Source organism: Hevea brasiliensis, chromosome 5, assembly GCF_030052815.1.
Source record: "Hevea brasiliensis isolate MT/VB/25A 57/8 chromosome 5, ASM3005281v1, whole genome shotgun sequence".
Lineage (NCBI taxonomy): Eukaryota > Viridiplantae > Streptophyta > Magnoliopsida > Malpighiales > Euphorbiaceae > Hevea > Hevea brasiliensis.
The window spans coordinates 33,611,359-33,755,537 of NC_079497.1; positions in this window are offsets into that span (position 1 = coordinate 33,611,359).

Consider the following 144,179-nt stretch of genomic DNA (forward strand, 5'->3'; position numbering starts at 1 on the left):
GGTCTCAAAAATATTTCCTGGGATCCCCCGCGATCCAGCGCTAGTCAATGGTCCTCGCCGTAACTTTTCAGTGCGGTCACCCATCGCTGCGGGTTCAGCTCATTTAACCTAGTTTCATTTTCTCTCTTTTATTTTTCTTGTATTTTTTTATTTATTTCATCATTTTATGCATGTTTACTATCACCAAAGTGTAGTTCTAGGCATCCTAGTATGCAGACGGACATCGGTCATCAAAGCTTGATAGAACGCACTACCGAACATAGGGGTGTTACAATTCTCCCCCCCCCCCCCCCTTAAAATAAATTTCGTCTCAAAATTTTACCTGGCATCAGTCTCTGAACAGCTGTGGGTGCTGTCTCCTCATGTTCTCTTCACGTTCCCAAGTAGCTTCCTTGTTTGATTAATGGTCCATAACATCTTAACCAAATGTATATATTTATTTCTCAGCTACTTCACCTCATGTACTAAGATCTTTCTGAGCTTCCCCATCATACGTTGAATTTAAATTCATTTCACTTTTTCAAAGGTAAGCAATTTTGTTTACCAATAAATCCACTCCTTTTAGGATCTGGTGTGATCCTATAGAGTGAGAATTTAGTTTTTCTCCTTTCTATATGATCATATAATCTTCTTTCCTTTGAATTTGTGTAAGACTTTTAACAATCTAATATAACATTTACTTGTTTATATAGCACTAATCTTTTCTTACCATCGCTCTGTCTAATATTTCGATTCATGTTCCCTTCTTGAATGACCATTGAGGTCATGTTAAAATTATTTATCTAATTATTGGTCCTCTGACCATTGTAGTCAATAATCTTACTCACGTTCATAACATTTCTTTGTTATATCTGAACCAACTGTTCAAATTTTTACTTCCACAACTCTTCTTATCTATTAATATCCTATAACTTACTTCCTTTTGTTCTAAACTATAACCTTTCGATATTCTAACTTTTGAGTTTTAAATCTCTAAGTAGGATTTTTAAACTCATTTCCAACAATAAAATTTTGTCCTGGCATAACTATACCAAAACAGATGCCGTTGGCAACTATTCTCATCTTAGTGTACTATCGAGTAGTACGTAGCTCTACACAATAATCTCAAGTCAGTACTGTAATCTGCAGCTTACAGTACACACATCAAGAACATTGCATAGTTACTACAATACATTCTAAGAGATCAAACTTTCCTATATTTTATCCTTCTCGAATTCACTAATATCCGAAACTTATTCTGATTACAATATCCATTGATAATTATTAACTGTAACATCTTTGCCCTCATCTAGAGCAATTCCATTACTGTAACTTACTTTAGGTAATTGACATTTTTTTTTTAAATTAATGTCAATCATACTTATTATCGTAGTTTTGATCCTAAAGGACTAGTCACTAACATATCAAAATTTATTTATTTATTTATTTATACGAGGGACAACAGGAAGGCAAACAATGCTAACACTAACGTAAAAGTATGTAGCCCCCGGGTCAAACAATACATATATATATATATATATATATATATATATATATATATATATATATATATATATATATATATATCTTAGTTAAAAATTGAAAAAGTACCAGCAAAAATGTCAGAAGTTTCAGCCTCTTCCCTCTGCTGTATAGTGTATATTCTAGCTGAAGCATCACCCTGTTCTGGCTTATTCACAGTACTCTGACTTCTAGGTGTACTACCCCTACCTCTACCTCTGCTTTTACTAACTGATGGTGAACTCTTTGGGGTAGAAACTTGGGCTGATCCCTCTAGTGTAGTAAATGATCCAAGATGGCATGGATTTATACAATCCTTAGCAAAATGACCAATCTCTCCACAATTAAAACATGCTCCAATGGTTCTATAACATACCCCACTATGTGGTTTACCACAAGTTTCACAAAGTTGATCTGACAACGCATTTCTGGGTTTCTGCTAAGTTTGCTTATCCAATTGGGGTGGTTTTTGTCCATAAGATCTATCTCTACCCGATTCGCGTGAGCTAGATCCTCCAAAGTACTTTCTTTTTCCTAACCCACTATCAGGAACTTGATTAGTAGTCTTTCTAATTTTCTCTTTTCCTTCTGTACCCTTTTTAACTGTTTTTTCATTCTCAATTCTTTCCAGTTCCAGGGCTTGCGATATGAGCTCTGTGAAATTCTGGTGTTGGAACCCCACAACTTGCATTCTTAGACTAGGCCTTAACCCGACCTCAAAACATTTATATCTGTCTCTAGGAGTGGTAAGCAGGCTTCCTGCATAATGACTCAATCGAGAGAAGTTTCTCTCATATTCTGCTACTGTTCTATCCCCTTGCTTTAGACTTAAGAACTCCTGTAGCTTCTGGTCCACATAGGCATCTAGGACATATTTATGTCTGAATTCTCTGAGAAAGTCATCCCATGTCAGTACTGGAGGTTCCACCAAACTATGGGGAATGGTTTTCTACCAGTCGTATGCATCCCCCTGTAGAAGTGAGACTGAGTACTCAAACTTCAGCTCATCGGTGCAATGCAGCTTCCTAAAAACTCTTTCTATCCTTTCTAACCATTGTTCTGCCTCTAGTGGATCCACTGTCCCCTTGAACTCAGTAGCCCCATATTTAATCAACTTGTCGTACTGCCTAGCTGAAAGCTGTGGTTGTACTACTGGTGTCTGCAGTGGGGCTTGAATGGGCAAGTTACCAGCCATCGGTTGGAACATCGCACCCATCTGCTGAGCAAATTGAGCAGGGAACTGTGGTATTGAGGGGGCTAGTGCAACTGATCCACTCACATTGTGAAGGGCTAGGGCTTCCCCTTATACCTCAGCCTCTATTGATTGATCGACTGAACGGTCCCCTTCTTCCATAGTCAATTAGAGGATATTACACCTCCTGAACAAATAACACAAGGAGATTTCCTCCTGTTAGTGCATATTTATAATGTAATGTACTATATGTATCAAACAATGATATTGAGCAGTTGTACTATGAAGAAAGAATATTCAAATTACAGGTAAAAATAGAATTTAAAAACTAGCTCTGATACCACTAAAACATGTCACATCCTATGCCTCCGTAAGATGTAACATGATCCCATAGTAAACCTAATGAATTACCGTACTTCGCCTACTGATAACCCATTAAATACACTACAAGGGATTTTAAATAATTTCTTACTTCTTTAAAGTGGTGAGCACTTTTGACAGGTGTAAAAACTTTTTAATCGAAGTTAAATCACACATTAAGTCTGAAATAGCCACAACTTTTATAAAAATTTCGGTAGAGTACCGTCTATATTTTGAGCAAAATAGTTCTTCAAAAACCCGTAGAAAATACTTCCAATATATTTGTTTCAGTCCCAAACTCCAATATGGCTCAACACAAATCAATTTTCTTGAACATAAGTCAAACTCAATTCAACATCATTTTCAGTAGTTTCAAAAATAGATTGCAAAATGACTAAGTATTTCAAAGCTGAGATAAGAAAATTATAGTACAACATTTTTACAGGCCAAAATAATTTATAGCTTTAGTTTACAACTGCTCAAGACCAGTACCATATATACATACAGTGCACATACATTACAACAAAAATTACAAAAATATGGTATACTCAATATACCCGGTGAAATCTCAAAATGTAGCACAAGCAGCCTACTCTGCTGCTCTGTTTGTCTGTCTACCTGCGACAACAATGAAAAAGCTATCGCTGAGTAAAATTTACTCAGTGGTGCACAATAACAATTTAAAATGCAGTATATAAAACTTTTATTGACAATTTACAATTCAAATAATTCATAATTTTTCAAAGCTCACATAACACAAATTTGATCAAACAATTGAATAACACAGTGTTGCCAATCAATAACACAACTTAGGTCATGACACAAATTTTTCTGAACATGCTGTGTTGTACACTATGACAAGGCATACTCACCCCACTAATCGAAATCAATGAGGGAGGTGGCTAGCTAGCTAATGAGAACTCATCCATACTCACCTCAGACTGACAAGTCAAAGAGGGAGGAATATAGTCATACTCACCTCATAAATGGAGGAGGAACATAGTAATATTGTCATGCCAAGTGTGGATCAAAACAATTCCAAATCACAATATTTAATATTTCATACAAACCATAAATCACATTTTAACTCAAAATTTCCATTTGCAAAGTAGGCAACACAATAATTTCCAAATAAAATTTCCAAAGCCAAAACAATAAAAAATTATTCATAACTCATTTCTCCAAATAAATTTTCTGGTAAAAGCAGTGAATATAAAAAGTATTGTGCATAGACCTCGGATGAGTCACCTCTTGGCCTTGACTCAATGTTTCTTATGCTCTTCAATATCCTTTTCAACTGAAACACATAATTTAAAGTGTTTTAGTACTCAGTTAAATTGTTTCTAATCATAAGTTTCCATAATTAAATTTTTTTAATTATATTGTTTTCCTTAATCAACATATAATGTTGACCCTTGATGCACTCTAGGTGAATTAGGTTTAATGATACCAATATGTCACATTTTTTATTTCAATATGCTACCAATAGAGTGCAATTTACCATTTTTACATGTTGGCATTCATTACCAAATTATTTCAAGCATCATTGTATGTACATGTCAAGTTCTTAATTTTTGTATGCTAGATTGGTCTAGCTTAAAGTCCTATTTTTCTTAGTTTTTAGCTTCTGGTCAAAGAAGAAAAATTGTAGCTCTATATCTTATTGCACTCGGGGCAAAATTTCAGGTCATTCTGAGTTGTATAGACCAAGATATGATCAATTTACTAAAGCTGGACAGATTGCACCTTTAGTGCAAAATTTGGTCAATTTTAGGTCACATTTAGTTCTCGCAGTTTTGGTACCCGAATTTGTGGAAGCTATTTGACTTGGTTTTGGCCATTTCTGGGCTTCAATGTCTTCATAAGAATTTTAGCTCTATATCTAAGATATCCATGATAAAAAGTTCAGGTCAATTGGACCTGTTTTGAGTGAGTTATGGTCATCCTAATGATTACTTTTCATATGATAAAAAATCTTAGTTTGTAATGTTGCCATTACGGATTTGGTCATTTTTATGGTCAGTTTCTAGGCAGAATTTTGACAATATTTCTACATGAAAGTTAGCCTATTTGTTGTCTAGTTTCACGCCCCATTGGCCTCATACCAATTGGGTTCACATTTTTGCACTTATGACCTAATTTAGGTGCTGCCAACATACACAACCTGCATTTGAATATCACACTTTCAATTTTGACGATCCTCCTCCTCCCAATACTTTAATATTTAATCATGGCACTTTTATATATATTGTACACAATTCCAGCAAGTATTTTGGGTAGAACACTCAAGTACTCAATGCACACAATACACCATTAATGTTTAACATTTACTTCAACCCAAATTCAATGTACAACAACACATATATCACACATACACTTCCATGGCAATTACACAAACTGCCCACCATTCAACACCATCATATTTCATTGATAAATTTCATAAACCCACACACAAATTCATGACATTTAAGGCTGCCCAACATGGCAGTTTACTAAAGCATCAAAGCCCACTTTTAAACCCTTAATTCAAGCACTAACATACATATACTTGGATATTAACTTACTACAACTTCCATTTGAGTTAATCAACCTTAATTCCCATCAATTAAATATAAGAATAAGTCACTAACCATGCATTTTCATGGCTGCCAAAACTAATGTTCACCAATACTCAATCATTTCCTTAATTTTTCTTAGCAATTCAACTTACCCAAAGCTCAGCACAAGGATTAGTGAAGGAAAATGGAAAGATTAAGCACTAACCTTTATTTTGAGTTTGCTAAATCTCACCAAAACTTCTTCTTTTTGCTGCCTATGTTTTGCCCATGATGTGTAGACTAACTTTAATGAAGAACTCTTGAAGAAACTAGGGCTTGATCATGGAGGATTGGAGCTTCATGCATGAATGGCCATGGAGTTTTATGGGAGAGCATTTTCGGCCATGGATGAAGAATTGAAGGAAATGAAATGAGTTAGTAGAGAAATCTATCCACTTTAGCCCTTTTATACCCCATTATCTTTAGGTTGATTAATATATATTATGCTCTACTAACCTTAGGTTAATTAGTTTAATAATCCACTTTTAATTATTCCAAATTATACTACTTATTTTTTCTTAATTGCATTTCATGTATAATTTCATTTTTCATGAAATTTTCAAAATTTAATACTACATATTTTTAGTGGACATTTAGGTCAAGAGTCAACACGAGGTGTTAAATGACCAAAATGCCCCTCTTCATATTGTATTTCGAATTTTTTTGTACTACCGATTTACTCCTTGTACCAGCGATTTTCTTAAATTTTTGTTTTTCTTTATATTGACTTACTAAATTTTCTTTGAAATTTTCAATGTCAATTACACCTCTGTAGACCTTTAATTTGGTCCCGAAAATATTTCCCGGGGTCCCCCTCGGTCCAGGGCTAGTCAACGGTCCTTGCCGTAACTTCCCGGTGCGGTCGCCCATCGCTGCGGGTTCGGCTCGTTTAACCTATTTTCATTTTCTCTATTTTATTTTTCTTTAATTTTTCTTGTATTTTCTTTTTATTTAATTCATCATTTTATGCATGTTTACCATCACCGAAGTGTAGTTCTAGGCATCCTAGTTGTCCGGATAGATACTGGTTACTGAAACAGTAGAACGCACTACCGAACATAGGGGTGTTACAATTTTGGCAGAGTTCCGTCTGTATTTGGAGCAAAGCAGTTCTTCAAAAACCTGTAAAAAGTACTTTCAATATATTTGTTCAATCCCAAACTCCAATATGGCTAAACTCAAATCAGTATCATTTCCAGCATTTTCAAAGATAAAGTACAAAATAAATGAGTATTTCAAAAGTCGAAATAAGAGAATTATAATACAACATTTTGACAAGCCAAAATAATTTATAACTTAATTTTACAACTTTAGTTTACAACTGCTCAAGACCAAGTATAATATATACATACAGTGCAAATACATTACAACAAAAATTACAAAATGGTGGTATACTCAATATACCTGGCAAAATCCCAAAATGTAGCACAAGCAGCCTACTCTGCTGCTCTGTCCGTCTGTCTACCTACGACAGCAATGAAAAAGCTATCGCTGAGTAAAATTTACTAAGTGGTGCACAATAACAATTTAAAATGCAGTATATAAAACTTTTATTGACAATTTACAATCCAAACAATTCACAATTTTTCAAAGCTCACATAACACAAATTTGATCAAATAATTGAATAACACAGTGTTGCCAATCAATAACACAACTTAGATCATGACACAAACTTTTTCGAACATGCCATGTTGTTCACCACGACAAGGCATACTCACCCCATTAATCGAAATCAATGAGGGAGGTGGCTAGCTAAATAATGAAAACTCATCCATACTCACCTCAGACTGGCAAGTCAAAGAGGGAGGAATATAGTAATCTCACCCCATAAATGGAGGAGAAACATAGTAATCTTGTCATGCCAAGTGTGAATCAAAATAATTCCAAATCACCATATTTAAATATTTCATACAAGCCACAAATTATATTTTATCTCATAATTTCCATTTACAAAGTAGGCAACACAATAATTTCCAAATTCAAAACAATAAAAAATTATTCATAACTCAATTCTCCAAATAAATATTTTTAGTAAAAGCTGTGAATATAAAAAGTATTGTGCACAGACCTCGGATGAGTCGCCTCTTGGCCTTGACTCAATGTTCTTCATGCTCTTCAATATCCTTTTCAACTGAAATACATAATTTAAAGTGTTTCAGTACTCAGTTAAATTGTTTCTAATCATAAGGTTCCACAATTAAATTTTATTGATACTACTCCTTTCATTAGTCAACCTATAATGTTGACCTTTAATGCATACTAGGTGAATTAATTTTAATGTTATCAATATATCACATTTTATAGTCCTCAAGTGTTGGTATATGTTACCAATTTCATTTTAAAGTGTATTGCATTTTATTGCAAATTATCGGATTTTGGTATGCTGTTTTGACCTAGCCGGATGACCTAGTTACCTCAGTTTTCGGATTCTGATCTGAATTACAAACTTGTAGGTCTATGTCTTAGTGAACTTTTGCCACAAATTTTAGGTCATTTGGAGTTTAGTAGACGAAGTTATGGTCATTTTACCAATGCTGGACAGATTGCACTATATTGCAAAGTTTAGGTCATTTTTAGGTCAAAGTCAATTCGGCCAGTTTTTGTAACCCAACTTGTACAAGCATTTTGACTTGGTTTTGGTCATTTCTAGGCTTTGGTATCTTCATAAGAGTTATAGCTATATGTCTAAGCTTTCCATGGTATAAATTTCAGGTCATTTAGACCTGTTTTGAGTGAGTTATGGCCAAAATACTGACCGCTGTTCAAATGGTCAATTTTCAGGTTTCTAATGTTACCAATCCGGATTTGGTCATCCTTTTAGGTCACTTAGAGGCAGAATTTGGGCAACACTTCTACATGAAAGTTGGCCTATTTTATGTCTAGCTTCACCTCCAATTGGCTTCATACCAATTGGAGTCACAACGTTTCACTTATAACCTAATTTATACACTACCAACAATCACAACCTACATAAGAGAATTTACACTCCCAATTTGGCAATCCTCCTCCTCCCAATACTTCAATATTCATTCTTGGCATTTCTATATATATTGTCAACACAATTTCAACAAAGTAAATTGGGCAGAATACGCAAAAGTTCAAGGTACACAATACTCCATTAAAATTCTATATGTAAGTCAACCCAAATTCACTATACATACTCACTTAAATTTCACATACACTTCCATGGCAATTACACACATACTGCCCCCAATTCATCACCATCATAATTCATCAATAATTTTTATCAATTTACACATAAAATCATGAGTTTACAAGCTGCCAACCATGGCAGTTTACTAAGGTAATTAATTCCTCTTTTAAACCCCTAAATTCAACACTAACATTAATATATACATACAATTAACTTGTTAATCTTTCTAATCACTTCATTCAACATCAATTCCCACTAATTTAATGTGAGAATAAATCAAACCTCTTTCATTACCATGGCTGCCAGATTCATGGTGAACCAAAACTCAAGCATTTCCTCAAAATTTCTTAACCATTTGACTTGTTTCAACCTTAGCACAACTTTTACTTAAGAAAATTTAAGAAACTAACACTAACCTTTTATGGAGCTTGATCAAACCTCAACTATTCTTCTTCAAAATACCATCAATCTCTTCCTTGTAGTGTGGGGAGCAAAGTTAATGAAGGAATCAAGTGAAAAAAATGGCTTGAAGAGGGTTGCATGGAGTTGTTTTCACTTCGGCCATGGGAGCTTTCATGGGAGAGCTTCGGCTGGTGCAAATTCTGGAGGTTGAAGATGACTTATGCTATCCCATTTGTGATATTTTAATGTCCACTAACTTCACTTAGTGGAGCACTAAGTGTGGTTAAGATTAATTAATCCAAAGTTTCACAATTCCCACTTTTTACCTCATTTCTTTTACTATTTAAATTATGTACCACCATTTTAATTTTCATGATATTTTCAAAGTTTAATATCATTTATTTTTAATGGAAATTTAGGTCAAAAGGCAACTCGGGGTGTCAAATGACCACAATGCCCCTATTCGGATTGTATTCCTGATTTTTCGGTAACACCGATTTTTGTCAGTTTCTCGATTTCTCATTTTTCTTTATACTAATTACTTAATTTTTCTTTGACATTTCTAATATCATTTATACTTAAATACATGTTTATTTAAGTCTCAAAAATATTTTTCAGGGTTCCCCGCGGTCCAGGGCTAGTCAACGATCCACGCCGCAACTTCTCGGTGCGATCACCCATTGCTACGGTTTTTTGCTCATTTAACTTAGTTTCATTTTCTCTCTTTTATTTTTCCTTTGTTTTTCTTGTATTTTTCTCTAGTGTATTTCATTATTTCATGTCTCCTCACTAACATTTAAATGTAGTTCTAGGCATTCTATCTGTCCGGATAGATACTGGTCGTCGAAACATAAGAACGCACTACCGAATATAGGGGTGTTACAATTCCCCCCCCCCCCTTTAAAATAAATTTCTTCTCGAAATTTTACCTGGTTTTAGTCTTTGAACAGCTGTGGGTGCTATCTCCTCATATCTTCCTCTCGTTCCCAAGTAACTTCCTAGTCTGAATGATGGTCCATAACATCTTAACCAAATGTATAAATTTATTTCTCAGCTGCTTCAACTCATGTACTAAGATCTTTCTGAGTTTCCCCATCATACGTTGAATTTAAATTCATTTCACCTCTTTAGAGGTAAGCAATTTTGTGTGCTAGTGAATCCACTCTTTCTAGGACCTTGTGTGATCCTATAGAGTGAGAACTTAGTTTTCTCCTTTGTATAGAATCGTATAATCTTCTTTCCTTTAAGTTTGAATAAGACTTTTAACAATCTAATATAATATTTAATTTGTTTATATAACACCAATATTTTCTTACTATCATTCTGTCTAATATTTCGATTAATGTTTCCTTATTGAATGACCTTTGAGGTTATGTTAGAATTATTTATCTAATCATTAGTCCTCTGACCATTCTAGTCAACTATCTTACTTATATTCATAACATTTCTTTGTTACATCTAAACCAATTATTCAAATTTTTACTTCCATAACTCTTTTATCTATCGATTTTCAATAATTTATTGTATTCTAGGAAATGTCTTTCGCTAGCAACTCTTCCATAACTAATTCCAAAAAGACTAATCACTAACATATCAAAATTTATTTTTTTATACGAGGGACAGCAGGAAGGCAAACAATGCTAGCACTAACATAAAAGTATGTAGACCCCAGGTCAAACAATACATATATATATCTTAGTTAAAAATTGAGAAAGTACCAACAACAATATCAGAAGTCTCAGCCTCTTCCCTCTGCCGTATAGTGTATACTCTAGCTGAAGCATCACCTTGTTCTAGCTGATTCACAATACTCTGACTTCTAGGTGTATTACCCTTACCTCTACCTCTGCCTCTGCTAACTGATGGTGAACTCTTTGGGGTAAAAACTTGGGCTGATCCCTCTAGTGTAGTAAATGATCTAGAATGGCATGGATTTATACAATCCTTAGCAAAATGACCAATCTCTCCACAATTAAAACATGCTCCTATGGCTCTATAACATACCCCACTATGTAGTTTACCATAAGTTTCACAAAGTCGATCTGACAGCGCATTTCTAGGTTTCTGCTGAGTTTGCTGATCCAATCGGGGTGGTTTCTATCTAGAAAATCTATCTCTACCCGATTCACGTGAGCTAGATCCTCCAAAGTGCTTTCTTTTTCCTGGCCCACTATCAGGAACTTGATCAGTAGTCTTTCTAATTTTCTCTTTTTCTTCTATACCCTTTTTAACTGTTTCTTCATTCTCAATTCTTTCCAGTTCTAGGGCTTGTGATATTAGCTCTGAGAAATTTTGGTGTCAGGACCTCACAACTTGCATTCTTAGACTAGGCCTTAACCCGGCCTCAAAACATTTACATATGTCTTTAAGAGTGGTAAGCAGGCTTCCTGCATAATGACTCAATCGAGAAAAGTTTCTCTCATTTTCTGCCACTGTTCTGTTCCTTTGCTTCAGGCTTAAGAACTCATGTAGCTTCTAGTCCACATAGGCATCTGGGACATATTTTTATCTGAATTCTCTGAGAAAGTCGTCCCATGTCAGCACTAGAAGTTCCACCAAACTGTGGGGAATGGTTTTCCACCAGTCATATGCATCCCCCTGTAGAAGTGAGACTGAGTACTCAAACAACAGCTCATCAGTGCAGTGCAGCTTCCTAAAAACTCTTTCCATCCTTTCCAACCATTGTTCTACCTCTAGTAGATCCACTGTCCCCTTCAACTCAGTGGCCCCATATTTAATCAACTTGTCATACTGCCTAGCTGAAGGCTGTTGTCACACCTTACCCCTTTGTAAGGCATAACATGTTCTCGTAGAATACGTAATGAACTACCGAACTTTACCTACAGATAATTCATTAAGTACACTACAAGGGATTTTAAAATCATTTTCTTACATTTTGGAAGTGGTGAGCATTTTGGTAGGAATTAAAATCATTTATTCAAAACTTAAAAACTAGTAAAAATTTTTGTCCATTTTTATTTTTCCACAAATTTTATAAAAATTTCGGCAGAGTGCCATCTGTATTTTGAGAAAACAGTTCTTCAATTTCCTAAGAAAAACACTTCTAATAAATTTTTCCACAACTCCCAACCTTCAAAATAATCTCAATTCAACATAACCCCACTTCAAAATAATTCCACAATTTAATCCAAGTTTAACATCTCAAAATATTTCATCATTTCATTCAATAAAGCTAATTTACATTCACAAGTTTAATTTACAGATATAAAATACAATAAATAATACTATTACAATTTATTATACAACTGCTCAACTTTACATTGATACATAAAACATTACAATATTTATATCAATTAATTACAAGGGTATAAATAAATACCTGTAGAAAAAGGATCAGTGAAGTCCTCAATATCAGTAGCAGCTCACTCTGTTGCTTTCTCCTTGCTCTTATCTGCAACAGCAAAATAAGCTATCGTTGAGTATAAAATACTCAGTGGTGCACAATAAAAAAATTTGAAATACAATACATAAATCATTCATTGACAAAACATAATTTAAATGCTGCACAATTACATTTCACAAATTATCAAAGCTCATTATAGAAAAATTTTGGGTCAAATAATTTAATAAACACAGTGTTGCCAATTCATACACAACTTAAGCCATGACACAAAATTTCCGATCAATGCCGTGTTATACACCATGACAAAGCAATCTACAACCCCACTAATCGAAATCAATGAGGGAGGTGGCTAGCTAGCTAATGAGTACTCATCCGATCTACAACCTCAACTGGTAAACCAGAGAGGGAGGAAAATAATCGATCTCAACCCCATAACTGGAGGAGGAATAATAAGGCACTGTCATGCTAAGTGTGAATCAGAAATCCATTTCAAACATTTTATTTAATGATTACATAAAAAAATCAAATCAATTTCCAAAGTTACAATTTTATCACAAAGTGGCAACACAAAAGTTCTTAAATTCATAATGCGTACTAAATCAATTTTTCAAGGATAAAATGCTTAAATAGGGTTTATTGTGCACAAACCTGACGTGAGTCGCCTCTAGGCCTTGACTCAGTCTCTCTGACCTTCCAAGTCTTTTTTAGCTGAAACACAAACTTTATAGTGTCTCAGTATCTTTACTTCATAACAATTCCAATAATTAATTCCAATATGTTTAAACTTACATTCTTGTAAATTTCATGTTGAGGTTACTATTTAAGGTACTATTTAAGTCAATTTGTTGACTTTCTAAGGCTTAATAGGTATGGGAACTCCAACTTCACCCACATACCACATTTTGGTTACCAAACTTGTTGGTTTTGGTCATTTTCTCAAAACTTAGGTCTTTTAGGCAAAATTGTAAATTTTCAGTTTTGGTGTCTTAGGTTGCACTGTTCCATTGGTCATTTTGCTGTTAGAATTTGGCAAAATTTTCTTCATAGAAAATGTTCCCTATTGTCTTAAATTTATTCTCCTTTTCAAATCACTCCAATTGGAGTTTTGTAGCTCAAGTTATAGCCATTTGAATCATGGCTGCCGGATTGGACTTAACCCAGATTTCTAGGCAAATTTTGGTTCTGGTAGTTTTAAGTCACCAAATTTGGGTGGCTAAATGACTTGGTTAAGGGCATAATTTGGATTGGATTCTTCATGAAAGTTGTTGGTCTACATCTCAACTGTCTACTAGTAAAATTTCAGGTCATTTAGACCTGCCTAACCCAAGTTATGGCCAAATGAACAAACAATGTTCATTTGGTCATTTTTGTACAGGTTAGACTACAAAAATCCGGATTTGGTCAATTTGTTCACTAGGATTTGGTCACTTTTTGAGCATGATCCTAAATGAAAATTGTGTCATTTTGTGTCTATTTTCATTCCCAATTGGTCTCATACCAATTGGACTTGTAAATTTACAGTTTTAGTGTCACACCCTACCCCTCTAGAAGGCATAACATGATCCCGTAGTGTACCTAATGAATTACCAACTCCGTCTACTGATAACCCATTAAATACACTACAAGGGATTTAAAAACTTTTCTTACTTCTTTTACAGTGGTGAGCACTATTTACAGGTGTTAAAAACCTTTTTGAACTGAAGTGATAGAACTAACACATTTAAATTATTTGGAATTTCTATAAAAATTTTGGCAGAGTGCCATCTATATTTTGGATAAAACAGTTCTTCAGAAAAACCTGTAAAAAGCACTTCAATATATATTTCCAAATCTCAACTCCAACATATTTCTCAACACAACATATTTCTCAACTCAAATCCATAGTAATTTTTCAAAGACTGAGATACAAGAAATATAATACAATTTTTTTTACAAGTCAAAATAACTCATAATTTACTTTACAACTTTAATGTACAACTGCTCAAAACCAAGAACACTATATACATACAGTGAACATACATTACAATATAAAATGCAGAATATGGTATACTCAATATACCCGATGATCTCTCAATATAGTACTAGCAGCCTAGTCTGCACTGTCGATCTGTCTACTGCGATAAAGAATGAAAGCTATCGCTGAGTAAAATTTACTCAGTGGTGCACAATAACAATTTGAAATGCGATATATAAATCTTTTATTGGCAGTTCACAAATCAAATGATTCACAATTCCATTTCACATTTTACAAAATTCATCTAACACAAATTTGATCAAATAACTGAGTAACACAATGTTGTCAATCGATAACATAATTTAGGCCATGACATAATTTTTTCCACACATGCCGTGTTGTACACCACGACAAGACACACTCACCCCAATAATCGAAATCAATGAGGGAGGAAGCTAGCTGAATAATGAGTACTCATCCACACTCACCTCAGACTGGCAAGTCAAAGAGGGAGGACCATAATCACACTCACCGCAGACTAATAGGTCAAAGAGGGAGGAATATATCACACTCACCCCATAAATGGAGGAGGAACATAGTAACAGTGTCATGCCAAATGTGAATCAAAATAATTTCAAATCACAATATTTCATACAAACCATGAATCACATTTTATCTCAAAATTTCCATTTGCAAAGTTGGCAATACAATAAGTTCCAAATAATATTCCCAAAACCAAAGCAATCAAAACTTATTCATAACTCATTTCTCTACATAAATTTGCTAGTAAAAGCAGTGAATATAAAAGTATTGTGCACGGACACAATTTAAAACTATAATGTTGAATTAAATTTTTAAGTAGAAAATGAGAAGTCAAACTTATTGTGCACAAACACAATTTAAAATAATAACATAGAAATAATCATAATTTATTTCAATTGAAAAATTCAGAAGAAATACTTATTATGCACAAACCTCTGATAACTGTCTCTTGGCTCTGACTCAGTGTTTCCTTCCCCTCCCTGAGTCTTTGCTAACTGAGAAACACAATTTGAAGTGTTTCAGTACTCATTTAAACTGTCTCTAACGATAATGCTTAATAATTAATTCACTGAATTTATTTATTCACTTAGTCAACCTACTATGTCGACCCTTGGTATATTCTAGGTAATTTAGGTTTTAATGTCATTAATATGTCACATTTGATAGTCTTTTAGGGTTGGTACATGTTACCAAATTCATTTCCGTGTATACTGCTTTTTCTTGCGATTTGCTGGATTCTGGGATAGTAGTTTGACCTAGCCGGACCACCTAGTTCCCTCGGTTTTCGGGTTTTGGTCAAAACTAAAAACTTGTAGATCTATGTCTTATTGCACGCAGGGCAAAATTTCAGGTCATTCTGAGTTATGTAGACCAAGTTATGGTCATTTTACTATTGCTGGTCAAATTGCACCAAAATTGGTCACTTTAGGTCAGTTTAGGTTCGGCCAGTTTTTTGACCCGAACTTGTGCAAGCTGTTTGACTTACTTATGGTCATTTCTGGGCTTTGGTATCTTCATAAGACTTGTAGATATGGGTCTTAACTATTCATGGTTAAAATTTCAGGTCAATTGGACCTGTTTTGAGTGAGTTATGGCCTAAAAACTAACTGCTGCTCAAATGGTCAATTTTCAGGTCTCATTTGCACTTAATCCGGATTTGGTCATTTTTCAAGCTACCTTGCAAACAGAATTTTGGCAAGCTTCCTTCATGAAAGTTGGCACATTTTGTGCCTAGTTTCACCTCCAATTGGTCTCATACCAATTGGAGCCACACACTTAAAGTTATAGGCCTAAAACTCAAACTGCCTTATTGAAATTCTTGCATACACATCAAGCATCACTTTTAACACTCACCAAACTTAACATTCAAACCAATTCTGGTTGTACCACAACCTAAACATAATTCACAACACATTATAGGTCATTTTGGCAGCTTACAATTACATTCAACATACACCAACAAGTGCAGAATTTTTCAATCCAATTTACAACAATTCAATCACCTTTTTATGCTCATTTACATGTCCCACTTCACACCACCTTACACACACTCAAACTGCCATAACAACCAACACATTTTAACATCATTATTCCATAAACCAAGCATGAATTCCAGCATTCTTCAAGGGTTAGCAAACTGCCACAATGGTACAGTTACATTCCATTACTTTCCAAGCTTTAAATTTCATTTTACCTTTACATATACTAAGTATACATCACCTAAACAATTTCCTACACAATATACATTTAATCAATCATTTAATTCACCATTTACAAGCACAATTAAACTGCCTTCAAGGTGCTTCCATGGCTGCCAAAAGTGCACATTCCCATTCAACATCAAAACTCAAAAATTCCTCCATAAATCAAACACCCATAACATGCTTACAAACTTTAACAAAGCAATATTCAAAAACTCAAACTTACCTATGGATGAGACTTCTCAAATCTTCACTAAACTTCTTGATTTTGGTATCAAACTCTTCCTTGTGATGTGGGGATAAACTTTAATGAAGACAAGTGTGGGAAAAGATGGCTTGATCATAGAGTTGTAATGGTTTGAAGGTGGGTGGCCATGGGAGGGTTTGAAAGCTTTCATGCAGCAATGGAACTTTTAAATTGAAGAAGATGACTTGCAGATCGGTTAGTGGATTTACACCTGCCCATTGAGTATTTAATTTAATCCATAGTAGTCCACTCACCTTAATTAAACTATATTATATGTTTTAATTGATAATTACACCATTTACTCTCAATTTTTGCTATTTACATTAGGTACCCCTAAATTAATTTTTCATTATATTTTTCAACTGTAATATTATTTATTTTTAATGAAAATTTAGGTCAAAAGACAATTCGGGATGTCAAATGACCACAATGCCCCTGTTCGGGTTGCATTGCCGATTTTTCGGTAACACCGGGTTTTGTCCGTTTTTCGATTTCTCACTTTTCTTTGTACTAATTATTTAATTTTTCTTTGATATTTCTAATGATATTTATACTTCAATAAATATTTATTCGAGTCCTAAAAATATTTTCCAGGGTTCCCCGCGGTCCAGGGCTAGTCAACGGTCCACGCCGTGACTTCCCGGTGCGGTCACCCATCGCTAGGGTTCTCGGCTCTCTTAACTTAGTTACATTTCTTTACTATTATTTTTCCTTTATTTTTCTTGTATTTTCTTTTCTTGTATTTCATTATTTAATGTCTCCTCACTCATATCGAAGTGTAGTTCTAGGCATTTTAGCTGTCCGGATAACACTGGTCACCGGAACAGTAGAATGCACTACCGAACTTAGGGGTGTTACATTTAGTCCCTCAAAGGGACCTTGGTCCTACTGCCTGTAGCATGGCCATTTTCAATCCGAATTCACTCTCACTTCCAACACATCTCAATTGGTCACAAATGACCATTTCTCACCTCAAACAAGGTCAAACACACCATTTGACCATTTTTCCAATTTTTGGCTTCCAAAACCAAGGTCCAAACCCTAATTCACATTTTTGTTACATTTGCTTGATTCAAAGCATACCAACATCATTCATCAACTCAATTAAGCTTCCTAACATATTTAATTCAATCAAAACACATGCATTTCCATTACAAACCCTAGCTACCAGAATTTCATCTAGTCCTCCAAATATGTTTTCATTTCATTTTAAGCATATTTCTAGGTTCTTCATGCTATAAATACTTAAATTAAACTAAAAACTTAAAGTGAACTCACTAACCTTGAATTGTAGAATTTTTTTTCCTCTTCAACTCCTTCCTTTCTTCTTTCTTTCTTGCTCAAACTTCTTTTCAAGACTAAAAGACCAAGTTTAATTAAGGGGTTAGCAATTTTTATGGCTGAGGTTTGATTTCTTCAAGCTCAAAATGAGCTTTAATGGTGATTTGGTGAGGGAGAGTTGAGAGGGAGAGTGAGGCGGAAAGGTTTAGGGAAGAAGGCTTTTTTTTTTCTTTTTCTTTTTCTTTTTCTTTTTATTTTTAGTCTTATGGAAGACCATAATTATCCAAAATTTAATTTTTAATTATATTTGTGCTTATGACATCATGCATGATGTCACCCATTTCAACTTTTTCTTTTTTCTTCTTTTTTTTATTTATTTTTCCATTAGTTCTTTAATTTAATTTTCGATTCTGAAATTTTCTTTTCTCCGATTTTATTTGACAATTAGGTCAAGAGTCAGCTCTCGGGGTTAAATGACCAAATTGTCACTCGCCGGTTCAACTCGGTTTGTAAATAATTCAATATTTCTTCTGGCTCCTTGACCTAAATATTTGACTGACTTAACAATTCTTTTTCATAATTTTCTCTTTTCCACTGTGTTTGTAACGGTCCTAAGGACCGCAGCGTCGCATTTTATGGTTTGAAATTTGAGTTTAAATTGACTTTGCAGTCCTTCCCGAGAAGGTCACCCATCGCTGTGACTCTTGGCTCGTTTAACTTCTTATGTTCTGTTTTTCTTATTTATACTTTACTAATTGGAAATTACTAATTATTTGTGTTTATAGCTTATCTAGTTGTCTTAAGTGTGATTCTAATCCCCTTAATTATCCGGATCGACACCAGTCACCGGAATAGCGAAATATACCAGGCTATACAAATAGGGGTATTACAGCTGTGGTTGTACTACTGGTGTCTGCAGTGGGGCTTGAGTGGGCATGTTACCAGCCATCTGTTGGAACATTGCACTCATCTAATGAGCAAATTGAGTAGGGAACTGTGGTATTGAGGGGATTGGTGCGGCTGATGCACTCAAATTGTGTAGTGCTAGGCCTTCCCGTTGCACCTCAGCCTTTATTGATTGATCGACTGAACGGTCCCCTTCTTCCATAGTCAATTAGAGGATATTACACCTCCTGGACAAATAACACAAGGAGATTTCCTCTCGTTAGTGCATATTTATAATGTAATGTACTATATGTATCAAACAATGACATTGAGCAATTGCACTATGAAGAAAAAATATTCAAATTACAGGTCAAAAGAGAATTTAAAAACTAGCTCTGATATCACTAAAACATGTCACACCTTACCCTTCCGTAAGGTATAACATGATCCCGTAGTATACCTAATGAATTACCAAACTTTGTCTATTGATAATCCATTAAATACACTACAAGGGATTTTAAATATTTTCTTATTTCTTTTTACAGGGGTGAGCACTTTTGACAGGTGTTAAATTTTTTTTTTAAAAAACTAAAGTGAATCCAAATAACAAATCTGAAGTATTAATAATTTTTGTAAAAATTTCGACAGAGTGCCATCTGTATTTGGAGCAAAACAGTTCTTCGAAAACCTGTAAAAAGCACTTTCAATATATTTGTTCAATCCCAAACTCCAATATGGCTAAATTCAAATCAGTATAATTTTCAGCATTTCCAAAGATAAAGTGAAAAATAAATGAGTATTTCAAAAGCCGAAAAAAGAGAATTGTAATACAACATTTTGACAAGCCAAAATAATTTATAACTTTGTTTTACAACTTTAGTTTACAACTGCTCAAGACCAAGTACACTATATACATACAGTGCACATACATTACAACAAAAATTACAAAATGGTGGTATACTTAATATACCTGGCAAAATCCCAAAATGTAGCACAAGCAGCCTACTCTGCTGCTCTGTCCGTCTATCTACCTGCGACAGCAATGAAAAAGCTATCGCTGAGTAAAATTTACTCAGTGGTGCACAATAACAATTTAAAATGCGGTATATAAAACTTTTATTGACAATTTACAATCCAAACAATTCACAATTTTTCAAAGCTCACATAACACAAATTTGATCAAACAATTGAATAATATAGTGTTGCCAATCAATAACACAACTTAGGTCATGACACAACTTAGGTCATGACACAAACTTTTTCGAACATGCCGTGTTGTACACCATGATAAGGCATACTCATCCCACTAATCGAAATCAATGAAGGAGGTGGCTAGCTAAATAATGAGAACTCATCCATGCTCACCTCAGACTGGCAAGTTAAAGAGGGAGGAATATAGTCATACTCACCCCATAAATGGAGGAGGAACATAGTAATCTTGTCATGCTAAGTATGAATCAAAACAATTCCAAATCACCATATTTAAATATTTCATACAAGCCACAAATCATATTTTATTTCAAAATTTTCATTTACAAAGTAGGCAACACAATAATTTCTAAATTCAAAACAATAAAAAATTATTCATAACTCAATTCTCCAAATAAATTTTTTTAGTAAAAGCAGTGAATATAAAAAGTATTATGCACAGACATCGAATGAGTCGCCTCTTGGCCTTGACTCAATGTTCCTTATGCTCTTCAACATCCTTTTCAACTGAAACACACAATTTAAAGTGTTTAAGCACTCAGTTAAATTGTTTCTAATCATAAAGTTCCATAATTAAATTTTATTGTTACTACTCCTTTCATTAGTCAACCTATAATGTTGACCTTTAATGCATACTAGGTGAATTAATTTTAATATTACCAACATGTCACATTTTATAGTCCTCAAATGTTGGCATATGTTACCAATTTCATTTTAGAGCGTATTGCATTTTATTACAATTTATCGGATTTTGGTATGCTGTTTTGACCTAGCCGGTGACCTAGTTTCCTCAATTTTCGGGTTCTGGTCCGAATTACAAACTTGTAGTTCTATGTCTTAGTGAACTTTTGCCACAAATTTTAGGTCATTTGGAGTTTATTAGACCAAGTTATGGTCATTTTACCAATGCCGGACAGATTGCACTATATTGAAAAGTTTAGGTCATTTTTAGGTCAAAGTCAATTCGGCCAGTTTTTGTAACCCAAATTGTGCAAGCATTTTGACTTGGTTCTCGTCATTTCTGGGCTTTGGTGTCTTCATAAGAGTTGTAGCTCTATGTCTAAGCTTTCCATGGCATAAATTTCAGATCATTTGGACCTATTTGAGTGAGTTATGGCCAAAATACTAACTGCTGTTCAAATGGTCAATTTTTAGGTTTGCAATGTTACCAATCAGGATTTGGTCATCCTTTTAGGTCACTTCGAGGCAGAATTTGGGCAACACTTCTACATGAAAGTTGGCCTATTTTATGTCTAGTTTCACCTCCAATTGGCATCATACTAATTGGAGTCACAACTTTACACTTATAACCTAATTTATACACTACCAACAATCACAACCTGCATAAGAGAATTTACACTCCCAATTTGGCAATCCTCCTCCTCCCAATACTTCAATATTCATTCTTGGCATTTGTATATATTGTTAACACAATTTCAACAAAGTAAATTGGGCAGAATACTCAAAAGTTCAAGGTACACAATACTCCATTAAAATTCTATATGTAAGTCAACCCAAATTTACTATACATACTCACCTAAATTTCACATACACTTCCAAGGCAATTACACACATACTGCCCCCAATTCATCACCATCATAATTCATCAATAATTTTCATCAATTTACACATAAAATCATTAGTTTACAAGCTGCCAACCATGGCAGTTTACTAAGGTAATTAATTCCTCTTTTAAACCCCTAAATTCAACACTAACATTAATATACACATACAATTAACTTGCTAATCTTTCTAATCACTTCATTCAACATCAATTCCCACTAATTTAATGTGAGAATAAATCAAACCTCTTTCATTACCATGGCTGCCAAATTCATGGTGAACCAAAACTCAAGCATTTCCTCAAAATTTCTTAACCATTTGACTTGTTTCAACCTTAGCACAACTTTTACTTAAGAAAATTTAAGAAACTAACACTAACCTTTTATGGAGCTTGATCAAACCTCAACTATTCTTCTTCAAAATACCATCAATCTCCTCCTTGTAGTGTGGGGAGCAAAGTTAATGAAGGAATCAAGTGAAAAAAATGGCTTGAAGAGGGTTGCATGGAGGTGTTTTCACTTCGGCCATGGGAGCTTTCATGGGAGAGCTTCGGCTGGTGCAAATTCTGGAGGTTGAAGATGACTTATGCTATCCCATTTGTGATATTTTAATGTCCACTAACTTCACTTAGTGGAGCACTAAGTGTGGTTAAGATTAATTAATCCAAAGTTTCACAATTCCCACTTTTTACCTCATTTATTTTACTATTTAAATTATGTACCACCATTTTAATTTTCATGATATTTTCAAAGTTTAATATCATTTATTTTTAATGGAAATTTAGGTCAAAAGGCAAGTCGGGGTGTCAAATGACTACAATGCCCCTACTCGGGTTGTATTCCCGATTTTTCGGTGGCACCGATTTTTGTCAGTTTCTCGATCTCTCATTTTTCTTTGCACTAATTACTTAATTTTTCTTTGATATTTCTAATGTTATTTATACTTCAATAGATGTTTATTTAAGTCTTAAAAATATTTTTCAGGATTTCCCGCGGCCCAGGGCTAGTCAACAGTGAACGCCGCAACTTCCCGGTGCGGTCACCCATCGCCACGGTTTTTGGCTCGTTTAGCTTAGTTTCATTTTCTCTCTTTTATTTTTCCTTTATTTTTCTTGTATTTTTCTCTAGCGTATTTCATTATTTCATGTCTCCTCACTAACATTTAAATGCAGTTCTAGGCATTCTATCTGTCCGGACAGACATTGGTCATCGGAATAGTAGAATGCACTACCGAATAAAGGAGTGTTACATATTTATTCATATTTTAAATCATAATAATTATTTACTTAACTGAAGAAGTCGGTCAAAAATCATATCTAAAGACGAAATGACCGAAATACCCTCCGTTTGGCTTAACAGACTAAAATTGTCTGCACCGATCAAAAAAATTTTCTAAACCTTTTCTTGGCATTCTAATGCCATAGAAATCTCAATGACTCTTCTTTGGAGTCCCAAAAATTATTTCATGAATTTTTCCCTGGGTTTAAGGCTCTTAGCTACGAAGACCACAACTTCCTACTAGGTTACCCATCGCTAGGGTACTGGCTCATTTAACTTGGTTGTATTTTATTTCTAAAATTTTTCCTTAATTTTTCTTATTATTATTTGAGTTATTTATGACTCCTCACTCTAATCTAAATATTTTTCCAAACGTTCTAGCTGTCCGGACCAACACTGGTTACCAAAATAGTAGAATGTATGAAATTGCTACAGTGAGGGTGTTACAACAGTGCTGCTAACTGAACCCTATTGGCATGCCAACCTATCCTGTCACACCTTACCCCTCTGTAAGGCATAATATGATCCAGTAGAATACCTAATGAACTACCGAACTTCACCTACCGATAACTCATTAAGTACTCTATAAGGGATTTTAAACAATTTTCTTACTTTTGACAAGTGGTGAGCATTTTCTAATAGGTATTTAAAACATATGATTAAAAGTAAATCTAGTTAATATTTTTAGTCCATTTTATTTTTCCACAAATTTTATAAAAATTTTGACAGAGTTCTGTCTGTATTTTGAGAAACCAGTTCTTCAAATACCTGTAAAAAGCACTTCTAAAAATTTTTCTCAACAACTGCTTCAATTTCATACTCAATCTCAATCAATTTCTCAACACATTTATCAACTTTCAAATTTTAAATCCACTATCCAATGATCATCAAAATAATAGCAGTCCATTTCATTCAATTTAAATAAAATAGTTCCACTCATATTTCATTAGAAACAAAACAATTTAGATATATCATTACAAAATTTACATTAAGAGAATTTCAAACTACAATATATATTACAACTTTATACAAAATTTATATAAACTGCTCAAGACCCATTTACATGTCCATACTTTTATATGCAATATATACATCAAAAGAAATATTTACAATTAGGGTATAAATTATACCCGATGACTTTAAGCTAAATGATCCTCAATCTTTAGCAGCTCAGTCTGCTGCTCTTCTAGTCTCTGTATCTGTGACAGCAAAAGAAGCTATCGTTGATTACTAGGACTCAGTGGTGCACAACATACTAAAATAGTCTTTATGCAAAATATAAATCACATTTATACAAAAATTTGACTAAACATGAGCATTAAACACAAAACAGAAATTATGAGATTTTAATGCAAACCAAGTTCATTTCAAAGTATCAAAACACATTTCATAAAACTCACAGTTAGATCATGCCATTCGAAACAAATAGAATCTCAACAGCCAGAGCTTAAAGAGAAATCACATCACAAGGCTAGCTAGCTCAAATATATGGATATCAATTCACATCCTCTTCTACTGGCACACCTCAACACTTCTCCAGAGAAGGAATCAAAATTTGAAACTAATTACCCCCACTAGTCATGCTAGTGAGGTGTTCAAATATATGGTCATGACACTGTAGTTTCAAAACTTATCTTAACAATTTGCTAAACATTGTCATTTCAAATATACACAACTAACTTTCCACAATTTAAATCAAACATCATAAAAATTTTCATAATTCACTGATTCAAATTATTCCAAACAATATGCAGAAATAATTTACAAAGTTATATGTTGTGCACAAACCTCAAGCGAGTCTCCTCTTGGCCTCGATTTGGTTCCTCGGGTTCTTTCCCAGTATCCTTTCCAACTGAAACACACAATTTTACAATGTTTCAGCACTAGAACTTAACATAAACCCAAAATAAATTTAGCTTCACTTTTACCTAGCTCTAACGTGCTAAACTCGATGTTCTCAAAATTTTTGTGCTTCGGGTTACTATTCACTATACTATTCAAGTCAAATAGTTGACTTTCTGAGGCTTAATAGGTATGGGAACTCCAACTTCACCCACATACCACATTTTGGTCACTAAACTTGTTGGTTTTGGTCATTTTCTCAAAACTTAGGTCTTTTAGGCAAAATTGTAAATTTTTAATTTTGGTGTCCCTAATTGTACTGTTTCATTGGTTAATTTATTGTTGGAATTTGGTAAAACTTTCTTCATAGAAAATGTTTCCTATTGTTTTAAGTTTATTCTCCTTTTTTAATCACTCCAATTGGAGTTTTGTTGCACAAGTTATAAGCAAATTACGTTTACTATTCATGCTACAGAATTTTGGTTCTACAGATTTGTTAATCCAATTTCATTCAGCAATTTGATCAAGTTAAGTCCATAATTTGGTCTACTTTTCTTCATATGAAATGTTCTACTATGTCTTATGTTTCTATCGGTTCAAGAATCACCTAAATCGGAGTTTTCTAGAGAGAGTTATAGCCATTGAAACTTTACTGTTCAAATGGCAAATTTGCAGTCTGCAGATTCAGTGACCCAAATTGGCTTAGTAATTTGATTGGGTTAATGGCATAATTTTGGTTAGTGTTCTTCATGAAAGTTTTAGGTCTATATCTCATATAATCACTGGTAAAATTTCAGGTCATTTTGACCTGCTTAGCTCGAGTTATGACCAAATGAACAAATACTATTTATTTGGTCAGTTTGTGCAGGGCAGCCTGCGATTTCTCAACTTCGGTCGCTTTATTCACTAGGTTTTAGTCACTTTTTGGGCAGGCTTCCTAAATGAAAATTGTGTCATTTAGTTCCTATTTGTCCCATATCCATTGGACTTGTAAAATTTTATTTTTGGTCCCTCAAAGGAAATTTTGGTCATGCTGCCAGCACATGACCTTATCCAATCCGAATTGGCTTTTAATTCCAACACTTCTAACACACCTCTATTGGTCACAAATGACTATTTTTCACTTCAAATTAGGTCAAAGACACCATTTACAAGTTTTTCACATTTTTGGTCTCTAAACCTTAATGTCCAAACCCTAATTTACTAACCTCTTGCATTTACTTGATTCCATGCCTCTAACCATAGTCATTCAACTAACTAAGGTTTATATACCCAATTAAATCCATCAAACCATGCAAATATACTCCCATATACATGCTGGCTGAAAATCATTCATGGTCCCTCAACAAATTTTTATTTCATTTTAAGCATTTTTCTAAGTTATTCAAGCTCAAAACACAACAATTAATCTCAAACTTTCAATTTGATGTGCTTACCTCAACTTTGATATCCAATCTTCAATTTTTCCCCTCTTTTCTTCTTTCTTTCTTGTTAAATTTCTTTCTCAAGGGAAGGGAATAAGGTTTTATGGAGTGATTATGGAAGAAGTTGGGATTTGGTAAGGGTTTCAAAGCTTGAAGACAAGCTTTAATGGAGGTTTAACTATGGAGATATGAGGGAGAGGGAAAGTGACGTTTTGAAGAAAAAGACTTTGTGTTTTATTTTTTTCTTTCTTTTCTTTCTTTATGTCTTTTGTCTTATGGAAGACCCAAAAATCCATTTAATCAAATTATTAATTATGGGATTTATGGCATCATGCATGATGTCATTTCCCTACACCTTTTTCATTTTCCTTCTTTTTTTCTTTTTTTTTCTATTAGTTCTTTAATTTAATTTTCGATTCTGAAATTTTCTTTTCTCCAATTTTATTTGACAATTAGGTCAGGAGTCAGCTCTCGGGGTCAATTGACCAAATTGCCCCTCTCCGGTTCTTCCCGGTTTGCAATTAATTCAATATTTCTTCCGGCTCCCTGACCTAATTATTTGACTGGCTTAATAGTTCTTTTTCCTGATTTTCTCTTTTCCACTGTGTTCGTAATAGTCCTAAGGACTGCAGCGTCACATTTTATAGTTCGAAATTTGAGTTTAAAAGGACTTCGCAGTCGTTCCCGAGAAGGTCACCCATCGCTGTGACTCTCGGCTCGTTTAACTTCTTGTGTTCTATTTTTCTTGTTTATACTTAACTAATTGGACATTACTAATTATTTGTGTTTATGGCTTCTCTAGTTGTCTTAAGTGTGGTTCTAATCCCCTTAACTCTCCGGACCGACACCGGTCACCGGAACAATAAAATGTACCAAGCTATGCAAATAGGGGTGTTACAATTCTCCTCCCCTTAAAATAAATTTCATCTCGAAATTTTACCTGGTATCAATCTTTGAATAGTTGTGGGTGTTGTCTCCTCATGTCCTCCTCTCATTCCCAAGTAGCCTCCTAGCCCGAATGATGGTTCCACAGCACTTTTACCAACGGTATCTGCTTATTCCGTAGCTGCTTCACCTCATAAGCTAGAATCTCTACGAGTTCTTCTTCATATGTGAGGTCTGGATTCACTTCGATTTCCTCTACTGGTAGTACATGAGATGGGTCTGATCGATACCTCCTCAACATAGACACATGAAAAACATTATGTATCTTCTCTAACCCTGGAGGCAGTGCCAAACGATATGTTAAAGGACCCATTCTTTCCAGAACCTCATATGGCCCAATGAAGCGAGGACTCAATTTTCTCTTTCTGCCGAATCTCATAATTCTCTTCCAAGGAGAAACCTTGAGGGAAACTTTCTCACCCACTACATACTCAATATCCTTTCTTTTCAAATCAATGTAGGACTTCTGACGGTCTGATGCAGTCTTAAGTCTATCTCCGATCACCCTGATTTTCTCTTCAGTTTGCTGAATAATTTCAGGTCCAATCATCTTTCTTTCACCCACGTCATCCCAACACAACGGGGTTCTACATTTTCTGCCATACAAAGCTTCATATGGAGGCATCCCAATGCTTGATTAGTAGTTGTTGTTGTAAGCAAACTCAATCAAAGGCAAGTGTGTATCCCAACTGCCTTCAAATTCAATCACACAAGCCCGTAGCATGTCCTTCAAGATCTGAATTACCCTCTCAGACTGGCCATCTGTCTGTGGGTGGAATGCATTACTGAAGTTTAATCTAGTTCCTAGGGCTCTCTGAAGACTACCCCAGAATCTAGAAGTGAACTTAGGATCTCTGTCTGATACGATGGTTACTGGCACTCCATGCAGTCTCACTATCTCATCAATGTACAACTTGGCCAATCTTTCTAAACTGTAGTCCATCCGAACTGGCAGAAAATGAGCAGACTTGGTCAGTTTGTCAATAATGACCCATATTGCATCATGACTCTTCTGTGTCTTCGGACGTCCCATCACAAAATCCATCGTTATTCTCTCCCATTTCCATTCTGGTACTGGTAGTGGATGTAATAACCCAGCGGGTACTTGATGCTCTGCCTTTACTTGCTGACAAGTTAGGCATTTTGAAAGAAACTCTGCCACATCTCTTTTCATACCCATCCACTAGTAATGCTCCTTTAGCCCTCTATACATTTTTGTGCTACCAGGATGCATGGCAAAAGGAGACTCATGTGCTTCCTTCAAAATGATCTGCCTCAAATCAACATCATTAGGAACACACATTCTGCCCTGGTGTAGCAGTAGACCATCATCTCTGATTTAGAATTCTGGTTTCCTGCCCTGTCGGACTTCTTCCATCAGCTTTTGATACTTCTGATCATTCTGAGCAGCCATTCTAATCTGATCAATCAACACTGGCTGTATATGCCATGCAACTGCTGTCTGCCTATCATCATTAATCTCTAAGCTGGCATGCAATAATCTCAACTCATGTACCAAAGACAAAGGAGTAACCCTTAGACTTGCTATAGTATTGCGACTTAAGGCGTCAGCCACAACATTAGCTTTCCTAGGCTGATAGTCTGTCAGACAATCATAGTCTTTTATCAACTCTAACCATCTCCTCTGTCTCAAATTCAACTCTTTCTGGGCGCCCAAATACTTCAAACTCTTATGATCTGTGTAGATGTAGCACTTCTCTCCATACAAATAATGTATCCAGATCTTAAGAGCGAACACAATGGCTGCAAGCTCCAAGTCATGTGTTGGATAGTTCCTCTCATGCAGTTTTAGCTAGCGTGATGCATAGGCAATGACATTTCGATCTTGGATCAATACATAGCCTAACCCATTGTGAGAAGCATCACTGTAAATGGTGTATTCTTTACCCGGTGTAGGTAAAATCAGGACTAGAGCTTCAGTCAAATATCTTTTCAATTCATCAAAACTCTGTTGGCATTTATCCGTCCACTGAAATTTTACATCTTTTCGGAGTAGCTTAGTCAATGGAGATGCCAACATGGAGAATCCCTTCACAAATCAACGGTAGTATCCAGCTAAACCCAAAAAACTGCGAATCTCTGTGACATTTCTGGGTGGCCTCCAATTAAGGACAGCTTCTATCTTACTTAGATCTACCTTGATGCCCTCTTCTGATACTACATGCCCCAAGAAAGATATTTCCTTTAACCAAAATTCACACTTCGACAATTTGGCATATAATTGTTTTTCCCTCAAAGTCTGCAGTACAATCCGCAGATGTCTATCATGCTCTTCTGCATTCCTCGAATAGACCAATATATCATCTATGAATACCACAAAAAACTGGTCGAGATATGGTCTGAAGATAGTGTTCATCAGATCCATAAAAGCAGCTGGAGCATTAGTTAACCCGAATGGCATAACCAAAAACTCATAATGGCCATAGCGGGTTCTGAAGGCAGTTTTAGGAATACTCTGCTCTTGTACTTTAAGCTGATAATAACCTGATCTCAGGTCAATTTTGGAGAACATAGCTGCACCCCTCAACTGATTAAACAAGTCATCAATGCGGGACAATGGATATCTATTCTTTATTATCACCTTATTCAACTGTCGATAATCAATACACAAGTGGAGAGTGCCATCTTTCTTCTTAACAAACAACACTGGCGCTCCCCAAGGTGACACACTAGGGCAGATAAAGCCCTTGTCAAGCAATTCTTGCAATTGCACTTTCAACTCTTTTAGTTCTGCAGGTGCCATTCTATATGGCGTTATGGAGATTGGGTCCACACCAGGCATAACATCAATTTCAAACTGCACCTCTCTTTGTGGAGGTAATCCTGGCAATTCATCAGGAAATACATCCGGAAAATCACATACCGTAGGGATGTCCCTTAGCGCTGGACTCCCCACTTGGGTGTCTATCACATGTGCTAAGTATGCTTCACACCCCTTTCTGATCATTCTTCTAGCTAGTGCAGCCGAAATTATGTTTGATGGCAGTAAATGCCTCTCCCCGTGTATTACCACATCACCGTACAGAGGGAGACCAAAAGTGACTGTCTTCAGTCTACAGTCAATCATAGCGTGATGCCTGGCTAACCAATCCATGCCCAAGATGATATCATACTCTCTGAAGGGCATTTCAATCAAGTCTGACAGGAAAACATGTCCTTGGATCACCAAAGGATAGTCTCTATAAATTCTGTTGACCCGGACCTCTTGTCCTAACAGATTAGTTACTAGCACTTCAAAACCCATTTGCACACATGGAACAACAAGTGAACTGACTATGCTAGCACAAACATATAAATGGGTTGAACCCGGATCAAATAACACAAATACATCTTGCTCAGAGATAGAGAATGTACCGGCTACAACATTGGAAGTCTCAGCCTCTTCTCATTGTCTCATTGAATAAACCCTGACTGAAGCACTCCCTTGTGTCGACTGACCAACTGTGCCCTGACTGCTTGAAGCAGTGCCTCTACCTTTGCCTTTTCCTCTGCCAATAGGCTGTGAGCAGGACTCTGAATAGATCCCTCGGCAGTAGTAGGAGCTGGACAATATCTCGGAGACGGAGCACTAGTTCAGTCTCTTGCTAAATAACCCTTGCCTCCGTAGTTAAAGCAGGCTCCAGTGGCCTAATAACACTCCCCCCCATGAATCTTGCCACATGTCTCACAGGGGCGGGTAGAATGTGAACCCTTGCTTGACTGCTGACCAGACCTAGGGGGTCTCTGTCCAGAAAATCTACCCCTACCAAATCTTCCACCTCGACCCCTGCTGGGTCCACTAAATTTCTTCTTCTTCCCAGAAGTCCCACCAGAACTCTGCTCTACTAACTTTTCCCCCTTGTCTTTTTCTGATTTCTCAGTTTTCTTTGATTTTTCTTTCACTGAGGTTGCTTCTGATTCTATTCTTTCCAACTCAAGTGCTTGAGACATGAGCTCTGAGAAGTTGCTGTGTCGGAATCCCACAAGTTGCATCCTTATGCTGGGCTTCAAAACCCGTCTCAAATCTCTTACACCTTGCCTTGCTGGTAGTAAGGAGACTCCCTGCATAGTGACTTAAGCGGGAGAACTCCCTTTCATACTCTGCCACTGATCGGTTCCCTTGTTTCAAACTTAAAAATTCTTGCAGTTTCTGATCAACATATGCATCAAGGATGTATTTCTATCTGAACTCTCTAATGAAGTCATCCCAGGTCAGCACTGGTGGTTCAGCCAAGCTGTGGGGGATGGTCTTCCACCAATCATACGTATCCCCTTGCAGTAGCGACACAGAATACTCAAACTTCAGTTCATCTTGGCAGTGCAGCTTCTTAAATACTCTGTCCATTCTTTCAAGCCATTGCTCTGCCTCTAAAGGGTCCACTGTACTCTTAAATTCTGCAGCCCCATACTTCAATAACTTATCATACTGTCTGGTTGGAGGCAGTGGTTGTGCCACAGGTGGTTGGGGTGGAGCTTGAACAAGCATACTGTAACACCCCTAAGTTCGGTAGTGCGTTCTACTGCTCCGGTGACCAGTGTTGTCCGGACAGCTAAGATGCCTAGAACTACACTTCGATATGAGCGAGGAAACATAAAATAATGAAATACAAGAAAAGAAAATACAAGAAAAACAAAGGAAAAATAATAGCAAAGAAATGTAACCAAGTTAAGCGAGCCGAGAACCCTAGCAATGGGTGACCGCACCGGGAAGTCACGGCGTGGACCGTTGACTAGCCCTGGACTGTGGGGAACCCTGGAAAACATTTTTAGGACTTAAATAGACCCTTATTGAAGTATAAATATCATTAGAAATATCAAAGAAAAATTAAATAATTAGTACAAAGAAAAGTGAGAAATCGAAAAACAGATAAAAACCCGGTGTTACCGAAAAATCGGGAATGCAATCCGAATAGGGGCGTTATGGTCATTTGACATCCCGAATTATCTTTTGACCTAAATGTCCATTAAAAATAAATAATATTACACTTAGAAAATAAAATGAAGAATTAATTTGGTGGTACCTAATACAAATAGCTAAAAGTGGAGTGAAAAAGGTGTAAATAACACATTTAACTTATTATATGATTTAATAAGTGTGAGTGGGCCACTAATGAATAAACTAAAAGAAAAATGGGGCAGCTGTAATTCCATTACACCATCAGAAACTTCATCTTCTCCAAATCACCAAACCTTGCCAAAATGAAGAATTAAAAGACCTCCATTGCCGTTTTCTCTCAAGCTCACCTAACCTCCTCATTTCACTTCCAATCATTTAGGTTTCTTCATTAAAGATTGTCTACACATCATAAGGAAGAGCTTGATACCAAAATCAAGAAGTTTAGTCAAGGTTTAGCAAGTCCCAACCATAGGTAAGTTTACAATTTTGAATATTGCTTTGTTAAACTTTGTGTACATGTTATGGGTGTGTGCTTGGTGAAGAAAATTTTCAAGTTTGAAGAGTTCTTGATATATCCAGTTTGGACAGCCATGGAGTTGTGTATTTGATGATTTATTATTACATATATTTGATGTAAATTCATGTTGAGTAGAGGGATTTAATATCCTAGTAAGTTATTTCCATGAAAATGTGGTGATTGTGTACTTGACTTGGAGATTGACGAATTGTGGGACACTTTGGTATTGTAGAACATTTCGGCAGCCTTGGGACTCTTTGATAAATGTATGAGTTCATGAAGATATTGGCAAAATTATGACATTGAGGATTGATGGATATGTATATAAATTAGTTGTGTAAAGTGTATGTAGGAATTAGTAATGTTTATGTGTATATGTGATTGTACTTAGACTTTGTAAATTTGATTTTATTTGGTGTATTGAGGATGTGTGTAATCTGCCCAAAGTGATTTTAAAGTGAAGTGGTATATGGTTTTGGTAAAGTACCAAAACAGAATTGGTAAGGGAAGTGGACATATAGTAAGGTAAATGTATCATTGATGTATGTTTAAGCAAGGTAATTAAGGGCAGTATACATTTTAACCTATAACTTTAAATGTGTAACTCCAATTGGTATGAGACCAATTGGAGGTGAAACTAGGCACAAAATGTGCCAACTTTCATTGAGAAAGCATACCAAAATTCTGCTTGCAAGGTAGCATAAAAAATGACCAATTCGGATTAAGTGCAAGTGAAACCTGAAAACTGACCATTTGGGCAGCAGTTAGTATTTAGGCCATAACTCACTCAAAACAGGTCCAATTGACCTGAAATTTTAACCATGAATAGTTAAGATCCATACCTAAAAGTCTTATGAAGACACCAAAGCCCAGAAAGGACCATAAGCAAGTCAAACAGCTTGCACAAGTTCGAGTCCAAAAACTGGCCGAACCAGAGTTGACCAAATTGACCTAAAATTGACCTAATTTGATGCCATTTGACTAGCAATAGTATAATGACCATAACTTGGTCTACTTAACTCAGAATGACCTAAAATTTTACCCCGCGTTCCATAAGACATATATCTATAAGTTTGTAGTTTTGACCGAAACCCGAAAATCAAGGGAACTAGGTCGTCCGGCTAGGTCAAACTAGTATCCCGGAATCCAGCAAGTTGCATTAAAATGCACTAAACAAGGAAATGAGTTTGGCAAAATGTACCAACCCTAAAACCCTATCGAATGTGACATATTAATGACACTAAAACCTAATTTACCTAAAACGCATTGAGGGTTGGTATATTAGGTGATTGAGCAAATAATAGCCTTCAGTGAATTACTTATCGAACATTATCGTTAGAGACAGTTTAATTTAGTACTGAAACACTTCAAATTGTGTTTCTCAGTTACCAAAGACTCAGGAAAAGGGAAGGAAACACCGAGTCCGCATCGAGAGACGATTATCGAGGTTTGTGCACAACAGCTATTTCTTTTGAATTATTTTCAATTGAAATAAATTATGACTATTTGCATATTATTGTTTTAAGTTGTGAAATTGTGAAAAATGGTTTGAATGATATTTGATGGATACTTATTGATTGAAAAGCACTGTAATTGGTTTGAAACCACAGCTATCATGTACATTGATTGTATTCCTCGCTAGCTTGTCTAGTGGGATGAATTGAATTCCCTCTCTGGCTGAAGTGTTGAGGTGTGAGCCTGTTGAGGACGAATAGAATGAGTACTCATATTTGTGCTAGCTAGCTATGTTATTCCTCATTAGTCATTGACTTTTGGAATGAATTGAATACCTCATTAGCCATCGGCTTTTGGGATGAATTGAACTTGGGAACATGATTAAAGCTGTGTGTGATTTATTGATTTATATTGTAAGATTGTAAAATGAGTTTAAATTCTTATTGACATATACTGTCTTTTGAATTTATCCATAATCTGACTTATTAAAATTTATTGTGATATTGAGAAATGGAGTTCAAATTCTTGTTGACAATTACTGTCTTGAAATTAACTATGGTTTTAAGTATCCACTATTTACATGACTTATGAATTGTGATTTAAATTGTATTTGATTAATATTGTGCACCACTGAGACATTGTCTCAGCGATAGCTTTTTATTGCTGTCGCAGGTAGACAAATGCAGTGGCAAATGCACTAAGTCGCTAGTACCTCCAGCGAGAGACTATTGGGTATAACGAGTATACCACATTTTGTATTTTGTGCGGTAATGTATGACCACTGTATGTACATATTATTTTTGGTTTTGAGCAGTTGTAAATTAAAATTGTACATTGACATTGTGAAGTAAATTATGAGTTATTTTGGCTTGTAAAAATTGTATTATATTTCTTTTATCTCAGTCTTTGAAAAATTACTGTGGATTTGAGTTGAGAAATGTGTTGTGTTGAGAAAAATGTTGGAGTTGAGATTTGGAAATTTATTGAAGTGCTTTTTACAGGTTTTCTGAAGAACTGTTTTATCCAAAATACAGATGGCACTCTGCCAAAATTTTTACAAAAATTCCAAATAATTCAAATATGTTAGTTCTATCACTTCAGTTCAAAAAGGTTTTTAACACCTGTAAATAGTGCTCACCACTGTAAAAGAAGTAAGAAAAGTTTTTAAAATCCCTTGTAGTGTATTTAATGGATTATCAGTAGACGGAGTTGGTAATTCATTAGGTATACTACGGGATCATGTTATGCCTTACAGAGGGGTAGGGTGTGACACATACCCCCAGCCATTTGTTGAAACATCGCAGCCATCTGCAGTGCGAACTGTGTAGGGAACTGCGGCATTTGTGGGGCTAGTGCTGCTGACCCACTGACATTCGGTAAAGCTGGGGCTTCCCCTTGTGCCTCAGCTTTAACAGATTGCTCTACTGAGCGATCCCCTTCTTCCGTTTCAGTCTGAAGTAGGGTATTTCCTAAATAAGTAACATAAGGAGATTTCCCTCCGTTAGTTCATATTTATTATGTAATGCACTGTATGTAACAAATATGGACATTGAGCAGTTGTACAAAACAAGAAAGACACAAATTCTCAAGTTAAAATATACTTCAAAAATTTTGCTTTGATACCACTAAAACATGTCACACCTTACCCCTCTGTAAGGCATAACATGATCCCGTAGAATACCTAATGAACTACCGAACTTCACCTACCGATAACTCATTAAGTACTCTATAAGGGATTTTAAACAATTTTCTTACTTTTGACAAGTGGTGAGCATTTTCTAATAGGTATTTAAAACATATGATTAAAAGTAAATCTAGTTAATATTTTTGGTCCATTTTATTTTTTTGCAAATTTTATAAAAATTTTGACAGAGTTCTATCTATATTTTGAGAAACCAGTTCTTCAAATACCTGTAAAAAGCACTTCTAAAAATTTTTCTCAACAACTGCTTCAATTTCATACTCAATCTCAATCAATTTCTCAACACATTTATCAATTTTCAAATTTCAAATCCACTATCCAATGATCATCAAAATACTAGCAATCTATTTCATTCAATTTAAATAAAATAGTTTCACTCATATTTCATTAGAGACAAAATAATTTAGATACATCATTACAAAATTTACATTAAGAGAATTTCAAACTACAATATATATTACAACTTTATACAAATTTTATACAAACTGCTCAAGACCCATTTACATGTCTATACTTTTATATCCAATACATACATCAAAAGAAATATTTACAATTAGGGTATAAATTAAACCCAATGACTTTAAGCTGAATGATCCTCAATCTTTAGCAGCTCAGTCTGCTGCTCTTCTAGTTTCTGTATCTGCGACAGCAATAGAAGCTATCGCTGAGTACTAGGACTCAGTGGTGCATAACATACTAAAATAGTCTTTATGCAAAATATAAATCACATTTATACAAAAATTTGACTAAACATGAGCATTAAATACAAAACAGGAATTATGAGATTTTAATGCAAACCAAGTTCATTTCAAAGTATCAAAACACATTTCATAAAACCCACAGTTAGATCATGCCATTCAAAACAAATTGAATCTCAATAGCTAGAGGCTAAAGAGAAATCACATCACAAGGCTAGCTAGCTCAAATATATGGATATCCATTCATATCCTCTTCTACTGGCACACATCAACACTTCTCCAAAGAAGAAATCAAAATTCGAAACTAATTACCCCCACTAGTCATGCTAGTGAGGTGTTCAAATATATGGTCATGATACTGTGGTTTCAAAACTCATCTTAACAATTTGCTAAACATTATCATTTCAAATATATACAACTAACTTTCCACAATTTAAATCAAAACATCATAAAAATTGTCATAACTCACTAATTCAAATAATTCCAAACAATATGCAGAAATAATTTACAAAGTTATACGTTGTGCACAAACCTCAAGCGAGTCGCCTCTTGGCCTCGACTCGGTTCCTCGAGTTCTTTCCCGGTATCCTTTCCAACTGAAACACACAATTTTACAATGTTTCAACACTAGAACTTAACATAAACTCAAAATAAATTTAGCTTCACTTTTACTTAGCTCTAACGTGCTAAATTCAACGTTCTCAAAATTTTTGTGTTTCGGGTTACTATTCACTATAATATTCAAGTCAAATAGTTGACTTTCTAAGGCTTAATAGGTATGGGAACTCCAACTTCACCCACATACCACATTTTGATCACTAAACTTGTTGGTTTTGGTCATTTTCTCAAAACTTAGGCCTTTTAGGCAAAATTGTAAATTTTCAGTTTTGGTGTCCCTAATTGTATTGTTTCATTAGTCAGTTTACTGTTAGAATTTGGCAAAAATTTCTTCATAGAAAATGTTTCCTATTGTCTTAAGTTTATTCTCCTTTTTGAATCACTCCAATTGGAGTTTTGTAGCTCAAGTTATAAGCAAATTATGTTCACTGTTCATGCTGCAGAATTTTGGTTCTGCAGATTTATTGATCCAACTTCGTTCAGCAATTTGATCAAGTTAAGTCCATAATTTAATCTAATTTTCTTCATATGAAATGTCTTAGGTTTCCATCGGTTCAATAATCACCTAAATCGGAGTTTTCTAGAGAGAGTTATAGCCATGGAAACTTTACTGTTCAAATAGAAAATCTGCAATCTGCAGATTCAGTGACCCAAATTGGCTCAGTAATTTGATTGGGTTAATGGCAAAATTTGGGTTAGTATTCTTCATAAAGGTTTTAGGTCTATATCTCATCTAACCACTGGTAAACTTTCAGGTCATTTTGACGTGCCTAGCTCGAGTTATGACCAAATGAACAAATACTGTTCATTTGGTCAGTTTGTGCAGGGCAGCCTGCGATTTCTCAACTTCGGTCACTTTATTCACTAGGTTTTAGTCACTTTTTGGGCAGGCTTCCTAAATGAAAATTGTGTCATTTAGTACCTATTTTCATCTCCAATTGGTCCCATATCCATTGGACTTGTAAAATTTTATTTTTGGTCCCTCAAAAGAAATTTTGGTCATGCTGCCAGCACATGACCTTATCCAATCCAAATTGGCTTTTAATTCCAACACTTCTAACACGCCTCATTTGGTCACAAATGACCATTTTTCACTTCACATTAGGTCAAAGACACCATTTACAAGTTTTTCACATTTTTGGTCTCTAAACCCTAATGTCCAAACCCTAATTTACTAACCTCATGCATTTACTTGATTCCATGCCTCTAACCATAGTCATTCAACTAACTAAGGTTTATATACCCAATTAAATCCATCAAACCATGCAAATATACTCCCATATACATGCTAGCTGAAAATCATTCATGGTCCCTCAACAAATTTTTATTTCATTTTAAGCATTTTTCTAAGTTATTCAAGCTAAAAACATAACAATTAATCTCAAACTTTCAATTTGATGTGCTTACCTCAACTTTGATATCCAATCTTCAATTTTTCTCCTCTTTTCTTCTTTCTTTCTTATTAAATTTCTTTCTCAAGGGAAGGGAATAAGGTTTTATGGAGTGATTATGGAAGAAGTTGGGATTTGGTAAGGGTTTCAAAGCTTGAAGACAAGCTTTAATAGAGGTTTAACTATGGAGATATGAGGGAGAGGGAAAGTGACGTTTTGAAGAAGAAGACTTTGTGTTTTATTTTTTTTTTCTTTTCTTTCTTTATGTCTTTTGTCTTATGGAAGACCCAAAAATCCATTTAATTAAATTATTAATTATGGGATTTATGGCATCATGCATGATGTCATGCATGATGTCATTTCCCTACACCTTTTTCATTTTCCTTCTTTTTTTCTTTTTTTTTTCTATTAGTTCTTTAATTTAATTTTTGATTCCGAAATTTTCTTTTCTCCGATTTTATTTGACAATTAGGTCAGGAGTCAGCTCTCGGGGTCAATTGATCAAATTGCCCCTCGCCAGTTCTTCTCGATTTGCAATTAATTCAATATTTCTTCCGGCTTCCTGACCTAATTATTTGACTGGCTTAATAGTTCTTTTTCATGATTTCTCTTTTCCACTGTGTTCGTAATAGTCCTTAGGACTGCAGCGTCACATTTTACATTTCAAAATTTGAGTTTAAAATGACTTCGCAGTCGTTCCCGAGAAGGTCACCCATCGCTGTGACTCTCGGCTCGTTTAACTTCTTATGTTCTGTTTTTCTTGTTTATACTTAACTAATTGGACATTACTAATTATTTGTGTTTATGGCTTCTCTAGTTGTCTTAAGTGTGGTTCTAATCCCCTTAACTGTCCGGACCGACACCGGTCACCGGAACAGTAAAATATACCAGGCTATGCAAATAGGGGTGTTACATATCCAAACCAATCATTCTAGGCACACTAGGGCATTTTACATAGTTAATGATTCAATTATTTATTTTTATAATGTAGAGGTCACTATTCACTTGACTAATTTCACTCAAAGGTTGACTTTTTAATTTATAATGGATTTGTTGAACCTAAGTTCACCAAGATACCACATTTTGGTTTACAAAAGTGTTAGCATTAGTTGCCAAACAATACTTAAAACCAATGGAGAAGAATTCAGAAATTTCAGTTTTGAGTGTTAGAGTTCACTATTCTATTAGGCCATTCTACAGTGAGAATTTGGCCAAATGTTCTTCATCAAAATTGTTCCTTATTGTGTCTAGTTACATTTCTTTTTTTAAATCACTCCATTTGGAGTTTTGTAACTCAAGTTATAGCCTATACACCATAACTGGCCAGATTGCAATTTTTCTAGAATTTCTGGGCAGAATCAATTATGTTGTTTTTATACATTGATTGTAGGTCAGTTTTTGAATATGTTATGGTCAAAATTGGGGTTTGTTTTCTTCATAAAAGTTGTAGGGCTATGTCTTGGCTTTCTACTGGTAAAATTTCAGGTCAATTGAACTTTTCTACACTGAGTTATGACCATTTGAATAAATATTGTTCATTTGGTCATTTTCCAGGGACAGCATGTTGGTCACCCAAATTAGGGTAGTTTTTAGGTCAACTTAGTTTGGTTTTTTGGGCAGGGTTTCTTCACCGAAGTTGTGCCATTATGTGTCTAGTTTCATGTCCAATTGGTCTTGCACCAATTGAACCTACACAACTCTAGTTATAGCTGCCAAAACTTGCTAAACTCACACCCAACCCTACAGGTCACCAAGGGCAGCATGCCTAACCTCAATTCCATTGTCCTAAATCACTCCAATTCCTCCTCACACAAAGTCAAATGGTCACTATTTGACCATTAAAATGTTCATATATCATTACATAAGTAAACCCTAATTTTGTTCAAGTGTCCAAGTTTTCAAGTTCCATTCATGCATTACACTTGCACTTAAATGTTCAATCACTTATCTCATGTCAAGGGCAGCTCACATACCACTTTATTTCAAGGGAATTCATGAAACCCTAACCATCCCTAAGTTGCTGAAATTGTAGGGATGAATACACATAAATTATATTCTATTTTTCATACAATTTCCACTTATCTCATGGCCTTAAACATGAATTGTGTAAGAGAGGGAGGAGATTGGACACTATCCTTGAATGGAATCAATTCCAAGCTTGTAAAAGCTCTTCCTTTTTACTTCTTTTTTCTCCCAAAAGCTTCACTAAGATGAAAGATTAAGGTTTTGTGTTGGGAACTTAGGGTTTAGTTAAAGAAAAACCAAGGAAGGAAGCTTTGGAAACCATGGCAATGGAGGAGAGGGGTGAGGGACAAGTTTCGACCAAGAGATAAGGAAGAAGAAGGCAGCTGACTTTTTCTTTACTTAACCTCTTTTTATCTTTTAAGATGAAGCTTATCTCATTGTGATTGGTTGGAACCATTTTAATTGCATCACTTGATGTCATTATTGATTTTAATTTCCATTTAGTTTATTTTTCTTTCTTTTTTTTACTACTCATTTTTAATTCCATTTTTAGCAATGTTTATTTATATTTAATATCATATAATTTATATGCTTAATTGGACAAGTCGGTCAAAAATCATCTTTCAAGATGAAATGACCAAAATGCCCTCCGTTTGACTTAACGAGCTCAAATTGTGTGTACAGATTGATTAAGTTTTCCTTGTGTTTTCTTAGCATTTTATTGTCATTGAGACCCCCAATAATTCTTCCCTAAGGTCCCAAAAATTATTTCATGAAGTTTTTCCCGGGTCTAGGGTGGCTAACGGCCTTCACCGTCACTTTCCTTTAGGGTCACTCATCACTGGGGCTACAGCTCATTTAACCTTAGTGCATTTCATTTCATTAAATTTTCCTTAATTTTTCTTAGCATTATTTGGTTTATTTATAACTCCTCACTCTAGTTTAATTATGATTCCAAATGTAATACCCTGAACTTTTGAGTTATGAATAGTACCATTTTTGGTCCGTGACTAGTATTATTTAAAGACACCTTGAGGACCAAAAATAAATAGAAAATTAATTGAGATAGACACAATAAAAATTCAAGTGACCCAAAAATATAAGGATTCACCGAGTATATTGAAAAAGAGGGATTATGACAATATAAGGTCTAATGCCATAGGAACCTCAGTGACCCTTCTCTGGAGTCCCAAAAATTATTTTATAATTTTTCCCCCGGGTCTAGGGCTCCTAATTGCGAGAACCGCAACTTCTCACTAGGTTACCCATCGCTAGGGCACTGGCTCATTTAACTTAGTTGTATTTTATTTTTAAAATTTTTCCTAAATTTTTCTTATTAATATTTTTCCTAAATTTTTCTTATTAATATTTGAGTTAATTTTGGTTCCTCACTTTAGTTTAAATATTTTTTCGGACGTTCTAGCTGTCCGGACCGACACTGGTCACCGGAACAGTAGAATGTACGGAGTTGCTACAGGGAGGGTGTTACAACTCTTCCCCTCTAATTTAAATTTCGTCCTCAAAATTTACCTAATGCAAACAGTTGAGGAAACTGTTGCCTCATCGTCTCTTCACTTTCCCAAGTTGCCTCTTCAATGTTGTGGTGCCTCCAAAGCACTTTTACCAGTGGGATCTGTTTATTTCTCAACTCTTTCACTTCCCGAGCCAGGAACCGTATGGGTTCTTCTTCATATGTCAAATCCGGTTGTACTTCAATTTCTTCCATGGAGATGACATGTGAAGGGTCTGAGCGGTATCTTCTGAGCATGGACACATGGAGCACATTGTGGATCTTGTCCAGCTCTGGTGGTAAAGCTAGCCTGTAGGCTACTGGTCCCACACGTTCAATGACTTCATATGGGCCAATAAACCTAGGGCTCAACTTACCTTTTCTTCTGAACCTCAATATTTTCTTCCATGGTGAGACTTTGAGAAACACTTTATCATCAACTGCATACTCTATCTCTTTTCTCTTCAGGTCGGCATAAGACTTCTGTCTGTCGGAGGCAATCTTCAGGTTAGCTTTGATTATTTTCACTTTTTCCTCAGTCTGTTTCACCAGGTTTGGTCCTACCAGCTTATCTTCGCCCAATTCAGTCCAACACATTGGGGTTCTACATTTCCTCCCATACAGTGCTTCATACGGAGCCATTTGAATGCTAGCTTGGTAGCTATTGTTGTATGCGAATTTTGCCAGTGGGAGGTATCTATCCCAACTTCCCTCAAACTCAATGACACAACTCCTCAGCATATTCTCAAGGACCTGACATATATTTCATGTTATTATTATCATTTCAGTTCAATATTTGCATTAGTTCAATTGGTTTTGATTGTTTACAGGATTACTCTTTACGATTGCCCATCCGTCGAGGATGAAAAGTCATCTTTGAAGTGGAGTTGTGTACCCAAGGATTCATGCAACTTCTTCCAGAATCTTGATGTAAACCTTAGGTCTCGGTCAGATATGATAGAAAGTGGGATTCCATGCAGCCTAACTATCTCACTGATATATAATTCTGCTAGCTTCTCCAGTGAATAGTCAGTCCTAACTGGCAGAAAATGTGCTGACTATCTGTCCACTATCACCCATACTGCATCATGCTTCCTTTTGGTGAGAGGTAAACCACTAACAAAATCCATAGTGACCGGGTCCCATTTCCATTCAGGTATGTTTATAGGCTGTAACAAACCTGATGGAACTTGATGTTCTGCCTTAACTTGCTGACATGTTTAGCATTTAGTCACATAGTCAGCTATATCCCTCTTCATACCAGGCCACCAATAATGAGGCTTCAAATCATTATACATTTTTGTGCTTCCTGGGTGCATAGCATAAACACTCGTGTGTGCTTCTTTCAGAATACTAGTCTTCAGTTCCCCATCATCTGGTACACACACTCTTCCTCTGTAGTATAGACACCTATCTGTTTTCACCTCATATTTAGTTTCCTTCCCCTCAGGAATTTTAGCCATAATTGCCATTAGTTTTTCATCTTCCTTCTGCCCATCTTGTATTTGCTGTAGTAGGGTTGGCCTCACTTACAACTCAGCCAAAATAGCTCCATCTTGAGCTAAGGACAGACAGGCATTGAGTGATCTTAAAGCTGTGATGGACTTCCTGCTCAAAGTATCAGCAACTACATTTGCCTTCCCAGGATGATAATCTATCACACAATCATAGTCCTTTAGGAACTCAATCCATCGCCTCTGTCTAAGATTGAGCTCCTTCTGGGTTGGCAAATATTTTAAACTCTTATAGTCTGTATAGATGTAGCATTTTTCACCATATAAATAATGCCTCCATATCTTCAGTGCGAAGATAATCGCTGCTAACTCCAGGTCATGAATAGGGTAGTTCTGTTCATGTGGCCTTAACTGCCTGGAAGCATAGGCGACCACTTTCCCCTCTTGCATCAATACACACCCTAGCCCATTATGTGAGGCATCACTGTAGACCACAAAGTTCTTTCCAGACACTGGCTGTGTTAACACTGGTGCTTCTGTCAACATAGCCTTTAAACTCTCAAAACTAGCCTGACATTTGTCATTCCAGTTAAATCTGACATTCTTGTGTAACAACTTGGTCATTGGAGCAGCTATTAAGGAAAATCCCTTCACAAATCTTCTGTAATACCCAGCTAGCCCCAAGAAACTTCTGAACTCAGTTGTATTTCTGGGAGGCTTCCATTCCATCACTGCTTCTATCTTTTTGGGATCCACCTCTGCTGATACTATATGTCCAAGGAAAGAGATTTCACTCATCTAGAAGTCACACTTGGACAACTTAGCATACAGCTTCTTTTCTCGCAGGGTTTGCAGAACAATCCTCAAATGTTCATCATGTTCTTCCCTGGTCTTGGAATACACCAGAATATCATCAATAAATACCACTACGAACCGATCTAAGTATGGATGGAAGATACGATTCATAAGGTCCATAAATGCTGCTGGTGCATTTGTTAACCCAAACGGCATTACTAGAAATTCATAGTGCCCATACCGGGTTCTGAATGCAGTTTTTGACACATCTGCATCCTTTACCCTCAACTGATGATACCCTGATCTGAGGTCAATTTTTGAAAATACACCGGCTCCCTTCAACTGATCAAACAGATCGTCAATTCTGGGTAATGGATATTTATTCTTCACAGTTACTTTATTCAACTACTGGTAATCAATATACAATCTCAAAGTTCCATCCTTTTTCTTCACAAACAGCACCGGAGCTCCCCATGGTGACACACTGGGGCGTATGAACCCCTTATCAAGCAACTCTTGCAACTGAGTTTTCGACTCCCTCAATTCAGTGGGTGTCATCCTATAAGGAGCAATGGAAATGTGTGCTGTACCCGGCATTACCTCAATAGCAAACTCGACTTCCTTTTCTGGTGGTAAACCAGGCAACTCTTCAGGAAATACATCTGGAAAGTCTCTTATTGTAGGTATATCATTCAGGTTTGGCTTAGCTTGCCTAGTATCAACCACGTGTGCTAGGTAAGCTTCACAGCCTTTTCTCATCATTCTTCTTGCAACTGTAGCTGAGATAACATTGGACAGGAAATCTGTCCTTTCACCCACAACAGTGATCTCATTATCCTCAGAAGTTTTCAGAAAAATTCTCTTCAATTTACAATCAACTATTGCCTGATGACGTGAAAACCAGTCCATTCCCAAAATCACGTCAAACTCGTGGAAGGGCAATTCAATTAGGTCTGCCGAGAATTCATACCCTTGAATCCTCAACGGGCAACCTTTATACACCTTATTCACTATCACACTGTGGCCTAGTGTATTTGTGACCAGAATGTCTTGATCACTCTCCTCTACTGGAACTCCCCTCTCTATGGGTAGTTTGATGCAAATGTAGGAATGAGTGGATCCTAGATCAACCAATGCATGTACAGAAGTGTTGTAGAGGGAAAACGTACCCCTGATGACATCCGGGGCATCTTTCTCCTCTTGAGCTCTGATGGCATAAGCCCTGGCTGGTATTCTAGTGTCTAGCCTCTCAGTTGACTCGGATGTAGGCCTCAGTGATGGACCAGCTACCTCAGGTTTACCAGGCTTCCTACCTCTTTGTGGTGCAGGAGTAGGTCTGTCAGTTTGTGTTGGAGCAACAATAGTAGTCCTTTTCGGACAATTCTTGATCTGGTGTTCTGTCGATCCACACCGTAAGCATACACCGGTCACTCGCCAACACTCCCCTTTATGCCACTTCTGATAGTACTGACAGGCAGAAGATGCAGGGGCTGGTCCCCTAAACACCGTCCCTGGAGAGCTGCCCATTGATGGTGTGGGCTGGCCTCTCCTAGGTGTGAACTGCGGTCTGGGCCCCTGAGATTGACCCTGACCCTGTGGTGGCCCTGAACTCTGAGCAGGAGGACCCTTACTCTTCTTACTGGGAGCAGAAAATGCACTGGATTGACCCGGACCCCTCTTCTGCTGTCTTTCCCTTCTATTTTGTTCATTGATTCTGACCCTTTCCACTTTTGATGCTGCATCTACGAGTTTAGCAAAATCCGTAATCTCCAGTGCTGTGATCATGACTTTGATGTTGTCATTGAGCCCTTCCTCAAACCGTCTGCACCTCTCTGCCTCGGTAGGGACTATCTCCCTCCCATACCGGCTCAGTCTAACAAACTCACGCTCATACTCAGCCACTGACAACTGTCTCTGTCTCAAACTGATGAATTCCCTTCTTCGCTCTTCTAAATGCACTTTACTAATATATTTCTTCCTGAACTCTATGAGGATTAATTCCCAAGTGATCCGTTCAGGTTGTACCTCACTGGTTACTGTGTCCCACCACTGATATGCATCATCCTGAAGTAGGGACACAGCACCTACCAGGTTCTGCTCGGGGGTGCAGTTTAGCTGTTTTAGTACTCTGATGGTTCTGTCCAACCAATTTTTTACAGCCATGGGATCATCCTCCCTCTTCCCAAAGAAGTCTATAGCCCCATGTTTTCGCAATTTCTTCAAATGGGACTTCTGTGGTGCTGGTGGAGGTTGTGGTTGTGGTTGTGGTTGTGGAATTACCCCCATCATTTGCCTATAGAACTCGGTCATTTGCTGGAATAGAGCAAACTGAGGTTGAGCAGGTGCCTCAGCTGCTGGTGGAGTGGGTTCTCCCCTGCCCCCAAACTCAGCCCTTGGTGGAGCATGACTCTCCACCTCTTCATCAACTGCCCTTTGCGAAGCAGGATCCATAACCTATTCAAAATACAAAAAAAAACAAATCTGCATCAGTGTCACTTCAACACTTACAAATGCAATGCAATGGTATGTTCTCTATCTAGACCCAGAAACACCTAAACCGATGCTCTGATACCACTAAATGTGACAACCCTTACCCGTCTACAGTGTAGCCGAGCAAGTTATACCACTCAGTGTGTCGGAACACCAATTCATGTTTCAATTTCAATTAATCCTTTTTAATTTATTTATTTATAATTTTTGATAAATCTAAATTTTTTCACAAATTTTATAGAAAATCCGGCAGAGTGCCGGCTATAAATTAGAAAAACAGTTCTTCTGAACCTGTTAAAAACACTCCCAATTATATCATCACATTATTCTCAATCAACCTCCAATATATACTCAACAATTTCTCAATTCACTTCAGTATCTCAAAATTCAATTCAATTCAAAACACAGTCAACTCAATGAAAAATGCTCAATTTATTACTGAACATATTTCATATATACTTACATCAAAAGCTTGATTACATGAATTTATAATATACATTACAGAAGGTTACAAAATACAAAATATCATAATATCAAAATATCAAAGTGGCCTAATGTTCTACCAAATGCACTGCAATGTGAGGTGAATCTGAACTCTGAGTGCAGATATGAAGGCTCACCCTGTATGAGGCTTCTTTGGACTCCCGACTATGTCTCGATACTGCAGCGTGGCAAAAGCGACGCGCTAAGCAATTCTGCTTAGTGGTGACAATATAAAATAAAATAAAATAAAATAAAAACATGTGTACATAATGTATATTTACATTTTTGGGTGAACTAAGTCTCAAATGTTTATTGCAATATTATTCAATTGAAGTTTGGTAAGATTTATTAATACTGCCCGAGTAACCTATACTAGTTGACTAGACTGGATAAATGGGTAAACTGGTACTGGGTACTAAGTACCTCGGACCATCACACCATCGGTCACATTGTGTCTCGATTGTGCAATAGAGCGACTAATAAGCCGTGATAATTATCGAGATTAAACAGAGTATAACAACTCAATATCATAGCCAAAGGCTATTATGTCACAGAATGGCATGGGAAGCCATGAAATACAGAATGGCATAAAGCCATATGCAGTACTGCTAACAAAACCCTATTGGCATGCCAACCTATCCAAACCAATCACATTAGGCCTACTAGGGCATTTAACACTTTTTATTTATGTAATTCTTTGAAATTGAATTTTTATGATTACTATTCATTTTATTGGTCAACCAAAATGTTGAATTTTGCATTGGAAATAGGTAAATTAGTTTAAATATCATCAACATACCGCATTTTTCATTTTAAACTTGTTGGTATTGGTTGCCAATACCATCTCTAAGCTTAATGTGAATTGGACAAAATTTTCAGTTTTCAAGCTTTGGCTTTACTATTCCATTAGTTACTGTTGCAGTGGGAATTTGGAAAAATGATCAACATGAAAGTTGTTTCTTATTTTGTCTAGTTGAATTTAATTTTTTGAATCACTCTATTTTGAGTTTTGTAGCTCAAGTTATGGTCCAAAAACCACAACTGGCCGGATTGAAAATTTTCAGGGCTGACCATATCTATAGTGCAGTGAATAGTGACTGCAACTCAATTGTTGGATAGGTTTTGATCATAATTTGGGGTAGGTTTCTTCATAAAAGTTGTTGGTCTATATCTCAGCTTGTTGCTGGTAAAATTTCAGGTCAATTGGACCTTTCTACATTGAGTTATGGCCAAATGAACAATCACTGTTCATTTGGTCATTCTGCAGAAACAGCCTGCAGGTCACCCGGATTTGAGCAAGTTTTTGGTCCACTTGGTTTGGTTTTATGGGCATGATTTCTCCACCAAAGTTGTGCCATTTTGTGTCTAGTTTCATGTCCAATTGGCCAAACACCAATTAAACCCCTACAATTTAAGTTATGGCAGTCCAAACAGGCTGGACTCACATCCAAACCTGCAGGTCACATAAGGCAGCCACTCCAACCTCAAATCCCACAACCCAACTCACTTCATTTTTGATTCAAACCAAACCAAATGGTCACTAATTGACCATTAAAACATACTCCCATCATCAGAAGATCAAAGTCTCATTCTTCAACCCAAACCCTAACTCAACATTTCAAAACCATGCATTATCATTGCATTTATCAATTCACTTATAAGATACACATTAAGGGTAGCCATACTAGCATGTTAACTCCCCAAAAATCATCACCATATTACCCTAGCCATGGCTGCCAAAATTTAAGGTTAACATACCAATGGTGTTTCATCAAATTTCTTTGTCATTTACACATATTTATAGTTCTTAAACATGAAATTAAAGTGAAATTCAAGATTTAGGTCACTAACCTCTTTTAGCTCAAATCCAAGCCAACCAAAACTTTAATTTTTCTTCAAAATTTTGCTGCCCAAAGCTTCCTCAAGGTGTGGGGTGAATTTTTTGTGAAGACAACTAGGGCTTTTATGGTGTGGAAGCTAGGGAAAATCAAGCTTGAAAAAGCTTGTCCATGGAGGTTAGGGAAGAATGGTTTACGGCAAGGAAGAAGAAGAAATGGAAATCTGGTTTTTTTCTCTTATTTTTCAGCCCATTTGTCTCTTTTAAACACATTTATGCCATGTGTCAACACTTGAGTGGGTGAAGGCACACTAATGACATCATGTGATGTCATAAATTCCCATTTAATTCATTTTTTTTTCTTTTCTTTTCTACTCATTTTCAATTCAATTTTTAGTAATATTTATTCACATTTTATGTCATAATAATAATTTACTTAACTGGACAAGTCGGCCAAAAATCACCTCTGAAGGCGAAATGACCAAAATGCCCTCCGTTTGGCTTAACGGGCCAAAATTGTCTGTACCGATTGAAAATTTTTTCTAAATATTTCCTTGGCATTCTAATGCCATAGGAACCTCAGTGACCCTTCTCTGAAGTCCCAAAAATTATTTTTTCCCCCGGGTCTAAGGCTCCTAGTTGCGAGAACTGCAACTTCTTACTAGGTTACCCATCGCTAGGGCACCGACTCATTTAACTTGGTTGTATTTTATTTTTAAAATTTTTCCTAAATTTTTCTTATTAATATTTGAGTTAATTTTGGTTCCTCAATTTAGTTTAAATATTTTTCCGGACGTTCTAGCTGTCCGGACCGACACTGGTCACCGGAACAGTAGAATGTACGGAGTTGCTACAGGGGGGGTGTTACATCCTAAACCAATTCTGATTACAATATCCCTTAACAATTACTAACAGTAACATCTTTCCCCTCATTTAGAGCAATTCTATTACTGTAACTTACTTTTAGGTCCTCTTGCCTTACATTAAGTAGGCTTGCCGTTTAACTTTATAATTTATGGTGTGTTAGAAAATACCTTTCGCTAATAAACTCTTCCAAAATTAATTTCACTTATTATCATAATCCTCATCTTAAAGGACTAATCACTAATGCATCAAAATTTATTCCCCTGTAAAGGAATAACAACAGAACATAAAGTTCTAACACTAACATAAAACTAAGTAGTGCTGGGATCAAACAAAAATAATTAATTGTTTCTTTCAAAAATTAAGAACTTACCAGCAGCGACATCCAAAGTTTCTATCTTTCCCCTTGGTGCATAGTGGACGCTCTAACTGATGCGCTGCTATGTTCGAGTTGATTCACTGTGTTATGGTTATGAGGAGTACTAACTCTATTTCTATCTCGACCTCTATTGACTGTCTGTGAACTTTAGAGAGTAGATCAAGGTACTCTAGTACAATCTTTAACAAAGTATCCAAGTTTTCCACAATTGTAGCAGGCTGCAGAGGCTTTACGACAAATACCTCCATGTAGCTTACCACAAACATGGCAAAAACGGGCAGAATAGGAACTTCTAGTTGTTCGACGATTGGACCTTGGTATTCTCTGCCCTGATGAACCGCCTCTGTCATATCCCTGAGCTCGGGGTTCCTCAAATTCTTTTCTCTTCCCTAAATTACTATACGAGCTCTGACCCATAGGTTTCTCCCTCTTCTCTATTTCACACTGCCCTTGTGGGGGTTGGGTTTGTAACCCCCTCCCTGTAGCAACTCCGTACATTCTACTATTCCGATGACCAGTGTCGGTCCGGATAGCTAGAACGTCTGGAAAAATATTTAAACTAAAGTGAGGAACCATAATTAACTCAAATATTAATAAGTAAAATTTAGGAAAAATTTTAGAAATAAAATACAACCAAGTTAAATGAGCCGGTGCCTAAGCGATGGGTAACTTAGTAGGAAGTTGTGGTTCTCGCAACTAGGAGCCCTAAAACTGGGGGAGGGACTCCAGAGAAGGGTCATTGAGGTTCTTATGGCATTAGAATGCCAAGGAAATGCTTAGAAAAATTTTTCAATCGATACAGATAATTTTGGCCCGTTAAGCCAAACGGAGGGCATTTTGGTCATTTCATCTTCAAAGATGATTTTTGGCCGACTTCTCCAGTTAAGCAAATAATTATTATGATCTAAAATATGAATAAATATTGCTAAAAATTAAATTGGAAATGAGTAGAGAAGAGAAGAAAAGAAAATGAAAGAAAATGCTAATTATCACATCATATGATGTCATTTAAATTTCCTCCACTAATCACAATTTGTTAAACTCGTTAAAAGAGATAAAAGAGACCAAAAAATTGAAAAACCAATCTGCATCTTCAACCTTTGGGCAGCCAAAAACATTGAGAGAGAGAGAGAGAGAGAGAAGAGATTCCACCATTTTCAAGCTTAAAAGCTTGAATTTCCTCTCCATTTGTTCACCAAAATTGCCAAGTCCCTTTACAAAAATTTGATCTTTCACCTAGAAAAAGCTATTGGCAGCCAAAGAAGAAGAGATTAGGGAGGTTTAATCAAGGTTAAGTGAAGCTCAAAAAGGTTAGTGCACTAAACAATTTCTTTTCTTTCTTTAATCTTGTAAGCATGCTAAATCAAGTAGAAATTGTGTGAAATTAAAAGAAAAACTTGAGTAAATGAAATCTCTAAATTTTTTAGCCATGAGAAAGTTTAAGGATTGTTGGTTTTTGATGAAATTAAGTGGCTTAATTATGTTATTGATGAGTATAGATGATGGATAAAGTGATTTAGTATGAGTTTGGTGTGTGTATGCCATGAATTAGAAATTGGAGTTAGGGTTTGAGCATGAAATGGAGACTTTGATCATGTAATGATGAAAGTGAGTTTTAATGGTCAATTAGTGACCATTGGTTATGTGTAAACAAGAAATGAGGTGGTTTGATTAGTGAGAATTGCAGTTGGTGTGGCTGCCCATGGTGACCTGCAGAATTGGACATGAGTCCAGCAGGTTTGGGCAGCCATAACTTGAATTTTACGGGTTCAATTGGTGCAAGGCCAATTGAAAATGAAACTAGACACATAATGGCACAACTTTGGTGAAGAAACCATGCCCATAAAACCAAACCAAGTGGAGCAAAAGCTTGCCCTAATCCGGGTGATCTGCAGTCTATTTTTGTAGAATGACCAAATAAACAGTGTTTGGTCATTTGGCCATAACTCAGTGTAGAATGGTCCAATTGACCTGAAATTTTACCAGCAACAAGATGAGATATAGACCAACAACTTTCATAAAGAAACCTAACCCAAATTATGATCAAAACCTATCCAACAAGTGAGTTGCAATCACCGTTCACTGCACTATAGATATGGTCAGTCCAGAAAAATTTCAATCCGGCCAGTTGTGGTTTTTGGACCATAACTTGAGCTAAAAAACTCCAAATGGAGTGATTCAAGAAATGAAATGCAACTAGACAAAATAATGAACAACTTTCATGTTGATCAGTTTGCCAAATTCCCACTACAAAATGGACCAATGGAACAGTAAAAACAAGGCATAAAAAGTGAAAATTCTGCCCAACAAACATTAAGCTTAGAAATGGTATTAGCAACCAATACTAACAAATTTTGAATGCAAAATGTGGTATGTTGATGATATTAAAACCAATGTACCTATTGCCTATGTAAAATTCAACATTTTTGTTGACCAATGAATGGAATAGTAACACTAAAACTTAAATACCAAAAATTGTGAAACTTAAAAGTGTGAAATGCCCTAGTATACCTAACAAGATTGGTTTGGATAGCTTGGCATGCCAATAGGGTTCAGTTAGCAGTACTGCACATGGCATTATGTCATTCTGTGATTTCATGGCTTTTAGCCATTCTAACATTATGTTGATACTTGGCCTTGTGCCTAATGTTATTATAGCTTATTAGCTGTTCTGTTGCACACCGGGAGATACATATGTGACCGATGGTGTGACGGCCCGAGGTACTTGATACCCAGTGTCAGTTTACCCATTTATCTAGTCCAGTCATCCAGTATAGGTTACTTGGGCACCCAAAACTAAAAGTGAACAAATTTAATGAAATAATGAAAAGAACAAGTACTTAATAAATAAGATTACCAATAATGATAAAAAAAAAAATTGTCTGCATAAAACATCAAAACATACACTGCATATTTACTTCCTGTTATTTCTTTTTATTTTATTATTGGCACCACTAAGTATTATTGCTTAGCACATTGCTTTTGCTATGCGTAGGTTCTGGAGATACTGACCGAGAGCCCAGTAGACCACAGACTGGGTGAAACCTCCTGCAGCTCTGCATAGTGTCCGTGTCACCTCACCATCTTCAGTGCATTGGTAGGACACTAGGATTCATTTTTGTATTTTATAACTAACTTTTATTTTCTCATGTGTAATTGAGACTTATGTAATGTATTTTGATGTTAATGTAAATAGTGAAAATTGTGTTTATGAATGGAAAATTGAGTATTTATTTATTGCTTGTATATGAATACCATGAGAACTGAGTGATTGAGAAATGGAAATGTTGTTAAAAAATATTGAGATTTTGATGATGAAATGGAGTTTGGGATTGGTTGAAAATTTTGGAAGTGTTTTTTTCACAGGTTCTGAAGAACTATTTCGTCCATTTTTAGCCAATACTCTGCCGGATTTTCTATAAAATTTGCGGAACCTCAAATAAATTTATGATTTCAATAAATGACTGAAATGAATTATATTTCATAAATTTTACTTTATAACTATAAAATAATAATAATAATAATAATAAATTAGGAAAAAAAATGATTGAATTAAAATAAGGTGTTCCGATACACGGCGTGGCATATCTTGCTCGGTTACACTGTAGACGGGTAAGAGGTGTCACATTTAGTGGTATCAGAGCACGGTTTAGGCGTTTCTAGGCCTATATCGAGTCCATACCATGCATTGCATTTGTAAGAGTCGAGGTGACACTATGCAGATCTGTTTATCTTTGTTATTTTGAATAGGATATGGACCTTACATCACAGAGGGCAGTTGAGGAGGAAGTGGAGAGTCATGCTCCACTGCGATGGCGAGGCGGGGGTAGGGGAGAACACCTTCGCCCGGCTCAGTGAGCACCTTTCGGCCTCCACAAGCCATGTTTCAGTAAATGGCCGAATTCTTCAAACAAATGGTTAGGGTAATGCCACCACCACCATCACCTCCACAACAGAAATCACACCTAGAAAGACTGAGAAAATTTGGAGCAGTGGATTTCTTTGGCAAGAGAGAAGATGATTCTGTTGCAGCTGAAAATTGCTTGAACAGAACAGGAAGGGTTTTAAAACAACTCCACTACACTCCAGAGCAAAACCTAGAAGCTGCCATATCTCTGTTGCAAGATGATGCATATGAATGGTGGGATACAGTGTAATAACTTGGGACTTCTTCCTCTCAGAATTCAAGAAGAAATATGTGGGTAATGTATACCTAGAAGAGAGAAGAAGAGAGTTCATTAACCTGAGGCAGAGACAGCTGACAGTGGCCGAGTATGAAAAGGAATTTATCAGACTGAGCCACTACGGAAGGGAGATAGTCCCTAATGAAGCTAAAAGGTGTAAGAGATTTGAAGAGGGATTAAATAACAACATAAAGATCATGATCACTGCCTTGGGAATCATAGACTTCACCAAGTTAGTGGAAGCTGCTATAAAAGTTGAAAAGGTTAGAATAAGTGAGCAGACCAGAAGAGAGAGACAGCAGAAGAGGGGACCAGGTCAGTCTAGTTCATCTCCTGCACCTAGGAAGAAGTTCAAAGGTCCACCTGCACAGAGTTCAGGTCAACCATAAGGTCAGGGTCAGTCTTAGGGGCCCAGGCCACAGTTCACCCCTAGGAGAGGTCAGTCCACACCATCAGTGGGTAGCTCTCCAGGGACGGGGTTCAGGGGACCAGCCCCAGCATCTTCTGCATGTCCACATTGCCTGAAGTGGCATAAGGGTGAGTGTTGGAGAGTGACTGATGCCTACTTAAGGTGTGGGTCAACAGAGCATCAGTTGAGGAATTGTCCACACAGAACTGCTACAGCTGCTCCAACACAAGCAGATAGACTTGCTCCTACACCACAAAGGGGTAGGAAATCTAGAAAATCTGAGGCAGTGGGACCATCATGAGGCACATGCGAGCCAGCGAGAGGCACGAGGCGGACCACTGCGAGCCTATGCCATGAGAGCTCAGGAGGAGCAAGATGCCCCAGACATCATCAGGGGTACGTTCTCCCTCTACAATACATCTGTGCATGCATTGGTGGATCTAGGATCTACTCATTCATACATCTGCATCAACCTACCTGTAGAAAGGGGGATACTAGTAGGGGAGAGTGACCAAGACATTCTGGTCACTAATCCATTGGGCCATAGTGTAGTGGTGAACAAAGTGTACAAAGGTTGCCCGTTAAGGATTCAGGGGTATGAATTCTTGGCAGACTTGATTGAGTTGCCTTTCCATGAGTTTGACGTGATTTTGGGAATGGACTGGTTGTCACGTCATCAGGCAATGGTTGATTGTAAATTGAAGAGAATTTCTTTGAAAACTCCTGGGGGTAATGAGATCACAGTTGTGGGGGAAATGACAGATTTCTTGTCCAATGTCATCTCAGCGATAGTTGCAAGAAAACTGATGAGAAAAGGTTGTAAGCCTACCTAGCACATGTGGTGGATACTAGGCAGGCTAAGCCAGATCTATGTGACATACCCACAGTAAAAGACTTCCCAGATGTGTTCCCTGAAGAATTGCTTGGTTTGCCACCAGAAAGGGAAGTTGAATTTACTATTGAGACACTGCCGGGTACAGCACCAATCTCTATTGCTCCTTATAGGATGGCGCCCACAGAATTGAAGAAACTAAAAATACAGTTATAGGAGTTACTAGATAAGGGGTTCATATGCCCCAGTGTGTCACCATGGGGAGCTCCAGTGTTGTTTGTAAAGAAGAAAGATGGGACTTTGAGGTTATGCATTGATTACCGGCAGTTGAATAAAGTGACAGTGAAGAATAAGTATCTGTTGCCTAGAATTGATGATCTGTTTGATCAGTTGAAGGGAGCAGGAGTATTTTCTAAAATTGATCTCAGATCAGGGTATCATCAGTTGAGGGTGAAGGATGCAGATGTGCCAAAGACTGCATTCAGAACCCGATATGGGCATTATGAGTTCCTAGTGATGCCCTTTGGCCTAACAAATGCACCAGCACCATTCATGGACCTTATGAACCGTATCTTCCATCCATACCTAGATCAGTTCATAGTGGTCTTTATTGATGATATTTTGGTGTATTCCAAGACCAAGGAAGAACATGATGAGCATTTCAGAATTATTCGGCAAACCCTGAGAAAAAAAAAAGCTGTATGCTAAGTTGTCCAAGTGTGACTTCTGGTTGAATGAGATTGCATTCCTTGGACACATAGTGTCAGCTGATGGGATTAGAGTGGATCCTAAGAAAATAGAAGCAGTGATGGAATGGAAGCCTCCCAAGAATACAACTGAGGTCAGAAGTTTCTTGGGGCTAGCTGGTTATTACAGAAGATTTGTGAAGGGATTTTCCTTAATAGCTGCTCCAATGACCAAGTTGTTACACAAGAATGTCATATTTGACTGGAATGACAAGTGTCATACCAGTTTTGAGAAGTTGAAGGCTATGTTGACAGAGGCACCAGTATTAACATAGCCAGTGTCCGAAAAGGACTTTATAGTCTACAGTGATGCCTCTCATAATGGTTTAGGGTGTGTATTGATGCAAGAGGGGAAGGTGGTCGCTTATGCTTCCAGGCAGCTAAGGCCACATGAACAGAATTATCTTACCCATGATCTAGAGCTTGCAGCAATTATCTTTGCACTGAAAATAGAAAGGCACTACTTATATGGTGAAAAAGTGCTACATTTACACAGACCACAAAAGTCTAAAATATTTGTCAACTCAGAAGGAACTCAACCTTAGACAGAGGCAGTGGATTGAGTTCCTGAAGGACTATGATTGTGTAATTAACTACCATCCTGGGAAGGCAAATGTAGTTGCTGATGCTTTGAGTAGAAAATCCATCATAGCTTTGAGATCATTGAATGCCCGTCTATCCTTCACTCGAGATGGAGCTATTTCGGCTGAGTTGCAAGTGAGGCCAAACTTGCTACAGCAAATTTCAGATGGGCAGCAGGTAGATGAGAAGCTAAAGGCTAATATGAGCAAAATCCTAGAAGGGAAAGAAACTGACTATGTAGTGAAAACAAATGGGTGTCTATACTACAAAGGAAGATTATGTGTACCAGATGATGGGGAATTAGAAGCCAGTATTCTGAAAGAGGCACACACTAGTGTTTATGCTATGCACCCAGGAAGTACAAAAATGTATCATGATCTAAAGCTTCAGTATTGGTGGCCTGGTATGAAGAAGGACATAGCTGACTATGTGACTAAATGCTTGACATGTCAGCAAGTCAAGGCAGAACATCAAGTTCCATCGGGTTTGTTACAGCCTATACGCATACCTAAATGGAAATGGGATCGAGTCACCATGGATTTTGTAAGTGGTCTACCTCTCACCCAGAAGAAGCATGATGCAGTATGGGTAATAGTAGATAGATTGACGAAGTCAGCACACTTTCTGCCAGTTAGGACTGACTTCTCACTGGAGAAGTTAGCATAATTGTATATCAGTGAGATAGTTAGACTGCATGGAATTTCATTTTCCATCATATCTGATCGAGATGCAAGGTATACATCGAGATTTTGGAAGAAGTTGCATGAATCCTTGGGTACACAACTTCACTTCAGCACAGCTTTCCATTATCAGACGGATGGGCAATCAAAAAGAGTAATCCAGGTAAATAATTGAAACCAATTGAATTAATACAAATATTGAACTAAAATGATAATAATAACATGAAATATATGTCAGGTCCTTAAGGATATGCTGAGGAGTTGTGTCATTGAATTTGAGGGAAGTTGGGATAGATACCTCCCACTGGCAGAATTTGCATACAACAATAACTACCAAGCTAGCATCCAAATGGCCCCGTATGAAGCACTGTATGGGAGAAAATATAGAACTCCAGTGTGTTGGACTGAATTGGGCGAAGAAAAACTGGTAGGCCCAGACTTGGTGAAACAGACTGAAGAGAAGGTAAAACTAATCAAAGCCAATCTGAAGGTTGCCTCAGACAGACAGAAATCCTATGCCGACTTGAAGAGGAAAGAAACAGAATATGCAGTTGGCGATAAAGTGTTCTTCAAGGTGTCACCTTGGAAGAAGGTACTGAGGTTTGGAAGACAAGGTAAGTTAAGCCCTAGGTTCATTGGCCTATATGAAGTTATTGAACGTGTGGGTCCAGTGGCCTATAGGCTTGCTTTACCTCCAGAGCTGGACAAGATCCACAATGTGTTCCACGTATCTATGTTAAGAAGATACAGCTCAGATCCTTCACATGTCATCTCCATGGAAGAAATTGAAGCACAACCGAATTTGACATATGAAGAAGAACCTATACGGATCCTGGCTCGGGAAGTGAAAGAGTTGAGAAATAAGCAGATTCCACTGGTGAAAGTTCTTTGGAGGCACCACAATACCGAGGAGGCAACTTAGGAAAGTGAAGAGACAATAAGGCAACAATTCCCTCAATTATTTGCATCAGGTAAATTTTGAGGACGAAATTTAAATTAGAGGGGAAGAGTTGTAACACCCTCCCTATAGCAACTCCATACATTCTACTGTTCCGGTGACCAGTGTCGGTCCGGATAGCTAAAACATCCGAAAAAATATTTAAACTAAAGTGAGGAACCATAATTAACTCAAATATTAATAAGAAAAATTTAGGAAAAATTTTAGAAATAAAATACAACCAAGTTAAATGAGCCGGTGCCCAAGCGATGGGTAACCTAGTATGAAGTTGCGGTTCTCGCAACTAGGAGCCCTAGACCTGGGGAAAAATTCATAAAATAATTTTTGGGACTCCAGAGAAGGGTCATTGAGGTTCTTATAGCATTAGAATGCCAAGGAAATGCTTAGAAAAAATTTTCAATCGGTACAGACAATTTTGGCCCATTAAGCCAAACGGAGGGCATTTTGGTCATTTCGTCTTCAGAGATGATTTTTGGCCGACTTCTCCAGTTAAGCAAATAATTATTATGATCTAAAATATGAATAAATATTACTAAAAATTAAATTGGAAATGAGTAGAGAAGAGAAGAAAAGAAAATGAAAGAAAATGCTAATTATGACATCATATGATGTCATTTAAATTTCCTTCACCAATCACAATTTGTTAAACTCATTAAAAGAGATAAAAGAGACCAAAAAATTGAAAAACAAATCTGCATCTTCAACCTTTGGGCAGCAAAAACGTTGAGAGAGAGAGAGAGAGAGAAGAGATTCCACCATTTTCAAGCTTAAAAGCTTGAATTTCCTCTCCATTTGTTCACCAAAATTGCCAAGTCCCTTCGCAAAAATTTGATCTTTCACCTAGAAAAAGCTACTGGCAGCCAAAGAAGAAGAGATTAGGGAGGTTTAATCAAGGTTAAGTGAAGCTCAAAAAGGTTAGTGCACTAAACAATTTCTTTTCTTTCTTTAATCTTGTAAGCATACTAAATCAAGTAGAAATTGTGTGAAATTAAAAGAAAAACTTGAGTAAATGAAATCTCTAAATTTTTCAGCCATGAGAAAGTTTAATGATTGTTGGTTTTTGATGAAATTAAGTGGCTTAATTATGTTATTGATGAGTATAAATGATGGATAAAGTGATTTGGTATGAGTTTAGTGTGTGTATGCCATGAATTAGAAATTGGAGTTAGGGTTTGAGCATGAAATGGAGACTTTGATCATGTAATGATGAAAGTGAGTTTTAATGGTCAATTAGTGACCATTTGGTTATGTGTAAACAAGAAATGAGGTGGTTTGATTAGTGGGAATTGCAGTTGGTGTGACTGCCCATGGTGACCTGCAGAATCATACATGAGTTCAGTAGGTTTGGGCGGCCATAACTTGAATTTTACAGGTTCAATTGGTGCAAAGCCAATTGGATATGAAAACTGGACACATAATGGCACAACTTTGGTGAAGAAACCATGCCCATAAAACCAAATCAAGTGGACCAAAAGCTTGCCCTAATCCGGGTGATCTGCAATCTATTTCTGCAGAATGACCAAATAAATAGTGTTTGGTCATTTGGCCATAACTCAGTGTAGAATGGTCCAATTGACCTGAAATTTTACCAACAATAAGCTGAGATATATACCAACAACTTTCATGAAGAAACCTAACCCAAATTATGATCAGAACTTATCCAACAAGTGAGTTGTAATCACTGTTCACTGCACTATAGATATGGTCAGTCCAGAAAAATTTCAATCCGGCCAGTTGTGGTTTTTGGACCATAACTTGAGCTAAAAAATTCCAAATGGAGTGATTCAAAAAAGGAAATGCAACTAGACAAAATAAGGAACAACTTTCATGTTGATCAGTTTGCCAAATTCCCACTGCAAGATTGATCAATGGAATAGTAAATACAAGGCATAAAAAGTGAAAATTCTGCCCAACTAACATTAAGCTTAGAAATGGTATTGGCAACCAATACCAATAAATTTTGAATGCAAAATGTGGTATGTTGATGATATTAAAACCAATGTACCTATTACCTAAGCAAAAGTCAACATTTTTGTTGACTAATGAATGGAATTGTAACACTAAAACTTAAATTCCAAAAATTGTGAAACTTAAAAGTGTGAAATGCCCTAGTATACCTAACAAGATTGGTTTGGATAGCTTGGCATGCTAATAGGGTTCAGTTAGCAGTACTGCACATGGCATTATGTCATTCTGTGATTTCATGGCTTTTAGCCATTCTAACATTATGTTGATACTTGGCCTTGTGCCTAATGTTATTACAACTTATTAGCTGTTTTGTTGCACACCAGGCGATACATATGTGACTGATGGTGTGACGGCCTGAGGTACTTGATACCCAGTGTCAGTTTACCCGTTTATCTAGTCCAGTCATCCAGTATAGGTTACTTAGGCACCCAAAACTGAAAGTGAACAATTTTAATGAAATAATGAAAAGAACAAGTACATAATAAATAAGATCACCAATAATGATAAAAAAAAAAATTGGCTGCATAAAACATCAAAACATGCACTGCATATTTACTTCCTGTTATTTCTTTTTATTTTATTATTAGCACCACTAAGCATTATTACTTAGCGCATTGTTTTTGCCACGCGTAGGTTCTGGAGATACTGACCGAGAGCCCAGTAGACCACAGACTGGGTGAAACCTCCTGCAGCTCTGCATAGTGTTCGTGTCACCTCACCATCTTCAGTGCATTGGTAGGACACTAAGTTTCATTTTTGTATTTTGTAACTAACTTTTATTTTCTCATGTGTAATTGAGACTTATGTAATGTATTTTGATGTTAATGTAAATAGTGAAAATTGTGTTTATGAATGGAAAATTGAGTATTTATTTATTGCTTGTATATGAATACCATGAGAAATGAATGATTGAGAAATGGAAATGTTGTTGAAAAATATTGAGATTTTGATTATGAAATGGTGTTTGGGATTGGTTGAAAATTTTGGAAGTGTTTTTCTCACAGGTTCCGAAGAACTGTTTCCTCCATTTTTAGCCAGTACTCTGCCGGATTTTTTATAGAATTTGCGAAACCTCAAATAAATTTATGATTTTAATAAATGACTGAAATGAATTATATTTCATAGATTTTACTTTATAACTATGAAAAAAAATAATAATAAATTAGGAAAAAAATGATTGAATTAAAATAGGATGTTCCGATACACGGCGTGGCATATCTTGCTCGGATACACTGTAGATGGGTAAGGGGTGTCATAGGGTTTGTGCTTGAGCTTCAGCTGACAGAGTATCAGTTATTTGTTGAAGGTCATTTGCTAGGCCATTTGTGCAGTAATTTGTACCGGTAAAACTGGTACAGTCAGGCCTTTGACACTTTGGGGGGCTGGGGCCTTAACTTGTACTTCTGCCATCACAGACTGTTTTATTATCTCATTCTTCTCTTCCATATCTTTTCACAGGATTTTCTATTCCTGTACAACCAACACAAGGAGATTCCTCTCCATTAGTTCATATTTATGATGTAAATGTACTATATATATCAAACATTTGAGCAGTTATAATTACAGAAAAAAAGATTTCAAATTCACAGTTCGAAATTTACTTTAAAACCATTGCTCTGATACCACAAAACATATCACACCCTACCCCTCTGTAAGGCATAATATGATCCTGTAGTATACCTAATAAATTACCAACTTCGTCAGCTAATAACCCATTAAATACACTACAAGGGATTTTAAAACTTTTCTTACTTCTTTTTACAGTGGTGAGCACTATTTATAGGTGTTAAATTTTTTTTTTTTTAACTCCATTATCTTCTCAACAAATGAGAGAGACAGGTAATAACCTAGTCAAGTATCTATAGTGAGATATAAAATAATATCATAGTCCTTTCAGTGAGCATAAATCACAATACAATTCGATTGAAAGTCAATTCCAATATCCAATAATTTTTATGCTCATCACAATTCAAATCATAAATTTGAATTTTTCCATGCAAATTGCCCATCACAATTCAAAACATGTTCTATCACAATTTTCCAAAACATAATTTATTCAATCCACAACAATGCTTAATACTTGTGGAAATACCATTTTACAAAGCTAAATTCATACATACTATAACAATTTCAATAATCATTGAATTAAATCCAATGCTTGTTAAACATAATACGTAAGAAAAATATGTCATTTAATCATATGAAATATTCAGAACAAAATCAGTTAAAAACTAGTTGTGCACAAACCTCTGATAAATGCCTCTTGGCTCTAACTCAGTGTTCCTTATGCTTCCCAATATCCTTATCAACTAAAACACACAATTTAAAGTGTTTTAGTACTCAATGAATTTGTTTTCAACCATAAAATCCAATATCTAAATTTTCTTGGTACTATTCACTTCAATTCATTTTATTAGTCAACTTATAATGTTGACATGCACTCTAAGTGAGTCAATTCCAATGTCCCCAATATGTCACATTTTATAGCCCTTTAGTGTTGGTATATGGTACCAAATTCATTTTCAAGTGTGTTGCATTTTATTGCAATTTACCGAATTTTGGTGTACTATTTTGACCTAGCTGGACGACCTAGTTCCCTCGGTTTTTGAGTTTCGGTCCAAACTAAAAACTTGTAGGTCTATGTCTTATTGCACGTGGGGCAAAATTTCAGGTCATTCTGAGTTGTGTAGACCAAGTTATGGTCAATTTGCCAATGTTGGACAGAATGCACTAAAATAGTAGGCTTAGGTCATTTTTAGGTCACTTTTGGTTCGGCCAGTTTTGGTACCTGAACTTGTGCAAGTTATTTGTCTTGGTTCTGGCCATTTCTGGGCTTTGGTTTCTCCATAAGAATTTTAGATATATGTCTAAACTATTCATGGTAAAAATTTCAGGTCATTTGGACCTGTTTTGAGTGAGTTATGGCCAAAATACTAACTACTGCCCAAATGGTTAATTTTCAGGCTTTCAAGTCACTAATCCGGATTTGGTCATTTTTCAAGTCACCTTCTAGGCAGAATTTTGGTAAGCTTCCTTCATGAAAGTTGGCACATTTTGTGCCTAGTTTCACCTCCAATTGGTCTCATAACAATTGGAGTCACACACTTAAGGTTCTAAGCTAAAATGTACACTGCCCTATTACACATTGTTTATCCTTACCAATTAGACATCCAACACTTACAAAATTAATTCTTCCATGCCAATTCTGGTTTGTACCATAACATTAACACACTTTACTTCACATTTTTTGTCATTTTGGCGGCTTGTAACAACTCTCAACAAACACATTATAACTTAGAATTTTTTTAAGTCCAATTACAATAATTAACCACATGACATACCTCATTTACATGTCCAAATTCAACCCATTATACACATATCCATGCTGCCATAAATAACAACATCTTAGACAACCATAAACAAGTAAAAACAAGCTACATATACTGAATTTCCATGGCTGCCAAAATGTACATCTCCATTAAAACATCAAACTTCAAAAATTCTTCCATAAACCAACTACCCACAACCTTGGTTACACTTTTAATGAAACAAGAATTAAAAACACTCTCTTACCACTTTTGAAGTTCTTCAAAACCTCACCCAAACTTAACTTTCTTGCTCCCAATAATCTGCCCAAGAGGTATACACCACTTTTAATGAAGAAATTTGCAAGAAACCATGGCTTAATCATGGTAGATGGAACTTGTGGTATGGTGTGGCCATGGAAGAATTTTTGAGAGAATTTGGTTTGGCTTGGAGAAGAATGTAGAAGAAGAAGAAGATAGAGTTAGTGGAGTTGGCTGTCCACTTAAGTGATGTTAGTGGAGCACTAATTGATTAAAAATCTATTTTAATGTTAAACTTTCCAATTTTTGCAATTTGGCCACCACACTTTCACTATTTACATAATGTATCTTATTTTAATTTTTCATGGTATTTTCAAAGTTTAATATCATTTATTTTTAATGGACATTTAGGTCAAAAAGAAACTCGGGGTGTTAAATGACCACAATACCCCTATTCGGGTTGCATTCCCGATTTTTCGGTAACACCGAGTTTTGTCATTTTCTCGATTTCTCGTCTTTCTTTATATTAATTAATTAATTTTTCTTTGATATTTCTAATGATATTTATGCTTCAATAGATGTTTATTTAAGTCTTAAAAATATTTTCCAGGGTTTCCTGCGGTCCAGGGCTAGTCAACGGCTCACGCTGCAACTTTCCAGTGTGGTCACCCATCGCTATGGTTCTCAGCTCGTTTAACTTGGTTACATTTCATTACTATTATTTTTCCTTTGTTTTTCTTGTATTTTCTTTTCTTGTATTTCATTATTTTATGTCTCTTCACCCATATCTAAGTGTAGTTCTAGGCATCCTAGCTATCTGGACAACACTGGTCACTGGAACAGTAGAATGCACTACCGAACATAGGGGTGTTACAGTGGGCATTTACGTTTGGTATACCCTCGTGATTCCTTTGGATGTATTTTGTACTTATATGTATGGATGTACGGACATTTAGCAGTTTGTATTAAAAAGTACTGCATTACTAAAGTATTTTGAGTTTGTAACTATTTGTATTTTATTTTGAGACTTATGAAAATGTAACTTTTACAATATTTAGTCTATCATTATTTCCAATGAATGTTTACATGGAATTTTAACTATTCTCATGCAGTTTTCCGCAAAAGAATTGATAAGATAAAAAGCTATGATTTGTTTTAAAATCCTTTGTAACATAACTAATAGGTTATAAGTAGGTAGAGTTCGGTAATTCATTAGGTATGCTATGGGAACATGTCATGTCTTATCAGGGATAAGGTGTGACATGTTTTAGTGGTATCAGAGCTTTGGTTTTTATACAAGTTTTGAAATTGCATGTTTGAAAATTTTTGATAAGTACAACTGCTCAACTGTCATTAATTGTGTAACACCCCTATGTTCGGTAGTGTAGTCTACTGCTCCAGTGACCAGTGTTGTCCAGATAGCTAGAATGCCTAGAACTACACTTCGATATGAGTGAGGAGACATAAAATAATGAAACACAAGAAAAGAAAATACAAGAAAAATAAAAGAAAAATAATAGCAATGAAATGTAGTAAAGTTAAACGAGCCGAGAACCCTAGCGATGGGTGACCGCACCGGGAAGTCATGGCGTGGACCGATGACTAGCCCTGGACCGCGAGGAACCCTGGAAATTATTTTTAGGACTTAAATAGACACCTATTGAAATATAAATACCATTAGAAATATCAAAGAAAAATTAATTAATTAGTACAAAGAAAAGTGAGAAATTGAAAAAACGGACAAAACTCGGTGTTACCGAAAAATCGGGAATGCAACCTGAACAAGGGTATTATGGTCATTTGACACCCCGAGTTGTCTTTTGACCTAAATTTCCATTAAAAATACATGATATTACACTTGAAAAATGTCAGGAAAAATTAAATTGGTGGTACAAAGTTTAAATAGCAAAAATGGGAAGCTTAATGTGAGAATTTGGAAAATTAAGAATAAACAATCATTAATTCTCACTTAGTGCTCCACTCACCTCACCTAAGTGGACCATTACACATCTTTGGGCAGAAATAAATCACCTTCTTCCACCTCCCAAACCAGAACCAGCCAAATCCTTTTCTTCTCTCAAGTTCCTCCATGGCCATCCATGGCCAAGCTCCATGCAACCATGATTTAGCCATATTTTTCACTAGCTTCCTTCACAAAAACTGTTCTACACCACTTGGGCAGTAGATAGGGAGCAAGCAGATCAAGTTTAGTCAAGGTTTTGAAGAGTTTCCAAAGTTGTAAGTTTGTGTTTTTGGTTATTGCTTCATTAAAGTTTGTGAGGAGGTTATGGGTACTTGAATTGTGGAAAGAATTTTGGAGTTTGATGTTCTAAGGGAGATGTTTATTTTTGGCAGCCATGGAAACTCCTTGAGGATCGTTTATTCTTGCTTGTAAATGGTAGATTAAAGGGTTGATTAAGTGTTTATGTGTGTAGGAATTTATTTGGGTGATGTATATTAAGTATATGTAAATGTGTACTTGAATTTGGAAGCTTAGAAATTAATGGAGTGTGATGTATAAATCGGCAGCTTAATTTGGTGAACCATAAAAATATTATTTCATGTTTAGTTTATGGAATATTAATGTTGAATTGTGGTAGTTGTTATGGCAGCTTGGGTATATGTATGATGGTGTGAGGTTGGACATGTAAATGAGCTAGGTTAGGTGATTGAATTGTTGTAATTTGAGCTTGAAAAATTCTGTACTATATGGTGCATATTGAGCATGATTGTAAGCTGCAAAAATGAGGAACAATATGTTGTGAAATGTGTTTAGGTTATGGTACAAACCAGAATTGGCATGAATGTGTAGTTTGGTAAGTGTTAAAAGTTTCCTTGATGAGTAATGAATAAAATGCAATAGGGCAGTTTATGTTATGGGCCTAGAACCTTAAGTGTGTGGCTCCAATTGGTATGAAACCAATTGGAGGTGAAACTAGGCACAAAATGTGCCAACTTTCATGAAGGAAGCTTACCAAAATTCTTCTTGTAAGGTAACTTGAAAAATGACCAAATCCGGATTAGTGCAATTAAGGCCAGAAAATTTACCATTTGGGCAGCAGTTAGTGTTTTAGCCATAACTCACTCAAAACAGGTCCAATTGACCTGAAATTTTGACCATGAATAGTTAAGACCTATATCTACATGTCTTATGAAGACACCAAAGCCCAGAAATGACCATAAGCAAGTCAAACAGCTTGCAAAATTTCGGGTCCAAAAACTGGCCAAACCTAAAATGACCTAAAATGACCTAAAGTGACCAATTGTGATGCATTTTGACCAGCAATAGTAAAATGACCATAACTTGGTCTACATAACTCAGAATGACCTAAAATTTTGCCCTGTGAGCAATAAGACATAGATCTACAAGTTTGTAGTTTTGACTGAAATTCAAAAACCGAGGGAACTAGGTCGTCCGGCTAGGTCAAACTAGTATCCCGGAATCCAGCAAATTGCAAGAAAACGCAATATACATGGAAATGAATTGGGTAACATGTACCAACCCTAAAAGACTATTGAATGTGACATATTGGTAACATTAAAACCTAATTCACCTAGAATGCATCAAGGGTCGACATCTTAGATTGACCAAGGAAATAATAGAATTCAGTAAATTAATTATCAAGCATTATTGTTAGAGACAGTATAAATGAGTACTGAAACACTTCAAATTGTGTGTTTCAGTTAGCAAACACTCAGGGAAGGGGAAGGAAACACTGAGTCAAAGCCAAGAGACAGTTATCAGAGGTTTGTGCACAACTAGTTTTTAACTAATTTTGTTCTGAATATTTCATTTGATTAAATGACATATTTTTCTTATGTATTATGTTTAACAAGCATTGGATTTAATTCAATGATTATTGAAATTGTTATAGTATGTATGAATTTAGCATTGTGAAATGGTATTTCCACGGGTATTAAGCATTGTTATGGATTGAATAAGTTATATTTTGGAAAATTGTGATGGAACATGTTTTGAATTGTGATGATAATTTTCATGGAAAAATGCAAATTTATAATTTGAATTGTGATGAGCATAAAAATTATTGGATATTGGAATTGAATTTGAATCGAATTATATTGTGATTTATGCTCACTAAAAGGATTGTGATATTGTTTTATATCTCACTATAGATACTTGACAAGGTTTTTACCGGTCTCTCTCATTTGTTGAGAAGACAATGGAGTTAGTTGTGTTTTGATTACCATGGTATATGCATAGGCTTAGATTTTCCTCTGATTTGAGGTTAGATCTAAGTTTTTTATCGTTATAGCCCTTGCGGAAGATTCATTATTGTGGTGTGTACTGTGCACGATGATTCGATCTCCCCGACCATAGAGAGTTAGAATCTGATTCGACCTCCCTGACCATAGGGAGTTAGAATCACTTCGAATATGGCCCTTTCGGATTAGTCGTGTATAGTTAGTGAGATAAAGAATAATTTTTGAGATAAAGAATGATTTTTGAGATACAGTATGATTTTTGAGATACAACATGATTTTTGAGATACAACATGGTTTTTGAGATACAACATGATTTTTGAGATACAACATGGTTTTGGAGACACAGAATGTTTTTGAATAGTAAAGAATTGTGATTTCAGTTATGATTTATGTATAATTGATTTTGTTGGAACTACCTTAAATGGTTAGTCATGATTTGATAAATTGAATTTCGTGATCAAAGTCATTTCATACAAATGATTTACATTATTGGCAATGAATATTTTGAGTTTTGGAATTTGATGAGTATTCAGATTTCCAAATTATTTGCTGTTGTTATGGAAAGTCAATCATTATATTATTTCTGTGTATATTCTGTATTCTGTATTCCTATTTAGGATTTCTTATTTAGGATTTCTTCCTAATTAGTATAACACAATTATAGGAATCAATTGTATATAAATACCCATGTACAGATTAATTGAAATTAATGAGAATCATCTCTTTCTACATCTCTTTCTACATGGTATCAGAGTAGGCCATCTAGGGTGACTATTTGTTCTCACCACCCAGCTCAGGAGAGACCTTGGCGATTCCGATTAACATTGCCGTCGCCTCAATCCCCTCATTCCACCTGTTGCACGATCGATTACACCATTAAAGGACCGAGGTTTGGCTCTCGGATCCTATTTGGTATTTACTTGATTTGTGATTTTGGATTATTTTGTTACTTTGGATTAGCGTTTTGGTTAGTTTCTTTGTCTCAACAAATGGCGGACAATAAGAATGTTATTTACGATGTGATTCGATGATGACTAAGATCACGGAACACAAACTTAATGGTTCAAATTACAGGTGGAGTAATAGGGTCTATTTGCGTAGCATTGATAAGGATGATCACCTTACTAAAGATCCACCTCGATGATACACAACAAACTTGGCTAAGGGAGGGCTCGGTTGTTTTTCGGCTTGAACTCGATTCACGGTGAGGTAATTAGTTTAATTAATCCTTTGTGAATTTGTTAAAGAATTGATGGATTACTTAGATTTTCATTCTCGTATCGTAAGGGAATATCTCCGTATTTATGATGTTTGTAAGGCATTCTACGTCTTTGAGAAAGAGAATAAGTCTCTCACGGCTTATTTTATGGATTTTAAGCGGGTATATGAGGAACTTAATGTATTGTTGCCTTTTAGTTACGATGTGAAAGTGAGCCCAACGGGAGCAACGGCTGTTATGAGTTTTCTTGAGCCTTCCTTGAGTATGAGGCGCTAAATCTCCGATTCTTTCCGAGATTTCCTCTTTGCATGAAACATTCACACGGGTCCTTCGTGCAGTACCCAATCTTCGAGTGCTCTTATTAGCGTAATCCAAATGGACAACGGGGTAATAGAAGAGGAAGTAGAGGAGGAATTACAATGGAGAGGCTAGTTCTAATCAGGACTCAAGAGGAGTCATTTGTTATTATTGTCATGAGGCCATACAAAATATAATTGTCCAGCCTTCAGAGGAAAAATCGGCGATCACAGATGGCAAATATGGCGTGAGAGGATTCTACGGTATCTTCCTCCGAAAGGTATCTGCAGAAGATTTTGCACGATTTTCCCAAGATCGTGCATCTCTAAAGCCTACCGGTTCCCTATTACTGCGATCACGAGTCGGTAAATCCACTACATGCCTTGTGTCTTCCTCATCCAAATGGGTTATTGATTACGGTGCAACAGATCACATGACAGTAATTCTAGTCTTCTATCCGCTCTAATCCCACTTCCTCTGTTACTTTAGCCGATGGTTCTACTTCTTGTGTCATGGGTTCTGAATCCGACCGTCAATTTCTTTGTCATCTGTTTTGTGTCTACCAAATTTCTCTTTTAATCTACTTGTTAGTAAACTTACTCGTACCTTAAATTGTTCTATTTCCTTTTTCCGATCGGTGTTTGTTTGAGGATCTTACGGCGACCAGTTATTGGTAGAGGGCGTGAGTCGGTGGTCTCTACATTACGGAAAATCATGTACCGCTTGTTTGCTCAAGATCTGTAACACCTCTTGAAGCTCATTGTAGATTGGGTCATCCTTCTTTGTCTACCATGAAGAAGTTGTGTCCTCGATTTGATCTTTATCGATACTAGAATGTGAGTCGTGTCGGTTTGCAAAACATCATCGTTTGCCTTACGTGTCTAGAGTCAATAAGCGGGCCGTCCCCTTTTGAGTTAGTTCATTCGATGTTTGGGGTCCTTGTTCATTACTTCTAAAGCTGGATTTCGTTATTTTGTTACTTTTGTTGATGATTACTCTCGTGTTACTTGGTTATATTTAATGAAGAATCGTTACGAGTTGTTTTCTATCTTTTGTGCCTTTTGTAATGAAATCAAAACTCAATTTAATATTGCATATTAAGAAGTGACAATGCTAAAGAATATTTTACAATTTCAGTCTTACATGACACAAAATGGCATTCTTCATCAGTCTTCTGTGTGGATACCCCATCCCAAAATGGCGTGGCGAAAGAAAAAATCGGCATCTTCTTGAGGTAACTCGTGCTCTTCTTTTGGATGAAAGTTCCTAAACACTTTTGGGCGGATGGTTTCTCGGCATGTTTTTGATCAATCGTATGCCGTCTTACATCCTTAATGGGGATATTCCTTATACCGCTTTGTTCCCTACAAAATCTTTGTTTCTGTTGAACCCCGTATTTTTGGTTGTACTTGTTTTGTATGCGTGATGTTCGTCCACAGTTACTAAATTGGATCCAAAGTCTCTCAAATGTGTCTTCCTTGGGTACTCCGGATTCAAAAGGGTACATTGTTTCTCTCCTACTCTTAATCGTTATCTTGTTTCTCGCAGATGTCACATTTTTGAGTCCACTCCATTTTTTCTCAATCATCTGTATGAGAGTCGGGGAGGAGGATGATATCTTAATATATCTTGCCCAATCAATGTCTAGTCCTCTCTCACGGCTGTTTCTCGTCTCTAGACCTACTCGGCCTCCGTTGTTCATGTTTATTCCAGGAGATTGGAGATTGATCCTCCACTAGCTACTTCGTTGGGAGATCCTCATGCGATCATGATTCGATCTAGATTTACCCATTGCTCTTCGTAAAGGTAAACGTTCATGTACTTACCCTATCTCTTCTTTTGTTTCTTATAATCAATTGTCTTCTTGTTCTCGGTGTTTTGTTACTTCTTTAGACTCTGTTCCTATCCCTAACATTGGTGAGGCCTTTGTCTCATCTGGTGTCTTGCTATGAAAGAAGAAATGGAGGCTTTAGATGCTAATGGTACATGGGAGCTATTGCCTTTGCCACCGGTAAGAAAGCTATTGGTTGCAAATGGGTATTCTGATGAGTAAATCGATGGTTACGTGGCTAGGTTAAAAGCACGCCTTGTAGCAAAAGGATATGCTCGGACATATGGGGTTGATTACTCGACACTTTTTCTCCTGTAGCTAAACTTACTGCTCGCTTGTTTATCTCTTTAGCACTACATATGATTGGCCTGCACCAATTGGATATCAAGAATGCTTTCCTTCATGGTGATCTTCGGAGGAGGTGTATATGGAGCAACCACAGGTTTGTTGCTCGGGGAGTTGGGTAAAGTTTGTAGGCTTGAAGTCTCTTTATGGCTTGAAACAAAGTCCTAGGGCCTGGTTTGGGAGATTGACAGAATTTGGTATGCAAAAGAGTAAGTGTGATCACTCAAGATTTTATAAGCAAGGTCTAATTCTCTGGTAGTCTATGTGGATGACATTATCATCACCGGGAGTGACTCTGCAGTATTTCATCTCTTAAAACCTTCCTCCAAACCGTTTTGGACCAAAGACTTGGGATTATTAAAGTATTTTTGGGTATTGAAGTTATGAGAAGTAAGAAGGGTATTTTCTTGTCTCAAAGAAAATATGTCATCGATCTATTGAGACAGGAAAATTAGGTGCTAAGCCTTGTAGTGCACCAATGACTCCAAATTTACAGGATAGTGAGTTGTTTGAAGATCCGAGAGATACAGGAGATTGGTAGGAAAATTGAACTACCTTGACATTGCTTATGCCGTTAGTGTGGTAAGTCGGTTTATGTCTTCCCAACTGTTGCTCATTGGGAAGCCTTGGGACAAATCTTGTGCTATCTGAAGGAGCTCCAGGAAGAGGTTTGTTATATGGTAATCATGGGCATTTGAATGTTGAATGTTTTTCGGATGCCGGATCTAAGGTTGATAGGAGGTCAACCTTTGGATATTGCGTTTTTGTTGGAGGAAATTTGGTGTCTTGGAAAAGCAAGAAGCGAGTGTAGTTTCTCGATCTAGTCTTGAATCGAATCTGAGCCATGGCACAATCGGTATGTGAGGTAATGTGGATATTTCAATTATTAGATGAGACAGGTTTTAAGACCCCCAACTGCGAAATTGTGGTGTGATAATCAAGCTCTCCATATTGCTTCTAATCGGTATTTCATGAGCGGACCAAACATATTGAGATTGATTGTCACTTTGTTCGTGAAAAGATTCAACAAATGATCATCTCAACAGGACATATCAAACGGGGAAGCGGTTAGGAGATATTTTCACAAAAGCTCGAATGGAGCTAGGATTGACTACATTTGTAACAAGTTGGGCATGATTAACATCTATGCTCCAACTTGAGGGGAGTGTTATGGAAAGTCAATCATTATATTATTTCGTGTATATTTATTCCTATTTAGGATTTCTTATTTAGGATTTCTTCCTAATTAGTATAACACAATTATAGGAATCAATTGTATATAAATACCCATGTACAGATTAATTGAAATTAATGAGAATCATCTCTTTCTACATCTCTTTCTACAGCTGTAAATTTTATTAATGTGTATTGTACTATGTTTTAAATTATAGTTGTGCACCACTGAGTTCACCACTCAACGATAGCTTTTCATTGCTGTCGTAGGTAGACAGACGGACAAGCCAGCAGACTAGGCTGCTAGTACTACACTGAGAGATCATCGGGTATATTGAGTATACCATGTTTTGCATTTTATATTGTAATGCATGTTCACTGTATGTATATAATGTTCCTGGTTTTGAGCAGTTGTAAATTAAAATTGTACATTGAAATTGTAAAATAAATTATAAATTATTTTGGTTTATAATATTGTGATATATTTCTTTTATCTCAGCCTTTGAAAATACTGAAAAATTATTGTGGATTTTGAGTTGACTAAATGTTGAAGTTTGAGATTGAGAAATATATTTGAAGTGCTTTTTATAGGTTTTTGAAGAACTGCTTTATTCAAAATACAAATGGCACTCTGCCAAAATTTTTACTGAAATTATTATTTCTTCAAATGTGTTAGCTGTTTCACTTCAGTTCAAAAAAATTTTTAACACCTATAAATAGTGCTCACCACTGTAAAAAGAAGTAAGAAAAGTTTTAAAATCCCTTGTAGTGTATTTAATGGGTTATCAGTAGATGAAGTGGTAATTCATTAGGTATACTATGGGATCATGTTATGCCTTACAAAGGGGTAGGGTGTGACAAATTGATACATATAGTGCATTACATCATTAATATGGACTAATGGAGGGAAATATCCTTGTGCTGGTTGTCCAGGGAGTAGAATTCTTTGTGATTCAGTATGGAAGAGGGGGATCACACAGTAGAGCAATCGATGCTTGGTGAGTGCAGAAGCCCCAGCTCCTTAGAATGCCAGTGGATCAGCTGCACCCATCCCACCCATACAGTTTCCTGCTCAGTTCGGTCTGCAGATGGCTACACTATTTTAACAAATGGTTGGCAATATACCAATCCAAGCTCCTGTGTAAGCACCTCTAGTGCAACCACCATCCCCATCCAGACAATATGACAAGTTAATGAAGTATGGGGCAATAGAGTTCAAGGGTACAGTGGACCCATTGGAAGCTGAGCAATGGTTAGAGCGGATGGAGAGAGTATTCAAGAAACTGCACTGCATCGATGATTTGAAGTTTGAATACTCGATCTCTCTACTGCATGGAGATGCATATGAGTGGTGGAAAACCATTCCTCACAGTTTAGTTGAGCCCCCTGTGTTGACATGGGATGATTTTCTCAGAGAATTTAGACAGATGTATGTTCCCGAAACATATGTAGATATGAAGCTACAGGAGTTTCTCAGTTTGAAGCAAGGGAACAGGACTATAACCGAGTATGAGAGAGACTTTTCCCACCTCAACCACTATGCTGGAACCCTACTCACTACCAGTAGAGATAGATGCAAACGGTTTGAGGCTGGTTTGAGGCCTAGTTTGAGATTGTAAGTGGTTTGGTTTTGACATGACAACTTCTCTAGGTTGATATCACAGACCCTTGAATTGGAAAGGATAGAACTAGAAGGGGCATCTGAGAAGGTAACCACTAAAAAAGAGAAGAGCAGTAAGCCTACAGGTCAGAGTCTAAGTAACAATCCAGGTAAGAGGAAGAGTTTTGGAGGACCAAGTAATAGAGGATCTAGTAGGGGAAGATTTTTAGGGCAGAGGCCACCTAGATCTGAATAGCAGATATCTAAGGGTTCCTTTCCTGCTCGTACCTGTGAAACTTATGGTAGGAATCACGGAGGAGTGTGTTATAAGGCCATAGGAGCCTGTTACAACTGTGGTGGAAGTGGGCATTTTGCTAAAGATTGCACTAGTGCTCACAGGTCTGGGCCGCCTAGCACCACTGAGGGATCTGTTCAAGGTTCTGCTTCTAGAGAACAACAGATAGCTAGTAGAGGCTGAGGCAGGGGTAGAGGTAACACTTTTGGCAGCCAGGGCACAGCGAGCCAACCAGAACAGAGTGGTGCATCAGCCAGGGTGTACACCATGCGCCAGAGGGATGAAGCTAAGACATCAGATGTTGTGGCTAGTACTTTCTCCATCTTTGGTAGAGATGTATATGTGCTGTTTGACCCTGGTTCTACACATTCTTATGCTAGTGCCAGTATTGCATGTTCTGTTGCCATTCCTTGCTTGAAAATGGATTATGATGTGCTAGTGACTAGTCCTTTAAGGCAAGAGGTTAGGTTGAACAAATTGTATAAGGATTGTCCTTTGGTGATCCAAGGACATACATTCCTATCAGACTTAATTCACATGCCCTTCCGAGATTATGATGTCATCTTGGGCATGGATTGGTTAGCCAGGCATCACGCCATGATCGACTGTAAACTGAAGACAGTCACTTTTGGTCTTTCCAAGTATGCAGACGTAGTGATACACGGGGAGAGGCAGTTATTGTCATCTAACATCATTTTCAGCTGCACTTGCTAGAAAGATGATTAGAAAGGGATGTGAAGCCTATCTAGCTCATGTGATAGGCACCCAGGTGGGGAGTCCAGATCTTAAAGATATTACTACGGTATGGAGTTTTCCGGATGTCTTTCCAGAAGAATTACCGAGATTGCCTCCGGAAAGTGAGGTGCAGTTTGAAATTGAGACTATGCCTGGTGTGGAGCCAATCTCCATCACCCCTTATAGGATGGCACCTGCTGAGTTGAAAGAGTTGAAGGTGCAATTGCAGGAATTGTTAGATAAGAGTTTCATCTGCCCTAGCGTGTCACCTTAGGGAGCACCAGTATTATTTGTGAAGAAGAAGGATAATACTCTCTGCCTATGCATAGACTACAGACAGTTGAATAAGTTAACCATAAAGAATAGATATCCTCTGCCACAGATCGATGATTTGTCTGATCAGTTGAAGGATGCAACTGTATTCTCCAAAATTGACTTGAGATCGGGCTACTACCAATTGAGGGTGCAAGAGCAAAGCATTCCTAAAATTGCCTTTAGGACTCGGTATGGCCACTATGAGTTCTTGGTAATGCCATTCGGGTTGACTAATACTCCAGCTACTTTTATAGGCCTGATGAACACTATCTTCAGGCTATATTTGAACCAGTTTGTTGTAGTGTTCATTGATGATATTTTGGTGTACTCAAAGAATGCAGAGGAACACGATAAATACTTGAGGATAGTATTGGAGACTTTGAGGGAGAAGTAATTGTATGCCAAACTATCGAAATGTGAGTTTTAGCTAAAGGAGACTATATTTTTGTTAGTAGTATACCCTAGAGCATATCATTTAGTATGTATCTTGTACATGTTTTTATTAATAAAAGGCATTTCCACTTTTCTATTTACATAATATATTTATGCGTAATAGAAAAGGTCCATTGATATTTTATTACAAATTCTATTCTTAAGTTGTTAAGAATATGAGTGACAGTATTTCTAGTATAAAGTATCATAAATAGGTTCACAATCGAGGATACTTCATAATAAGGACATGACTTATCCAGAAAGATTGTATTCATGTTGTTCCCAAGTTATTTATATGAGATATAAATAAGATGGAATGGTGAGTCTCATGCCATATAACAAACATGATAGGCACTTATAAATGATAAGTAGGCCGAACCAGTGACACTTATGACAAGCACATGGAGTTTACTCTTGTCAATGCATTATCATAAATCATATCAGTGCATATAATCTTTAAACCTGAGATAGCATAGTTATCTTGTATATAGGTGGTTTGAGTTTGATACTACTTTCATACTTGTACTATGTATGGGTATATGGGCATGTGTTGGCTCCTACTAGTTATATATGGAGGTAGGTGTTGTTCAAGATGGAATCTGTTCCTCTAAGTAAATAGAGATAAAATCCTATGTTCATTTAATTATTCTTGATGTTTCAAGTTCCTGGCCAGGACAGATAAATTTATTCAGAAAGAGTTTCTGATGAGAAAAATCTTTTTAATCAAGAACTGGAATTAAAAGAGAACATAATATTCATAGCAAATGGAGTTTGACATAAACCATGACTCCAGCTTGAGTTGGGATTTTGTAACAGAGAGATTCTTGTGCATGGTAACATATGATTATAGGTTCATTTAAGGTAAACCTTATTACTGATTGGGTGGCCATGGCATGCTATGCTAGGTGTTAACCATAGTCTATGAGGTGCATAAAATGATTTAGAGAAATCATTTATGGTAAGAAAGAGTTCTGATGATATTAAGAGTTGATATCATGTCTCATTGCCAATTAGTGATAAGCCTAGTAAGTCACACACATACACAAGTAATCACCTAATTAAATATGATTTAATTAATTAAATAATTAAAGAGTTTAATTGATTAATTAAATAGGTTCGGTTTGCAATTAGATTGCAAAGTCCCTAACATGACTTGAAACCAAATCTAGATTATTAGATGCATATGGGTAAGTTAAATTTATATTTAAAGTGTTTAAATATGAATTTTATTAATAAGAAATTAATTAATAGAGATTAATTAATTTATTTATATTTGATATAAATTGATTAGAAGAAGAGAAATAATTATTTTGGGTTGAGAACTCAAAATTAAAACACAGGGGCATTTTGGTCATTTCACAGGGTGACATGTGGCACCATGAGATGGTGACATGTGGCATAAGCTTGCCAAATGTCTTTTAATCATGTAAGATGATTAAAATTAAGATTAAATATAGGTTTGACACTTAGCACAATGTGATTGGGTCAATCAAACCTAGAACCAATCAGAGGATGACATGTGGCAAGAGTTTAATGTGTTAACCTAGCTATATAAGTGTTGTTATAAAAAGAAAATAACACAACCAGCAGCCTCTTTTTTTGTGCCGCCACCCAAGAAGGTTTCTCTCTACTTCATCTTCTTCTCTCATCTTTCCAAGAGATTAACAAACAATCTCTTGAATTAAAAATACTAGAAATTGTTTCTAGTGTCTTGTTTACATCTTTAATCTCTTAAAAGGCAGAACTTGATTTTCTAAATAATAGAAAAAGCTTTAGAAGTTGTTCAAGGGCTGCTATAGGTGTTCTTGGTGTGGACAAGCTAGAGGGACAATATCTGGTGTCCTGAATACGCATCTCAAAGGTGCAAATGCACTGCAATGCATCAAGAGGTTAGTGTGTTTGTTCTTGATTTAATATAGGGTTTTAAAATTAATCTGATTAATTTTAAAATCTTAAATGACAAATACAGATCCAAAAACATATTAAAAGAGTTTTAATATGTTGTTTATCATTGAAATCAAATAGATAAAAATAAATCTTGCATGATGCATGTGACCCTTGGTGAAAATTTTTGAATTCAATGGTATAAACTTGTGTTTTTCACGCTTCCACTCCTTCAATTTTTGGGGTATATTGTATCTGCAGAGGGTATCCAGGTGGATCCTAGCAAAGTAGAAGCCATTCTTAATTGGAAGGCGCCTAGAAATGTCACGAAAATTCAGAGTTTCCTTAGTTTAGCTGGGTATTACCGAAGGTTTGTGAAGGGATTCTCCATGCTAGTGTCTCCACTGACCAAGCTGCTTAGGAAGGATGTAAAATTTCAATGGACTGATCGGTGCCAGGAAAGTTTTGATGAGTTAAAGAGTCGTTTAACTGAAGCTCCAATCTTAACCTTGCCCATTTTGGGTAAGGAGTATACCATATATAGTGATGCTTCTCATAACGGATTAGGTGTGTTGATGTAAGATAGAAACATCATTGCCTAAGCTTCACGCCAGCTTAAACCGCATGAGAGGAATTATCCCACGCATGACTTGGAGCTGGCAGCCATTGTCTTTGCCTTGAAGATTTGGAGACATTACTTGTATGGGGAGAGATATTATATATACATAGATCATAAAAGTTTGAAGTACTTGGGCACACAAAAGGAGTTAAATTTGAGGCAGAGGAGATGGTTAGAGCTGATAAAAGATTATGATTGTTTGATAGACTATTAGCCTGGAAAAGCTAATGTTGTAGCTAATGCTTTAAGTCGTAAGACTATGGCTGGTTTGAGGGTTTCTCCATTGTCCATGGTTCATGAGTTAAGGGCATTACATGCTAATTTAGAGATTAATGAAGATAGGCAGATGGTAGCTACTTGGCAAGTGAAGCCAATGCTGGCAGCACAAATTAAAGCAATTGCACAGAAGGATGATAAGCATGTCAAGTTAATGGAAGAGGCTCGGGATGGAAAGAAACCAGAATTATCAGTAAATGATGAGGGCTTGTTGTTATATAAGGGCAGAATGTGCATTCCTGAGAATGTTGAACTGAGGCAGACCATTTTAAAGGAAACACATGATTCACCTTTTGCAATGTACCCTGGTGGAACCAAAATGTACAAAAGTGTGAAAGAGCACTATTGGTGGAAAGGAATGAAGAAAGACATTGCAGAATATGTTGCCAAATGCCTAACTTGTTAGCAAGTAAAGGTAGAACACTAAGTGCTTGCAGGGTTGCTACAGCCATTGCCAATTCTCGAGTGGAAATGGGAAAGAATCACTATGGATTTCGTGACAGGACTTCCACATACACAAAAGAATCATGATGCAGTTTGGGTTATTATTGATAGATTGACCAAGTCTACACACTTTTTGCCAGTGAGGATGGATTACAGCCTGGAAAGATTGGTCAAACTATACATTGATGATGTGGTGAGGTTACATGGAGTGCTAGTGTCTATTGTGTCGGACAAAGACCCAAGGTTCACTTCTAGATTCTGGGGTAGTCTCTAAAAAGCCCTAGGAACTAGATTGAACTTCAGTATAGTATTCCATCCACAGACAGATGGCCAATCTGAAAGGATCATTCAGATTTTGGAGGATATACTTCGGGCTTGTGTAATTGAGTTTGAAGGGAGTTGGGAGACACACTTGTCTTTAATTGAATTTGCCTACAACAACAGTTATTAGTCAAGCATCGGGATGACTCCATACGAAGCACTTTATGGTAGAAAGTGTAGAACTCCCTTGTTTTGGGATGAAGTGGGCAAGAGGAAGTTGATTAGCCCAGAATTAGTGCAGCAGATGGAAGAGAAGGTTAAGCTCATTAGAGACAGACTCAAAGTTGTGTCCTACATTGACCTAAAGAGAAGAGATATTCGGTACAGTATGGGTGACAAGGTGTTCCTAAAAGTTTCCCTATGGAAGAGGATCATGAGGTTTGGTAGAAAGGGAAAACTAAGTCCTCGCTTCATTGGGCCGTATGAGGTTCTGGAAAGAGTGGGTCCATTGGCATATAGACTTGTATTGCCTCCAGAGTTGGAAAAGATTTACAATGTCTTCCATGTCTCCATGTTGAGGAGGTACAGATCAGACCCCTCTCACATTTTACCAGTAGAGGAGATCGAAGTGAATCCAGACCTGACATATGATGAAGAGCCCATAAAGATCTTGGCATATGAGGTAAAATAGCTGAGGAACAAGCAAATCCCTCTGGTGAAAGTGCTGTGGAACCATCATTCAGGCCAGGAGGCTACATGGGAGCGTGAGGAGGACATGAGAAGGCAGCACTCACAGCTATTCAGAGAACGAAACCAGGTAAATTTCGAGGACGAAATTTATTTTTAAGGAGGGGAGAATTGTAACACCCTGAACCTTCGAGTTATGAATAGTACCATTTTAGGTCTGTGACTAGTATTATTTAAAGACACCTTGAGGACCAAAAATAAATAGAAAATTAATTGAGATAGACACAACAAAAATTCAAGTGACCCAAAAATATAAGGATTCACTGGATATATTGAAAAAGAGGGATTATGACTCGACAAGGGGCATTTTGGTCAATTCACCTTAAGAGTTGACTTTTAACCAAAATATCAATTAAATTAAATGAAATTAATGAATTGAATTATGGGGTAAAAAATTGAAGAAAAATTCAAGTAAAAATATGTAAGGGAAAATTTAAGAAATGAAAACTTAAACTTTCATTTCTATTATGACAAAATTAAAATGAAGAACTTATGGGCTTTTGATAATTAAATTTAATTATTTAATTAAAAGGAAAAATTAAGTGTAAATATAAAAAAAAGGGGGGAATAAAAATTTAAGTTTAATTATCCTTATGACACAATTAAAATTTATAATTTTAATAAACTAGTTTTGGGGTTAAAATATATATATATATATATATATATATATATATATATATATAAGAAGACAAATTTCTTCTTCATTTTTATTTTTTCATAAGGTGCCACTACCCACTCCTCTCTCTCTCTTTTTCTCTTCTTCTTCCACTTCTTCCCCTCATTGATTTTCCCTCCCAAGTTTTAATTCCCTCAAATTCCCTTCATAAATCCCATAACCCACTAAAAGAAAAGATCAAAGAGAACTTTGATTAAGGCATTGGAGCAAGTAGAGCAAAAGAAATTGGAAGAAAAATTAAAGTTAGAAAGAAATCACTTGAGGTAAGTTTCTTTTCATGTTAGATTAGTTGTATAAGCCTTGAATGAAGTTAACTATAACACCCCTAAGTTCTGTAGTGCGTTCTACTGTTCCGGTGACCAGTGTTGTCCGGACAGCTAGAATGCCTAGAACTACACTTCGATATGAGTGAGAAGACATTAAATAATGAAATACAAGAAAATAAAATACAAGAAAAATGAAGGAAAAATAATAGTAAAGAAATGCAACTAAGTTAAGCGAGCCGAGAACCCTAGCGATGGGTGACCGCACCGGGAAGTCACGGCGTGGACCGTTGACTAGCCCTGGACCGCGGGAAACCCTGAAAAATATTTTTAGGAGTTAAAGAGACATCAATTGAAGTAGAAATATCATTAGAAAAATCAAAGAAAAATTAAATAATTAGTACAAAGAAAAATGAGAAATCGAAAAACGGACAAAACCCGGTGTTACCGAAAAATCGGGAATGCAACCCGAACAGGGGCATTGTGGTCATTTGACACCTCGAGTTGTCTTTTGACCTAAATGTCCATTAAAAATAAATAATATTACACTTGGAAAATATAATGAAAATTAATTTAGTTGTACCTAATGTAAATAACAAAAATGGAGTGTAAATGGAGTAATTATCACTTAAAACTTATTAAATGATTATCCTAGCATGACTGGAGCACTATGGGAATTAAAAATTCACTAAGTGGGCAGATTAGTCCACTAATGTCTTCTTCTTCCTCTCAAATCCTCACTTTGCTGAATTGAATTTTCTCTCCATTGTCCACTATGGCCACACCTTGCATGCAAGCTCCACTCCTAATGATCAAGCCACAATTTCTCCAATTGTTCTTCATTAAACTTATTCCACACATCATGGGCAGCATGTAGGAAGCAAGAAAAACAAGTTTTGGTGAAGATTTAAGAAGTCTCATCCATAGGTAAGTTTGAGTTTTTGAATATTGCTTTGTTAAAGTTTGTAAGCATATTATGGGTGTTTGAATTATGAAGAAATTTTTGAGGTTTGATGTTGAATAGGAATGTGTAATTTTGGCAGCCATGGAAATACCTTGAAGGCAGGTTATTTGTTCTTGTAAATGGTGAATTAAATGATTGATTAAATGTATATTGTGTATGAAATTGTTTAGGTGATGTATACTTAGTATATGTAAATGTAAAATGAAATTTAAAGCTTGGAAAGTAATGGAATGTAAGTGTACCATTGTGGCAGTTTGCTAACCCTTGAAGAATGCTGGAATTCATGCTTGGTTTATGGAATAATGATGTTAAAATGTGTTGGTTGTTATGGCAGTTTGAATGTATGTATAGTGGTGTGAAGGTTGGACATGTGAATGAGCTTGGTTATGGAGTTAAATTGTTGTAAATTGAGTTGGGCAAATTCTGCACTTGTTGGTGCACATTGAATGTAATTGTAAGCTGCCAAAATGACCTATAATTTGTTGTGAATTATGTTTAGGTCATGGTACAACCAGAATTAGTTTGAATGTTAAGTTTGGTGAGTGTTAAAAGTGATGTTTGATATGTATGCAAGAATTGCAATAAGGCAGTTTGTATTTTAGGCCTATAACTTTAAGTGTGTGGCTCCAATTGGTATGAGACCAATTGGAGGTGAAACTAGGCACAAAATGTGCCAACTTTCATGGAGGAAGCTTGCCAAAATTCTGCTTGCAAGGTAGCTTGAAAAATGACCAAATCCGGATTAAGTGCAAATGAGGCCTGAAAATTGACCATTTGGGCAGCAGTTAGTGTTTAGGCCATAACTCACTGAAAACAGGTCCAATTGATCTGAAATTTTAACCATGAATATTTAAGACCCATATCTACAAGTCTTATGAAGACACCAAAGCCCAGAAATGACCATAAGTAAGTCAAACAGCTTGCACAAGTTCGGGTCCAAAAACTGGCCGAACCTAAAATGACCTAAAGTGACCTAAAATGACCAATTTTGGTGAAATTTGACCAGTAATAGTAAAATGACCATAACTTGGCCTACACAACTCAGAATGACCTGAAATTTTGCCCCGCGTTCCATAAGACATAGATCTACAAGTTTGTAGTTTTGACCAAAACTCGAAAACCGAGGGAACTAGGTCGTCCGGCTAGGTCAAACTAGTATCCCGGAATCCAGCAAATCGCAAGAAAATGCAGTATACACGGAAATGAATTTGGTAACATGTACCAACCCTAAAAGACTATCGAATGTGACATGTTAGTAACATTAAAACATAATTTACCTAGAATGCATCGAGGGTCGACATATTAGGTTGATTAAGTAAATAATAGCATTCAGTGAATTATTTATCAAACATTATCGTTAGAGACAGTTTAATTAAGTACTAAAACACTTCAAATTGTGTTTCTCAGTTAGCAAAGACTCAGGGAAGGGGAAGGAAACACTGAGTCAGAGCCAAGAGACATTTATCAGAGGTTTGTGCATAATAAGTAATTCTTTTGAATTTTTCAATTGAAATAAATTATGATTATTTCTATGTTATTATTTTAAATTGTGTTTGTGCACAATAAGTATTTCTTTTTGAATTTTTCAATTGAAATAAATTACGATTATTTATATGTTATTATTTTAAATTGTGTTTGTGCACAACGGCTATTTCTTTTGAATTTTTCAATTGAAATGAATTATGACTATTGTACATTATTGTTTTAAATTGTGTTTGTGCACGATAGTTATTTCTTTTGAATTTTTCAATTAAAATAAATTATGATTATTTGTATGTCATTGTTTTAAATTATGTTTGTGCACAATAATTTTGACTTCTCATTTTCTACTTAAAAATTTAATTGAACATTATAGTTTTAAATTGTGTCCGTGCACAATACTTTTATATTCACTACTTTTACTAGCAAATTTATTTGGAGAAATGAGTTATGAATAATTTTTTATTGCTTTGGTTTTGGGAATACTATTTGGAAATTATTGTGTTGCCAACCTTGCAAATGGAAATTTTGAGATAAAATGTGATTTATGGTTTGTATGAAATATTATGATTTGAAATTGTTTTGATTCACACTTGGCATGACACTGTTACTATGTTCCTCCTCCATTTATGGGGTGAGTGTGATATATTCCTCCCTCTTTGACTTATCAGTTTGGGGTGAGTGTGATTATGTTCCTCCCTCATTGACTTCCCAGTCTGAGGTGAGTGTGGATGAGTACTCATTATTCAGCTAGCTTCCTCCCTCATTGATTTCGATTATTGGGGTGAGTGTGTCTTGTCGCGGTGCACAACACGGCATGTGTGGAAAAATTGTGTCATGGCCTAAATTATGTTATCGATTGGCAACATTGTATTATTCAGTTATTTGATCGAATTGTGTTATTGATTTGCAAAACGGTATTAGTCAATTACTTGATCAAATTTGTGTTAGGTGAATTTTGTAAATTGTGAAATGGAATTGTGAATTATTTGATTTGTGAACTGTCAATAAAAGATTTATATATCGCATTTCAAATTGTTATTGTGCACCACTGAGTAAATTTTACTCAGCGATAGCTTTTCATTGCTGTCATAGGTAGACAGAGTGAGCAGTGAGACTAGGCTGCTAGTACATTCAGCGAGAAATCATCGGGTATATTGAGTATACCATATTCTGCATTTTATATTGTAATGTATGTTCACTGTATGTATATAGTGTTCTTGGTTTTGAGCAGTTGTAAATTAAAATTATAAATTAAAGTTGTAAAATAAATTATGAGTTATTTGGACTTGTAAAAATTATATTATATTTCTTGTATCGCAATCTTTGAAAAATTATTGTGGATTTGTGTTGAATTATGCTAGAGTTTGAGATTGAGAAAAATATTGAAGTGCTTTTTACAGGTTTTTGAAGAACTGTTTTATCCAAATTACGGAGGGCACTCTGCCAAAATTTTTTTTACAGAAATTACTAATAGTCTAAATGTGTTAGTTAATTCACCTCAGTTCAAAAAGGTTTTTAACACCTGTAAATAGTGCTCACCACTATAAAAGAAGTAAGAAAAGTTTTTGAAAATCCCTTGTAGTGTATTTAATGGGTTATCAGTTGGCAAAGTTGGTAATTCATTAGGTATACTACGGGATCATGTTATGCCTTACAGAGGGGTAGGGTGTGACATTAACTTACGATGAAATTTCATGATAAATTGAAAGAAAACATGCATGAAACCTAAACTCAGGCTTTGGCCAAATTAGGGAAAATTAGGGTTTTGATATTTTAGTTTGATGATAAATCTAAGTTAAATTGAGGTAGTATGCATGATTGGGAGTAGTGAGATTTCATGGAATTGCATAAATTGAATTATGGAAGATTAGGGTTCATGGGAAAATTGGGTTTTGGTGCTAGAGAGTGAAATTGGTGTGTTTAGTGTTAAATTATGATCATTTGAAGTTTATTTAATTTGAATTGACATTGGGTTGATGAATGGAAGTAACGAAATGGTAGGATTAGGAAAAATTACAAACTTTGGTGTTTGAAAATTGTGGGTTTTGTGTTAGGAAGTGCCATTAATGTGTCAATGATAAATTATAGTTATTTTGGGTGAATTAAATGTGAATTGAGGTTGGTTAGAGGGAACAATTGAAGAAATGAAAAATTGAACTTAGGGTAGAATTTTACACACTGAATTCAGTGTGTTTGGAAGCCCATAACTTGAGCTACACAACTCCAATTGGTGTGAAACTAATTGGAAACAAAACTTAAGACATAGGGCTAGAATTTTCGTAAAGATACCATGCCCCCGAAAATGACCTTAAGCTATCCGAAATGAGCCTTGAACTTAGAGACAAAATTCTGGAACCTGCAGAATTTGACCATATGAACTGTAAATTTTGCATGGCCATATCTCTCTCTAGAAAACTCCGATTTAGGCGATTCTTGAACTGATAGAAACCTAAGACATAGTAGAACATTTCATATGAAGAACTTGAGGCCAAATTATAGACTTAACCCAATCAAACTGCTAAGTAAATTTGAATCACCGAATCTGTAGAAATTTAGAAATCTGCAGATTTACTATGTGAACAGTAAACTTTGCATGGCCATAACTCTCTCTAGAAAACTCCAATTTAGGCGATTCTTGAACCGATGGAAACCTAAGACATAGTAGAACATTTTGTGTGAAGAACATTAGACCAAATTATGGACATAACTTGATCAAATTGCTGACCGAATTTGGATCGATAAATCTGCTAGAACTGAATCTGCAAGATGAATAGTGACATAAACAGTAACAGTGTTTTGGTCATAACTTGAGGTACACAACTCCAAATTAGGCGATTTAAAAAAGAAAATAAATTTAAGACCTAGATGAACAATTTTCATGAAGAACACCTCACCAAATTATGATCGAAACTAAATAAAGATTGGGTTCAAAGATTGGGGCACCAAGTCATCCAAAACCAAAACTCTCTAAAATTTGCAAAGCTAATTTGGGATGCCTTAGATATTCATGTAATGATTCTTAGTAGCAATTGAGATGAGTATTGAGACATTCTATTTGTGTATTTTCAGTAGAAAAAGAGGTTGGGAAAGACAAGGAATAGTGAGTAAAGAGAAAGGAGAGCATTGAAGGTTTGTGCACAACTAACCTTTTCTTCTTTTTTAAACTTGTAAATTGCTTGGAATGTGTTAAATTGAATGTGTTTGCTTTGAACAAGTTTACTTTGATTGAAATATGGTTTTTCTCTTGCATTTAAGAAATTTGGGTGTTGCCACCTTTATATGGATATTATGATGAATTTAAATGTGTTTATTGGTTTATAAATGTGATTGTTGAGTGGGAAATTTTCAGAAACTGTTTTGAAGCCATAGTTAGCATGACAGTCCCTTTCAGAACTCCACAGTAGTAACTGCTACTTGGGGTTGATAATTGATATTGATTATGTCTCCCATTAATAACGGTTAGTGGGGTAAGACTACATGAGTACTCATTAGCTAGCCCTCCCTTCCCTCATTAATAATGGTTAGTGAGGTTGAGATTGCTTTATCGTGGTGTACAACACGACACTGATTGTAAAATTTTTTGTCATGGCCTAAACTGTGTGTTGATGTTGGCAACACTAATGCTTTGTGAATTGTGATTTATGAAGTGTGATTTCTCTTTTGAAATGTTGTTCCAATAAATGGCTCTTATGGACTTAGAACTATTGTAAAGTTTTCATTCTTAAAAAAAATGTGATTTATTATGCTTTGACAAATTGTATTTTACCTTAAGTTTTAAAGTTATTAGTTGTGCACCACTGAGTGATATACTCAGTGATGGCTTCTTTATGCTGTCGCAGGTAAGGGAAAGGAGAAGGCTGCCGAGTGAGATATTTGGAAGCAAGGTTTTGGTATTGATTGTGGGTATTTACGTTAGATATACCCTTGTGATTCCTTTGGATGTATTTTGTACTTATATGTATGGATGTACGGACATTTAGCAGTTTGTATTAAAAAGTACTGCATTACTAAAGTATTTTGAGTTTATAACTATTTGTATTTTATTTTGAGACTTATGAAAATGTAACTTTTGCAATATTTAGTCTATCATTATTTCCAATGAATGTTTACATGGAATTTTAACTATTCTCATGCAGTTTTCCGCAAAAGAATTGATAAGATAAAAAGCTATGATTTGTTTTAAAATCCTTTGTAACATAACTAATGGGTTATCGGTAGGTGGAGTTCGGTAATTCATTAGGTATGCTACGGGAACATGTCATGCCTTACCAGGGATGAAGTGTGACACCAAATATTCTAATTGCCTAGACTGACTTTAGTCACCAGAATAGTAGAACGTACGGATTAGCTAAAGTGAGGATGTTACACTCCCCTACCCCCAGTTTCAACTGCTGCAGGTGGAGCATGACTCTCCACTTCCTCCTCAACTGCTCTCTAAGATGTGGGGTCTATATCCTAATCAAAAATTTTATAGAAAATCCGACAGAGTGCTAGCTAAAAATGGAAAAAACAGTTCTTCAGAATCTGTGAAAAACACTCCCAAATATTCATCCATATTCTCAAACTCCAATAACCATCAATATGGTCTCAACAATTTTCAACATTCACAACCATCTCAAGTTTTCAATATGAATCCACAATTTCATTTAGATCAAAATCAAATTTAATTTCATAAAGATATTCTCAAATTATATTAATTAACGAAATTTTACAAAATATGTACATCAACATATGATTACATAAATTTACTATTTACATGAGTTCATAATTTACAAATCACAAACTACTACCTATTACAAAATGCAAAAACCAAATTTCAAAAGGAACCTAAAGGTCCTACCACTGATGCACTGCAGATGAGAGGTGACTCTGACTCTATGCAGATCTCTGACCTCACCCAGTCGGTGGTCTGCTGGGCTTTCTATCAGTCTCTCCAAAACCTATGCGTGGCAAAAAGTGACGCGTTAAGCAATAATGCTTAGTGGTGCCAATAATAAAATAAAAAGAGCTAAAAGAAAATAAATATACAGTGTATATATTGATGTCTCATGCAGATAAAATTTTGGTAATTATTTGTAGTCTTATTTATTTGGTACTTGTTATATCCATTATTTCATTAAATTTATCAACTTCCATTTTTTGTTGCCCAAGTAACCTATACTGGATGACTGGAGTGGATAAATGGGTAAACTAGCACTGGGTACCAAGTACCTCGGGCCGTCACACCATCGGTCACATATGTATCTCCCCGTGTGCAACAGAACAGCTAATAAGCTGTAATAATTATTAGGCACAAGGCCAAGTATCACCATAATATCAGAATGGCTAAAAGCCATAAAATCACAAAATGGCATAATGCCATGTGTAGTACTGCTAACTGAACCCTATTAGCATGCCAACCTATCCAAACCAATCTTACTAGGTGTACTAGGGCACATTACCAAGTTATTGATTGAATTTTCATGCTTTACATGTAAGGTTACTATTCATTTTACTATTTAGGTCAAATTATTGACTTTCCAATGCATAATAGCTACATAAGTCCTAATCACATAAATTTACCACATTTTGGTTCCCAAAAGTGTTGGCATTAGTTGCCAATCCATACTTTTAACCAATGGAGAATAAATCAGAAATTTCAGTTTTTGGTGCTAGAGTTCACTATTCCATTAGGCCATTCTACAGTGAGAATTTGGCCAAATGTTCTTCATCAAAGTTGTTCCTTATTGTGTCTAGTTACATTTTACTTTTTGAATCACTCCACTTGGAGTTTTGTATCTCAAGTTATGGCCTAAACACCATAACTGGCTGGATTGCAATTTTTTCAGAATTTCTGGGCAGAATCAGTTCTGCAGTTTTTGTACACTGACTGCAGGTGGGTTTTTAAACATGTTATGGTCAAAATTTGGTTTATTTTCTTCATGAAAGTTGTAGAGCTATGTCTCAGATTTCTATCGGTATAAAATTCAGGTCAATTGGACTTTTCTACACTGAGTTATGACCAAATAAATGAACACTGTTCATTTGGTCATTTTACCTAGGCAGAATATAAGTCACCCGGATTTGATCAATTTTTAGGGCATCCTATGTTTAGTTTCTGGACAGAGTTCCTTCACCAAAATTGTGCCATTATGTGTCTAATTTTATGTCCAATTGGCCTTACACCAATTGAACCTACACAACCTAAGTTATAGCTGTCCAAACATGCTGTACTCACAACTTAAAATCTCAATCTACCATTCACTTCAATTCCTCATTATACTCAGCCAAATGGTCACTAATTGACCATTAGAACTTCTATTTACCAACACATAAGTACAATCCCAAGTTTTCTCCCAAACCCTAACTCCAATAACTTCAATACTTCATATGCATGCAATCAATGAGTTAAGGCATCAAGTTCATATTCAAGGGCAGCCATGTACAACTATAGTTCATTCAAATTAAAAGAAACCTAATGTACCCTAAGGCTGCCAAAATTTGGTGAAATTTAGCCATACAAAATTTATTTAAATTAGCTTAGTTTCATACTCAATTCATGTTCTCCATGATGTATACACAAGGTAATTAAGACTAATTGGCACTAACCTTGATTTAGCTAATTCCTAAAGCTAGAGAACTCCTCTTTTTCTCTTTCTTTTTGCTATCCAAGACTTGCTCTAGGTGCAAGGATAAATATTTGTGAAGGGAAGCTAGAGTTTTGGGATGATGTGGATGGTGAACTCAAGCTTGATCAAAGCTTCCATAGAGGTTTTCTTTCCTCTCTCTCTCTCTCTCTCTCTCTCTCTCTCTCTCTCTCTCTCTCTCTCTATGGTGCAGCTGTTTGAGAAGAAATGAGGTTGTTGACTTTTTTTTTTTGTTTTTATCTCATTTTTTTGTTTCACTTTTATCCCTTTAGTTAATTTATTAAATGGTGATTAGGTGGAGATTTTAGTTACATCATGCTTATGTCATAAATATGACTTTTATTTCATTTTTCTTTTCTTTTTTTTCTACTCATTTTTAATTAAATTTTTAGTAATATTTATTTATATTTTATGTCATAATAATTATTTATTTAACTGGATAAGTCAGCCAAAAATTATCTCTGAAGACGAAATGACCAAAATGCCCTCCGTTTAGCTTAATGAGCTAAAATTGTCTGTAATAATTGAAAAACTTTTTTAAGCCTTTTCTTGGCATTCTAATACCATATAAACCTCAATGACTCTTCTCTGGAGTCTCAAAAATTATTTTATGAATTTTCTCTCAGGTTTAGGGCTTCTAGCTGCGAAGACCGCAACTTCCCACTGGGTTGCCCATCGCTAGGGCACCGGCTCATTTAATTTGGCTGTATTTTACGTCAAAAATTTTCCTAAATTTTTCTTATTAATATTTGAGTTAATTATGGCTCCTCACTTTAGTTTAAATATTTTTCTAGATGTTCTAGCTGTCCAGACAGACACCAGTTACCGAAACAGTAGAATGTACGAAATTGCTACAGTGAGGGTGTTACACAAACTTCTGAAATCTTATCACAAAAAGAACTAAGCTATCTGGAACTTCAATTCTAATAACCAACTTCAAACATTCTGTAGAAAATCAAGTCTAAAGTATTGTTCACATCAAGAAAATATGCATAAAAACTGACTTTCATTTTAAACAGACTCAAATTACAAGAATTAATCCTCAAGCATACTAAATTAAAACTCAATCAAGCCTCCATCCAACCATTGATCTATACTAACCAAAAACAAATTAAATTATTAGTAAAATAGCAAAAATTTGCTTTCACCTCAAAAAGATTCAACTAAATTAGTAGAATAGAACTCAACCAAATATGTCATTCCAAAACACTTATATTTGCAGCAAAATGCTTTCAAGTTATTCAAGAAAGTAGAAGGAATTATTGTTCACAGTAGATATTTCAACAATTCACTCTTTTAACACACAAAGGACAATCAAAATAACCATAATCAAATTCCAAGTATTACAAATTAAAGCACAATTATTTTTCTACCTCCCAAGACACAAAAATTAAGCTTAATTCAACTCTATCACCATGCAAATTTAACCATTTTCTGAATAACAGAAAATGTATCAGCAAATTAGTAAAATATTCAAAATTTTTTACTCACAACAAACATTAAGTTTAGAATACTCCCTTTCAAATCTTTAAAGAAAAAGTGGAGTTCTCTTTTCCTTTCAAATTTATCATTGTGATGCCCCTTACCCATCTACAGTGCAGCCGAGCAAAGTGTAATACCCCTATATTCGGTAGTGTGTTCTACTGTTCCGGTAATCAGTGTCTGTCCGGACAGCTAGAATTCCTGGAACTACACTTAAATGTTAGTGAGGAGACATAAAATAATGAAACACAATAAAAGAAAATACAAGAAAAATTAAGAAAAAAATAAAAGAGAGGAAATATAACAAAGTTAAATGAGCTAAAAACTGTAGCGATGGGTGACCGCACCGGGAAGTTGCCGCGTAGACCGTTGACTAGCCTTGGACTATGGAGAACCCTGGAAAATATTTTTAAGACTTAAATAAACATCTATTGAAGTATAAATGACATTGGAAATCTCAAAGAAAAATTAATTAATTAGTATAAAGAAAAATGAGAAATCAAGAAACAGACAAAAATCAGTGTTACTAAAAAATTGGGAATACAACCCGAATAGGGGCATTTTGGTCAATTGAGACCCCGATTTTCCTTTTGACCTAAATGTCCACTAAAAATAAATGATAATAAACTTTGAAAATGTCATAAAAAAATTAAATTGTGGTACATAATATAAATGATGAAAGTTTTGTGCATAAAAATGTAAATTATGAAACTTGGATTAATTTAATACTTTAACCAAACTTAGTGCTCCACTAAGTGAAGTTAATGGACATATAATATAGCATATTGGGATAGAAAATCTGTCATCTTCAACCTCACAAACAAACTAGCCGAAAACCTCCCAAGCTCTCATCAATGGCCGCCCACTTTTCAAGCTTGAATCACCATGATCAAGTCATCTTTTGCCACACTTGTCTTCATTAAAGTTTATCCCCACCTTGCAAGGAAGAAATTGATAGCAATTTTAAGAGGTTTTAGTGAAGTTTTGGTCAAGCTTCAAAAGAGGTAAGTGTTTGTTTTCATTACTTGTTTCATTAAAATTGTAACTAAGGTTATGGTGAGTTAGATTATGGAAGAAGTTGAGGAATTTGATGAGTATGGACAAGGTACTATTTTTGGCAGCCCTCATGTCCATGGAAGTTGATTTGTTTCTTCATGTATTTGGTGATTTGGGGTATTGATTTAAGTGCTTAAATGTATAGGAGTTAATTTCCATGTATATAGTTTGAATTGTAAGTTATAAATTGAAAATGGAAGTTTGATGTGTATGTGTTACTTGGGCAGCCTCATGATGAAGATTGAAAGTGTTTAAATTCATGAAAAGGTTGTTGAATTATGGTACTAAAAGTGCAGCATATGTGTATGATTTAGTAGAGAATAAATATGTAATTTGATGATGGAAGTTATGTGCAATAATTAGGAGTGTTTATGTGTATATATTGTTGGGTTTGGACTTTGTGAATTATGATTGCATTTGGTGTATTGTGAAGTTGTTATATTCTGACCAAGTTGACCTAAATGTGATGTGTTGAGTGATTATGATTAGTACCAATTCAGAATTTGGTAGAGAAGTGAACTTATAAAAAGGTTAATGTGTATTTGGATTGGTGTTTGAGAGACATGTAAAGGGCAATATGCAAATGAGCCTATAACCCTAAGTGTGTGACTCCAATTGGTATGAGGCCAATTGGAGGTGAAACTAGGCACAAAATGTGCCAACTTTCATGAAGAAAGCCTACCTAAATTCTGTCCCAAAAGTGACATAAGAATTGACCAAATCCGGATTAGTGACATTGCAAACTTGAAAACTGACCATTTGAACAGCAGTTAGTATTTTGGCCATAACTCACTCAAAACAGGTCCAAATGACCTGAAATTTATACCATTGAAAGCTTAGACATAGAGCTACAACTCTTATGAAAACACCAAAACCCATAAATGACCATAAGCAAGTCAAAATGCTTCCACAAATTCGGGTATAAAAACTGCCAGAACCGGAAATGACCTAAGTTTGCCATTTTAGTGCAATCTGTCCAGCAATAGTAAAATGACCATAACTTGGTCTAGTAAACTCCAAATGACCTAAAATTTGTGGTAAAAGTTCACTAAGACATAGACCTACAAATTTGTAATTCAGACCAGAACTTGAAAACTGAGGGAACTAGGTCATCCAGTTAGGTCAAAATAGCATACTGAAATCCGATAAATTGCAATAAAATGCAATACACTTGAAATGAAATTGGTAACATATACCAACACTAAAGGACTATAAAATGTGACATTGGTAGCATTAAAATTAATACCCCTAGAGTGCATCAAAGTTCAACATTATAGGTTGACTAAGGAAAGCAATAGTATTAAATAAATTTAATTATTGAACTTTATTATTAGAAACAATTTAAAAGAGTTCTGAAACACTTCAAATTGTATGTTTTAGTTAGCAAAGACTCAGAGAAGGAGAAGGAACCACTAAGTCAAGGCCAAGAGGCTTTTATCAGAGGTTTGTGCACAACAGTTATTTCTTTTGAATTTTTAATTGAAACAAATTATGACAATTTATATGTTATTGCTTAAATTGCGGAAAAAATTGTTTGAATAGAATTTGATGGATACTTATTGCTTGAAAAATATTGTAAATGATTTGAAACCACAGCTATCATATGTATTTGATTGAATTCCTCGATAGCTTGTCCAGTGGGACGAATTGTCTTTGAATTCCCTCTCTGGCTAAAGTGTTGAGGTGTATGCTAGTTGAGGACTAATAAAATAAGTACTCATATAATTGCTAGCTAGCTATGTTATTCCTCATTAGCTATTGGCTTTTGGGACGAATTGGACTTTGGATTCAAGATTAAGTTGTGTGTGTGATTTATTGATATTCATTGATACATTATGAAATGGAGTTTAAATTCTTTATGACATTCTCTGTCTTTTGGAATTTAACTATGATTTTAAGTATCCATAGTTTATATAATTTATGATTTATGGTTTTAAATTGCATTTTCTTAATGTTGTGTACCACTGAGACATTGGCTCAGCGATAGCTTTTTCATTGTTGTCGCAGGTAGACAGATAGACAGAGCAGCAGAGTAGGCTGCTTGTGCTATATTTTGGGATTCTGCCAGGTATATTGAGTATACCATATTTTTGTAATTTTGGTTGTAATGTATGTGCACTGTATGTATATATATTGTACTTGGTCTTGAGCAGTTATAAACTAAAGTTGTAATATATTTCTCTTATATCAACTTTTGAACTACTCAGTCATTTTATAGTCTATTTTTGGAACTACTGGAAATTTATGTTGAATTGAGTTTGACAAATGTTGAGAAATTGATTTGTGTTTAGCCATATTGGAGTTTGGAATTGAACAAATATATTGGAAGTGCTTTTTGCAGGTTTTCAAAGAACTGTTTTATTCAAAATACAGATGGCACTCTGCCAAAATTTTTACAGAAATTATTGATACTTCAGATGTGTTATTTGGTTTTACTTCAGTTAAAAAAAATTTAACACCTGCCAAAAGTGCTTTCCACTATAAAAACAAATAAGAAAAAGTTTAAAATCCCTTGTAGTGTATTTAATTGGTTATCAGTAGACGTGTCACACCTTACCCCTCTGCAAGGTATAACATGATCCCGTAGAATACTTAATGAACTACCGAACTTCACCTACCGATAAATTATTAAGTACCCTACAAGGGATTATAAAACAATTTTTTTACATTTTGGAAGTGGTGAGCATTTTGGTAGGAATTAAAAACTATTTACTCAAAGTTTAAATACTAGTAAAATTTTTTGTCCATTTTAATTTTGCCGCAAATTTTATAAAAATTTTAACAGAGTTCCGTTTGTAATTAGAGAAAACAGTTCTTCAAATACCTGAGAAAAACACTTCCAAAAATTTTTCACAACTCCCATCCTCCAATAAATCTCAAATCAACTCAATTTAAATCACTTCAAAGTAATTACACAATCCAAATCAAAATTTATCATCTCAAAATATTTAATACTTCATTCACAATGCATAAGATATGAAATTCACATGTACAATTATTAAATTTACAAAAGGAGATCCAAAAATAATATTATTACAAATTATTTTTAACTGCTCAACTTACATTGATACATACAACATTTCTATATTTACATCAAAATTATCTACAAGGGTATAAAATAATACCCGTACAAAATGATTGATGTGATCCACAATTCGATAGCATCTCACTCTGCTGCTTTCTCCTTACTCTTATTTGTGACAGCAAAATAAGCTATCGCTGAGTATAAAAATACTCAGTGGTGTACAATAAAAATTTAAAATGCAATACATAAATCATTCATTGGTGAAATACAATTTAGTCAAACAATTTCATAAACACAGTGTTGCCAAAGTCATACACAACTTAAGCCATGACACAAAATTTCCGATCAATGCCGTGTTGTACACCACGACAAAGCAATCTACAACCCCATTAATCGAAATCAATGAGGGAGGTGGCTAGCTAGCTAATGAGTACTCATCCGATCTCGACCTCAACTGGTAAGCTAGAGAGGGAGGAAAATAAACGATCTCAACCCCATAAATGGAGGAGGAATAATGTGATACTGTCATGCTAAGTGTGAACATAAAATCAATTCAAAACAATTTATTCAAATAATTTACTGGAAATCTAGTAAATTTTCAAAGTCATATTCACAATCATAAGTGGCAACACAATTCATAATTAACTCAAAGAAAATCAAATTTTCAAGAATCATATATTTAAACAACAATTACTGTGCACAGACCTAACGTGAGTCACCTCTAGGCCTTGACTCAGTCTCTCAGAGCTTCCAAGTCTTGTTCAGCTGAAACACACAATTTCACAGTGTTTCAGTACCATAACTTAGCATAAATCTAAAAATAAATTTCACTTTATTTTTACCTAGCTTTAATGTGCTAATTTCGACGTTCTTGAAGTTTTTGTGTTTCGGGTTACTATTTACTACACTATTCAAGTCAAATTATTGACTTTTTAAGGCTTAATAGGTATGGGAACTCCAACTTCACCCACATACCACATTTTGGTCATTAAATTTGTTGGTTTTGGTCATTTTCTCAAAGCTTAAGTCCTTTTGGCCAAATTGTCAAATTTTCAGTTTTGGTGCTCCAAGTTGCACTGTTCCATTGGTCAATCTACTGTTGGAATTTGGCAAACCATTCTTCATAGAAAATGTTCCTTATTGTCTTAAGTTTATTCTCATTTTTGGATCACCCCAATTGGAGTTTTGTAGCTTAAGTTATGGCCATTTGAACTAGGGCTGCCGGATTGGACACAACCCAGATTTTCTGGGCAAATTTTGGTGCTGGCAGATTTGAGTCACCAACTTGGGATGGCCAAATGACTTAGTTACTGGCAGAATTTGGACTTGTGTTCTTCATGAAAGTTTTAGGTCTATATACCATATAACCACTGGTAAAATTTCAGGTCAATTTGACCTTCCTAGCTCTAGTTATGACCAAATGAACAAACACTATTTATTTGGTCAGTTTGTACAGTGGCAGACTGCTCTTATTCAACTTTGGTCAATTTGTTCACTAAGTTTTGGTCACTTTTTGGGCATGGTTCCTCAATGAAAATTTTGTCATTTTATGTCTATTTTCATCCCCAATTGGTACCATATCAATTGGACTTGTAAAATTTCAGTTTTGGTCCTTCAAAGTTGACCTGGCAGCATGACCATACAACCTCCGAATTTAATTTGATTTCCAACCATTCCCACACATCTCATTTGGTCATAATTGACCATTTTTTCACTTCAAAATAGGTCAAAGATATCATTTACTCATTTCTCACATTTTTGGTTCACAAACCCTAATATTCAAAACCCTAACTCATCCATCTCATGCATTTAATCACAATTAGTGTTCTTAATCCTAACCATTCAACTAAATAAGGTTTTTAAACTCATTCAAATCCATCAAACCATACAAAATCATACTCCCCTTCAACAGGTCAAAATTTCAGTTTGGTCCTCCCCCCCATATTTATTTCATTTAATTAATTTCTAAGCTCATTTTAACAACTAATTATGCATTTAAAGAAATAAATTGTAAGTTAGCACACTAACCTTTCTTAAATCTTCAAAATCCTATCTTTTGCTCTTCTTTCTTCTTGTAATCTTCTTCTTAAGTTGAGATTACAAGCTCTAGTAAGGTTTTTAGGGGAGTTATTAAGATTAAGTGGAGAAATTAAAGCTTGAGTGCAAGCTTTAATGGAGAAATTTTCATGGAGATTTATGGAGAAAGTGGGGCGGCAAGAATGGGAAGAAGAGAGCTTTCTAAATTTTTTTTTTCTTTTATTTTCTTTAATAAATTTGGCTTATGGAAGACCACAAAATCTAATTTAATAAATAAATAAATTAATTTTTTTATGGCATCATGCATGAGGTCATGCATGATGTCATCACCCTTACTTTTTCATTTTCCCTTTTTTTTTTCTTTTTTTTTTCTATTAGTTCTTTAATTTAACTCTCGATTCCGAAATTTTCTTTTCTCTGATTTTATTTGATGGTTAGGTCAGGAGTCAGCTCTCGGGGTCAATTGACCAAATTGCCCCTCGCCGGTTCATCCCGATTTGCAAATAATTCCATATTTCTTCCGGCTTCCTGACCTAATTATTTGACTGGCTTAACAGTTCTTTTTCGTGATTTTCTCTTTTCCACTGTGTTCATAAGAGTCCTAAGGACCGCAGCGTCACATTTTACGGTTCGAAATTTGAGTTTAAAATGACTTCGTAGTCGTTCCCGAGGAGGTCACCCTTCGCTGTGACTCTCGGCTCGTTTAACTTCTTATGTTCTGTTTTTCTTATTTATACTTAACTAATTGAACATTACTAATTATTTGTTTTTATGGTTTCTCTAGTTGTCTTAAATATGGTTCTATTCTCCTTAATTGTCCGGACCGACACCAATCACCGGAACAGTGAAATATAACAGGCTATACAAATAGGGGTGTTACAATTCTCCCCCCCTTTAAATAAATTTCGTCTCGAAATTTTACCTGGTATCAATCTCTGAACAGCTGTGGGTGTTGTCTCCTCATGTCCTCCTCTCGTTCCCAAGTAGCCTCCTGGCCCGAATGATGGTTCCACAGCACTTTTACCAATGGTATCTACTTGTTCCATAGCTGCTTCACCTAATAAGCCAGAATCTTTATGGGTTCTTATTCATATGTGAGGTTTGGATTCATTTCAATTTCTTCTACTGGTAGTATATGAGATGGGTCTGATCGATACCTCCTCAACATAGACACATGGAAGACATTATGTATCTTCTCCAACTATGGAGGTAGTGTCAAACGATAAGCCAAAGGACCTACTCTTTCCAGAACCTCATATGGCCCGATAAAACGAGGACTTAGTTTCCCCTTCCTACCGAATCTCATAATCCTCTTCCAAGGAGAAACCTTGAGGAAAACTTTCTCACCCACTGCATACTCAATATCCCTTCTTTTCAAATCAATATAGGACTTCTGACGGTCTGATGCAGCTTTAAATCGATCTTTGATCACCCTAATTTTCTCTTCAGTCTGTTGAACAATGTCGGGTTCAATCATTTTTCTTTCACCAACGTCATCCCAACACAACGGGGTTCTACATTTTCTGCCATACAAAGCTTCATATGGAGGCATCCCAATGCTTGATTGGTAGCTGTTGTGGTAAGCAAACTCATTCAAAGGCAAGTGTGTATCCCAACTACCCTCAAACTCAATCACATAAGCCCGTAGCATGTCTTCCAAAATCTGAATTACCCTCTCAGAATGGCCATCTGTCTGTGAGTGGAATGCAGTACTGAAGTTCAATCTAGTTCCTAGGGCTCTCTGAAGACTACCCCAGAATCTAGAAGTGAACCTAGGATCTATGTCTGATACGATGGATACTGGCACTCCATGCAGTCTCACAATCTCATCAATGTACAACCTGGCCAATCTATCTGTAGTCCATTCGGACTGGCAGAAAATGAGCAGACTTAGTTAGTCTGTCGACAATGACCCATACTGCATCATGACTCTTCTGTGTCCTCGGAAGTCCCATCACAAAATCCATTGTTATTCTCTCCCATTTCCATTCTGGCACTGACAGTGGATGTAACAACCCAGTTGGTACTTGATGCTCTGCCTTTACTTGCTGACAAGTCAGGCATTTGGATACAAACTCTGCCACATCTCTTTTTAAACCCATCCACCAGTAATGCTCCTTTAACCCTCTATACATTTTTGTACCACTAGGGTGCATAGCAAAAGAAGACTCATGTGCTTCCTTCAAAATAATCTGCCTCAAATTAACATCATTAGGAACACATATTACGCTCGGTGTAGCAAAGAAACCATCATCTCTGATTGAGAACTCTGGTTTCTTTCCCTGCCGGACTTCTTCCAATAGCTTCTGATACCTTTCATCATTCTGAGCAGCCATTCTGATCTGATAAATCAACACTGGCTATACATGCCATGAAACTGCTGTCTGCCCTTCATCATTAATCTCTAAACTGGCACGTAATAATCTCAATTCATGTACCAAAGACAAAGGAGTAACCTGTAGACTTGCCATAGTCTTGCGACTTAGGGCATCAGCTACAACATTAGCTTTCCCTAGCTGATAGTCTATTAGGCAATCATAGTCTTTTATCAACTCTAACCATCTCCTCTGTCTTAAATTCAACTCTTTCTAGGTGCCCAAATACTTCAAATTCTTATGATCTGTGTAAATGTAACATTTCTCCCCATACAAATAGTGCCTTCAAATCTTAAGAGCAAACACAACAGCTGCAAGCTCCAAGTCATGTGTCGGATAATTCCTCTCATGCGGTTTTAGCTGGCGTGATGCATAGGTAATGACATTTCGATCTTGCATCAACACACAACCTAACCCATTGTGAGAAGCATCGCTATAAACTGTATAGTCTTTACCCAGTGTAGGTAAAGTCAGGACTGGAGCCTCAGTCAAACATCTCTTCAATTCATCAAAACTTTGTTGGCATTTGTCTGTCCACTGAAATTTCACATCCTTTCTAAGTAGCTTGGTCAATGGAGATACCAACATGGAGAATCCCTTCACAAATCGATGGTAGTATCCAGCTAACCCCAGAAAACTGCGAATCTCTGTGACATTACTGAATGGCTTCCAATTAAGGACGGCTTCAATCTTGCTAGGATCTACCTTACCTTCTACTGATACTATGTGCCCCAAAAAGGATATCTCCTTCAGCCAAAATTCACATTTCGATAATTTGGCGTATAGCTGTTTCGCCTCAAAGTCTGCAGTACAATCCGCAGAAGTTTATGATGCTCTTTTGCATCCCTCGAATATACCAATATATCATCGATGAATACCACAACAAACTGGTCGAGGTATGGTCTGAAGATAGTGTTCATCAGATCCATAAAAGCAGCCAGAGCATTAGTTAACCCGAATCGCATGACCAAGAACTCATAATGGCCATAGCGGGTTCTGAAGGCAGTTTTAGGAATACTCTACTCTTGTACTTTCAGCTGATAATAACTTGATCTTAGGTCAATTTTGGAGAACACAGTTGCACCCCTCAACTGATCAAACAAGTCATCAATACGGGGCAATGGGTATCGGTTCTTTATTGTCACCTTATTCAACTGCCGATAGTCAATGCATAACCGGAGAGTGCCATCCTTCTTCTTAACAAACAATACTGGCGCTCCCCAAGGTGACACACTAGGGCGGATAAAGCCCTTATCAAGCAGCTCTTGCAACTGCACTTTCAATTCTTTTAGTTCTGCAGGTGCCATTCTGTATGGTGTTATGGAGATTGGGTCCACACCAGGCATAACATCAATTTCAAACTGCACTTCTCTTTCTAGAGGTAATCCTAGCAATTCATCAGGAAACACATCCGGAAAGTCACATACAGTAGGAATGTCCCTCAATGCTGGATTCCCCACTTGGGTGTCTATCAAATGTGCCAAGTACGCCTCGCACCCTTTCTTAATCATTTTCTTGGCCAGTGCAGCTGAAATGATGTTTGAAGGTAATAACTGTCTCTCCCCATGTATTACTACATCACCATACTGAGGAAGACCAAAAGTGACTGTCTTCAGTCTACAGTCAATCATCGCATGATGCCTGGCTAACCAATCCATGCCCAAGATAATATCATAATCTCTGAAGGGCATTTCAATTAAGTCTGACAGGAAAATATGTCCTTGGATCACCAAAGGACAATCTCTATATAACCTATTTACCCTGACCTCCTGGCCTAATGGACTAGTTACTAGCACATCATAGTCCATTGGTACACACTGAATAGCAGTAGAACACATCACACTAGCACTAACATATGAATGTGTGGAGCCAGGATCAAATAACACATACACATCTTGGTCAAGGATGGAGAAATTACCAGCTACAATGTCTGATGTTTCAGCTTCTTCCCTTTGACGCATGGTATACACTCTGACTGGTGCACCACTGGGTGCTGGCTGGTTAACAGTGCTTTGACTTCCAGGAGTGTTACCAGGACCCCTACCTCTGAAGGAACGGAAGCGTGAAAAACACAAGATTATACCATTGAATTCAAAAATTTTCACCTAGGGTCACAAGCACCATGCAAGATTTATTTTTATCTATTTGATTTCAATGATAAACAACATATTAAAACTCTTTTAATATGTTTTTGGATCTGTATTTGCCATTTAAGATTTTAAAATTAATCAGATTAATTTTAGAACCCTAGATTAAATCAAGAACAATTACACTAACCTCTTGATGTGCCGCAGTGTTCGCGCTTTGAGATTCGTCTTGAGGACACGGATGTTGTCCCTCTAGCTTGTCCACACCAAGAACACCTATGGCAGCCCTTGAACAGCTTCTAAAGCCTTTTCTATTAATTAGAAATTCAAGTTCTGCCTTTTAAGAGATTAGAGATGCAAACAGGACACTAGAAACAATTTCTAGTGTTCTTAATTCAAGAGATTGATGGCTAATCTCTTTGAATTGATGAGAGATGAAGAGAAATAGCTGGAGAGGCTCAAAGTGGCGTGACATATGAGAGGAGAGGCTGCTGGTTGTGTTTTCTTTTCATAACCCCACTTAAATAGCTAGGTTAACACATTAAACCCTAGCCACATGTCACCTTTTGATTAGCTCTAGGTTTAAGTGACCCAATCACATTGTGCCAAGTGTCAAACCTATATTTAATCTTGATTTTAATCATCTTACATGATTAAAAACATTTGGCAAGTTTATGTGTTATGCCATGTGTCACCATCTCATGGTGCCACGTGTCACACCGCAAAATGACCAAAATGCCCGTGTCTTAATTTTGAGTTCTTAACCCAAAATAATTATTTTCTTCTTCTAATTAATTTATATCAAATATAAATTAATTAATTAATCTCTATTAATTAATTTCTCATCAATTAAATTCATATTTAAACACTTTAAATATAAATTTAATTTATACTACACATCCAATAATCTAGATTTGGTTTCAAGTCATGCTAGGGACTTTGCAATTTAATTGCAAACCAAATCTATTTAATTAATCAATTAAACTCTTTAATTAATTAATTAAATCATATTTAAATAGGTGATAACTTGTGTATGTGTGTGACTTACTAGGCTCATCACTAATTGGCAATGAGACATGATATCAACTCTTAATATCATCGAACTCTTTCTTACCATAAATGATTTCTCTAAATCATTTTATGAACCTCATAGACCATGGTTAACACCTAGCATAGCATGCCATGGCCACCCAATTAGTAATAAGATTTACCTTAAATGAACCTATAATCATATGTTACCATGCACTAGAATCTCTCTGTTACAAAATCCCAACTCAAGCTGGAGTCATGGTTTATGTCAACCTCCATTTGCTATGAATATTATGTTCTCTTTTAATTCCAGTTCTTGATTAAAAGATTTTTCTCATCAGAAACTCTTTTACGAATAAATCTATCTGTCTGCCAGAACTTGAAACATCAAGAACAATTAAATGAACATAGGATTTTAACTCTATTTACTTAGAGGAACAGATTCCATCTTGATCAACACCTACCTCCATATATAACTAGCGTGAGCCAACACATGCCCATATACCCATACATAGTACAAGTATGAAAGCGATCAAACTCAAACTACCTATATACAAGATAACTGTGCTATCTCAGGTCTAAAGATTATATGCACTGATATGATTTATGACAAAACATTGACAAGAGTAAACTCCATGTGCTTGTCATAAGTGTCACTGGTTCGGCCTACTTATCATTTATAAGTGCCTATCATGTTTGTTATATGGCATGAGACTCACCATTCCATCTTATTTATATCTCATATAAATAACTTGGGAACAAACATGAATACAATCTTTCTGGATAAGTCATGTCCTTATTATGAAGTATCCTCGATTGTGAACCTATTTATGATACTTTGTGCTAGAAATATTGTCACTCATATTCTTAACAACTTAAGAATAATATTTCTAACAAAATATCAATGGACCTTTTCTATTACACATAAATATATTATGTAAACGGAAAAGTGGAAATGCCTTTTATTATTAAAAATATGTACAAGATACATACTAAATGATATGCTCTAGGGCATACTACTAACAATCTCCCACTAGCACTAGAGCCATTCATTACAATACCTTAGACCCATCTTCTCAAGATGTCAGTCTAACTGAGCTTATGACAAAGGCTTAGTGAATGAATCACCGATTTTCACCGATGCTATTTTACGCATGGCTATATTGCCTTGCCCAACTATATCTCCGATAATGTGGTAGTGCCTTTCTATGTGTTTGGATTTTGGGTGAGACCTTAGTTCCTTAGCCTATATGATCGCTCCATTGTTGTCACAAAGGTAATGGAACTGGCGACTCAATGGAAGGAACTACTGTAAGTTCTCATCACGAACTTCTTTATCTAAACATCTTCCTTTGCAAGATCCGATGCAAAGAATATACTCGACCTCTGTAGTGGAATCTGCAATCGTGCTCGCTTGGAACTCTTCCAACCGATCGCACCTCCATTACAAATGAACACATATCCAGAGGTAGACTTTCTATCATCAATATCCGATTGGAAATCGAATCGGTATAACCATCCAATTGCAAGTCTCCACCTCCATAAATCAAGAATAAATCCTTAGTTCTTCTTAAGTACTTAAGAATATTCTTGTGACTATCCAAAGGTTCCAAACACGATTGGATTGATACCGCTAGTCAAACTAACAAAGATATGCGATATCCGCCTAGTACACAACATTGCATACATTAAACTTCCAATAGCCAAGCATATGGAATCTGGCCATCTTATCTCTTTCTTGGTGTCTTTGGAGACATCTCTTTAGAAAGGTGGATACCATGTCTCACTGGTAACAATCCTCTCTTGGAATCAAGCATGTTAAACCTCTTTAACACCTTTTCCAAGTATAGACTTTGGGATAATCCAATTATTCTTTTCGCTCTATCTCTATAGATGCGAATCCCAAGAATATAGGTTGCCTCCCTAAGTCTTTCATGGAGAATGTATTTGACAACCATATCTTTATAGTCGTCAACATACCGTATCATTACCCATCAACAAGATGTCATCCACATATAAGACAAGGAAAGTGATAGCACTTGTCACTAACCTTCTTATATACACATGGCTCATCCTCATTTTTATAAAACCAAAAGATTTAATGGCTTCATCAAAGCGGATGTTCCAACTCCTCAAGCTTGTTTCAACCCATAAATGGATCGCTTTAGCTTGCATACCTTGGAACCATCTTGGGATTCAAATCCCTTAGGTTGTTCCATGAAAATGTTTTCTTCAATGTATCCATTGAGAAAAGCTGTTTTGACATCCATCTGCCAAATCTCATAATCATAGTATGCAGCTATTGCTAATAAAATCCTAATTGATTTAAGCATGGCAATAGGCGAGAAAGTCTCCTCATAGTCTATTCCTTGCCTTTGGCGAAACCCTTTCGCTACTAGCCTTGCCTTATAGGTCTCTACCTTTCCATCAGAACCAATTTTCTTCTTGAAAACCCATTTGTTCCCTATAGGTACAATACCTTCAGGTGGGTCAACAAGATCCCAAACTTGATTCTTATACATGGAATCAATCTCGGATTTCATAGCATCAATCCATTTTGAAGAGTCTATATCTGATATAGCTTCTTCATAGGTAAGTGGATCATCTCCATGATCTACTTCTTCATGAGTTGACAACTCTTGTTCTTCTTCATGAAGAAAACCATATCTCACTGGTGGGTGAGATACCCTGGTTGTTCGACGAGGAACAGCTGTAGATGTTTCATCAACGGGTATAGGTTGACTAGATGGATCTATATCCATATGATCTGTTGGTTGGTCAGAATTCTCCAATTCTAACTCTATTTGCCTTCCTTTGCCTCCTTCTTGAACAAACTGTTGTTCAAGAAATGTGGCATCTCTACTTATCACAACCTTTTGTGAAGTAGGCAAATAAAAATAATATCCAAAACTATCTTTTGGATATCCAACAAATCGACCTTTTTCTGATCTGGTCTCCAATTTATCAGTGTTCAGCTTTTTGATATAAGCTGGACAACCCCAAATCTTAACATGCTTAAGACTTGGTTTTCTTCCATGCCATATCTCATAAGGTGTGGAAGAAACTGATTTTGATGGAATCCTATTCAGAATATATAAAGTTGATTCTAATGCAAATCCCCAAAAGGAGATTGGCATATCAAGATAGCTCATCATACTACGTACCATATCCAATAGGGTACGATTTCTCCTTCGATACACCATTCATTGTGGCGTTCTGGAGGAGTCACCGAGAAACAATGCCATGCTCTCTCAAGTATTCATCAAATTCAAGACTCAAATATTCACCTCCACGATCCGATCGAAGAGCTTTAATATTTTTTCTGTTTGATTTTCTACTTGATTTAAATTCTTTGAACTTTTCAAAGGATTCATGTTTGTATTTCATCAAATACAAATACCTAAACCTTGATTTATCATCAGTAAAGGTAATAAAATACTGAACGCCCCCTCTAGCCATGTCTGTAAACGGACCACATACATCACTATGTATTAGTTCCAAAATATTTTCAGCTCTTAGCCCTTGTCCAACAAAGGGTGATCTAGTCATTTTGCCTTGAAGGCAAGATTCACAAGTTGGAGTAGGCTCAGAGCCCAATGAGGATAGAATCCCCATTTTCTCCAATTTTGCAATCCTATCTTCTGCAACATGACATAACCTTAAGTGCAAAATATATTTTGAACTTGAGTTGGTTTTCACCATGGCATTGTATTCTTTTAGATCACTTGCATTCATTTTGTGTTTGTCATTATTATCCAAATAATAAAGACCATCATTCATATAACCCGAACCAACATATTTATTTCCAAAATAAATATTGCAAACTTCATCTGTGAATTGAAATTCATAGCCATTTCTAGTCAAACTAGATATAGAAATGATGTTCTTAAAAGCATCAGGTACATATAAAATATTATCCAAACACAAAACATGTCCAAACATGTAAAAAGATTTAGATCCTATGGCTAAAGCTTCAACAGTTGAGCCATTGCCAATCCGGACTCTAATATCTTGAGAATGCAAGTCGCCATCGCTTGCTAGTTCCTGCATATCATTAGAAATGTGAGAACGGCACGATATCTAAAACCCAAGCGTAGATGAACTATAAGTATCATCAGAATCTAAATAACAAGATATGGACATACCTTCCGAAGGTGTATCCTTCTTGTCCTTCAGAGAAGCAAGATACTCTGGGCAGTTCCTTTTCCAGTGCCCATCCTTTTAGCAGTGGAAACACATTCCTTTGCCTTCATCAGCTTTAGTCTTCCTTTTCTGTTTAGCTATTTTCTTGGAAGGACCAGGAATCTGAGGTTTCTTTTTCTTATTGCCTTTCTTCTTGTTGGACTTTCCAGCAGAAGAAGATGCAACCAAAGCTACCTCTTTTCCTTTATTGCCCGGCATATTCTTTTGGGCAATAACCAGCATGTTGAGTAATTCACTAAGGTGCATTCTGTTTAGTCATATGGAAATTTGTCACAAAATTCCCAAAAGACTCGTGAAGGGATGAAGGATCAAATCCGTTTGTAGTTGGAAATCCATGTTGAAGTCAAGATGTTCCAACCGCTCAATCACCGAATCATCTTGTGGACATGATCCCCAACATTCTGTCCCTCGGACATCCTCATACGGAATAAGCGCTTTAGATATCTCATACCTAGCATTCTGCTGTGCTCACCATACAACTCTTGTAGGTGAAGGAGGATCTCACTAGCACTCTGCATGTTCTCATGTTGCTTCAGAACTCATTACTCATGGAAGCAAGCATGTAACACTTAGCTCTCATATCATGCTCCTTCCACTTGTCCAAAGTATCATGTTCCTCTTGTGTGGCCTCCGGAGGTAAGGGACCAGAACATTTGAATATAGAACATATCCTATATGTTCAAGGTTCAGACAAGTTTCAAATTTCTTAGCCAATCGCATGATTAGGTCCTCACAACTGTTGTGATCAAGTATGCTTGCAAGGATATTGGATGGTGGTGGTTGTTTTGTGCTCATTTTTATCGTAAAATTAATCGCAGAAAATAACCAGATTAATTAGTAAATGTATCATGTAATTAACCAAAATGATTATGGTCTTTTAATCAAATTGGTCCTCCCACTAACTTAGCGAATCCTACACTTCCAAAGTAGAAAACGGAAATCCTAGTTGGATGGATTTCTAGTGGGTGATTGAATTCTTATAATTCTATTGATCATCCTCGTACATCCATTATTGGAATTACAATAAACTATAAGTGAGCAACTCCTTACCCATCACATCTCATGTGAGGTTCAACTTTACTAGCCCCTAATGCTCAAAATCTCGTACATCCAATATTGACTTATCTTGCATTAGTTAAGTTGATCCCATTGAGCAAGAATTATGCAAATAATTTTAATGTCCTCAGGTACATCCAATATTGGCCACCAAACCATTTACATATTTACAACATCTCATGCTTAACAATTATTCTTAAGAAGATCTCTTAAATTAATTGCATCTGATGCAACTATTTAAAATTTCTTAAAATAATTGCCCCAATGGAGGGCTTATGTTATAATTACTTTAATTATAGCATTTCCAACTTAATCATTTGTTTGGAAGATTTTATAGCCATCCTAATTACTATTAAGGTCTCACTTTGCACATTATCCATTTAGCATGCATATATCATATAATTGCATACATTCCCATACATCTCATGCATTCATGGATAAGCAGTAAATATGGTATGATCATGGACTTTCTAAGGGATTCAATTCTAAGCCACCAAGAATTGAATCTGGGCATTCCTAGGTGCATTTCATTCATTCATTTTACAAGAGTTGCTGAAGGAGTACATAATCAACACTTGATATTGAATTCCTCCCACTGGTCCCACCAATGCTCTTGACCTCCTTGAACTTCTTGCAATCCAATATTACATAGTAATCCTTGGCATACCAAGGCGAATTTACAAGAACTTAAATAAATGAAATTACAACCCAAAAATATTACAAACTTAATAATACATGCCCAAAATAAATTAAAATAAATTAATTAATTTACAATCCCAAAGAAACATAAAAGAAATAAATCCAATCACATTGGTCTTTTATAGTCCATGATCATCCATCATGCATATCACTATTTAACAATTAAATAAAACATACATACTTATATTAAATTGAATATCTCATATTCAACTTAAAAATCCAGATTTGAATATGATTCAAATAAATTTAAAAATTCAGATTTGAATCTCATTCAAACAACTTCAAAAATTCAGATTTGAATCACATTCAAATATTTTTTAAAAAATCAGATTTGAATCACATTCAAATATTTTTTAAAAAATCAGATATGAATTTTATTGAATCAATTTTAAAAAATCAGATTTAAATATGATTCAAACAACTTTAAAAATTCAGATTTGAATCACATTCAAACAACTTTTAAAATTCAGATTTGAATCACATTCAAACAATTTTTAAAATTCTGATTTGAATCATAATTTAATTGTGTGATTAAAACAACTAATTAAACTCTTTAATTAGTCAAAGAATAGGCCTTAGATCATACAACAATTGCAGAATTAAAAGCCAAACCTTGAACCACCCATGGAACCATTGTTGCCGCCACCAATGGTGGCTTCACCATGTGTGCCGCCACACCTCATGATCCAACCAGCAATGAATTTCTTGATCTCATGATCAAACACACAATTAAATTATATAATCAACAATCTAAATGGCAAATATAGTGGCTCTGATACCAATTGAAGGAACGGAAGCGTGAAAAACACAAGATTATACCATTGAATTCAAAAATTTTCACCTAGGGTCACAAGCACCATGCAAGATTTATTTTTATCTATTTGATTTCAATGATAAACAACATATTAAAACTCTTTTAATATGTTTTTGGATCTGTATTTGCCATTTAAGATTTTAAAATTAATCAGATTAATTTTAGAACCCTAGATTAAATCAAGAACGATTACACTAACCTCTTGATGTGCCGCGTGTTCGCGCTTTGAGATTCGTCTTCAGGACACCAGATGTTGTCCCTCTAGCTTGTCCACACCAAGAACACCTATGGCAGCCCTTGAACAGCTTCTAAAGCCTTTTCTATTAATTAGAAATTCAAGTTCTGCCTTTTAAGAGATTAGAGATGCAAACAGGACACTAGAAACAATTTCTAGTGTTCTTAATTCAAGAGATTGATGGCTAATCTCTTTGAATTGATGAGAGATGAAGAGAAATAGCTGGAGAGGCTCAAAGTGGCGTGACATATGAGAGGAGAGGCTGCTGGTTGTGTTTTCTTTTCATAACCCCACTTAAATAGCTAGGTTAACACATTAAACCCTAGCCACATGTCACCTTTTGATTAGCTCTAGGTTTAAGTGACCCAATCACATTGTGCCAAGTGTCAAACCTATATTTAATCTTGATTTTAATCATCTTACATGATTAAAAAACATTTGGCAAGTTTATGTGTTATGCCATGTGTCACCATCTCATGGTGCCACGTGTCACACTGCAAAATGACCAAAATGCCCCTGTGTCTTAATTTTGAGTTCTTAACCCAAAATAATTATTTTCTTCTTCTAATTAATTTATATCAAATATAAATTAATTAATTAATCTCTATTAATTAATTTCTCATCAATTAAATTCATATTTAAACACTTTAAATATAAATTTAATTTATACTACACATCCAATAATCTAGATTTGGTTTCAAGTCATGCTAGGGACTTTGCAATTTAATTGCAAACCAAATCTATTTAATTAATCAATTAAACTCTTTAATTAATTAATTAAATCATATTTAAATAGGTGATAACTTGTGTATGTGTGTGACTTACTAGGCTCATCACTAATTGGCAATGAGACATGATATCAACTCTTAATATCATCAGAACTCTTTCTTACCATAAATGATTTCTCTAAATCATTTTATGAACCTCATAGACCATGGTTAACACCTAGCATAGCATGCCATGGCCACCCAATTAGTAATAAGATTTACCTTAAATGAACCTATAATCATATGTTACCATGCACTAGAATCTCTCTCATACAAAATCCCAACTCAAGCCGAGTCATGGTTTATGTCAAACTCCATTTGCTATGAATATTATGTTCTCTTTTAATTCCAGTTCTTGATTAAAAGATTTTTCTCATCGAAACTCTTTCTGAATAAATCTATCTGTCTGCCAGAACTTGAAACATCAAGAACAATTAAATGAACATAGGATTTTAACTCTATTTACTTAGAGGAACAGATTCCATCTTGATCAACACCTACCTCCATATATAACTAGCAGGAGCCAACACATGCCCATAAACCCATACCTAGTACAAGTATGAAAGCAGATCAAACTCAAACTACCTATATACAAGATAATCTGTGCTATCTCGTGTCTAAAGATTATATGCATCGATATGATTTATGACAAAACATTGACAAGAGTAAACTCCATGTGCTTGTCATAAGTGTCACCGTCTGCCTACTTATCATTTATAAGTGCCTATCATGTTTGTTATATGGCATGAGACTCACCATTCCATCTTATTTATATCTCATATAAATAACTTGGGAACAAACATGAATACAATCTTTCTGGATAAGTCATGTCCTTATTATGAAGTATCCTCGATTGTGAACCTATTTATGATACTTTGTGCTAGAAATATTGTCACTCATATTCTTAACAACTTAAGAATAATATTTCTAACAAAATATCAATGGACCTTTTCTATTACACATAAATATATTATGTAAACGGAAAAGTGGAAATACCTTTTATTATTAAAAATATGTACAAGATACATACTAAATGATATGCTCTAGGGCATACTACTAACAACCTCTGCCTCTACCTCTAGCAGCTGACTGTGACCCTCTAGGTGCAGAGACTTGGGCTGATCCTTCAGATGTAGAAAAAGATCCAGACCGGCGCAGACTAGTGCAATCTTTAAGGAAATGTCCACTCCCTCCATAGTTAAAACATGCACCGGTGGCCTTGAAACAAACCCCACCATGAGTTCTCCCACAAGTGTCACACTGTTGTACTGATAGAGATCCTCGAGAAGCTTGTTGGGTCGGCTGACCAGACCGGGATGGTCTTTGGCCAGAAAATCAGTCTCTGCCAGATCTACGAGAGCTGGATCCCCCAAACTATTTCCTCTTTCCAGAACCACTCTCAGATGCTTGTCCCATAATCTTTTCAGTCTTCTCTTTTTCTTGTGTACCCTTCTTCACTGCCCCTTCTGATTCTATCCTTTCCAGTTCCAGGGCCTGTGAGATCAATTCAGCGAAATTCTGATGTCGAAAACCCACGACTTGCATTCTCAAATTCGGCCTTAATCCGGACTCAAACCTCTTACATCTGTCTCTGGGGGTGGAGACTAAGCTTCCAGCATAGTGGCTTAGCCTTGAGAAGTCTCTTTCATATTCTGCTATGGTTCGGTCCCCTTATTTCAAACTCAGGAATTCTTGCAACTTCATATCCACATATGCATCGGGAACCCATTTCTGTCGAAACTCCCTCAAAAAGTCTGACCAAGTAAGGACTGGAGGTTCTACTAGGCTGTGGGGGATGGTTTTCCACCATTCATACGCATCCCCTTGCAACAAGGAAACAGAATACTCAAACTTCATCTCTTCCGTACACTGTAATTTTCTGAAAACTCGTTCCATTCTTTCCAACCACTGTTCTGCCTCCAGTGGATCCACATTGCCTTTAAACTCGGTGGCCCCAAATTTTATCAACTTTTCATATTACCGAGCTGAGGGCTGTGGTTGTGCTACAGGTACTGGCATTTGAGCTTGGGGTGGCACATTATCCACCATTTGCTGGAAAAACGCAGCCATCTGCTGTACAAATTGAGCAAGGAACTGCGGTGCTGGAGCAGGAGCTGGAGTGGCTGACCCACTCACGTTCTGGAGTGCTGGGGCTTCCCCTTGAACCTCAGCCTCAACAGATTGCTCTTCAGAATGATCTCCTCCTTCCATTCCGTTTTCCAAAATTTTCTACTTCCTGAGATCAAACACAAGGAGGTTGACCTCCGTTAGTGCATATTCATGATGTAAATACGTCATATGTATCAATTAAAGACACTTGAGTAGCTGTACTTATCAATAAAATGTTCATACACATAGTCAAAATTTATTGAAAAACCATGCTCTGATACCACTAAAACATGTCACACCTTACCCCTCTGTAAGGCATAACATGATCCCGTAGAATACTTAATGAATTACCGAACTTCACCTACCGATAACTCATTAAGTGCCCTACAAGGTATTTTAAAACAATTTTCTTACATTTTGGAAGTGGTGAGCATTTTGGTAGGAATTAAAAACTATTTATTCAAAGTTTAAATACTAGTAAAATTTTTTGTCCATTTTAATTTTGCCGTAAATTTTATAAAAATTTTGACAGAGTTCCGTTTGTAATTAGAGAAAACAGTTCTTCAAATACCTAAGAAAAACACTTCCAAAAATTTTTCACAAATCCCATCCTCCAATAAATCTTAAATCAACTCAATTCAAATCACTTCAAAGTAATTCCACAATCCAAATCAAAATTTATCATCTCAAAATATTTAATACTTCATTCACAATGCATAAGATATGAAATTCACATGTACAATTATTAAATTTACAGAAGGAGATCTAAAAATAATATTATTACAAACTATTTTTAACTGCTCAACTTACATTGATACATACAACATTTCTATATTTACATCAAAATTATCTACAAGGGTATAAAATAATACCCGTACAAAATGATTGATGTGATCCACAATTCGATAGCTGCTCACTCTACTGCTTTCTCCTTGCTCTTATCTGCGATAGCAAAATAAGCCATCGCTGAGTATAAAAATACTCAGTGGTGCACAATAAAAATTTAAAATGCAATACATAAATCATTCATTGGTGAAACACAATTTAGTCAAACAATTTCATAAACACAGTGTTGCCAAAGTCATACACAACTTAAGCCATGACACTAAATTTTCGATCAATGCCGTGTTGTACACCACGACAAAGCAATCTACAACCCCATTAATCGAAATCAATGAGGGAGGTGGCTAGCGAGCTAATGAGTACTCATCCAATCTCGACCTCAACTGGTAAGCCAGAGAGGGAGGAAAATAAACGATCTCAATCCTATAAATGGAGGAGGAATAATGTGATACTGTCATGCTAAGTGCGAACATAAAATCAATTCAAAACAATTTATTCAAATAATTTACTGGAAATCTGGTAAATTTTCAAAGTCATATTCGCAATCATAAGTGGCAACACAATTCATAATTAACTCAAAGAAAATCAAATTTTCAAGAATCATATATTTAAACAATAATTACTGTGCACAGACCTGACGTGAGTCGCCTCTAAACCTTGACTCAGTCTCTCAGAGCTTCCAAGTCTTGCTCAGCTGAAACACACAATTTCACAGTGTTTTAGTACCATAACTTAGCATAAATCCAAAAATAAATTTCACTTTATTTTTACCTAGCTTTAATGTGCTAATTTCGACGTTCTCAAAATTTTTGTGTTTTGAGTTACTATTCACTATACTATTCAAGTCAAATTGTTGACTTTTTAAGGCTTAATAGGTATGGGAACTCCAACTTCATCCACATACCACATTTTGGTCATTAAATTTGTTGGTTTTGGTCATTTTCTCAAAGCTTAAGTCCTTTTGGCCAAATTGTCAAATTTTCAGTTTTGGTGCTCCAAGTTGCACTGTTCCATTGGTCAATCTACTGTTGGAATTTGGCAAACCTTTCTTCATAGAAAATGTTCCTTATTGTCTTAAGTTTATTCTAATTTTTGGGTCACCCCAATTGGAGTTTTGTAGCTCAAGTTATGGCCATTTGAACTAGGGTTGCCGGATTGGACACAACCAAGATTTTCTGGGTAAATTTTGGTGCTGGCAGATTTGAGTCACCAACTTGGGGTGGCCAAATGACTTAGTTGCTGGCAGAATTTGGACTTGTGTTCTTCATGAAAGTTTTAGTTCTATATCCCATCTAACCACTGGTACAATTTCAGATCAATTTGACCTGCCTAGCTCTAGTTATGACCAAACGAACAAATACTGTTCATTTGGTCAGTTTGTACAGTGGCAGACTGCTCCTATTCAACTTTGGTCAATTTGTTTACTAAGTTTTGGTCACTTTTTGGGCATGGTTTCTAAATGAAAATTGTGTCATTTTATGTCTATTTTCATCCCCAATTGGTACCATATCAATTGGACTTGTAAAATTTCAGTTTTGGTCCTTCAAAGTTGACTTGGTCATGCTGCATACAACCTCCAAATTTAATTTGATTTCCAACCATTCCCACACATCTCATTTGGTTATAATTGACCATTTTTCACTTCAAAATAGGTCAAAGATATCATTTACTCATTTCTCACATTTTTGGTTCACAAACCCTAACTCATCCATCTCATGCATTTAATCACAATTAGTGTTCTTAATCCTAACCATTCAACTAAATAAGGTTTTTAAACTCATTCAAATCCATCAAACCATACAAAATCATACTCCCCTTCAACAGGCCAAAATTTCAGTTTGGTCCTCCCCCCCATATTTATTTCATTTAATTAATTTCTAAGCTCATTTCAACAACTAATTATGCATTTAAAGAAATAAATTGTAAGTTAGCACACTAACCTTTCTTAAATCTTCAAAACCCTATCTTTTGCTCTTCTTTCTTCTTGTAATCTTCTTCTTAAGTTGAGATTACAAGCTCTAGTAAGGTTTTTAGGGGAGTTATTAAGATTAAGTGGAGAAATTAAAGCTTGAGTGCAAGCTTTAATGGAGAAATTTACCTGGAGATTTATGGAGAAAGTGGGGCGGCAAGAATGGGAAGAAGAGAGCTTTCTAAATTTTTTTTTTCTTTTCTTTTCTTTAATAAATTTGGCTTATGGAAGACCACAAAATCTAATTTAATAAATAAATAAATTAATTTTTTTATGGCATCATGCATGTGGTCATGCATGATGTCATCACCCTTACTTTTTTATTTTCCCTTTTTTTTTTCTTTTATTTTTCTATTAGTTCTTTAATTTAATTCTCGATTCCGAAATTTTCTTTTCTCCGATTTTATTTGACAGTTAGGTCAGGAGTCAGCTCTCGGGGTTAATTGACCAAATTGCCCCTCGCCGGTTCATCCCGGTTTGCAAATAATTTCATATTTCTTCCAGCTCTCTGACCTAATTATTTGACTGGCTTAACAGTTCTTTTTCGTGATTTTCTCTTTTCCACTATGTTCATAAGAGTCCTAAGGACCGCAGCGTCACATTTTACGTTTCGAAATTTGAGTTTAAAATGACTTTGTAGTCGTTCCCGAGGAGGTCACCCATCACTGTGACTCTCGGCTCGTTTAACTTCTTATGTTCTGTTTTTCTTATTTATACTTAACTAATTGAACATTACTAATTATTTGTTTTTATAGTTTCTTTAGTTGTCTTAAATATGGTTCTAATCTCCTTAATTGTCTAGACCAACACTGTAACATCCTCCCGGTAGCAATTCCGCACAGTCTACTGTTCCGGTGACCGGTGTCGGTCCGGACAGTTAGAACTTCTGGAAAAAAAAATATTTAAACTAAAGTGAAGAACCATAATTAACTCAAATATTAATAAGAAAAATTTAGTAAAAATTTTAGAAATAAAATACAACCAAGTCAAATGAGCCGTTGCCCAAGCGATGGGTAACCAGAGGTAAGTTGCGGTTCTCGCAACGAGGAGCCCTAGACCCAGGGAAAAATTCATAAAATAATTTTTGGGACTCCAGAGAAGGGTTATTGAGGTTCCTATGGCATTAGAATGCCAAGAAAATAATTAGAAAAATTTTTCAATTGGTACAGACAATTTTGACCCGTTAAGCCAAACGGAGGGCATTTTGGTCATTTCGCCTTCAGAGACGATTTTTGGCCGACTTGTCTAGTCGAGTAAATAATTAATATGACATAAAATATGAAGAAACATCACTAAAAATTAAATTGAAATTGAGTAGTGATAAAAAGAAAAGAAAAATCAAAATAAAGCAATTTGTGACATCACATGATGTCACTCACTTACTCCCAACCAATCACAAGTTAACAAGCTTTCTTAAATCACTTAAAAGAGACAAATGGACCTAAAAATTATGCTCTTCTTCTTCTTCTTCTTCCTCCAATACGTGACCTCTTCCATAGCTAAGCATATTCAAGCTTTTCAAAGCTTGATTCACCCATTTCTACCCAACAAAATCATAACCTAGCTTCAAAAAAAATTAACCTAGCAACTTGAGCAACCTCTAGGCAGCCAAAAGAGGAAGAAAGAAAGGAGTTTGGGTGGCTGGAAATTCTGCCCCATTCAAGGTTAGTGCACATATACACCTAAAGCTCTTTATTTCTATGTTAAAGACTTGAAATAAGTAAGGATTTGTAATTAAAATGAATAAAAACTATGTGTATGTATGCCATCAATTTCGGCTGCCCCTAAGTAAGGAACAAGATTGAGTGTTTTGGTGGGCTTGGAGTGTACTAGGGATTATGTTTAAAGTAAGTAAATATGAGTATAATGGATTAGTTAGTTAATTAAAGCATGTTGTGAAAATTCATATGGGAATTAGGGTTTTGAGAAGTGAAAATTTGACTTGGCTTAGGAAATTGTTAGAGAACATTTTAATGGTCAATTAGTGACCATTTTAGGTAAGTTGACCACAATTTGGACTGAAAAATAGCATGGCCAAGTGAATGTGTAGGCTGCCTAAGGACAGCAGCAGAGTGACTGAAATTTCAGTCCACTTGGACTGCCATATCTTGGGCTGTGTTGGTCCAATTGGTGTTTGGCCAATTGGACATGAAACTAGGCTTGTAATGAAACATTTTTTTTGAAGAAACCATGCCCAAAAGACCAAAGCAAGAGGACCAAAAGTTGGCCACCCTGCAACCAGCACCTGCAGAAATGACCAAATGAACAGTAACTGTTCATTTGGCCATAACTCACTGTAGAATGGTCAAATTGACCTGAAATTTTTACAGCAACAAGATATGATATAGACAAACAACTTTCATGAAGAACATCACCCCAAATTATGCCATTAACCCATTCAAATTATTGGCCAAAGTTAAGTTATCAAACCTGCAACTCTGCAGATTTTCACTTGAGCAGTAATGTTTGGATGTCTATAAATCTCTCTAGAAAACTCGGATTTAGGCGATTCTTGAACCAATGGAAACCTAAGGTATGGTAGAACATTTTATAAGAAGAAAGTTAGACCAAATTATGAACTTAACTTGATCAAATTACTGACCAAAGTTGGACCAAAAATCTGCCAGACCCAAAATCTCAGCATGAACAGTGCACGTAAACAGTAAACTTATTTTGGCCATAACTTGAGCTAAAAAACTCCAAATGGAGTGATTCAAAAAAGGAAATTCAACTAGACAAAATAAGGAACAACTTTCATGTTTACCATTTCCTCAAATTCTTACTGCAACAGTGCCCAATGGAATAGTAAAGTTGAGTTACAAAAATTGAAAATTTTGCTTCTCTTGGTTTAAGCTTAGAAATGGTATTAATGCTTAATGCCAACAAGTTTTAAATGCAAAATGTGGTACATTGAAAGTGTTAAAACCAATACACCTATTTTCTATCCAAAAGTCAACATTTTTGTTGACCAATGAGGTGAATAGTGACACCAAAACCAAAAATTGGCAATTTCGCCAAAATGACCTAAGCTTTGAGAAAGTGACCAAAACCAACAAGTTTTGAATACAAAATGTGGTATGTTGGGAGTACTAAAACCAATGTACCTATTGTTTATGCAAAAGTCAACATTTTAGTTGACTAATGAAATGAATAGTGACATGAAAACTTGAAATTCAAAAATTGTGAACTTAAAAGTGCAAAATGCCCTAGTAGGCCTAATGTGATTGGTTTGGATAGGTTGGCATGCCAATAGGGTATTGTTTTAGCAGTACTGCGAAAGGCTTTATGCCTGTATTCATGGCTTTATGCCCGTATTCATGGCTTTTATGCCCGTATTCATGGCTTTTATGCCGATTATGTGATATCATGGCTTTTTAACCATACTGACTGCATACGTGGTTGACGTTCTGCGTCCCATGGTATGACGGCCCGAGGCACCGCGGTGTCCAGTGCCAACGACCCGTTATCTAGTCCAGTCGTCCAGTATAGGTTACTTGGGCATGGAAAAGTATAACTATGATTGAACTGATTATTAAAGAAAATACGAAAATTAAGAATCAGGAATGATTACAAAAATACAAAGAAGCTCAAGATCATGAAGAAAATAATTAACGAAATGCATGAAGAAGTTAATATCATAAAACATGAATAGCCCTCGACTAAACAATAAGTTAGTAATTATTCATTTATTATGAACACAATAGCAAGGAAATTATTATCTTTATTTGCATATTATATTTTCTTATATTATTAGCACCACTAAGCTTTATGCTTAGCGCATCGCTTTTGCAACGCGTAGGTACTGAAGATTTGGATAGAGGGCCCAGTAGACCACAGATTCGGTAAGGCAGTTCACAGTTCTGCATAGTGTCCGTGTCACCTCAACTTCTGCAGTGCATTGGTAGGTCACTAGGTGTCATTTTGGCATTCTGTAATAAATTTTGATTTTCTCATATGTAATGAAACTTATGTAATGTATTTTGATTTTCATGTAAATAATGCAAAATTGTATTTGTAAATGGAAAAGTGAATATTGATCTGTGATTGTTACATGACTATTAAATGAGATGAATGATTGAGAATTGAAATTGAGAAATGAATGGTTGACAGATGTTGAGATGATGATTATTGGAGTTTGAGAGTAATTGAATACGAATATATGAATATTGGAATTGTTTTTCACAGGTTCCGAAGAACTGTTTTCTCCATTTTTAGCCGGTACTCCGCCGGATTTTCTTTAAAATTTTTGGAACCTTAAATAAATTATATTTCACAAGTTATATTCAAAAAGGAAGAATAAAAATGAATTAAGATAAAATAGAGTGCTCGGCACACTGAGTGGCATAACTTGCTCGGCTACACTGTAGTCGGGTAAGGGGTGTCACAGACACCGATCACCGAAACAGTGAAATATACCAGGCTATACAAATAGGGGTGTTACAAGACGAAGTTTGGCAATTCGTTAGGTATACTATGGAATCATGTTATACCTTACAGAGGGGTAAGGTGTGACACAAAGTGTGCCACATTCAATGCCAGAGTACCTTATCTTGTCTTGTCTTATACCGTATTAATTTATATTTCATGTATTTGTATTATCCTACATGTTGAAAAAAAAAAATTTTATCACATCTTATGTTCATGGGGACCCAGACAGAGTCTCCTCTATTATATTAGCATATGGCGGGTTCCAATATTTACCTGTTAAAAATGTCATATCATATATCATATTATCCATCTTATTCTTTTCCATATCATATCTTATCATCATGGCTCATATAAATTTCAAGTACATATTCTTCATTCCATTCATATAAAATCCATATACAATAATAAAATTCATATATAACAATTTACAATTTATTTACAATCCCAAAATGAATTACATCCCATTTATATACAATGATCAAAATGCAAAAATCTAAATATACATGGGCCCTACCAAAAATAAAATGTTGAGGTGACACCCACACAATGGCAGATCTGATCCAAAATCTTATGTAGGCACTACTGCTGAGGCTGGTGGTCTCTTATACCTGCGCGTAGTAAAACCAACGCGCTAAGCGAATTTCTTAGTGGTGCATAATTTAAAATAAAAATAACTAAATAATTAAAGATAATGATTCTATGTATGATTTCATAAATTTTGAGTCATTTACATATTTAATGAACTTTGGGAGCAATTATAATTATCAGGATCTTTTCTACTCATTTATCTCATATTCAGTCTTATTAATTTCATATTAGTAATCTCTTTATGTAATTATTTAATTTTTAAAAATTATTTCTCATATCTATGCCCAAGTAACCTAGAACAAACTATAAAGACTGGATTCATGGGAGTATACTAGTTAGACATCCATATGTCTATCATGTATACATCAGTTATGTCAGGCACAAGGCCAGCGAGCAGGCATGAAGCTAGAAATCAAATCAGGCACAATGGCCAACAGGCAGCCATAAAGCCTAAAGAACAATCATATCAGACATATGTTATCTGTCAATGATCATTTCTGTGGGCAGTACTGCAATCTGTAGTTCCTAATTGGTATACCAATTGATCCAAGTTATATATATAAGTCTAGGTATACTATGAGCAAATTAGTATTATTAAATACTTATAGTTTCATTATTTCATGCTATGTACTATTAAGGGTTCATAACATGTCATTATTTCACTTCATGCACTATCTATGCTTTATACCATTTTCATGTCATTATAATGGGAACATAGGTCCCAAGTGTATTTTCATATGACTTATGTGTTTAGCAAACCATTTAGGTAATTTACATTTTATCTATCAAATGATTTCATGAACCTTTCTTTAGGTTCAGAACTGGTGCCTTAATTTTACCTATCAAATTGGCCAAGATGTAGGCACTTTTTGGCCACACTTCCATCATGGAAGTTGTTCTTCTATGTTTTATCTTTATTTTCCTTTTTGAATCATGTCATTTGCATTTTTAGAACTCAAGTTATGGTGAATTTTCCAAGTTTGGTCCATTGACTTTTTACTATTCCAAAACCAGGCAGATTCTGGAATCACAATTTATCTAGTAATTTGGGCATGCTACAGTCATTTTTAGGCCTAATGTCCTTCATATGAGTTGTTACCCTATGTCTTAGTGTCACTCAGTTTCAAGAATTACAATTGTTCAGGTTATGTAGGGTGAGTTATGGCTAGTTAACTGACCTGGACTCATGAACTATGTACCTTTAGGATCTTAGGTTCAGGTCAGTGTCTTTAATTCCCATTTTAGGGTCTTTACACTCAAAATTTGAGGAAAGTTTCAAAATCAAGGTTGGAGTTTTATTTCTTAGGTTTCTAGAACATTTTGGCTCATCCCAATTGGACTTTCCTAGTGGGAGATATGATATAAAGACTATTCTGGGGTCAAGTGGATATTTAGTTCAATTTCAGAATTTGGGTGGCTAACTTGTTCTAACAATTTGGCCAAGTTTCATTTGGTTCTGGGTTTTGGTCAAAACACTAAAATTGTAGTTTTAAGTCTTGTAGAGATTTTGGCTTTGGTTTCACTGTATTTTCAGCTTTGTGGACCAAGTTATGGCATTTTTTCCAAAACTGGTCGGGTAGATACAAGTCTAGAATTTCAGGTCACTTTTGGTTCTGGTCAGAATTGTTGACCTAATTTTTTCTAGCAAATTGGTTAGGTTAGAGGCTGAATTTAGCTCTATGTTCTTCATGAAAAATGTGCCCTATGTCTAACCTTTCCAATGGTTTAAAAATCAGGTCATTTTGACCTTCCTAGAGTGAGTTATGGCCACTTGAACATTTACTGTTCATATAGTTATTTTTCTAGGTCGAGCATATGGTTACCCAAATTCATGCCAACTTTAGGCCAAGTTAGGTTCAGTTTCTGGGCACGGTCTCTGCATGAAAAATGTGTCAAATTATCCTAGGTTTCATCTCCAATTGGCCTCACACCAATTGGAGTAACATAATTCTACTTATGGCCATGAAAGTACACTAGACTCAAGGTTCAGAATTCCTGAATGAAAACAACACTCCCAATTTCTCAATTCCACCCAACTCCCATACTTCAATTACATTCATGGCACTTCAAATAATCAATAATCAACCTCAACAACATCAATTTCAAGCCACAATTCAAAATTCCAAAATTGAGGTCTAAACTCTAACTTCCATATTCATTTTTCATGCAAACTCATACCAAACTCATACCAAATTAACATATCTATCATATATGGTTATCAACAACACCCATAGACAAATTAATTCAATCAAAATTCATCAAACCCTAAACACCCTCATGGCTTCCGAAATTAGGGTTTCCAATTCCTTATTATTTTCTTTCAATTTCTTGTCATAGCAACTCTTTTCAACATGCTTACAACAAGTAAAAAAGAGAGGTAGGATGATTCTTGCACTAACCTTAATGACTCATTTCTTGAACTTGTTAAAACTTCAATTTCTTCTATTTTCTTAGCTGCCACTAGGTTTCCTAAGGTGTAGAATTAATTTTTAGTGAAGGGACTTAGGGTTTTTATGGTAAGATGCAAGGGGAAATTAAAGCTTAAAAGCTTGAAAAATTTTAGAAGGACACTCCCATGGAGTTCGGCCAAGAGAAGACCAAGGGAAGAAGATGATGCTCATTAATACCATTTTGTCTCTTATGTAGTCATATTTATCCAAAATAAAATTTATTTATTAATTATAATAATTATAATTTTTAACATTTCTAATAATTCCCTCCATGTCCTCTTATTTAATTCCATAAATACTTCATATTTTCAATAGATTTTTAAAATTTTATTATCACTCATTTTAATAGACATTTAGGTCAAAAGTCAACTTTGGGTCTTAAATGACTAAAATGCCCCTCATTGGGTTATAATCACGCTTATCGATTGGCTTTATTTCCTTGCATTCCTTTGACATTTTTATTGTCATTTAAACCTCCTAAATCCTTCAATTTCATCCCAAATAATTATTTTATAGGGTTCCCCACGAGTCTAGGGTTGGCAACTATTTTCACAGTCGCTTCCCATTAGGGTTACCCATCGCCGTGACTTTCGGCTCCTTTAACTTATCTGCACTTCATTTCTTTTATTTTTTCTTAATTTTTCTTGGTCTTTATTTAACCATCTTATGACTCTCCACTCTAGTTTAAGTGTAGTTTCAGCCATTCTGGCTGTTTGAACAGACGTTAGTCATCGAAATAGTAGAATGTACGGACTACCTAAAGTGAGGGCGTTACAAGCATGCCTCAAGCACCACATAGATCCATTTATCCTTCAAGAATAATATCCTAAATATAAAGTTCATTGAACAAAATTAGCACAAAAAGAAAGCTAAAACACTGAAATGAGCTAAATTTTTAACTTTAGCATGCCAAATTTCATTTCTCATTCTAATAACATAATTTAATCCTCATCAATCTCTTTAAATTAAATTTCTCTCATTTCATCAACAGTCAACCAAGCAACACATCAAGAAGACATAAATTTACTATTCAACAACAAATTAAAAGAAATACAGAAAACTTCCCAAAATTAGCAACATGGCTCTCTTTGCAATAATTTCCAAAACACCCAATATTTGCATTTTACCTACACACAAAAAATGGACAATTATCAAAATTAAGTTATAAGGGATGAAATAAGAAAAAGAAAATTAGCAAACTACTAAAAATAAACTTGGGTTGCCTCCTAAGAAGCTTAATTTTAGGTCATTAGCTTGACCTTTTTTCATGGCTCATGGTGGTCCGAACAAGAAGAAGTTGTCTCCATACTTGACAGGTGCTTTAACATATTTATATTTCACCTTCCTCCCATTGACTATGAAAGCACCTGTTGCTTTGTTTAAAAGCCCAAACACACCTTGAAGATTATTTTTACAAGCTTGAAATGAACCTTCTACTTTTGAGTTATTTAAATGGAGACTTGAGTTTTACTCTTGGAGCTATGTTCTTATCAAAACGAGATGGCAAAGGAGACTTTTTCTTTTGCACTTTATGCTGATTACATGAGAATGAAGAGTAACTTGACTTCCCTCTAACTTAATAGCTTCCAATTTCAGCATCATTTTCTACACTATCCACCTTATAACAAGAATTCAACACAGCTAGTTCCTTAGAATCTTAGAATAAATTGAATTCTACTTCATCTTCTCCCACCTTTAATTTCAATTTCCCATTTTTCACATCTATGTTAACTCCTACAATAGCTAAGAATGGTCTTCCAAGTGTGATAGGTGTTCTTGCATCCTCCTCCATCTTGAGAACCACAAAATCCACAGGAATGATAAATTTCCCAACTTTTAGAGGCACATTCTCTAAAATTCCCACTGGATATTTGATGGATCAAAAACACCATTTATCTTCATCATGTCACTAATTTCCAGAAAATGTGCTTGGTGCACATGCAGACTTTTAGTAGGAATAGTGTAGGCTTCAACTTTAAATTGTTTGCTTCCACTCTCGGCCTTGTAATGCTTGGCCTAAAACAACCAATGTTGGGATAGGTATGATCCTTGACTTATCTATTAGCATTATTGTTGTTGTTGTTAGCCATCTCTTCTTGTTCTTGCTCTTGTTGTTTTTGAGCTCTACTTTCATCTTTTCTTCTTTTAGCCTCTGCTCTTAAAGCCTTGGTTGTCTTCTCTATCTCAGGATCAAAATTTAAATCAGTCTCTTCACTTCTAGCTCTTCTCATATAAGATAAAGGTACTTGAAAAATAAAAATTATAAAAACTCAAAATAATTGTAAAGGAATATTCAAAATCAAAAAAAAATCCCCAAATTAACCAAACAATCAATCGTCTAATATCAAACAATTCAAATCCCAAGAAACGATGCCAAAAACTTGATGTCGTAAAATCCGCAAGTATACGGTAGTATCAAGTGGTAAAGAAAAGCTATTATTTCACAGGATTTGAGTTTGAGTGCCAAATTATAATTGTAATGAGGACTAATAATAATATATATGAAAATTAAATAAGTAAATGTGACAACTATACAAAAATTTAAAAGAAACAAGCAATGAGAAAAGTAAATAAATCTTTAAACTAAATGAAAATTTACTAAATTAATAATGGGTATGCAAAAACTAGAATTAATTGATGATAAAAATGATTCTAGAGTTGGAGTTCATGAAGTAAATTTACTGGGATTTGGTTAGGTAAATCCAAATTTAAGGGAAAATACAAGATTTATAGGTAGTTGATTCTAAAATCCTTTAATATCTTTTCAAGCAAATTAAAGAGTGTTTTAAGACAAAACAAACCCCACTCTCGTACAATGTTTGACTTACTCGAAACCCATTAGGAACTTTAATCAGCTAATAACCCTATTAAGCCCTAGTTTATCTTTAACACTAGGTAATTAAGTTTAATATTTTGATTATCTATCAATAATTTTCACCTCTGGATTCTTTAATCAAAGATTAAGGCAATATCCGTCGGGTACCAACGAAGGGTAAGACAAGAAAATGCACAAGATATGAACTAGAACTCATATAAATTAAAATTTGAATAAACCCAATTCAAATCTACAAATAAAATTTAAATCATCATACCAACTCTGAAATCTCAAGTATCTATTCACTCATGATTGTTTTTACAAGCAAGAAATATGAAATAAAGGAAATAAATATGAAATAAAGGAAATAAACATGAAAATAGGACTAACAATGAAGAAACCCAGAGGGAGAGAATCCAAATCTCTGAAAATAGAGTTGAAAATGACACTTTATAGAGTTAGTCCTGCTCCCAAATATGGCATCTCCTTCTTCTCTTTCTTAAAGTTGGTTTTCTTTTTCTTCTTCTTATTATAGAAAGGAAGAGAATAAGATGGTATTTATAAGACAAAAAGTACAATAAATGATGAGGTGTAAAAGTGGTCATAGTCAGTATTAAAATTCTACCAGGCAATATGACTTAGTGTTGTATTTCAATGTGTGTCGTATTAGTGCAGATAGGAATTAGGTTGAAGTAATGCAACAATCAACACAAGGCACGTGAATTCGTCTGAAAATCATTGCCTCCCTTAAATTTTCTCTTTGCTATGCAAGACAAAATAACATGTTTCATGTTACTTTGTCTGAAAATTATTGTTTCTCTTAAATTTTTGGCCTGTTGAACTTTATGAGTAACACTGCTAAGTATAGGACCTTAGGAAAATTTCTATCTTTCTTCAAGCAGAATTTCTTTAATTTATTCACTACTTTAAGCTTTCAAATAGCAACAAATCATTTCCATTTACATTTTTTTACCTTCAAATCATATCAAAACCTAACCAAAAATAAAAATTCCAAAAATCAAATATAAAAACACTAAAAATCAACAAGTTAATTATATTAACAACTAAATTACTATAAACTCTAAAAGAAAAGGACAAAATGAATGTAAAATAATCCTAAAATGCTTCTAGAAAATATTTGTATCAAATACCACTAGTTAGAGAGAAATTCTTTTGTGTTATACGGTAGTAGGTCATATGAAGGAGAGAGAAGGAATTTAATCCACATGGCTTTAAATTTTTTTATTATTTTTTTAGTGCCACGTGGACATTTCGCCAGAAGAATGGCCAAATTCTAGCTACAAGGATTTTTTGTGAATTAAATTTAAAGCTGGGGAATTTTTTGAAAAAAAAAATTAAGTTGGGCCCCAAAGTTGAGGGATAGATGATTTATTTTACCAAGTTACGCTGGTATTGAACCCATGACTGGTGAAGGGAAAAATGGAACTTTCTATATTTTACTAACTTGTAATTTGAGTTAAATTTGGTGCTAATAATCTATTTTATTAATGTTAATTTAAGTTATTGTAATAATACATTTTTCATGAAATTAGTAATTTTTAATTATAATTAATATTTTTTTAATAGTATGTCGATTAAACTCTAATTAAATCCTGATCAAATTTAAATTTATAATTATTTTTCACCTATTTAATAATTAAGTCAAATTTAATATATATATATATATATATATATATATATATTCGCAATCATGTTCACTAAAAGGTATGATAATCTACAATAATGCCGATACCTTTTATTATTAGCATTATGTTTTCACTTCTTATCATCTATAAATTGAAACTGCAAAAGTTGCCAATCGCAAAATTATAATGAACATTTAGAATTATTTTAAAAATTATACTAGTCATTCAAAATTATAATCATAATATTAAAAAAACTTGAAATGTTTAATTACTAATTTTTTAATTTTTAATTATTAATTACCAACTACTAATTACCTACAACTCTGCATAATCTCTCAATGCTTTGAAAGAGGGATTTTGAAATTCTTTTTTTAATACAATTGATTCAACTTGAATTTAACTTCTCACATTTCACAGTTTTGAAAACGATTTTTAATATGGAGGTAAAGGGGGAGAGGAATAGAGTATTGAGGCACAAATGGCGCATTAATTTTTCTCATAGGTGGTCCTACTTTTTCTCTTCCAATCTTGAAGAAGAAGAAAAAGCTGCAATCATTTTTCTTCAAGTTGGTATGTTACGACAAAGTTGTCACCAAAATTTCCACGTAAAACATAAACTCTTATCAACTTAATCAGTATCACACACCCCAATGTCGGCCACAATTATAGGATTCAAAACTAATTACTTTCATTCCCCCAAATGCTTTTGTGCAATGGAACCTTTTCTTTCTTTTTGTTATATATCAAGTTGTGGTGAAGTACAAAAGGGTTTTTTTTTTTTTCAAGGTGGAAATTAGATCTCATATATTGTCCAAAGTCATAATCACATATCCAGCTGTACTCTACTTGTGTTGTCCCAATAATGTGTAAGGCTTAGATTTCCAATTGAAAAAAAAAATTGCAATTCGGTGGCTATAGATAATTTTAGATGAAAGTCGTATATGAATATTTAAATATTTTCTTGAAGATAAAAAAATTTATGAAAAATTATGTGTATATGCTGATTGTTTTTGAAGTATCTCAGAGTACCTAAGGGTCTATGTGATTCATTGGGTGATTATAATATATTTTTAAAATAGTATTACAATTTTATTTTGTAGTGTAAATTAGAAAATAATTATGATTGATAATGATTTGTTATATAGAGAGAGAATGAAGGAATGAGCTTGTGAGCAGACAAAAATACTCCTCATTATTTATATTACTTATAAAAATATTAAAAAATAATATATTTAGTGATAGATGTATAAATTTATCGCTAATAATATAGATAATGACAAACATATTTCTCACTAATAAGTCAATTCGTTGCTAACAATTTTTTGCAATGGCTAATATTATTAACAACTAGAGTTTATGAGACAAATTAAATTTATAAATAAATTCAATTTCTAATATTATTATAATTTATATAAATTAAAATTTGAATATTATTTTAATAGTAATTCTATTTATATCAAAAATTTTATTATAATTCCTAATTTAGAAATTTGACAATTTTATAATCTTAATCATATAAGTATTATTAATTGATTAAAAATTATTTATTCTATTACAATAAAATCAATAAAAAAATCTTAAACGTTGATTCTCACTTTCATTAATTTATTTTTTTAATTATTTTAATTATTTACAAACTTACAATATTGAATTTTTTTAATAAAAAGCAATTTTATGTACTTCAAATTTAATAAATTAAAATTACTTTATTAACGGTTTATGAATCTCAATATTACCTTTTTTTTTTATTAACAACATAGTGTACAGGTGAAACTAATCCATGCTTGGGTGGAGAATGATATTAAGGTAAAATGCTCTCAACAATGATAACTTTAGAATTTTAAGTTTATCTGGTAAGTAGTTGCACATCATTGATCCAATCATTTATTAATATTTTTACTTTAACTTTAATTATATGTTAAGAGTCCTAAATCCTCCCAATTACATAAAAAAATTTATTTTAAGAAAAAGAAAAAGGTTATTACATTTGTGAGTGTAAAACAAGCTTTATGGATAAATTATTTTTATATAAAGGTATCTTAATTATGTTTATTAATTAACTTTTATATTTTTTTTTCTTTCCTTAATTTTATGCATTGAGTTTATTATACATTTTTATATTGATTTTGATGCAATATTCAAATAACTTATATGACTAAAATGTGATTAAAAAGGCTATAACCTATATTAAATCATAGTTTTATATAAAAATATAAATTAATTTTGCTAGAAATATGTAAAACTATATATATATTAAAAATAATCATGTTATAAAATCTATTATAAGTAAATATATCTGTTTAAAAAAAATTATTAGTTATAATTAAACATTAAAAAAAATAAGTCACACTAAAGAATTTTCTATAAAATATTAATACTAATACTTTCAATTATAATAACAAATAAAGGAAAATAAGTTTTATTTTATTATATTAAAAAAATAATTTTTATCTATTGAAAAGCTTCATGAAAGCATGATTGTTCAATTTCAAGTCCAAGTCTACAAAACATTTAAAGGAGATGAGAAATTGAATTACTCTATTTTATTTTCACTTTCGTTTGTTTTGGTATTTCAATAATGAATTGTTGCACATTTTGGTACCTATTTTAACACTAAGAGTTTTATTTCCATTTTCTTTAAACTTTATTAAGCAATTAAAGTATCATTAACAAACTTGTCCTAACGCTTTTTTTTTTTTTGGTCACCATTTTACACTACCAACGTATTTATTGCGTTGTCAAAACCTACTGATGCATTTATTGTGACGTCGAAGGTTAATTACTGACGCAGTTATTACGTCGCCAAATATTAGCCACCAATACTTTTATGCATCGCTTAATAGTAATTACCGGTGTAATTTTTGCGTGTCAATTTTTTTACCAACGCAAGGATTTGTGCTGTCATTTTGCTCTATAAAGATGATTTTATGACACTTTTATTTATGTCGGTAACACATTTATCGTTATCTTGTCGTCGCTAAATATACATTTTTTTTTTATTTGTTATAGGTCAAAAGTGTTCAATAATATTCTTCACTGATATGCATGTATTTTAAATTTTATCAATTTTTTATTTTATTTCCACTAAATGGTATTAGGAGAGATTTAAAAAAAAAAAGTTTACATATGTTTGGTTTTTATTATATTTAAATATTTTATACTATTCGAAATTAAACCTAAATTTTGAATAAAAAATAAATTACTAATAAAAAAAATACTATAGAAGTAATATTACTAATTTTTTTATTCTTTAGTGTATACGTATGGTTTTAAATTTTATTAATATTTTGTTTTATTACTGCTAAATGATAATAGAAGAGATTTTTTTTAATATTTATAAAAAAAAAGGTTTACATATATTTGGTTTGATATTATAGGCGTCACAACTAATTTATTATATATAAATATTTTATATTATTCTAAAATCAAAAAATTTTGAATAAAATAATAAATTAAAATAAAAAATAAATTACTATTAAACAATACTATAGAAATATTGTTACTAATATTATTAAAGAAGTAAACATAGAAATATTAAAAATATTAAAAAAATACAATTAAAAAGTTATCATCAGTATATCATAATAATAAAATACTAAAAAATCAATAAATTACTAATAAAATAATTCATTACCAAAAAATAATATAAAAATATTATTAAAAATATATTAGTAATAAAAAAATTAATAAAAAATTATTATAATAAAAATTACTGAAAATAAAAGTTAAAAAAAAGATAAGAAAAAAAGAAATTATCATAAAAGGAAGAAAATTGAAGAATTAGTAAAATGAGAGAAAAATAAAATAAAAGAATAAGTAAAATGAGGATGGAAATTTTTTTTTATATACACGATTTAGAAGTAGAATGCGAAATTCGAAACCTCCACAAAATAGAAACAAGTTTCTCAAAATGTTTCTAAATTTGAAACAAGATATAAATGGATTTTCATGTCCATTTCTGAATTAAAAAGAAAGACATGATATTTTTCTACATAATTTTTATGATCCATAATTTAGAAACAAATTTCAAAATTTGTTAAAATTTAGAAACAAGTTATGGAGTCCATTTCTACATTAAAGAAAAAAAAGGGCAAGCTTTTTTCTCCATATTTTTCAAGCTTTACAATTTAAAAACAAATTCCAAGTCCATATTTTGGAGTTTATGTATTTCTAAATTATGGAGCTCATTTTTCAAGTTGCAAAATTCAAAAATGAAATCCAAATCTGTTTCTAATTTAGAAGTGGATTTTGGATTTCATTTCTAAATTTAAGAATTTCTTTTTTTTCAAGCTCTATAATATAAAAATGAATTATAAATAGACATTGGAGTTCATTTCTAAATTTTGGATTTCTAAATTTTGGGGCTTTTTTTTAAGCTTCACAGTTTAAAAATGGACTTCAAATTCATTTTAAATTTAGAAACAAATTTCGGTGTTTATTTCTAAATTTTATAGCTTCTTTTTCAAGCTCCATAGTTTAAAAACATATTCCAAAATCTATTTCTAAATTTTAAAACTTTTTTCAAGCTTCACAATTTAGAAACATACTCCAAATTCGTTCACGTTGCTATTTCAACAATTTCTTGCAGTGTTCCATATCCAAGTAGGAAAGCGCAATGTCCCTTCCTTATTAAAGAGCACTGTATCCCTTAATGTCTTCCTACTTTCTTTTCTTTTCTCATTCGTTTATTTTTCCTCTCATTCCTAATCCTTTATTGCATTAAAATAATAACAGGCATTTAATCTATTAAACACTGATAGAATTATAGCTAAATAATGCCAAATAAATATACATGATTATTTCAATTTTACTCTTATAACATACTTTTAACTCAAATAATATATATATATATATATATATATATATATATAGCCTATTATTGATGTTATGATGAATTATTCAATTTACACCGACAATGTTTGTCGGCTATTGGCTTTCTCCTATAGTCAAAAGGTGCATGGAATATTTAGGTTGTCTTATCGATTAAGATAGAGGTACAGGTAGATTACTCTTCTTTCTTCTTACTCTTCTTTATTTTAAGACTAAAAGACTATTTTTAAAAGAGAGCCTAGCTTAAGGAAGGGATTATGGAATTCTAATATGTTTCTTACAAATAAGACCTAATTCCTTTAAATAGCCATCCTCCCTTCCACCTACCTTGATCCAAGGGCTCATATTTTTCACATGATTCAACTTTCTTAACCTAAAGACTCACACTAACCACATTTCTCACTTACCTTGATTCATATGACTCATATTAAATCACGCGTTTCTCCTATCACATTCACACTTCCAACAATGAAAATGACTACATGTTATCCTCCTAGCTTGATAGGTATAAAAATACAATATTAGTAACAACAGTATGCATGAGTAGAATAGTACATATTAATAGTACTTGTATAGTACTCATACCATATCATATGTTATATTCCTCAAATATTCCAAACATTACATTTTTCTCTTTCTTAAAAGAATTTGCCGTCGAATTCTCAAAACTTATTAACTGTAAAATTTTATACTTTATAATTGTAGACCCTTATTTTGTGATGAGTATGTGCATGAGGCCATGGGAAACCCGATGATGAAAAATTGTATAACTATAAGATATAATTGAAAGCATGGAACTGAATTATTAATTCCGTGGCATGATCTAAAAAAAAATAATAATAATATGCTTTTAGGAAATTAATTTAATTTAAATAAAATTTTACTTTATTTAAATTTAATACGGGTAATTCTTAAATGACCTAATTGAGTTTAATTGGGCGCCACGGGCCTAAGAAAATCTAGTTAGAAATTTTAAATAAGACATATTTAATTTATTTTTTGAAAATTAAAATAAGAAAATATCTTTTTCTCTATCCCTCTCTTTCTATTAGTTGGAGCACCTCACCCATATCCTAGTCTCACTCAAATTCCTCGATCCCAGTTGTTTAAGTTATCTGAACCTTATCACACTAGGACTTCAAACCCTACCACACCTCTTCCTCACTCCCTATTGGTGCCTTCCCCTTTCCTTCTCTTTCCAATGGTTGAAACACCCCATCCATATCTCAGTCTCACCCAAATTCTGCAATCCTAGTTATTTAAGTTATCTGAACTTTATCACTCTAGGACTCCAAACCCTATCACACCTCTCTCCCAAAATCCTATAAATACCCCACTGATAAAAAATAAGAAGGGGAGGAGGGAAAAAGAGGAAAAAAAAAAAAAAGGAAGGAAGTGGAGGAGAAGACAAAAAAAAAATTAAACAGAGGAATAGCCAAAATTCTTTTAGTTCTACTTTCTTCCTAGCGATATTTCTTAAAGGTTAGTTTTTTTATTTTCTTTTCAAGATCTATGCCATGTAATGTTTAATTCTATGTTCTTTATTTTTAATTTATTTTATAGATTCATATAAATCATGTAATCATGTTTAATTTGAGGGGATACACAACTCTGCACATGTTTAGTTTTCTGTCTCTCATATTTTTATTATTTTTTATTATTTTCTGAATCTGCAAAAAATTTGTAAAATTATATTCATATTTTACACAAAATTCTATTAATTTTAGGCTCAAGAATCATAAAAAAAGCTGTAATATTTTGTACGTTATGGCTATTTGAAGTTAGGGTTCTTGTAAAATCTGATTTGCAGGATACCCGACTTATGGAGCCCATATCTTCTTTGTTTTTTAATATTTTTGTGTAAATCTAGTTTCTAAAATTAATTTCAGAATCTTATGAATCTTTTCTAATTGGTTTTGCATTCATATCTGTTGTGGTTAATGAGTTATGAATTTTACAAAAAAGTAGTACGATTTTGTCACTTAGAAAAGTTACGATTTATGTAAACCATTCGGCTAGGGTTTTTGTCATACCTTACCCCTCTATAAGGTATAACATGATCCCGTAGAATACCTAATGAACTACTGAACTTCACTTACTGATAATTCATTAAGTACACTACAAGGGATTGTGACACCCCTTACCCGTCTACAGTGTAGCCGAGCAAGTTATGCCACTCAGTGTGTCGGAACATCAATTCATGTTTTAATTTCAATTTATCCCTTTTTATTTATTTATTTACAATTTTTGAAAAAAATCTATATTTACCGCAAATTTTATAGAAAATTCGGCAGAGTGCTGGCTATATTTTGGAAAACAGTTCTTCTGCACCTGGTTAAAAACACTCCCAATATAATTACAATCTCAATCTCAATCATTTCTCAAATCAATTCAGTATTCCAAAATTTACATTCAACTCATATTCACCAAGTTCAATGAGAAATACTCATATTTAATTCTGAACACAGTTCATAGATAATTACAGCAAAAATATAAGTACATGACTTTATAATGTACATAACAAAAGTTTACAAAATACAAAATAACAAAATATCAAAATATCCCAGATGGCCTAATGTCCTACCAAATGCACTGCAATGTGAGGTGACTCTGAACTCTGAGTGCAGATATGATGGCTCACCCAGTATGCGGTCTGCTGGACTCCCCAGCTAAATCTCCAGTACCTGCGCATGGCAAAAGCGACGCGCTAAGCAATTCTGCTTAGTGGTGACAATATAAAATAGAATAAATAAAATATAATAAAATATGCAGAATGTAGGTTTATATTTTTGGGTGGACTAAATTTCAAATATTTATTGCAATATTATTTGATTAAAGTTGAGTAAGATTTATTAACACTGGCCGAGTAACCTATACTAGTTGACTGGACTGGATAAACGGCTAAACTGGCACAGGGTACTAAGTACCTCGGACAATCACACCATCGGTCACATTGTGTCTCCTGGTGTGCAACAGAACAGCTAATAAGCTGTAATAATTATCGGGGGTTAAACCCAAGTATAACAACTCACTATCATAGCCAAAGGCTATTATGTTACAGAATGGCATGGGATGCCATGAAATACAGAATGGCATGAAGCCATATGCAGTACTGCTAACAGAACCCTATTGGCATGCCAACCTATCCAAACCAATCACATTAGGATTACTAGGGCATTTAACACTTTTAATTTGTGTAATTCTTTGAAATTGAAATTTTAATGATTACTATTCATTTCATTAGTCAACCAAAATGTTGACTTTTGCATTGACAATAGGTAAATTAGGTTAAATATCATCAACATACCACATTTTACATTTTAAACTTGTTGGTATTGGTTGCCAACACCATCTCTAAGCTTAATGATAATTAGACAAAATTTTCAGTTTTCATGCTTTAACTTTACTGTTCCATTAGTCACCTTTGCAGTGGTATTTTGGAAAAGTGATCAACATGAAAGTTGTTCCTTATTTTATCTAGATGAATTTATTTTTTTTAATCACTCCATTTGGAGTTTTGTAGCTCATGTTATGGCCTAAACACCATAACTGGCCGGATTGGGCAGATTCCAAAATTCTGGGCAAAACTGTTTTTGCCAGATTTGGTGTCTCAAGTTTGGTTGGCAATTTGACTAGGTTATGATCATAATTTGGGTCAGGTTTCTTCATGAAAGTTGTTGGTCTATATGTCACCTTGTTGCTGGTAAAATTTCAGGTCAATTAGACCTTTCTACATTGAGTTATGGCCAAATGACCAAACACTATTCATTTGGTCATTTTGCCCAGGCAGAGTGCAGGTCACCCGAATTAGGGCAAGCTTTTGGTCAAGTTGGTTTGGTTTTCTGGGCATGGTTTATTCATCAAAGTTGTGCCATTATGTGTCTAGTTTTATGTCCAATTGGCCAAACACCAGTTGAACCTCTACAATTCAAGTTATGGCTGTCCAAACAGGCTGGACTCACAGCCACACCTGCAGGTCACCCAAGGCAGCCACTCCAACCTCAAATCCCACAACCCAATTCACTTCATTTCTGGTTCAAACCAAACCAAATGGTCACTAATTGACCATTAAAACCTACTTCTATCATCACAAGATCAAAGTCTCATTTTCCCCCCTCCAAACCCTAACTTAACATTATCAAACTTGCATTTTCACTTTATTTCTTCAATCTACTTAGCAAATACACATTGTGGGCAGCCCCAATACCCTTTTAACTTCATTAAACTCAACACCATCAAACCCTAACCATGGCTGCCAAAAATAAGGGATGGCATACCAATGTCTTTCATCAAGTTTCTTTGTCATTTAATCACCAATATAATGCTTAAACATGGAATTGAATTTAAATTTAAGGTTTTGGTCACTAACCTCTTTTAGCTCAAATCCAAGCCAACCAAAACTTTAATTTTTCTTCAAGATTTTTCTGCCCAAAGCTTCCTCAAGGTGTGGGGTGAATTTTTTGTGAAGACAACTAGGGCTTTTATGGTGTGGAAGCTAGGGAAAATCAAGCTTGAAAAAGCTTGTCCATGGAGGTTAGGGAAAATTGGTTTACGGCAAGGAAGAAGAGGAAATGGAAATCTGATTTCTTTCTCTCATTTTTCAGCCCATTTTGTCTTTTTAAACATATTTATGCCATGTGTCAACACTTGAGTGGGTGAAGACACACTAATGACATCATGTGATGTCATAAATTCCCATTTAATTCATTTTTTTTTCTTTTCTTTTCTACTCATTTTCAATTCAAATTTTAGTAATATTTATTCACATTTTATGTCATAATAATTATTTACTTAACTGGACAAGTTGGCCAAAAATAACCTCTGAAGGCGAAATGACCAAAATGCCCTCCGTTTGGCTTAACGGGCCAAAATTGTCTGTACCGATTGAAAAATTTTTCTAAGTATTTTCTTGGCATTCTAATGCCATAAGAACCTCAATAACCCTTCTCTGGAGTCCCAAAAATTATTTTATAAATTTTCCCCCAGGTCTAGGGCTCCTAGTTGCGAGAGCCGCAACTTCTCACTAGGTTACCCATCGCTAGGGCACCGGCTCATTTAACTTGGTTGTAGTTTATTTCTAAAATTTTTGCTAAATTTTTCTTATTAATATTTGAGTTAATTATAGTCCCTCACTTTAGTTTAAATATTTTTCCATACATTCTAGCTGTCTGGACTGACACCGATCACCGGAATAGTAGACTGTACAGACTAGCTAAAGTGAGGATGTTACAACTCTTCCCCTCTAATAAAAATTTCGTCCTCGAAATTTACCTGATGCAAACAGTTGAGGGAACTGTTGCCTCATCATCTCTTCACTTTCCCAAGTTGCCTCCTCGGTGTTGTGGTGCTTCCAAAGCACTTTCACCAGTGGAATCTGCTTATGCCTCAACTCTTTTACTTCCCGAGCCAGGATTCGTATGGGTTCCTCTTCATATGTCAAATCCGGTTTTACTTCAATTTCTTCCATGGAGATGACATGTGAAGGATCTGAGCGGTATCGTCTTAGCATAGACACGTGGAACACATTGTGGATCTTATCCAGCTCTGGTGGTAAAGCTAGCCTGTAGGCTACTGGTCCCACACGTTCAATGACTTCATATGGGCCAATAAACCTAGGGCTCAACTTACCTTTTCTTCCGAACCTCAATATTTTCTTCCATGGTGAGACTTTGAGAAACACTTTATCACCAACGGTATACTCTATCTCTTTTCTCTTCAGATCGGCATAAGACTTCTCTCTATCGGAGGCAATCTTCAGGTTAGCTTTGATTATTTTCACTTTTTCCTCAGTCTGTTTCACCAGGTCTGGCCCTACCAGCTTATCTTCGCCCAATTCAGTCCGGCCTGCTGAGTTCTACATTTCCTCCCATACAGTGCTTTCATACGGGGCCATTTGGATGCTAGCTTGATAGCTATTGTTGTATGCAAATTCTGCCAGTGGAAGATATCTATCCCAACTTCTCTCAAACTCAATGACACAACTCCTCAGCATATCCTCAAGGACCTGACATATATTTCATGTTATTATTATCATTTCAGTTCAATATTTGCATTAGTTCAATTGGTTTCAGGTGTTTACAGGATTACTCTTTACGATTGCCCATCCGTGCGAGGATGGAAAGTCATCTTTGAAATGGAGTTGTGTACCCAAGGATTGATGCAACTTGTTCCAGAATCTTGTTGTTATCCTTGGGTCTCGATCATATATGATAGTAAGTGGGATTCCATGCGACTAACTATCTCAGCGATATACAATCGCTAGCTTCTCTAGTGAGTAGTCGGTCCTAATCGGCAGAAAATGTCTTGACCGTCAATCATCACTATCACCCACCGCATCATGCTTCCTTTGGGTGAGAGGTAGACCACTAACAAAATCCATAGTGACTCGGTCCCATTTCCATTCAGGTATGTTTATAGGCCGTAACAAACCCGATGGAACTTGATGTTCTGCCTTAACTTGCTGACATGTCAAGCATTTAGTCACATAGTCAGCTCTATCCCTCTTCATACCAGGCCACCAATAATGAGGCTTCAAATAATTATACATTTTTGTGCTCCCCGGGTGCATAGCATAAACACTAGTGTGTGCTTCATTCAGAATCTTAGTCCTCGTTTCCCCATCATCTGGTACACACACTCCCTTGTAGTATAAACATCCATCTGCTTTCACCTCATATTCAGTTTCCTTCCCCTCAGGAATTTTAGCCATAATGGCCATTAGTTTTTCATCGCATACGCCCACCTTGTATCTTTGTGTGAGTTGGCCTCACTTGCAACTCGGCCAAAATAGCTCCATCTTGAGCTAAGGGACATGAGCATTTAGTGATCTTAAAGCTGTGATGGACTTCCTACTCAAAGCATCAGCCACTACATTTGCCTTCCCAGGATGATAATCTATCACACAATCATAGTCCTTCAGGAACTCAATCCATCGCCTTTGTCTAAGGTTGGGCTCCTTCTGGGTTGGCAAATATTTTAGACTCTTGTGGTCTATATAAATGTAGCATTTTTCACCATATAAATAATGCCTCCATATCTTGATCACGAAGATGATTCTTTGCTAATTCAGTCATGAGTAGGGTAGTTCTGTTCATGTGGCCTTAACTGCCTGGAAGCTTAGGCAACCACTTTCCCTTCTTGCATCAATACACACCCTAGCCCAATATGCGAGGAATCACAATAGACCACAATGTCTTTTCCGACCTTTGGTGTGTTAACTGGTGCTTCACAACATAGCCTTCAACCCCTCAAAGCGGCTTGGCACTTGTCGTTCGGCTAAATTTCACATTCTTATGCAATAACTTGGTCATTGGAGCGGTATGAGAGAGAACCCCTTCACAAATCGTCAGTAGTATCGGCTAGCCCCAAGAAACTTCGACCTCGGTTGTATTTCTAGGAGGCTTCCATTCCATCACTGCTTCTATCTTTTTGGGATCTACTCTAATCCCCTCAGCTGACACTATGTGTCCAAGAAAGGAGATCTCACTCATCCAAAAATCACACTTGGACAACTTAGCATACAGCTTCTTTTCTCGCAGGGTTTGCAGAACAATCCTCAAATGTTCATCATGTTCTTCCCTGGTATTGGAATACACCAGAATATCATCAATAAAGACCACTACAAACCAATCTAAGTATGGATGGAAGATACGGTTCATAAGGTCCATAAATGCTGCTGGTGCATTTGTTAACCCAAACGGCATCACTAGAAATTCATAGTGCCCATACCGAGTTCTGAATGCAGTTTTTGACACATTTGTATCCTTTACCCTCAGCTGATGATATCCTGATCTGAGATCAATTTTTGAAAATACACCGGCTCCTTTCAACTGATCAAACAGATCGTCGATTCTGGGCAATGGATATTTATTCTTCACAGTTACTTTATTCAACTGCCGGTAATCAACACACAATCTCAAGGTTCCATCCTTCTTCTTCACAAATAGCACCGGAGCTCCCCACGGTGACACACTGGGGCGTATGAACCCCTTATCAAGCAACTCTTGCAACTGAGTTTTCAACTCCCTTAATTCAGTGGGTGCCATCCTATAAGGAGCAATAGAAATGGGTGCTGTACCCAGCATTACCTCAATAGCAAACTCGACTTCCCTTTCTGGTGGTAAACCAGGCAACTCCTCACTAGGTTACCCATCGCTAGGGCACCGGCTCATTTAACTTGGTTGTATTTTATTTCTAAAATTTTTGCTAAATTTTTCTTATTAATATTTGAGTTAATTATAGTCCCTCACTTTAGTTTAAATATTTTTCCATACATTCTAGCCGTCCGGACTGACACCGATCACCGAAACAGTAGACTGTACGGACTAGTTAAAGTGAGGATGTTACAGGGATTTTAAAACTATTTTCAACTGCCGGTAATCAACACACAATCTCAAGGTTCCATCCTTCTTCTTCACAAATAGCACCGGAGCTCCCCACGGTGACACACTGGGGCGTATGAACCCCTTATCAAGCAACTCTTGCAACTGAGTTTTCAACTCCCTCAATTCAGTGGGTGCCATCCTATAAGGAGCAATAGAAATGGGTGCTGTACCCAGCATTACCTCAATAGCAAACTCGACTTCCCTTTCTGGTGGTAAACCAGGCAACTCCTCACTAGGTTACCCATCGCTAGGGCACCGGCTCATTTAACTTGGTTGTATTTTATTTCTAAAATTTTTGCTAAATTTTTCTTATTAATATTTGAGTTAATTATAGTCCCTCACTTTAGTTTAAATATTTTTCCATACATTCTAGCCGTCCGGACCGACACCGATCACCGAAACAGTAGACTGTACGGACTAGTTAAAGTGAGGATGTTACAGGGATTTTAAAACTATTTTCTTACATTTTGAAAGTGGTGAGCAATTTGGTATGAATTAAAATCATTTATTCAAAGCTTAAATACTAGTAAAAATTTTATCCATTTTAATTTTACCTCAAATTTTATAAAAATTTTGACAGAGTTTCGTTTCTATTTGCAGAAAACAGTTCTTCAAATACCTGAGAAAAACACTTCCAAAAATTTTTAACAACTCCCAACCACCAAATAATTTAAGAGTCAACTCAATTTCATCCACTTCAAAAATAATTCCACAATCCAATCAAAGTTTATCATCTCAAAATATTTAATAACTTCATTCACAGTGTATAAAGTATGAAATTCACAACTACAAGTATTAATTTACAAAAAGAAGTTCTAAAAATAATATTATTACAATTTATTATACAACTGCTCACTTTATATTGATACTTATGACATTATAGTATTTACATCAAAATAACTACAAGGGTATAAAACAATACCCGTACAAAAGTGTTCCAGAGTTCTTGTCAATCCCGCAGCTCACTCTGCTGCTTTCTCCTTGCTCTTATCTGCGATAGCAAAATAAGCTATCGCTGAGTATAAAAATACTCAGTAGTGCACAATAAAAATTTTAAATACAATACATAAATCATTCATTGCCAAAACACAATTTAAATATTTCTCAATCACACTTCACAATTTATCAAAGCTCATAATAACACAATTTAGTCAAATAATTTAAGAAACACAGTGTTGCCAATTCATACACAACTTAAGCCATGACACAAAATTTCTGATCAATGCCGCTTTGTACACCACGACAAAGCAATCTACAACCCCACTAATCAAAATCAATGAGGGAGGTGGCTAGCTAGCTAATGAGTACTCATCCGATCTACAACCTCAACTGGTAAACCAGAGAGGGAGGAAAGATAATCGATCTCACCCCATAAATAGAGGAGGAATAATAAAATACTGTCATGCTAAGTGTGAATCAAAAATCAATTTCAAACATTTTATTCAAATGATTCGTGAGAAATCCAATAAATTTCCAAAGTCATAATTTCATTCACAAGATGGCAACACAATTCATAATTAACTTCAAATTTTCATAAGCCACACTAAATCAATTTTTCAATGACCAAAGGTTCAAATAAGGTTTATTGTGCACAAACCTGACATGAGTCGCCTCTAGGCCTTGACTCAGTCTCTCAGAGCTTCCAAGTCTTTTTCAGCTGAAACACATAGTTTCACAGTGTTTCAGTACAATAACTTAGCATAAATCTAAAAATAAATTTAACTTCACTTTTACCTAGCTCTAACGTGCTAAATTCGACGTTCTCAAAATTTTTGTGTTTCGGGTTACTATTCACTACACTATTCAAGTCAAATTATTGACTTTCTAAGGCTTAATAGGTATGGGAATTCCAACTTCACCCACATACCACATTTTGGTCACCAAACTTGTTAGTTTTGGTCATTTTCTCAACACTTAAGTCTTTTAGGCAAAATTATCAATTTTCAGTTTTTGGTGTCTCGGTTGCACTGTTCCATTGGTCATTTTACTGTTGGAATTTGGCAAAACTTCCTTCATAGAAAATGTTCCTTATTGTCTTAAGTTTATTCTCCTTTTTGAATCACTCCAATTGGAGTTTTGTAGCTCAAGTTATATGCAAATTATGTTTACTGTTCATGCTGCAGA